At 31.2% G+C, this 121,896-nt stretch overlaps 7 protein-coding genes and 1 long non-coding RNA gene across 14 annotated transcripts; 3 read left to right on the top strand and 5 right to left on the bottom strand.

Moving 5' to 3' along the window:
• Window positions 1-687: 687 nt before the first annotated feature.
• Window positions 688-44,405, bottom strand: LOC143073494 (putative E3 ubiquitin-protein ligase HECTD2). 3 transcript variants are annotated; one of them, XM_076249077.1, is made up of 21 exons: window positions 44,089-44,405; window positions 39,803-40,137; window positions 35,398-35,500; window positions 30,944-31,033; window positions 27,419-27,480; window positions 27,068-27,097; window positions 26,207-26,252; window positions 22,035-22,144; window positions 21,264-21,412; window positions 19,029-19,152; window positions 18,410-18,506; window positions 14,512-14,619; window positions 14,139-14,271; window positions 13,363-13,451; window positions 12,392-12,553; window positions 12,107-12,181; window positions 11,359-11,446; window positions 9,759-9,865; window positions 8,477-8,592; window positions 7,762-7,902; window positions 688-6,769 (listed from the first exon to the last, which is right to left on the bottom strand). In XM_076249077.1, the coding sequence occupies exons 1-21, from the start codon at window positions 44,293-44,295 to the stop codon at window positions 6,649-6,651; spliced, it is 2,493 nt and encodes an 830-aa protein (XP_076105192.1). In that variant the 5' UTR covers window positions 44,296-44,405; the 3' UTR covers window positions 688-6,648. The 3 variants fall into 3 exon arrangements, with proteins under 3 accessions (XP_076105192.1, XP_076105193.1, XP_076105194.1); XM_076249078.1 differs by lacking the exon at window positions 27,068-27,097; XM_076249079.1 differs by lacking the exons at window positions 688-6,769; window positions 7,762-7,902 and having other exon boundaries at window positions 8,545-8,658.
• Window positions 44,406-44,419: 14 nt separating this feature from the next.
• LOC143073495 (cytosol aminopeptidase-like) lies at window positions 44,420-61,967 on the top strand. The gene is made up of 13 exons (XM_076249081.1): window positions 44,420-44,558; window positions 46,650-46,762; window positions 48,380-48,540; window positions 49,842-49,910; window positions 51,536-51,647; window positions 52,111-52,275; window positions 53,028-53,183; window positions 54,876-55,000; window positions 56,033-56,121; window positions 58,046-58,148; window positions 59,123-59,202; window positions 61,058-61,207; window positions 61,695-61,967. Exons 1-13 carry the CDS (start codon window positions 44,457-44,459, stop codon window positions 61,842-61,844), a joined length of 1,575 nt encoding a protein of 524 aa, XP_076105196.1. The 5' UTR covers window positions 44,420-44,456; the 3' UTR covers window positions 61,845-61,967.
• A 1,305-nt stretch (window positions 61,968-63,272) lies between these two features.
• On the bottom strand, window positions 63,273-69,332 carry LOC143073496 (uncharacterized). Of its 2 annotated transcripts, none has more exons than XM_076249083.1 (5): window positions 69,297-69,332; window positions 67,101-67,276; window positions 66,354-66,469; window positions 65,782-65,998; window positions 63,273-64,124 (listed from the first exon to the last, which is right to left on the bottom strand). In XM_076249083.1, exons 1-5 carry the CDS (start codon window positions 69,310-69,312, stop codon window positions 63,786-63,788), a joined length of 864 nt encoding a protein of 287 aa, XP_076105198.1. In that variant the 5' UTR covers window positions 69,313-69,332; the 3' UTR covers window positions 63,273-63,785. The 2 variants fall into 2 exon arrangements, with proteins under 2 accessions (XP_076105198.1, XP_076105197.1); XM_076249082.1 differs by lacking the exon at window positions 69,297-69,332 and adding an exon at window positions 68,740-69,283.
• A 1,838-nt stretch (window positions 69,333-71,170) lies between these two features.
• Window positions 71,171-74,956, top strand: LOC143070856 (uncharacterized). Its single transcript, XR_012976741.1, has 2 exons — window positions 71,171-71,256; window positions 73,833-74,956. It is a non-coding gene; the product is annotated as an uncharacterized LOC143070856 (long non-coding RNA).
• A 1,816-nt stretch (window positions 74,957-76,772) lies between these two features.
• On the bottom strand, window positions 76,773-79,376 carry LOC143073789 (uncharacterized; the record flags this gene model as incomplete). Its single annotated transcript, XM_076249547.1, has 2 exons — window positions 76,773-76,862; window positions 79,136-79,376. Coding segments are annotated over 2 exons (249 nt in total), but the record flags the coding sequence as incomplete, so codon positions are not given.
• Window positions 79,377-92,880: 13,504 nt separating this feature from the next.
• LOC143070855 (uncharacterized) lies at window positions 92,881-100,370 on the bottom strand. 4 transcript variants are annotated; one of them, XM_076244975.1, is made up of 4 exons: window positions 100,241-100,370; window positions 94,650-94,904; window positions 94,504-94,619; window positions 92,881-92,971 (listed from the first exon to the last, which is right to left on the bottom strand). In XM_076244975.1, exons 1-4 carry the CDS (start codon window positions 100,321-100,323, stop codon window positions 92,964-92,966), a joined length of 462 nt encoding a protein of 153 aa, XP_076101090.1. In that variant the 5' UTR covers window positions 100,324-100,370; the 3' UTR covers window positions 92,881-92,963. The 4 variants fall into 4 exon arrangements, with proteins under 4 accessions (XP_076101090.1, XP_076101089.1, XP_076101091.1 ...); XM_076244974.1 differs by having other exon boundaries at window positions 94,504-94,904; XM_076244976.1 differs by having other exon boundaries at window positions 94,504-94,901; window positions 100,241-100,281.
• Window positions 98,061-98,880, top strand: LOC143070943 (uncharacterized). Its single transcript, XM_076245044.1, has 2 exons — window positions 98,061-98,445; window positions 98,592-98,880. The coding sequence occupies exons 1-2, from the start codon at window positions 98,242-98,244 to the stop codon at window positions 98,763-98,765; spliced, it is 378 nt and encodes a 125-aa protein (XP_076101159.1). The 5' UTR covers window positions 98,061-98,241; the 3' UTR covers window positions 98,766-98,880.
• A 12,226-nt stretch (window positions 100,371-112,596) lies between the features above and the next one.
• On the bottom strand, window positions 112,597-112,992 carry LOC143073788 (uncharacterized). The gene is made up of 2 exons (XM_076249545.1): window positions 112,869-112,992; window positions 112,597-112,679 (listed from the first exon to the last, which is right to left on the bottom strand). The coding sequence occupies exons 1-2, from the start codon at window positions 112,990-112,992 to the stop codon at window positions 112,597-112,599; spliced, it is 207 nt and encodes a 68-aa protein (XP_076105660.1).
• Between the last annotated feature and the right edge of the window lie 8,904 nt (window positions 112,993-121,896).

The raw sequence follows: 121,896 nt of genomic DNA, 5'->3' as shown, positions 1-121,896 counted from the left end.
TGTTAATAACAATTCTCAAAAAAAGAAACTTTGATACTTAAATTTACCTTGATCGTAAATCTCTACTTCAAATCCTACAACCTATGTCAAACATAATGGACACCCTGCATGCTGCGTTCCACAGGTGTTACTGTTTAGGCCATTTTTTTGTAATATCTTTTTTTCAAGTGGCATGGCGTATTTATACACCCCAAAATTGTGTTATTGTGCTATAGTCATTATGTATTTTTGTCTTTCATTTGTGCTTATGCAATTAGTCTATAGAGTGTTTGCATGCCATTTTGTTTTAGACATATTATTTGTTAAGTTTATATATTGACTGCAGTACCCAAATTTGTGACATATTAACCTATTCTATCTTTTTTTTTGCTCAACAATTGTTGTCAATATAATGATATTTTATACAACTGTCATACAAGTGCGAGTTTTAGCTAGTAATAGAACCAAATTTAATCTACCATTTCCTACAAAAGTTACCAGGAATATAACAGTTGTTTTCCATTTGTTGAGGGACTTTATATTTTGAATTTTCCATAGATTTTGGTATTTTTGTTATCTTACTTTTTACGTGAGCAGAAATCTTTGTGTCCTCAAGTATTACATTGATTACATACAGAAAAGGACCATGACAATTTTTAAAAGTTCATCTTTAAAATAAGGCTCTACAATACAAAACTATAAAAATGATTGCATAAAACATTTTATTAGAAAGAAAATCACAATGCACAAAATAAACAATGATAGATAAGAAATAACAAAAGATTATATCACAGAACAAAATATTCTAAGAAAACAGAATTTTTGGTCTAGTTATTGCACAAAGCATCAAATGCTTAAAACTCCTTCCTTTAGTTTGGTCGTTTCATGTATTGTATATTTCTTCATTTTCAGAAATCATATATGATAATGAAATGTAAATATTCCAGATGAAGGGCTTTCTGTTTCAAATTAATTGAAGCAATATTGAAATTATTGGCTTTTACAATAGTTGATATCTGTGCACAATTTAAAGTCTTTGACATTTAAATATACTAAAATATTACAAATACCATAGAATTCTTATGGCTATTTTTTTGTGTTTAAAGAATAATTACATTGTGAAGTTTGACACAATAACATTAAATTTTGATTAAATCTTAATGTAAACAGAAATATTGGCACTATCAAAGTGTCCTGACTAGATCAATTAATTAGTAAATACATAAACACACATATCTACAAATACAGATATATCTTATGCGCTATCAACCATAGCACACATAGGTATAATGAAATGAGAGTTACTAATCATTAAATACAGACTCTTAAGAGCCTATTGTCCAAAAACAAGCGTACAGTAGCAAATATCAAACATTTTATCAAAAATCTAATTTACTTAAATCAAGACACTTTTTTCATTAAATTTTTTTTGTTGTAAATGGCATCTGCTGAAAATTTATTCATAAATTTTAGACTTTCATATATGTTATATATTATTGTCAATAAATTCTTTTTGCAGTTAATTAGTAAATCATTCATAGGCGGATCCAGGGGGGGGGGGGGCCTGGGGGGCCCATGCCCCCCTTTTGTGGAAAAAATTTGGTTGATTATATAGGGAATCACTGAAGCATGACTGAAGCGGCCCCCCCCTTAGGCCAGTCAGCGGGCCCCACCTTATGAAAAGTTCTGGATCCGCCACTGTCATTGTTGAAGACCTAGGCAATTTTTTAATATTTTTAATGAGAAATAAGGTTGCTGTCACATTGACATATACTTTTATCTGTTTTAATTTAACTCATTAGTTTGACTCTTGGATAGACAAATTGATGCAAGTACGTAAGTATGTTTTTTGCTGAAAGTCCCAGTAACAACATTGTCAATAATGTATTTTTTTAAATAGATGATACTGTAATCGTTGTGTACTGTTATCATTTTGTACACTCGGGAAAAACTTCCCAAGTTGGTGTATAAATAAATGAATTTGAATCAGCGATCAAATAAAATAATTATAGACCTAATCAAATCTTGGAAAAAATCAAGACAATCTAAATAGGTCTGTTTACTTGTTTTTCAGACATTATAACACTTGAAATGAATAGGAAAAATAAATGCAATTTTTTATCATGTTTATACAAAAAATATGATGAATTAATAACAATTTTAAAAGTGAATTATAGTATAAATTTTTCATTCACTATTGACTAGTGACTGCTGGACAAATTTGTAACAGTTGCCTTAAAAACGTTATGTTTTTTTGTGTCAAACTATTATTCAAAATTTTTTAATTCAATCAATGTAAACAAAGTTATTGATCAATCAATAATTTTTGTGACATGCAAACAGAAGAATTGTGTCATAGAAAAGTTACAGAAACGGAATGAATTTAAAAGTAGTCTATTACAACTGAAGAATTCCATTCTATAGTCGCCGTCACGTAAAATTGGCACCATATTTTTTGTCAACAAAAATTTAAATATCAGCCGCATTTACTCAAGATGATGTTTTTCATTTAGCTGAAGTAAAATCCTGTCCAAATATCCACTACTGTCCTACCTTTTATTATGTTTTCACTGTATAATCCTGAATGACCTTCACAATATTAAATTATTTACATTGTAAAACCGCCATCTTGGTTTCTATGAAGATCTCTTATTCCATAACATTCGTTACTCTCCGTTAATATCATTGTCATTGATGATACAGTTTACCGCGCTTTTTACGTAAAGATGATGAAAAGCTCAGAGAGACACAAGAAAATGGAGAGCACGTGGAACTCCACAGCAACACTTCCGATAATAACAATGTCAGATTCCACCATATAAAACAATCTTGGATTATGTGAAGGTCAGGATTATACAGTGCAAACACTATAAAAGGTAGGACAGTAGTGGATATTTGGACAGGATTTTTCTTCCCCCCAATTCAAAAACATGATCTTTAGTAAACGCGATCGATATTTAAGAAAATTTTGACAAAAAACATGGTGCCAATTTAAAGTGGCGACTATAGTAGATATTATCATACAGAAACTGTATTATTTATAATTCAGTAAGAATTAGTTATTAAATTGTTAAATAATATTTGAAAACTCTATGAGGTGAAAAGCTATAGGCATCAAAACAAAATGATACATCAGAAACCCAAAACAGTTAGATAATTTAGTAGAATCACTTATATATGGAGCTGCCTCATATAAATGGAGATATTTTACATATTATATAATCAATAATTCATTATCATAAAATAGAGTGGATTTTTTTGTAAGCATAACTAGGAATATGAAGGGTGTTTGTCATTTTAAAAATGGAGCCTTAGGCCCAAAAAAGATTTCACAAGAAGGGGAAAAAAGATAAATTTTTTCATCATAGGGCTTGCTGTTATATATTTTTCTTTAATAATCATGAGTTAACTCCAAAATATTTTTGATTATCAATAATAAATTAAGGATATTCTTCAAACAGGGCAAGTAATAGATTTGTGTTCATGATATTGTAGAATTACATACTGCAGTTCCATGTAAATTCTATATTTGACTGTATAATATAAATAATATAAATTTAACCTAAAATGAAGATAATTAAAAGAAAACATGTCAAAGGAGTAGGTCCAGTAAGACCCCTTTTTGGCCCCAAAATATAGCAGTTTTACAAAGTTGTTAAAATGTAAACTTTTAGTTATTTATTGGACAGTAGAATGCTTCTGCTCCATAAATATGGGCTGTTTTTGACATAACAATGCACATATATCGGGGACGAGCACCATAAAGTCATGCTAAATTACTGAAATCTTCACAATTCTAGCATTTTAGTTAAATTTTAGACGGTTTTCATGTAAAACGAAAGTGGCCGCATTCGTGTTCATCCTTAATATTGAAATGTAAGTTGTATTTTATGATAATACATAAAATATATATAATGGTTGAGGATGAACACGGATGCGGCCACTTTCAACTTTGACAAAAACCATCTGAAAAGTGACATTTTTCGGCATATTTGGTAGATTTTTCATTTTTGAGCTTGAATGGGACCGTTTTTAATGACTAAATCAGTTAAAATATTTCACATAAACTAATTGATTCAAATGAAATAGACACTTAAGTGTTTAAAAAGTGGTCAAAATATTTCGTCAGATGAACTTGAAATTTGAGGCCAAAATCGGTCCTTACCGGACCTACTCCTTTTATGATCACCTATTCACATAAGCTAGCCTTCAATAACTGGTCAGTAAAAGGACCAAGAATTGAAGATGTAAATGCACATTTGTAAACAACAGATTGTCTCTGAATACTTCAGAAATATTATATAATTAGTAAACCAAGATAGAATAACTATAATTAACATAATCTTAAATAATGAGATGTTTTGTAATAAATTTTTTTACAATCAATCACTAAAAATAATAAAATATCTGAATAATTTAGAAACAAATAAATAGGGGATATCACTTGATTATACATATTCAACATATACATAAATTGTTAAAACATATCACAGACTATTCATATGGACGGATCAACAATTCTTAGTACACTTCCACAGTAAAGTCAGGTGTGGGTCAATACTTTAATTTATCCCAAATTTTCTATCTCCTTCCTCTCCAATAATATATTTAAAAATGAAAAAAAAAAAGCTTTCTTCAAGGGGTGATGCAGTTTAAAAAAATAGACCATGGCAATATTTAACAGTATTTAAATCAATGATTTACCCTGTTTAACAATGATTCAACAAAATATCAATCAAACATCTTATATTAAACTCCTTTTTTTATCAGAGTAATATCAAAATTACCAGAACCTGAAAATCGTAATCATCTATGCAAATAAGAAAGCCAAAACAATTTCCAATAGTAATATACTATATTGCAGGTCTACAGTTTGATTATTTGAGTACTAAAAGGATACATAAAGCAATACAGGATCTGTCATTAATGCTATCACATACCAAAATAACTTGGAATGTCCATTTCAGCCATTCAAGCTTAGTTTGCAGGTTTCGGTTTGTGACCCAGATTCGTTTCAATTAAATGGATTTATGACTATTGAACAGTGGTATACTACAATTGCTTTTATTTATATTTGTTGAGGGTTAATACGGTGTCTGGTGAATATCTCATATCACATTCATTTTCATTATATATTCCTCAAAAAAGTATACACCCAGTACTAGGGATGTGCTGTTATATAAACCATCACATGCATAGATAAAGGGTCATATATTTCATCAATTTTAGAGTCTGCATCAAATCACTGATTATCAGGTGATTTATTAATAGAAATTAACCTTTACTACCTTTCCTTCTGCATGTCTTATTATACATAAAGAATAAAATCTGTGTTTCGTATCACAAATTTAACATGTAAAATAAGCAATTATCTCAATAAACCATGACTATATGGCAGGACCAAACAAACATTGCTTTTGAATTAAGATGTTCCAATGATAATACAACTGCAAACCATAGATATATCATCAAACTACCTAGTCACACATTAATCATCTATAAGTATTGCTTTTAGACTATTATCAAAGGGAGACAATAATCACCAATTCATAAGATAAGTGTTGATCATATAGAAAAACACACAAAATATTATTTTAGGTGGTGGTTCACATTCATTTCAATTTACACATACAAACACAATTTGAAAGTCAAAAACAAAATATATCTTTTCACATAAAATACTTGACTTTTCTATAACATCATAACTACATTTATTGTGATGTCATAGAACTTAAAACTATTTTATATTTTCCATTATAACACCTTCTGTAAAGATATACATGGAAAATTAAAAGTTCAAATGTCAGTGATATATCGGGCTATTTAAGACCCTCATTTCACCCTGTAAGTTATTCCATAGAAGTATGTAGGATATTCTTATGTGGACTAAAACTTTCACTTATCTGATCCCAAATATACATATGGTGTAGAAACATTTTAATTTTCAATTTTAGATTATATAGGTTTAAGTCCACAGTAAAATCAATTATTCTTCATACCGTTTATCGGGTTATTTTCACGCAAGGTTTTGTTAGTGGTTTGATTCCTAGAAGAGACAGTTAAATCTTTTCCATGTTTAAGGCTCCTATTTCACAGCTTTCATTGCACATTTCAATAGACAGTGATATGTTCACATAGGATAAATGTCATGACAAAATACCTGCCAATAACATGGCAAAAAATATACAAAATTCCCCGATAAACAGCATTAAAATTTATCGAAACAGCGTAAGAACCTCCACATTTCCCCCAAATATAAAATTAACTTTTTAATTGCTGTAACAGCTTAGTTGCTGCAAAAAAGGTTGAAATCTCTCCAAAAATGTTTTGACCTGGAATGAAATGTGACCTCATTTTGTAACTCACTACATATTCATCTTTAAATCAAAACCAGCTCAATATCTTTAGTAATAAAGAAAACAAATCTGTACTTAAGACAAATTTGTGAAGGAAGGAAGGAATGAGAGACAGAAGAAGGGTTTTATGCCAAAACAACTTTTCCAAGACTATTTCTTGGTCTACGGTAATATTACAATTAATACTGTCATAGATTCTTCTCCATTCAAAATAAATATCAAATATAAACATAACAATGTCAACTTGACCAGCAAGATGACTTCAGATTACTTCAGACAAAACAATTCACTTTACTCAAGCATGCACTATGGATTACTCCAGTCCAAATCCTTCAGCATTCTCAATAGCAGTCAACAATTTCTGTCTCAGAGACTTTTTAGATTTGTAGCCTGGTAGTACTAGTTGGTTAAAACAGGTATGTGCCATAGGTAATCTGAAATTAAAATTTGAATCTTATATAGTATTATACCACACATTGTCAAGTGATTTACTTTTGCAGAATGATTTTTGTCGAGCCTTTCGACTTAAGTAAAAAAAGCCAGACATAGTGATCCTATATTCTGTCAGCGTTGTTGTGGGTGTTGTGGGCATTGTTGGCGGCGGCATCCACAAATATTCACTCTGTGGTTAAAGTTTTTAAAATTTTAATAACTTTCTTAAACCATCCTGGATTTATACGAAACTAAGACAGAAACTTGCTTATGTTCATAATATAGTATCCAGAAATAAATTTTGTAAAAATAGAATTCCATTTTTTCCATTTTTTACTTATAAATGGACTAAGTTTTTCTGCCAGGAAACATTACATTCACTCTGTGGTTAAAGTTTTTTTTAAATTTTAATAACTTTCTTAAACTATCCTTGATTTGTACCAAACATGGACAGAAGCTTGTTTATGGTCATAAGATAGTATCCAGAAGTAAATTTTGTAAAAAAAAAAATCCACATGTTACTTATAAATGGACTCAGATTTTCTTCCAGTTAACATTACATACAGTCTGCAGTTAAAGTTTTTAAACATTTATTAGATTCATAAACTATCCTGAATATTTACCAAACTTGAACAGAAGCTTCTAACAATCAAAAGATAGTATTGAGAGGAATATTTTATTGATTTTTTTCCTCATTTTTGTTGAGTCTGCGATTAACAGCAAAAGTAGGCGAGACACTGGGTTCCTCAGAACCCTTACAATTTCTTTTGCAGTAAATGCATTCATAATTTAAATTTTCCAATCTGTTCAGTTTCAGTGGAAATTTGGTTGATTTGTAACTTTTTATTCAAGGGGCAAAACAAGATGGCCTAATAATAGTCCTTTCCCTTTGTGCCTTTATAAAGTGACTTCAAAATTATGCTTTTGTCACATTTGCTGATCAAGGTACATGTATTTAACAGAGAAAAATGTAGCTAGTTAATAGAAAACTTACAGATCACTGCCACTAACTCTGGATATTTTAAACTGCATTTCACTCATACCACCAATAGGTATCCTGTCACTGCCAGTGGTAAACAATAAAAACTTCTTCTGTAAGTCTAATGGAAAGCTGAATAATATGTCCCAGAAATTCCTGAAAAATTAAACACATCACTTTTGTAAGTCAAATGAAAACTGAATAATGTCCCAAAAATACTTGAAAATTTGCAAAAAATCAATATGTTGTATTAAGCAGGGTGTTGGAATACTCAGTTTTTTCTGCAAAGGTAGGAATATTTTAGGACCAAAAATATGTGTCGGTTAAAGCAAGATGTTGGAATACTCAGGTGTTGGATGAGACAGGCTACACTGTATATGAGTCAAACTTCTAAACATTATTATTCTGTTTTTCTATTTTTGATGTTTATTAGCATTTTGTACAATTTGTATAAAAAAGTGAAGGTTTTGTATTAATGTCCAACCCTCTCACTTTTTATCACACAATTAATTATTCTATGATAGAATAATTTATTGTTTAAGCACTTTGAGCTATACATATTATGGTTGTCAGTTTTTGTTGGCAGAGGAAGTCACCAGAGAGAACTATGTCCTCCAGCAGGAAAACTTATTTAATTTAATTTGGTTGGGTTGTTGTCTCTTTGACATATTCCCCATTTCCATTCTAAATCTTATTTTAAACATTACATTATAATTTGTGTAGAACTTACTTGATAGCGGGATCGTTACTACTGTACCCATCATATACAGTCACTTTCTTCAGTTCCTTCATATCTAGGTTAGGATTACCACAAACTAACATTTCTACTTCCTGTGGTCGCAACATCTAACAAAGAAAACACAGGTTAGGATTACCACAAACTAACATTTCTACTTCCTGTGGTCGCAACATCTTACAAAGCAAACACAAATTTAGATAGAAAACTATACATTTCAAAATCAGGCAAAATCTAAACTTTCTATAAAAAAGAACAACAAAAAAACTTCAATATTTGTTTTTATATGTCTTAATTAGTATCAATTCTTCAACTTTGCATTAACTGTATTTTGAAAGACATGCACAAATTAAATGTTCCTGACAATATGCTTTAAATTTGTGGAATTAGGGTGATCACTGTCAAAAATACATAATAATGAAAAAACTTCAGACTTGTTTGGCTTGTGGATGCCAGGTTGTATATGCTATGACTCAATAAATATGGCTGGTTTATTACTTTTGTATCTGTCATACACATTAAGTTTGTCTCTGCACTTGTATTTGTCATAAAAAAACAAGTAAAACTGTGAGCAGTAACCGTGAGCTACTGCTCACTGATGATACCTGTGCAGAAATATTTCGGTAAACAGAAAGTTTTTGAGTGAAAAATCTGAAAACACATCATACAGTATAGCTGACTTATATATAAACCCTGAAACCAATTTTCAGAAATCCTTGTATTGTAAATCCTGAGAAAAATGTGATGAAAATTTTTAACTTTGCTATCATGTGTAAAGTGATACAAGCTTTCGGTAAACAGGAAGTTGTTGAGTGATGAATCTGAAAGCACATCACATTTTATAGCTTACATATATAAACCCTGAAACCCAAATTTCAGAAATCCTTGTATTGCAGTTCCTGAGAAAAATGTGATGAAAATTTTCAACTTGACTATCATGTGTAAAATATAAGTGTTCCGTAAACAAGAAGTTGTTGAGTGTAAATCTGAAAACGCGTCACACGATATAACTGACTTATATCAAACCGGAAACCAAATTTCAGAAATCCTTATCAGAAATTGTTCCAGAGAAAAATGTGACAAAAATATTCATGGGACGAACAGACTGAAGGATGGTCAGACAGAGGTTAAACAGTATACCCCTACTTTTTTTAAAACAACAAGTGAAGTATTTCAATTGATTGATTGATTGCTTAGGCTGAGTACAGTAATCATGCTTAAAATTTTAAAGGCAAGGTAAGATATTTCCATATATATATATATATATAGTACTTACAATCAAAGCATTTGATGCACAAACACTGTGGAAACCATGATAAAATGCTTGGAATTGTGGGTAAATTGATCTATTCAAAACCCAATCAACATACAACTGTACATATTCTACAAAAAAAAAAACAAAAAAAAAACTGTATATACTCAAGATATTGATGCACAAACACTGTGGAAACCATGGTAACATGCTTGGAATTGTGGGTAAATTGATCTATTCAAAACCTAATCAACATACAACTAAATATTCTACAGAAAAATAAAAATAAAAATAAAAACCATATATACTCAAGATAAATGATATACTGTCTTTTTTTTAATTGTTAACTAATTTTACATTTTGTTGGAATAATTTTCACCTAACAATCTTGTAGGTATAAATTTTTTAATTGCAGTTTTTTATAACTGTTGTACACCAAGTGGTGACTACTTGCAATAAATTGGTTCACACATATTTGATATCCAGTATTAGTATAAGCTGTAAAATTCATGCTCACCAATTTGACTCAAATTCTCATATATTTGATTTATAACATACTAAAACGTTTAATCCAAATTTTGATGTCAACTGAAGGGGGTCTCATTGGGGGGTTCTGATCCCAGATCCCACTTACTGTATGTTAGATTCCCTTAGCCCGCTTACACTATGTACATAAGCAATTTTCATTTTTATACGCCCGTCAAAATTTTGACGGGACGTATTATGGTATACAAATGTCCGGTGTCCGTCCGTCTGTCCGTCTGTCCGGCGTAAACATGTCGCACCGTAACTTGAGAACGACTTATCCAAATTTCATGAAACTTTATGTAGTTGTTTCTTATGATGGTCAAATGATCTGTATACTTTTTGGTGAAAATAAGATTTAAACTTTTTGAGTTACGGCACTTTGTAACTAAAACAGGGGTGTGTTTTTTTTTCACATGTCGCACCGTATCTCAAAAACGTTTCTTGATTATTGCTTAAAACTTTACACACTTCTTAGTTATATTAATCTTAATATCTGTATACTTTTTGGTGATGATTCAAAATTTCATTTTTGAGTTTTTGAGTATTTTGTAAAAAAGGGAGAGGTTTTTTTTACATGTCGTGCTGTATCTCAAAAACGATTTATGATTATTGCTTAAAACTTTACACACTTCTTTGTTATATTAATCTAAAGATCTGTATACTTTTTGGTGATGATTAAAAATTTCATTTTTGAGTTTTTGAGTATTTTGTAAAAAAGGGGGAGGTTTTTTTTACATGTCGCGCTGTATCTCAAAAACGATTTATGATTATTGCTTGAAACTGTACACCGCTCATGGCGCAGCTGTTTATTTTGTAATTGCTCGTGTCCCTCTAGACATCATTTCCCATTTTCACGGCACAATAATTTGACTTTCTCTTGTCACGTTTACAAAAAATCCGCAGTCCCGAGTCACGTTTTGACCCCAAATGAGACCCAAACTAAAGGATGGAGGTTCAAACTCTCTACTAATATAACACATCACATGAAATAGCATGAATGAATGGAATATATAAAACCATCTAACAAAGACACATATGTTTATTGACATTTTCTTTCCTTCATGAATGAGTTGGTATTACAAGTAAATCACCCTACCTTCCCTATTGGCTTTAGTGACAGATATATCAGCACCACCTGGCTTTAATTCTACAGTTTTAACAGATCCAAATTCAGACTGAGATACCTGTGTAAAAATAGAAAGACATAATAAGAATAGGAGGATTATAATTCTTATACAATTAGCATGTCTACAAATACTTCAATGTTATTGGTTCATTAGAAACTTTTTTACTAGCCTATATGAACAATATGTCCTTTCACCCTGATACACATGAACAAAATAATGAGGTTCTATGAAAAATTAAATTAAATGAAAAAGAAAATATCTACAGGCTTTTAATGTGTTAATTGGGCTGCTGGACTTGCAAACAATTCCAGTTTACACATACATGCTTTAGAAAAATGTGTTCTAATCTAAAAATAACTTGTGTAATGAGAGTTTCTTTTGTTTACATTTTTTTAAAGGCAATGAAAGACAGTATTTACAGGATGACCTTGCCAGTTTTACCAATCATTTCAACATAAACTCCTGCATATAATAACCTTCAAAAACATGTGAATCAGTTGTCCTCGAATATTAAAATAAAATAAAAAGATAAAAGAAACAAAAAAAATAATATTGTTTATCGACAAAAAAATAATTTTGTTTTATTTCATATCTTCACTCTGGACATAAGTCAATTTTTTTTAATGTAGGTTTAAATCAGTTATAGTTTTGACAAGATAAAAGATTTTGGACTGGTTAATTTCTTATTAAAAAGGCACACAGTTAAACAAAAGTTACCTGAAAGGTTAAACCAAAATCATCTTCTACATCACCATCATAAATCAACAAATCTTTCAAACCACTAGCTACTTCCTGTAAAGAAATTCGATATTAGCAAAGATTTTTAAAGATGTTACAGTTTTATCTATTTATCTATAAAAAAAGTTTTATGTGTTTTAAAAATAAACTCTCACCAACATCAATTTATTAATAATATCCCACTTTGTCATTGATAAAATGATGATAACAATTCATATTTCTCTGTTTAACATGTATTTGAGGATCAACATTTATTATACATACCGGTTGGACGGTTTTGAGATCATTTACAGTTAATGGTGTGACTCCAACAACAGCTCTGGGGTTATTATATGGTACTACAGCAGGGCTCAGCAACTTCTTGTAACAACAGGCAGGAAATCTTATATCCAGTATGATACTATTGTAAACTGCTAAACCCATTAACTTATAAGTGTTAAGGATTATTTTACAAGGTGCAAGTGATTAAAATAGTCATCATACAAATGACTGTAAATTATTATTATATTGATGTTTTGGGAGGCGACTTTCCTGGTATCTCAATAATTGTGCTCTTTGCTAAAAGTATAAAAGTGTCTGTATAAAAAAATTCCAGTTTGATTTCTGTATGAGCAACACATGTTTCTAGTATAACCTTACTGAGGTTCACTGAAGATTAAACTTTAGTGAATCAAAACAATTATATTATGTCTGACAACATCACATCCTTTACCAAAATCCAGATCCCCCTCGTTTATATTATGTCTGACAGCATCACATCCTTTACCAAAATCCAGATCCCCCTCGTTTGTTTTATTTATAAAGATAAGACAATACATGGCACTATTTTCTGTTTGGAGAGACATTACATAAACCAATAAAACAATATTTTCAAAATTATTATATCACCTGATCTTTAAAGGTATGAATCTAAAAAAACAAATCCTCAGGGTCCTGAACAGAACCCGGAATAGGAAATAAAATTAAACAACTATGATTTCCAAAACACAAGTCCAAGATTTGTGTACTTTTTATCAGATTTCATTGAGAAAATTCAAGGGGCCTTATCAGAAAATTCAAAACTGTCTTCAAGTTGCAAGCGAGTCTTAATATCAAAATTTGTTAATCTTAAGATCAGAAATTGTTTAACAAACAATAAGTTTACACACTCATACCAGAGTGAAGTTATAAACAATGAAAATATACACAAAATTTAAATGAAACAAGTGACTTCTGTCACGTCTGAAGAAGGATACAACTCCTACCAGGTTAAATTCTTGGTAGGTTTCACACTGAGCAGAACTAAACCAATGTACACCAGCCTTCTTGTCATATGTAAACATACCTGAAAAATACATCATAAATTATAGCTTTAGGTAAAAATATATAAAATTTATGTTAGGGGCTTATATTTGATGACATTTGCTGCACATCATTCTGTAACGTATGGTAGAGCGAGGTTTGAAAACAAAAAAATGAAAACCATCCAGAAAAATTGACCTGATCTTATTGCTTCAAAGATGTTATTATCAAGTGGAAACACCTTGAAGGCAATATTTCCAAACCTTAAATGTATTATTATAATAAACATAACATAATATAGCTCTCTCTAGAAACATCAGTTTTTATAAGGAATCTTCTAAACAGCTGTTCCTTTAAAACATACATGGTACCCAGGGAAGGCACTTATAACCTTGCGTAGCCACCTATAGAGGCAAATCAAAACTTCACATTTCACCAATGCAAAAACAAAGATGACACCTACCCATAGCTGAGACTCAGATGTGTCTTCCCTGGGTTCGATGTATGTTTTTTTATGGAAGAGCCCTCTTATAGTTTGCTGTTTTTTATGTGTTATAACAGTTGCAAACATCAACTTGAATTTGCAGAGTTTTGATGTACAATGTAGCTTATAGCTTGATTACTTATCCATACAAATTTAAATCATTCACTTTACAAATTAGGGCTTGCAAACATAGATTTTGGCTGTTTTTCTTGCATATCTATATATAGTATATATTGATCATCTCACCATAATCCGAATGAAATATTTGGCGTAGTAGGAGAAGAAACCATTCTTTCGTCAGTCCTCCCATATCAAGACCTGGTTCACCAACAAATGTAACTTTCAGTTTCTTTTTTAAATCATGCTGTTTTTCTGCAATCTGTGAAATTTCAGATTGAACATACAAAAAGTCATAACATCTCATTATGACAACTTATTTAAAATTGTAATGAATTAAATAGTAAAACTTGAGTAACATGGAAAATTATTTAGCATAACAAATTTTTAAAAACAAATCATGAACTTCAACACAATAAGTCTAAGGACATTTGACGTGTTCACAGAATTGTTTTTACAATCCACATAACAATGTATGCAATAAATATATATCAAACATTACCTCATTTAAAGAGTCGGAGACCAGATACGCTCTCCTAATGTTTAGGTTCAGAAACAACATCCCTACATCTGGTAGTTGTCGTCTTTGCACCTTGGCCACTAAACTTCTCTGTAAAATATATGTTCTTTAGTGAACTACAACATGGCCATAAAATAAGACAAATCTCAACCTGGGACCAAATGATGTAGAAGTTCGCATGTATAGGTCACTGAATTGCCTTCAACATGTATAGGTCACTGAATGACCTTCACCATGTATAGGTCACTGAATGGCCTTCAACATGCGTCTAACCAGTCTTTAATCTTACTCAATGCATGCTTAGCAGATAAGCAATTAATATCAATTTTGAATTATTGACTTAGCTGAGGATTAAACCCACAACTTTAAAAAAAGATTTGGAGAGCAATTTTCTAAACTTACACTTTTTGTATTGAAGTAAGAAATAACATACAATTTAAAAATAAAATGAATAAATGGCCAACAAGTATAACAGTATAATCATTTCTATAAAAATTCTTCAACATCAGAGTTAACATCCCAGTCTTTAATTTGATCAGGGAACAATTGATATCTTAAAATCTCATTCAATTTTTTTGTTGCCAGAATCATAAATATTTCTATGTCTGTATGAACAAAGTTTTCTTGTCTTTCATCATCATATCAAAGCATAAGAAAGTTTTGGCCTCCAAATTTTAATGTAAAAAAGAAGATGTGTATGATTGTCAATGAGACAACTCTTCACAAGAGACCAAACGACACATAATTGCCAATGAGACAACTCTTCACAAAAGACCAAATGACACATGATTGTCAATGAGACAACTCTTCACAAGAGACCAAATGACACATGATTGTCAATGAGACAACTCTTCACAAGAGACCAAACGCCACATGATTGTCAATGAGACAACTCTTCACAAGAGACCAAACGCCACATGATTGTCAATGAGACAACTCTTCACAAGAGACCAAACGCCACATGATTGTCAATGAGACTACTCTTCACAAGAGACCAAACGCCACATGATTGTCAATGAGACAACTCTTCACAAGAGACCAAACGACACATGATTGTCAATGAGACAACTCTTCACAAGAGACCAAACGACACACGATTGTCAATGAGACAACTCTTCACAAGAGACCAAACGACACACAATTGTCAATGAGACAACTCTTCACAACAGACCAAACGACACGTGATTGTCAATGAGACAACTCTTCACAAGAGACCAAACGACACATGATTGTCAATGAGACAACTCTTCACAACAGACCAAACGACACATGATTGTCAATGAGACAACTCTTCACAAGAGACCAAATGCCACATGATTGTCAATGAGACAACTCTTCACAAGAGACCAAACGACACATGATTGTCAATGAGACAACTCTTCACAAGAGACCAAATGACACATGATTGTCAATGAGACAACTCTTCACAAGAGACCAAACGACACATGATTGTCAATGAGACAACTCTTCACAAGAGACCAAATGACACATGATTGTCAATGAGACAACTCTTCACAAGAGACAAAACGACACATGATTGTCAATGAGACAACTCTTCACAACAGACCAAACGACACATGATTGACAATGAGACAACTCTTCACAAGAGACCAAACGACACACGATTGTCAATGAGACAAAACTTCACAAGAGACCAAACGACACAAGATTGTCAATGAGACAACTCTTCACAAGAGACCAAATGACACATGATTGTCAATGAGACAACTCTTCACAAGAGACCAAACGCCACATGATTGTCAATGAGACAACTCTTCACAACAGACCAAACGACACGTGATTGTCAATGAGACAACTCTTCACAAGAGACCAAACAACACACGATTGTCAATGAGACAACTCTTCACAAGAGACCAAATGACACATGATTGTCAATGAGACAACTCTTCACAAGAGACCAAACGACACATGATTGTCAATGAGACAAAACTTCACAAGAGACCAAATGACACATGATTGTCAATGAGACAACTCTTCACAAGAGACAAAACGACACATGATTGTCAATGAGACAACTCTTCACAACAGACCAAACGACACACGATTGTCAATGAGACAAAACTTCACAAGAGACCAAACGACACATGATTGTCAATGAGACAACTCTTCACAAGAGACAAAACGACACATGATTGTCAATGAAACAACTCTTCACAAGAGACCAAATGACACAGAAAGTTACAACTACAGGTCACTGTACAGTCTTAAATCAATAACCAAAGCCTCATACCTCATTGTCCAAAGTCCACACAAGTTTTTATTTTATACAGCAAAATAAAATATTGGTCCTATAAAAGGCTATTTAAATGTCATTTGAAGTACAATAAAAAATTTGTAGAGATTTCTGCTTTTTCACAACTTAAACAATATATTTTTGAAAAGAGAATAATACAAACTGCATTTAAAAAAGTATGAAAGAATTTTGTCAGTTATTGTTTTTACCCCTATACTTCTCTACACCAGTTTTCAACAGACTGTACCATACAATAAATACCTTACTTCTAAATCAGTAACAACAGGCTGTACCATACAATAAATACCTTACTTCTTAATCAGTAACAACAGACTGTACCATACAATAAATACCTTACTTCTAAATCAGTAACAACAGACTGTACCATACAATAAATACCTTACTTCTTAATCAGTAACAACAGACTGTACCATACAATAAATACCTTACTTCTAAATCAGTAACAACAGACTGTACCATACAATAAATACCTTACTTCTAAATCAGTAACAACAGACTGTACCATACAATAAATATCTTACTTCTAAATCAGTAACAACAGACTGTACCATACAATACGTACCTTACTTCTTAATCAGTAACACCAGACTGTACCATACAATACGTACCTTACTTCTAAATCAGTAACACCAGACTGTACCATACAATACATACCTTACTTCTTAATCAGTAACACCAGACTGTACCATACAATAAATACCTTACTTCTAAATCAGTAACAACAGACTGTACCATACAATAAATACCTTACTTCTAAATCAGTAACAACAGACTGTACCATACAATAAATACCTTACTTCTAAATCAGTAACAACAGACTGTACCATACAATAAATACCTTACTTCTAAATCAGTAACAACAGACTGTACCATACAATAAATACCTTACTTCTAAATCAGTAACAACAGACTGTACCATACAATAAATACCTTACTTCTAAATCAGTAACAACAGACTGTACCATACAATAAATACCTTACTTCTAAATCAGTAACAACAGACTGTACCATACAATAAATACCTTACTTCTAAATCAGTAACAACAGACTGTACCATACAATAAATACCTTACTTCTAAATCAGTAACAACAGACTGTACCATACAATAAATACCTTACTTCTAAATCAGTAACAACAGACTGTACCATACAATAAATACCTTACTTCTAAATCAGTAACAACAGACTGTACCATACAATAAATACCTTACTTCTAAATCAGTAACAACAGACTGTACCATACAATAAATACCTTACTTCTAAATCAGTAACACCAGACTGTACCATACAATAAATACCTTACTTCTTAATCAGTAACACCAGACTGTACCATACAATAAATACCTTACTTCTAAATCAGTAACACCAGACTGTACCATACAATAAATACCTTACTTCTAAATCAGTAACAACAGACTGTACCATACAATAAATACCTTACTTCTAAATCAGTAACAACAGACTGTACCATACAATAAATACCTTACTTCTAAATCAGTAACAACAGACTGTACCATACAATAAATACCTTACTTCTAAATCAGTAACAAAACATTAAGGGGATGTAACTGAGTATGTTTTGATATTAAATGATTTAATACAAACCCTGGCCATTATAATCATTTGTTGTTCTGAATCTCGTTGTAAAATTGTTCTCTTTGCTGTAATACTTAAAATGAATGGATATTGACAGAAGGAAAATCTGAAAATAAAAAGTAGACAATGAATATGTGATGTTGTTTGTAAAAATGAATCATATGAACTTTTTTATACTGTATAGGTAAAACAGCTGAACTTTTATTCCCTACAAAATTACCGAGTGGGGAACCATGCTGACTCACAGGAAATAGTCTGGAGATCAAAATTTGTATGTCTTAGCAGCAATCAATAAAATTTAAGCTATTGTAATCCTTTTTCCAAAAATTTCTACTACAAATTTTGCAACAGAGATATTCTGTTGTTTTTTTGTGGTTACTTTAATAGTATCCTGTGCATGGTTAGTTCCATGATTTTGACTCTCACTTCTTAAATTGAAATAAGTAAAATGAAACAACTATAATCACATTAAGGCACTTTATCTTTAAAGGGATTAAACCAGGGCAAGTGAGATAAATTGAATTTTTAAATTGTTCTAAATGGTGAGTTTCACCAAATACCTGATCATAAATAAGGAGAGAAAGGGAGATAACTCCTTAACTTAAGTTAATTAGCATACTATACTTACCCAGCACAGGAGCTAGGATTTTGCCATGTATAATACTCAGCCATCAGATCTAAGTGATCTAGGGTTGGGTTGTAAAACTCATAGAATGGCACCAAAGGAGGACTAGATAAATTATTGGCAGCATCTAAAATTCAAAGCAAATCTTTTAGTAAAGCAGTAACAATGATATTAAAACATATTTTTTAGAGCATGTCTTGTCAATGTAATTCAATAATCATTTTATATCAATATTTACTGATTATTCATGAAAAAAATGCAAAGAACAATTGCTTAACCCTCTCCCTTTCACACCGGTACAGCTTACCGGTGAAACCAATTTCAAGATTTTTTTGAGACATTTAGACATGTTTAATCGCATTTGCTGACGTACAGATGTGGTTAAGGGCTCATATTAATCCTCAGATAACCAGCAATGCGATTTGATGTGCATCAAACCTCTATCATTATTAGATAATAAACAAGTCGCCCCTTACTGATGTGTAATTTTTCTGTAAAAACCATTTACTTTTCTTCAAATTTTGAGGGATATTCTCAAAAAGAGGTGCAAAGAAAACTGCTCTTTTAAGAGGATTTATGTCTTTTTTCAATAACTGTGCAGTGAGTTTTTGAAGAATAGTATTAAACTAATAGTTCTAACTTGTACACTAGTTGCAATTGTAATTTTTAGTGAAGCAGCGCAATCACAAACTTGAATTACGCTAAAAATCTGAAGTCATTTCTGAAAGATATTATGAGAAAAGAGACAAAAACCGCTAAAATATTCTGAATTTTTTTGGCAAAGTTGAAATAGATGTAACAAAACATGGTTTCGTAAGTGTTGCCGTATACTAAAGTTGAAAACACTTTTGTTTGAATAAAGAAACATGTATATTTCAATGAAAAAATGACAGTTTAAAGAGTGGATTCCTCCTAGATTTCCGTAAAAATCATGCATTTGGCAACAAAAAATTATCATCTGAACACATAATTCCAAAAAGAAAACAAACTGGGTGAGAATCTTTATAGTATTTTTTTTTCTCACTTCTTTCGTAGTAGTAGACTTCAGTACTTAAATTTCGATAAAATCACTACAATGCCAGTGGCGCAGGGGTACGCTGATCTATCCCAAGGCGCTAAGATTGAGAGTTCGAATCTCACTGCCGGAGTTGGAAAAATAATTTCCTATATTAAATGTAACTTAACTTAACTTTACTTTCAATTTCAAAAAGGAAACCTACGAATTTTTTTTTAAAAGAATGTGTGTGCAAAATTGCCCCCCCCCCCCCTTTTTTTCCCCTTTGCTCCATCGGGCTCGGTCAAGGGTGTCCCAGATCGAGCTGACATTGGTAATTCAATGAATTTTCCCTTGTAAAATCAAAGTTTAGGTTGCTGATTGATTGAAAACGAATCAGAAAAATAACTAGGGTCCTAGTTTGAAATCGGACAAAAAGAGCATCTAAAATCAATTATTTTGAAGGTTATGGACATCGATATTTCAAGGCCTATAGCACGTTATGCGTCTATTTATAGCACTATGATAACTTATATGGCTTCAACAGACTCGAGGCATTGTGTTTCCATCAAAACCTGACCCTATTAGCCCACCAATATGTCTCTGCACGACTGTTTGCCCAAGGATTTCGTATTTTTTCACTTTTTCTCCAACAGTCACGTGACTTTTGGAAATATACCACGTGACCAAAAAATGACGAATTATCTTCAAACTTAATTTTTTGAAATATTTTACCAATTATCTTTCATTTGAGCCCAACATGGCATGTGTATGACCATTGATGCGAATTCTGTATTCATTTAAACTTTGATAATGTATTTTCGATAAGTAAAGGTCTAAAATGCATAAAAGGGAAAGGATTAAAGAGAAAGAATTTAAACCTTAGTTTATGTGTTTGCTTATGCAGCAGTTTTACAAATTTAAGGAACTGATTTTTTTATTAATTCATTAATTGTTGGTGTTCAACACCAATTACAGCACTTTTGGCTATTCCATGGGTGTTATTTTTATCTATTGAGGAAATCAATTCTCGATAAGAACCATGAACTTCTGCAGGAAAATTGTTAATCCTAGTTTTTACAGATGAGAGTTTAAACACAATTTGCCACAAACATGGTTCGAACTTGCAACCTTAGTGTTAACTGTAAATAAGTGACAGTATTTCTTGTTTTAAAATATTCAAAATTACATGCATTTGCATTATCACATAGATGAAACTGTTATTATAATATTTCATAACTTACTTATTAATGCCATGACTTTGGTGGCACTAGGAACCCACCATGAACACTTTTGCATAGGAGGTAAATCTTGTGGACGAGGAGGGAATAGACGGATTGATATGAAACTATGGAGGCGTTTTATAAGCTTCCTGACAGGAACAGATTTCAGCCTGTAATCATAAAAGAAAAAGAAATTAAATATGAATATTTGACTGTTATTCCTCACTTATTAAATGCATAAAGAATGTGGTATGATTTCTCATTGAATTATTTTTCTTTCACTGGTTGTCCCAAATGTGTAGTATAGTATAGTCAAAACCATCTCAATTGTAAACCCAAAGCTGTACAATTATATCATAGACTATGAGTTATAAAACTTGCTTCATTCTATGTTAATTTTGAATATTAATGTACTTTCTTCTCTCAATCCCCTCCTGAAATAACATTTCAATTATTATGAAAGTACATAATTCACAGTTTCCAATAGGATTATAAATCTATAGACTTTATACTTCCTGATTTCAGATTTTTACAACTAACAAAATTCTTGTTAAAATACTGAAATGAATTACAATTCCTCCCCCACAAATTAAATTAAAACATTTTTACTAAAGATATAATATATTGTTTCAAGAAATCCATAAGGAATTTGACATGGTAAATATTGCATTTATATCTAATGCTTGATCCTTTTCATGTTTATTTTTTTCTGATAGTCATGTTGCTAAATGCTTTGATGCTGACATTAACGATGACATATAAATAAATATCAAATTCTCCATGGATTTCTACCTTCTGATCCAATGGACAAGGAAATGGTGATCATGATCATTCAAGGCTGCAATCTGTCGTAACATGTGAGCAAATATTACATATGTAGAGGCACTCTCAAACTGAGGATTCTGAAAAGAGAAAACACATCAAATATTACATATGTAGAGGCACTCTCAAACTGAGGATTCTGAAAAGAGAAAACACATCAAATATTACATATGTAGAGGCACTCTCAAACTGAGGATTCTGAAAAGAGTAGAAACTTCAAATATAACATATGTAGAGGCACTCTGAAATTGAGGATTCTGAAAAGAGTAGAAACTTCAAATATAACATATGTAGAGGCACTCTGAAATTGAGGATTCTGAAAAGAGTAGAAACATCAAATATTATATATTTAGAGGCACTCTCAAAATGAGAAGATGTGGTATGATTGCCAATAAATTCTTTAATAACAGTAAGGAAACTACTTCAAAGCACAGAAATATTAGCTGTAGAACACTAATACTAGAAGCTGAGATAAAACAGTGTCTGACAAATTCTATGTACATTTTTACCTTTTGGTAGCCAATTCATTTAGTAGGGACCTTCCTCATGAGTGCTCAAAGAGGCCTTAATTAAGCAGATAAATATAGTTTCTACAACTGCATTAAGTGTGATACTATATCTATTTACCCACTCGTGACATTAAAATTTGTAAACATAACTTTCAAGAGTGGATAAATTTCATATTGCACAAGATTTGGTGGCTGAATCTGTTTCTCTAGTAATTTTTTAAGACAATATACAGACAAATGCAATTCTTCTTTTCTAACAACTTGAGATGTGTTCCTTCTATGTGATGTAATCAGGCATGGTAGGCTTTGTTTTATGAAGTTAAAATAGAATTTCAGAGGAAAGCAAGAAAACTTAATGCCACAATTGAATTCTGACCATGAAGAACTGAAGATCAAAGGAACCACACATTGATTAATTAAAAATAATCAGCAGGTCAGGAAACGGAATTAAATTCAGTAAGAATTAGAGAAACAGTATTTTACTTTCTCAATAAAATTACACATGGCACAGAATCTGACACTTGTTATATAAATATATATTTATTTATCAGTTATTGCCTCATCCTTCCAAAAAAACTTCCCCTTTCTAAAAAGTTAAGAGTATCTTCATTATAGGGTAGGATCCTTGTCTCTAGTAAAATGAACCTATATTTTGGCATGGACATGAATCATAGTCCTAGATTACTTATAGATTTTCTCTAAGCAGTCATTAAAACATCAATAAAACAAGTAATCTAGTTAAAAAAAGCTTCAAATGCCATGTTAATTTCAATATAAGGTTACAATGAAAATTACGACAATTGTTTGTTGACATCCAAGATCCTAATATTTGTTTAACAAATTTAACGTGTCAATGATATAATAGACGTATTTCCCTTACTTAATGTTGTAATCATAGATCTGGAGCATTACTGGAAAGGAGTGATCAATTATTAAATACCCGTATTGAATGAGAAGTCTGTGTTTACTATAACAATCAATGTTACCTAGGATGGTACAGGAAATAGAGGTGAAATGGAAGAACTATTCAGGGCTTTTTACGTCATGCTTTTTATGCAGACAGATTTTTGTTCTTTTTTGTAAATTGAAGGAAAGTTACAATGAGTGAACTATATGTTTATTCATTTTAATTAGTACATATGTTTAAAATAATTGTAGATTTTTATTTAAACGTTTATAACATCAATTTTAAAAATATAAAAAATCAGGGTCAAAACCTCAAATAAAAAGCATAAGGTTGCAATATTTTTGACTATAATCAATGCAGAACATTTACAATATTTAATGTAGCTGCAATTACATGAAGGTCCAGAAACATGTGAAATAATCTTGAAATCATTGTAGAACAGCATGGGTGCACATTTAACTTCAATATGTGTACAACGTTTATGTGAAGTCAAATGAGAGACCTTGGTTTAAAACTGTAGAAGTTTAAAACTTGGAACCTCTTTTATAAATTTTGTTGAATAATTACTAAGTTATAAAGTAAAAAAAAGGAGAAATAATTCCTTCAGCAATTTCACAATAGCAGGTGCATAACTTCAACATATGTACATGTACTTTCTTCCTGCAAAATTTTGAGGATCTGGGTTAAATACTGTAGGAGTTGATTACACAAAATATAAATGTATGGACCAAAAAATATCAATAAAGCCAACAGGTATTGATTCCAGGTTAATAATAAAAGATCCCATATATAAAATTGATTCACCTTTCTTATTTCTCAAAGAACAAATTAATTCCACAAATCACAAGGGACAAGAGGTGTAATTATTCTTTTTAATTTGCTATTATCAAATGAAGAAGACCTTTTTAATGTACTTCCTATTGAATAAAAAATAAAACCCAGCAGACAAATTGATAACCAAATTGACAAAAAGTTATAAAATTCTATAAAAATCTTACAAGACTTCTTTCACCTGTATTTTCTTTTTAATCATAAATTCCCTGGAAGATATTGAATTAATATCCAATCTATAGGCTAATGTCGGTCATGGCTGCATGTCGGTCATATTAGTTTCATAAATTATTTTGTTATAAATTAGGCCATTAGTTTTCTCAATTGAATTGTTTCATATTTTTTATGTTTCAGGACTTTTATAGCCTACCATATGAGGTTTTCTTATTGTTGAAGACCATATAGATGCATAACATCCACTTCATTATTTGAACATTGGTGGTCATCACATCTCCTTATTTGATATGAAATGATAACCAGGATCCCTTTCTGTTAAATATCAATTACATTTATAAATTAATTTTTACCAATTTACCAATGTTAAAATCTAAATAAAACAAATAATAGCTAAATTTGTAGTCTTAATCATTGACAATTGTTTTATTTAGATTTTAACATTGGTATTAATTGGTAAAAATTAATTTATAAATGTAATTGATATTTAACAGAAATTTAGAAATTGGTTGTGAGGTAGGGATGTCAACTTGTTGAAGATCGAACACTTCTCGAGTACTTGATGGATTCACCAAGCATTACTCATGTACTCCCTTAGAAAAACATCTACAAAATGGAAACATTCACAACATTATGACCTAGGACTAGATAATAATCCAAGGAATTTTATACCATAATAAATAGCTTATTTACTACATGTACCACATCTGTAAACAGGCTATTATTATTAAAATTAGTAAACATCAATAGAAAAATTATTATAGTGTTTGGGAATCATAAAAAAACACATTTAATGATCAACAAAGGGGTGATAATTACAACTTTCTGATGCCTTTCACCATTTCTTAAGGGTAGACAAAGGGTGCAACAATTATTTTCTTATTTAGAAATATAATCTTGTCACCTTTTTCTGTGATAAGTTGATTTCTCAACTATTTCAAGCAGTGTTGCTGATGAAAATATTTGCTCTGACTGTACAGAGGTGGTGGGATGACGAAGACTTCAATGATTAGTGAAAGTCTTGAAAACGTAGTCTCGTTCATAGCCATGTATATTTTGGATATATTTTAAATGACAATTAAAACCAAGCATACAAAACATATTACGGTAATGATGATCATTTATATTTTATTTCCTGGAAGGCTCTCTTATAAAAATCCTTTTCTTTGAGAAGGCTGCAACATTCTAACAGAAAACTGATTATTCAAGTAGCATACTACCGAGCAATACTCAAGTACTCGAGTACTCATTTAAATGATGTCATCCCTAATAAGAAGTATTAATTCATCCATCTATCATGAATGACAGTCTAACCTAAAAAGGTTTTGTTTCCTCAACGATTCGTTTTATGTTTTTGTTCTATAATTAATTAGATAAACAATAAAGTGTGAAACAAATCAATAAGCAATTTAATAAGCCAACTTATATAAATTGTTACTTTTCATCTATATAAATGTTTTAAAACAAATACATATTTTATACATGTAAATTATTGATTTATATTGCTTCCTGTGAATACACTTTACAACAACCCTTTTAACAGACTATTTTTAGAGACAAACCCATGTACAAATACAATAATTCATTTCATTAAAGTTAAAAAAAAAAAAAGATTAATTAATTATAATACACAGTCTGGCTTATTGTGAAACAGAGACTTAGCTTTTCTAAAATAATGTACATATAAATGTATAGAAATACAAGCCTAATATAAAGTTTACCTGCATCAATACTAAGTAAGCTCGTAAATCATCTTTTGTGTGAGGCCTGGAAAAAAAAAGATTTTCAAATATTTGTAAAAATTGACTTAACATATAATTGTGGTTATTCTTCAGAACATAAGCTGAAATTTTTATTAAGAGTCAGAACTTCAAAGTACAAAGTACAAAGGCTGAATTTAAAGTCTGACCTGCTGTACTGATCATCATTGGATTTATGTTGAAAGTCTTTAGGATAAAAGTTTAACAACAAGTGTCACATTAACTTAACATTACCAATGCTCCATGTAAATGAAGTCAAGGTCAGATAAACCTTTCCAGAAAAATACCTATTCAATCATGCCATAAATCAGATTCAGTTGACCTATTTCTTTTATTATCTGAGAAACATTCATAACCAAGAAAATGAGGTCAATGTCAGATGAACCTTACCAGACAGACATGTTTACCATGCAATCATATTCTATTGTACAGAGTGTTAATTAAAAGTAAATTTGAAAGTTTGTTAAATACTACATAACGTACAGACAATGTAAAGTTAACAACATCTAAATTTATTGATTTTGTTGTAGAGGATCGGAGGAATGGTATTTGAATACTGGAAATCTGGACATTTTAGCAATGTTTTCATTATTGTTGACATTGTCAGTGGATAAGTTTTTTTTGAATTTTTAAAGCATTATTTCCTTGCAGCATTTCATGAAATTGCAAGTATTAGTTTCACATTTTTGCCCAGGCCATTATTTAATAGTCATCATGATAAATGCAAGCAAAATTACAGAACTCACAGAATTGACAAGAAGAAAAGGCAGCAACTTCCCCTACATAAGAAAACAAAGACAACATTCAAAGATTAATTTTTACCTGATCATTCCATTCCCAGATTCTTGATTCCTGGTAAGCATTTAGGAAATAAGGAAACACATAATTAAGATACCGGCAATAAAATCTAAGAAACTTTGGTGTTGTTTTACACTATCCAATGTATCATTAGTGAATTCATTTAAACCAGTTATTGCTTTTGTTTTCACTCAGTTTAGATGGCTTTAGTTTTTATTTATACATCCCATGAATAAAATGTTCATGAAGGAGTTTTGAGACATGTTTCTCTTTTTACTTTTAGTACTTACCATGGTGGTAATATCCATTATATTATTATCTTTGACTGGACAGTTTCAAGATCTTTAGAGAAAATAACTGTATCAGAATTCATACCTTTTATCCTTTAACAAACTGTTGATGGTAGCTTTCAGTGTTGCTTTCTGTATTTCCTGAGGCTAGAAATAAAATGTAAAGAGTGCACACACTGAAATGTCTCGCCTTCTTTACTAATCATTGATATTATGTTGAAAGTCCTAAGTATAAAGCGTTATTACAACTGTCACATAAACTTAACATTAAACAAGATAGTTAAACAAAGACCAATGAACCATGAAAATGAGGTCAAGGTCAGATGAACCATGCCAGGCAGACATGTACAGCTAACAATGCTTCCATACAACAAATATAGTTGACCTATTACTTATAGTTTAAGAAAAATAGACCAAAACACAAAAACTTAACACTGTCCAATGAACCGTGCAATTGAGGTCATGGTCAAATAAAACCTGCGGGACTGACATATAGATCATAATATATTTCCATACACCAAATATAGTTGACCTATTACTTATAGTTTAAGAAAAATAGACCAAAACACAAAAACTTAACACTGTCCAATGAACCGTGCAATTGAGGTCATGGTCAAATAAAACCTGCGGGACTGACATATAGATCATAATATATTTCCATACACCAAATATAGTTGACCTTTGGCTTATAATATTAGATAAAAAGATCAAAACTTTACTGAACCATGAAAATGAGGTCAAGGTCAGATGACATCTGCCCGCTAGACATGTACACCTTACAATCATTCCATACAACAAATATAGTAGACCTATTGCATAAATTATGAGAAAAACAGACCAAAACACAAAAACTTAACTATAACCACTGAACCATGAAAATGAGGTCAAGGTCAGATGACACCTGCCAGTTGGACATGTACACCTTCCAGTCCTTCCATACACCAAATATACTAGCCCTATTGCTTATAGTATCTGAGATATGGACTTGACCACCAAAACATAACCTTGTTCACTGATCCATGAAATGAGGTCAAGGTCAAGTGAAAACTGTATGACGGGCATGAGGACCTTGTAAGGTACGCACATACCAAATATAGTTATCCTATTACTTATAATAAGAGAAAATTCAACGTTACAAAAATTCTGAACTTTTTTTTCAAGTGGTCACTGAACCATGAAAATGAGGTCAAGGACATTGGACATGTGACTGACAGAAACTTCGTAACATGAGGCATCTATATACAAAATATGAAGCATCCAGGTCTTCCACCTTCTAAAATATATAGCTTTTAAGAAGTGAGCTAACACCGCCGCCGTAGCCACCGTAGCCGCCGCCGCTGGATCACTATCCCTATGTCGAGCTTTCTGCAACAAAAGTTGCAGGCTCGACAATAAAAAGTATCAAATAATACAGAAGATGCTGAAATTTATCTATAATTAGCAGCGAAACCAAGGCAATAATTTAAGATACATTAAATAAACAAAGCTTTTCTATAAATAAAACTCCAATAAAAGGAAACATATGTAATGTATATCAGAGGCAACTAGTATTGTTACATTTGGTTTTGTGAATCAATTAAAACAAGAAAACAAACAGCCCAATTCATAACAAGTTTTATGAAAAAATAAAAATGACACCATTGATGATGAACCAATGACAACCACTGAACTACAGGCTCCTGACTTTATTGTTTTCCAATTTTAAAAGTCTTATATTTCAATATTCACTCTCTGGGTGATTCAGGGTTTTAGCATTTTTTCCAAATGTGAACTGAAGGATGCCTCCGGGTGCTGGATTTTTTCATTGAATTGCATTGAAGACCCATTGGTTGCCTTCAGTTGTTGTCAGCTCTATGGTCAGGTTGTTGTCTCTTTGACACATTCCCCATTTCCATTTTCAATTTTATCAGTCTTAAACATGTCTCCTTCTATAATGCTGATGAGTAGCTGTCTGTTGTAAGTTTGAAATAACTTGTATTTATTTGATTTTAAAGTTCTGTGTTCTGCATTATTTTAAGTTGAAACAACAAAAGATATAATTCAAACTTTCCTTTCAAACAATTTAACAAATCTTTTAAATTTTCTTTCATTAATTTCCAGGATGTAAGTTGATTTCAAACAAAATTAATAGAGAGTTATTTCCCTTCCATTTAAATGAAGCAATGTTTTACTAAATAATGCATGATTTTTTTTTAGATTATCCAGACACATACTTCCAAAATGTTCAATGAATAAAGAACAGCTGCTAGAATAACACTTTGTTAACTGTTAATTTGAAATTTCTTGAGTGATAATTCCAAAGTATGTGACATTTATTGATATCTTGTTCAATAAGATACCATACATATATATATAAATATTAATGCATTTAGGCTTTAGAAAGGGACCCATTTACGAACCAAATTGTGATCTTTTTGGTGTTTTATGATAAAGTTGATAATTTAGGCCATTTGAGCCATGAGTGAACCTTGTTCTTTTGCCAGGAAAGGAAGCATCAGAATTAATGGCCTTCCTTCATAGAAATATGGTAGCTACAGATTTAGGAATAATACAATATCATATGATCTATTCATTATAAAAGAATAAATGTCTAATTTTTGTTCCTTTGTAAGTGTGACTTCTGAAAAGTTATTTCTATCACAAAATCCTTTTTACCTCCATTTTCCACTTAATGTGTAATATCTCTTGGGAAAAGCATATTGATTTGAATTATTCATCAAAATAGAATGAAATATCTTTTTAAACTTAAATGTTATGAAATCAAACAATGGATTAGCTTAAAATCAATAATTCCATCTAACTTTCAAAACAACTATGTTTCATGCAAATAGTCAGGTATTAAAGTTACCTCAAATAAAAGCCTATTGCAACAAAAGAAAAATACATTCTTCCTCTTAGATTAGATTATCTTATATAACAAAATCAAAATTCAGTATTCCGTACTGTCACTTTATTCTGGCAAATCAAATAACAACAAATCAAAGAACAAAGTTTAGAACCTATCAACCAATACAATGAAGAGTGTAGTGTCTACTTATGTCAAAACATCAACCCAGTGACATAAAAAAAACTGTTTTTTTTTGTCATATAGGAATGTAGATTGGATTTACAGAATAGAGAGAAATGGGTCAATTATGAAGATAAATGGGCTATCAAAAATAAAGAACCCCACATGCACTAATCAGACTAGATGTCTTAAGAATTGGATGATAAAATCTATGGGACAGTGAAACACCAATGGAGACCAAAGTTTTGTTGAATAGCAATGTACTATAAAAAAATTAATGAAACTAATTATAACCCAGAGTTACTCTCTAAATACTGTTGGTCATACATGTATGAACCCAAATATTGGCTCAACAGTTTAATATTGGACAAGAAAAATGTAGTAGTGATCGATGCGCTAATACCTAATTAACTTCTAGGAAATGGACCTGAACAGAAATATTACTTCACTTTCATTTTGCAATTTAACACTAGTTAGCTTCTGATAAGGTCAGTTGATTTTTGTTCAAAATCCTTCTCCCTTCCCTACAATATGTTGTGTTCTTATATACAAAATAAGGTTTTCTTTCAAAAATGATATTAAAAGACAAGAAGTCACACTTACTGTATCTAGCAGATTGTCAAATACAATTTGTACAAAATCCATTTTTAGTCCAGGGTCTTCAGTTGATTTGTACTCTTTTCCTGGATCTCTCTGTAAAAATACATTTAATTATTGAATCTTTTTGTGGAATTCTGGACACAAAAGTGTAAACTGCTTTTTATTCATGCTTTAATTTTTGGATTTTTTATGATTAAATTAAAGCTTTTTATAATGAACAATTACTTGTGATATGCTTCTCTTTCATTTGATGTAAATCATTTGTATCAACTACTGTAACTTCAGAAATAATTGACATGTTTTTAACTATGCAAAATTGTGACAGTACTTACCAAGTTCACAATGAAATCAAAGTGATGGAAATCACTCATGGAAAGATTAGAAGAGTAGTTTGAATTATTTCATATTAAGGTATGGTGGGGGAAAATGAACATTTATAAAGCACTATTGCTGAAAATTGCATTTACAGCAGGTCTTGAGAAGGAAACTTGCTTTTCCAGTATGAGGATAAATGAGCTCAAATTAAATAATATGGGTCTCTTAATTTGCACAATTTTATTTAAACTGCAGTTTATATCTTATCGAAATTAAGTTGCCGGTTCTGAACATGTTTCAAAAAAACAAAAAAATGCAAAAATTCTTCTAGTAAATGTAAATGGGCATTTTGTAAGTTGAAACAGAGGTTATATATGGCATTGAAGATTAAAAGTTTAAGAGTGCCTTATGATCAAATTTTCAAGTATTTTTCAACACAGGGCATTGAAAATGTACTTTTTCAACATAAACCAATTAAAAAACTTATCTTACTGAAATGTGGATTCTTTCTTGATTGCAAAAATATATATTCACTTCTAATAAAAATTCAAATGACTAAAATAGACTTAATTATAATTGATGGGAAATAAACTAATAAACAATGGTTTGTTATAATTAAAAGTTTTAAAATTTTTAAACTGTTTCAAGCCAATTCCTGATAAAAAAAAGTGTACTAATTTAATTGTTGATTAATTACAGATGATTATTGGAAATTTATCAAGTAAATTATAGGCCTAACTTGAATACCTTTTATCTATTCATATTTATATTCATATTTCATTTTTTTCAAGATCTTGGTAATCCATTAATCATTTATCTTTGAGATATAATTTACAGAATCACTTTATGTAATGTAGATCAAAAGTAATTGGCAATAAATAAATCTATCATCCTTATAAATATCAAACATCTAATATACACATTTGTGTATTCAATTATGAGGTCAAATACTTGTGTATTAAGAATTATATTGAGTGGTCTGTATAATTATGTAAGACTGAGGTTGATAGGTAATGTGGTCAATTTGATTGGCAGTTTAGGTGGGGCATTGTAATTAAAGGTCCACCAGAACCATAGGGAACTATATTTCAGTGTGAATACATTTAGTAACAGTAGCTAACCTGTCCTGTTGTTAGCAGGCCGGTGCCTAAGTAAAGATTTAGAACAAGTTCTAATCTTTCCAAAATATACTTGCATTCACAATTTCAATAGTGATTTTCCTTCATAAAAGTTTTGCAATCCTGTTACTTAGAATTCACATTTTTGTCAGTGGTCAAGGATTTTCAATAATATATTAAAATGCAATTCTTCATTTTTGAATTCACAGTATTTTTGTAATATTAAATCTATATATAATATAATGATATATTTTAATATAAAACTGTCTCTAAATCAGTTGACTCAAAATACCCTATGATTTACCTTTTTTCAATTTAATACATGTATATATAATACAATGTACAAGTAGATTCCTACACTGCAACAAGTGTACTACAATATTTCTCCACTCGAGACAGCTAAATTTTATTTTTTAAAGCAAGAGGCTTGCAGAGCTTTTTAAATAATTAAAATTTAACTGTTGAGAGTGGAGAAATATCGTAATCAGAGATGGGTCCGATTACTTTCAATGTAATTGATTAAATTACAATTACTTTGTCATTTGTACGATTAAATTAAATTAATGATTACATCATTTCTGAAAGTATCTGATTAAATTAATGATTACATTGGCAAAGTAATCATTATTACATCTGATTACAATGAATTTAAAAACAAAACATTTTGAATGATGTGAATGAATAAATGTTCAATAACACTATAGCATTTTTGAGAAAGTATTTTAATTGGTTCAATTATAAAATGATAACTTCAAATTAAACTTCATTTATTTAAATAAACACCAAATTTCACTACATTTATATACATTACATTTTATCACCAATGATCTCTGAATTATTTTGAATTTAATTTAATAAAGATAAATCATAATAAAGAGTTTTTTTGTTTGTCTTCTGACCTCTTTCATAATTTATATGTATTCCAAGTTGCAGTTTATGGAAGTTTAAGTATGGATGAAATAAAGTTACCAGTTAAAACTATGTTAAATTTTAATAGAAGTGTTTCATCAAATTGTAAACAATATGTAAGTACTAAAAATCATTGCATTTTACATGTCCAGTCCAATACAAAAAAAATTTAAACAACATATTTGTCCTTCTTTTAATTTAGTTTGTGCTAATTAGATAAATGTTCATGTCTGATTTATCTTTTATCATATATATTTCCCTACAGCTATACTCAATTGGTAATTGCAATAAAAACAAACCTTAATTAGTCTCCTACCTGTCAATTCAAAGTTGATAAAAATCACAAAAATTAACAAAAGATTATAATTCAGGGTTAAAGAAAAGTATTACTTGAATATATAACAGTTATTATCAAATATTTATATGAAGATCATTATAAAACGATGAATATACATGTATGTAAAATATCTCTTACCAAGATAAAAGATAACAGTTTATTTTTTACTGAAGTGACATGCTTAAAGTAACCAAATAATTTTAGTATGTTTAAAATTAATCAAATATGAATAACAAAGAGGTTCATTTAATGACCAAAACACAATTTTAGATTTTTTTCATTGTAATCAGAATGTAATCAAAAAGTAATCATGATTACAGGGTATTTTGAAAAGTAATTGATTAAATTAAATTACATGTAATCAGATTTTTGGCTGATTAATGATTACACTGATTACTTGAAAAATTGTAATCAATTACAGCTGATTAATGATTACAATTACAATTACCCCAAGTCTGATCGTAATACATAAGATATAGTGTCGAAATCTGTTTCTCTGATGATTTTTATCCTTCTTTTTCAAAGATTTTCAGAAACATATGTTCTTTATATGCGACGTCATCAGGCATGGTCGCCTTTTTTCATGACGTCACAATAGGAAAATTCAGAAAAAAACCAAAACATTTTGACATCAAAATCAAATTTCAACTAATCATTTGTCGAGGACAGATATTTTACTGGTGAGGAGAAATATTTTTCTCACACCGATCAAGAAATGTGAAAATAGTTCTCATGTTGAGTTGAAATAAGACATCATGATCAATTCAGACTTTCAAAGTTAACTAAACAGTATCAAATATGTCCTTGTTATCTTGAATCATTGTTATTTGTTATGACCTTGACTATGTTGAAAACTCCAGTCATTGACCTCTGCCATTGATTAAAGATATTCTTTCGAACAGATCATTAGATATTTTATCCTTAGATAGTCAATCAATTAGTGATACAATGTTCGAAAGTTATGAAATCAGTCTGCTAAATGAGTCCAGTTAACTATAATCCTGTGCTTTAATGAGCTTAAATGTGTAAATTAGGGTTGATTCGGGAGCCACAATAATACTGTGTATTAATTATATATATATACATCTGTATATAATGAGCTTAAATGTATAAACTGCTTTTAATATGAGCCTATCTACTGCTAGAACAGTACCTATCATTTTTGCATGAAACCCTCAAAGCTTTAGTTTTCAAGAAAGTAAATTTAAACTACGGTTTTGCTCATTGTTTAACTGTGCTCTTTTAATGATACCCAAACTATCATTATTTGGTTTACTTGAAGTTGATGTGTGATTGAAGAGAAAACACAATACAATACCCCAAATATCAAATCAATATCTCCAAGCATGAAGAAAAAAAGTCTGGCAAACTGATTTGCTGGATTGATGGACAGACAGACAGACAGACAGACAGAGTGCAAACCTAAATTCTCCTTCGACAAATGTGTAGGGGACTAAAAATAGTCAATACTAGGGTACAGGTTTAGGTAAGCAAACCTTATATTATTGGGACCCTTATAGTTAAAAAAAAAGACCATATGTTTATATATATATATATATATATATATATATAGCTAGAACAATTATCAAGTAAGCATTTTTTCAGATGATAATTTTTGATATTTACTAGTTTATTAAACCAAGCTCAGTAGATCTGTGATAACCATAATATTGATCAGTATTTATCAAATTTTTCTCATACATATGTTATACCCACATCTTCTGTTGTTCTGTTTTGTAGGTTGCCTATCTTATAGAAAATATATAATTTAACCATACCTTGAAAACAGCATTAATCTCCATGAATGAATCAAATGTCGTGGAATAAAAATCTTGAACAATCTTCCAGTTATCCTTTTCTTTGGCATTCTTTATATCATCCCTAAAATCAATGCATAATACTTTTGATAGAGAAGTGAATACCGTTAGGCCTAAAATAAAATATTGTTTGTTTCCCCAATCCCGACCGACCCTGCAAAAATGGTGCTACTCATAAAATTTTATTGTCAAAACTAAGTCAAATATTATTTTTATTCATTTCTGATTTTCAGGCTTGCTGGATCATCCGATAATGTTCAAGCTTTTTGAAAAATAAAATTATTTCCCTACCTACCTACCCACACCTGGCTCGGCAGGGTCGGGATTGGGGAAACAAACAATATATTAATCAAAGCCTTACATGAATTTGGTAGCAAATAACTTTGGATTGGATTGTATTAAATTTCAACAAGAGACACAACTTAATACTTCAGTCCAGATTCAAAAGACTTCTTCCATAAGATGAAAATGAGGCTGCATTGAGAAGAATTTGTACACATGGCTCTCTAACTTTGATTGTAGGGAGTCTTTCATTCTCCATGGTTACAAAGTTGTTGTTTTTTTTGTACAAAAATATAAAAAAAAATATGGAAATACAGTATGATTCCTTATGACATGTATGACATGACGGAGACAACTACATTGTAACTTTAATGCTAAATGACAAAGATGTGAAAAATTACTGGTCACAGAACCATGGTCCACCTTCAACAATGAGCACAACTCATATATATTTTATACATTATTGTGAGTCATTAATTCTTCAATGGCTTAATGTGTAATAGTTGCATTAGTAATCTCACCAAGGATTTGTGATGGGGAAACCAGGGACTCACCATTTTGGCTATTGCATAAGTCCAACAGTTGTTATGATTAAAACAGTGGGAAAAACATTTATAGTTTCCTAAATCTACTATTTAAGTCTTCATGACAAAAAAGGACCAAAAAATAAACATGATAAAACTTCATGGTAAGATGATAAGTATGGCATAAAATTGAGAAAGGAAATGGTGAATATGTCAAAGCGACAACCACCCGACCATAGAGCAAACAACAGCCGAAGGCAACCAATGGGTCTTCAATGTAGCGAGAATTCCCGCACCCGTAGGTGTCCTTCAGCTGGCCCCTAAAATATGCATAATAGTACAGTGATAATGGACGTCATACTAAACTCCGAATTATACACAAGAAACTAAAATTTAAAATCATACAAGACTAACAAAGGCCAGAGGCTCCTGACTTGGGACAGGCGCAAAATTGCGGCGGGGTTAAACATGTTTATGAGATCTCAACCCTCCCCCTATACCTCTAGCCAATGTAGAAAAGTAAAAGAATAACAATACGCACATTAAAATTCAGTTCAAGAGAAGTCCGAGTCTGATGTCAAAAGATGTAACAAAAGAAAATAAATAAAATGACAATAATACATAAATAACAACAGACTACTAGCAGTTAACTGACATGCCAGCTCCAGACCTCAATTAAACTGATTGAAAGATTATGTCTTCATCATATGAATATCAGGTACAATCCCTCCCGTTAGGGGTTTAGTATCATACTATCATAAAATATATGAGAAGAACATAACCCGTGTCATGCCAACAACTGTTTTTTTAGAAGTAAATGTGTTTAGTTCCGATGCAAAGACCCTATCAGTGAATCAATGTTAAAGCCAAAATATGCAATCTTTAATGACCTGACAACAGTATCGTAACTATATCCCCTTTTAATAAGTCTATTTAAAGGTTTTGTTAGTTTCTGAGGAGAATACTGACATTTTTGTGCTTTATAAAGAATATTTCCATAAAATTTTGGATGTGAAATACCTGAACGTATAAGATGTCTGCATGTTGAGTTATATTTACGAATTATTTCCTTATACCGGTGATAAAATTTAGTAAATGTTTTGACCAGTTTGTGATATCGAAAACCCTGGTGTAATAATTTTTCAGTAATACATAAATTTCTCTCGCTAAAATCTAATACATTGTTACATACACGAGCAAATCGTACAAGTTGAGATATATAAACACCATAAGATGGTGACAAGGGAACGTCACCATCTAAAAATGGATAATTAACAATAGGAAATGAAAAATCATCTCTTTTATCATAAATTTTTGTATTAAGCTTCCCGTTTATGATATAGATATCAAGATCGAGGAAAGGGCAGTGGTCATTGTTATCATTAGCTTTATTTAAAGTAAGTTCTACAGGATAAATTTCTTTAGTATACATACTGAAGTCGTCATTATTTAGAGCCAATATATCATCCAAATATCTAAAAGTATTGTTAAATTTTTGTATCAAATGTTGTTTTGATGGGTCTTTGCTAATTTTAGTCATAAATTGTAACTCATAACAATACAAAAACAGGTCCGCAATAAGTGGTGCACAGTTAGTCCCCATTGGAATTCCAATAACTTGACGATATACGGAATCTCCAAAGCGAACAAAAATGTTATCAAGTAAAAATTCAAGTGCATAAATAGTATCAAAGCATGTCCAATTGACATAGTTCTTTTGTTTATTGCTACTAAAAAATGATCTAAAAGAGTTTGAACATATGTACTCGCATTCCGACTTTTTAAATGCCCAGTTAATTAGGGATGTGAATTTTTTCTTAATAAGAATATGAGGCAAAGTGGTATATAGGGTAGAAAAATCAAAACTTTGAACAGATTCAAAATCACCAATATATGCATGCAATTTATCAAGTACTTCCAACGAGTTTTTGACACTCCAAAAGTAATTAATTCCACTATTTTCAAAGGCCTTATTTGAACAATTTATTATCAGGTTTTTTATTGTACCAAGTGTACTAGTAAGTAAAACAGACAATTTAGTAGTTGAACAATGGCTGGAAGATGAAATAAATCTATATTTGTAAGGTTTTTTGTGCAGCTTCGGAAGCCAGTACATAGTTGGGACTTTCATTGTGTTTGGTTCTGCTTGTAAAGAAGTAGCTAAAAGTTTATGTTTGTTACAGATGTCGTTTTCTGAAAATGAAGTCAGTTGGAATGTTGGTGAATTCGTGATTTCCTTTTGCAGAACCTCTATATAAAATTTACGTCAAACAATAATGATATTATTAGCAGCTTTATCAGCCGGGACAAAAACAAATTCCTTGGCTAGTTCTGTTAGTTTATTTTTGATACGCGAAATAGGGTTTTTATAGTTTTTGTTGAGGGTAAAATGTTCTTTAAAATGTTGTATTCGAATATCAACTATCTTCATTACTGAATTAATAAAAGAGTCCAAAGATTTTTTGTCAGCTTTTTCCCGTTTTACCCATTTCAAACAGTAGGCGCGGAGTGAGTCGTTGATGATATTACGACACTCATTCCAGTTAATAGTTGACGGGGGACGATATTTAGGTCCTTTACTGAGGAATGATTTTAACTCTCGGTCGCGAACGATGTTAAGGTCTCCTGTTATAACATGGGAAATTGGTCCATAGGTGTATTCTGAATTACTGCAATTACACGACATAGGTGTATTTTCAGTGATATTTACATCTTTACACAATTGGCTATAATTAAACACATATTTTCGGGTAGATTTCTTGTAAATATAACAAATGAGAGGGAGTTCAGTATTATCAAAATATCCAGGAATTTGGTCTTTAACAGAATGGTCGTTAAAAATACCGGCAATATTTACAAAATCAAAACCTTTATTGACATACTTTATTTTAATAAAATGTTTTTTATGATCTTCAGGTCGATCAATTTTTGGAAACAGTTTAGAATAACAATATGCCATTATAATTTGGACAATTTCATACTTAGGACTGTAATATGAAATTGTGTTGCAATCCTCTAAAATTTTATTTAATTTATTTATAGGTAAAGAACAAAGCTTGGTTAACAGATAATGTCTGCCGTTGTTTTTTGAAATGGAAATGTATATATGGGCACAGCTTATAAAGTGTACAACATTGTCCAATCTGGATAAATCTTCAGGCTCATTAGTTCAGAATACGATTGGCTTAGACAGATTTTCATGCTTCTAGGACTCATATTCATGAGAAGCCTTGCTAATTACATGATTGTAGCCTCTGTCCTTTGTTAGTCTTGTATGATTTTTAATTTTAGTTTCTTATGTATAATTCGGAGTTTAGTATGACGTCCATTATCACTGTACTAGTATACATATTTTTTAAGGGGCCAGCTGAAGGACGCCTCCGGGTGCAGGAGTTTCTCGCTACATTGAAGACCCATTGGTGGCCTTTTTTGCTGTTGTCTGCTCTATGGTCAGGTTGTTGTCGCTTTGACACATTCCCCATTTCCTTTCTCAATTTTATGTAATAATCCACTCTTTTTAAAAGCTAATAGTTAAAAGAAACACTTATATAATAACTTACAAGAACTGATCAATATTTTTTGTTCTCACTGGATAAATATGTCTGTTCTGTGGACTTAATGTTGCCTTATCTGATCTTAATGATCTTGGACTTAACGATTCTCTGCTTTTCGATGTCAAAGAAAGTTGAAAGTTTGGGGATCTTTTCTGGTTAATCATCTGTCCATTTGTTATGGGAGGTAACTCTGAACTGCTATCTTCAGACATAGATGAACTAGGTTGAGATCGAGCAGAGTTGTATGGTTTTTCCGTTTTATTTTTTCCTTTCTTATTAGATCCTAAATTTTGAAAGAAATTTGAAATTGTCTGAAGTCTTCCTCCCTGTTTGTTTCTTTCCTAAAATATAAATAGTTATATATACAACAACAAGAAAATTTGTGTGCATTAGACACAATTATTGCCTTGCTCTAGATCAAAACCCTAATTTGGCATATGTATTCAAAACTAAAGACAGAGCAACACAAACCCACTAAACTATAGGGTGGTCTCAGATGCTATGAAGGGTAAGCAGATCCTGCTATATGTCATGTGGCGCACATCCTGTTGCCCATGAAATAATATTCATATTTGCAAAAGGACAAATTATTACTGTTCATGCAATAGGTTTATTAAAAGTCATTTCTCTGAGAGTGCATAATGTCTCGTAATACAAAATTAATTTATTCAAATATATATTCAATGAACATAAACATGATCAAGAAAATAAATTAAAGGAAGTCTACCATTTAAGCTTGTTTATCAAAAATTCAAATATAGCTCACATTAATGGATGAAAGAAAAATCTTGTATGTACATATCATGATTACAAGAAAAAGCAATAAAGGGATTGGAAAATTATAAATATGAGCAAGAAAAATAAATGAGATTGAAATGGTTTACTGTCTAAGTGAACCAATTTATAAATGAAAGATATTTCGTAAGTATTTTTTCTTACACTGTGGTACATACCAACAAAAATGAATGTCCTATAAAAGTTATGATATTATTTCACTATATTACTTCTTCAATTATCACTGTGAATATTGATTTTAAATTTCTAATAAAACCAGGGAGAGGTTGACTCTTATAAAGGTGTAAATATTTCTATGGTAACTTAATCAAAGTGGTAATTCACAGCTGTATATAAAGTAATCATAAGGTTTCATCTGCCTATAGCTAACATTTACATGAAAATATAGATACTGATGAAACAATCACAAGCTAATACTTTTAAAAATATATAATTGTCTAAATGTCAACATGTATGCATCTAGATATGCTTTCATACTTTCTCATCATATATATGAGTTTTGATTGATTATTGGTTTTCACAGCACTGTCTGTGAGCTCTGTGATATATTGTGACAGCCAGTTTTTTTAGGATTAGCACCAGTGTCTAAAAAGAACAACAGACTTTCAACAAAAAAAAAACTGCCAATCCTTAGATTAAAAGAAATTCAGGACTCCCAAACACCTGCCCCATGTTTGAATCAAAATCACATTCTCAGTGTGGACAGTACTATCCACCCTAGTGAAGTGGCCTAAATAGTGGATATAAGCAAAACTAGACTACCTTTTAGACCACTTTTCCACCAAGGGCTCCTATCATCATATTCATAAATCATTAATAAGCTACTGAGGAAATGAATCAACTAAGTCAGATACATGTATCTATAGAAGTTCAGAACTGAGCAGGTTTTTAAATAAAGAAAATTAATACTAGACCTTCATTGACCTTATATTTAGTATGTTTATGTAAAACAGTAATGAATATTTGTATAGGTAAACAAGAATTAGTGTAAAACATGGTAAAAAAAAACTTACGTATATACAAGAAGGGATTCATGTACAAGTAGCTATTCATAATAATGCTTCAAGATGGTTACTTTCTAATTGATAAACATCCATTTAACAATGTTAACCTTGTTATTGAAGAATAATCATCATACAATGAAATATAGATTTCACAACTGCAACATACATGACATACATGTATATACATTTGTATATGTGTTAACAATAATATTTCTCCAACCCAGACAGTTACATGTAAATTTAATATTTAAAGTGTGAAGCTTGCTGATCAAAATCGAACTTTTGAGATTGGAGAAATATCGTAATACAAAAATCATAGTGGCAGAATCTGTTTAATGATTTTTATCCTTCCTTTTAAAGATTTGAAGAAAGTTGTGTACTTTTTCTGTGACGTCATCAGACATGAACGCCTTTTTTTATGACGTCACAATAGGAAAATTCAGACAAAACCAAGACAATTTAACGTCACAATTAAATTTCGCTTAATTGCAATCATTTGCTCATGAGAACAGATATTTCACTAGTGAGGAGATTTTTTTTTCTCATACTGATCAAGAAATATGAAAATAGCACAAAAATAAGAAAATGTTTATTCATAGTTTAAACCAACCAATTTGGGAAAATTTAGCTGAAGTGTTAGATATAATATCCACACACTAGATATCATTGACCTATATATAACTAACATGACTAATAGAATTTTTCAATAACTATCAACGCTGAATAATAACACCTGCAGTTTTATAGGTCAAATGAAGTTGTATCATAGAAAAATCAAAGAACAATTCATGTATGCACGATACAATGTACTATTATTTTTTTTTAATGATAATGGACTATTTGGTCAAAGAACAGATATCAGAATTCAAGCAATTTGGCTATTCATGTATGTGGATTACTCTAAAAAATGTTTCTTCAATCTCTATACATAATATATCATATCTCAAATAATACTTATTACATGTATTTAAATGGCATTACATGTGCAAATAAATGGGGATTGTGTCAATGGGACACAGATGATGCCCCTGCTTGCATATCATATAAAGTTTTATTATAATAAAGGGACATAACTGATGAACAGCAAAAGTGACATTACCCAAATTTGTATGTGATCTGAGTGGTGTATAAGTTTCATAACATTTGGTTGAGACAAAATCAAACTACATGTATAGTTATATAATGGGGAAAAAAAGTCAGCATTTTTTCTATTTGTAAAGGGGCAGAACACTAGAACAGTAAAAGTAACACCCCAAAATTCAAACTTGATCTGTATTTTGTGTTAATAAGCATTGTGTATAAGCATGATAAGTATCATAACATTTGGTTGAGGCAAACTAAAGTTAGAAAAAAAAACTGTGGAACATACATGTATACAGGACAGAAAAACAAGCAGGGTTCTCACTAAGGATTTTTGAAGGCGAGTCCAGGGACTTGTCATTTTTGGCCATGGTGAGTCCAACAGCAAGAAGATATTTATCGCAACATAATGTGATATTTTAGTCTCCATTGCCTAACAAAGCAATGAAATGACATTCAATTCAGATTACTTTTAAACTTTTGCTATAAAATGAGTATATTTTTGTTTAACTGTGTTCAGTTTATGCAAAATATTTCAATCTTGATGCATCTGTGGACATCTGAGTCCAGACAGATTTTGATGAGTCCAGGACTCATGGACTCGCCTTAGTGAGAACCCTGACAAGGGTAAAAATCCACAAATGTATGTCATATCAATTCATTTTTTTACAGAAGAACGAGTAGCATAAAATCAATGCTACAGGCACTCAACTGGAAGACACTACAGGAAAGAATAGCTCAATGTAAGGTCATCATGTTTTACAGAGTAGTACACAAATGGATTGCCGTACCAACTACAAATTTACAGCCAGTAATATCAACAGTAAGAGGACACAATGAACGATTCCTCATTCCTTTTGCCAGGACTCAAGTATATCGTCACTCTTTTTTCCCAGATACCATCAGAATCTGGAATGGACTGCCACAACACATATTTTAAAGCTGCACAACCCTTGAAATATTCAAAAGGGGTGTGCAAGTGGTCCAGCTTCAATAGATGTACAACCTTGTTTTTAGCGTTATTTTAAATGTTTAAAGAAGCACTGTTTTCACTGCAGATAATCCGCACTAACCCGCACATTTGTTATTCTCACATCAACATGTACATAAAACAGTACGATAATACTCCCATGGGAGGCCTGTACTACTACAAAGGAAGAAGAAGTTCAAGAAGAACAACAAGTTGACAACCCATGAAATCAAACATGTCAAAATAAAACTGAAGTTCAGGATGGATGACATTTTTCAAAAATACAAGTTAAGTTTCTTGTGAGATATTCAGGAATATAAGTAAAAAAAAACTGTGGGGTTACAAACATGTACATGTAGCTCTACAAACAATGCCTTTTTCATATTATAATAAAAAATCTAGTGTAATTTTCCACATCGACAACAAACATGACAAATCCTCACCTCATTTTCAGGAATATTTTTTCTTTCTTGTCTTTCTCTTGCTAGCCTTCTGGGCGGAGGAGGTCCTTCCCCAGAGTCCGCATAAAAGTTTCCACATTTTGGACAGATTGTTCTTGGAGGAGAGTTTACTTGCTGCTTCGCTTTATGATCACATATTGGACATTCTATTAATCTTATTTGTTCCTCATCATTTTGAGTGGTTGCCATCAAAACAAATTGTCATATAAATCGCAATATAATCCGTTCTTCATTATATTTTAAAGTTGAATGAAGAATACGTGCACCTGCATCTCCATTTTGATTTACATTAACGACTGACAATGATATTACGAATTATTCTTTACGAAACGAATCAAATAAAAACAAAAATGGCTGCGCCCATGAAGACAATCAGTTGTCATTTGAAACTTCGCAGAACAGCTTTAAACTTGATATCACGACATAGATATTTTAGTACAACAAACAGAAAGGTTTAAGAATTCAGTTTATTATCTATAGTTTGCTGACACTGATTAAATTGGGGCGGGTGGTATTCGAAATTGGGAAAGGACATGAACCCCCCCTTTTCTGTTCTTTGCTCACAAGACTAGTAATTTGAGGTGTGATTTTATTCTTTATAAATATTATCTTTTATATTTTTTTTTTATTTATTTTATATAATATGTTTTCGTTTTTATTCCTATGATATCCCTCCAAAAATGATTCTCTGATATCTCGGCACATAACAAACTCGGACCATAACAAACTCGGCCTATAACAAAGTCGGCATTACAAAATCGGACTAAAACAAATTATAAGCTAGGTTGAACTTTCAAGATCGAATTTAGGACAGGAAGTCACAAGACAAAAAGTCTCAGACAAAAAGTCAGGGACAAAAAGTCACAATTCAGTTTTGAAAATATTTTTAAAACAAGAAAGGGGGGTAGGAGGGGTCCTGATCCTGAAATCCAGAGGTCTCTAATTTAAATAAATTAAAATCCAGACATCCCGAAATTCAAAATAGAATTTGAGAATCCTGAAAGGGTCAATCCCGAGCTTAGAAACACCTGATCTCAGAGTCCCGATAAAGGTCCTATCCCCCTCAAGAAAGTTTTACCTAATTTTATATAAAAAAAAAATTTAGTAAATTTAACATGTGGTTTGTCAAAATCTATCGATTTTTGAACTGTCTAAAAGAAAGTGTACATATTATAGTCAATTAGTCATACACCGAAAAATTACTATTATAAACGTAAGCGTCATTCGGCAAGAATTTTTACCGTTATTACTCATGGGCCTACTTCGATTCGTCCAACTCGGGTTAACTCTGGTTGAAAGGTCAGTGCTAATGCATATGTGCGCAAACTCAAATCGAAGTAAAAACTCTTCCATCGAGTTGACTATTATAAGGGAGGTAAAAAAATTGTTTCTGCTGAGCATTAAAATTATAAAAAAATATTACATAGTGTTTTCCAAAGAAAAGTCCCTATCCTGTTTGCTTTTGAAAAATAGTTTGTTTAATAGTGAGTTAAAAAAAAATTGAAAAAAAATCGTTCAAAAAAAAAAAAAAATTAATTTCTATTTTATTTCTAACCACCATCGACAGCTGATATACACATTGAATATTGGCTGATTCCGAAATACAGGCAATACTAAATTCCCCTTGTCAGTTTTATTGCGTCGGCTGTATTTTGTCAAATACCAGTTTATTTATATCACTTTTATTTGTTGCAACTACTTGACGCCATCTTGAAACTCGACTAAACCTGCCCCGACCCAGGGTTTATGTTGAGTTAACTCGGGTAGGTTCAAAAGGTCAAACTCGGGGGGGGGGTTCGGTTGTCAGTCGAGTAAACTCGATAGACTCTACTAACCCGAGTTGGATGAATCGAAGTAGGCCATGAACTTTATGAAGGTACCCCCATTACGACCCTCTTGGAAGATCCCTAAATGAAATATTACTGATGAGAATGCAACAATAGTTGTATATGAATCAATCATTCTTAATAAAAAGAAGATCCTGTCTATTCTATAAGCTAGTTTAGTTTAATAAAAAATTGAATTGCAAATAAACTGACACATACATGACACTGATTGTTTTTTTTTTTTTTTTTAAAAGCTATTACAGTAAAAATTGATTTTTTTAAACCCCCTCCCCAAGTGTACGTTTTGTACTCTTTGGAAAAGGGTTGACAATTATGGATGACCCCTAAACATGCTAAATAGTATATCCAATTCATAAAAAATCTAAAATAAACAACAAACTATACATGGAATTGACTTCAATAGTTATTAAAAAAAAAAACGATTTTGAAAGACAATATCACTTTCTTATTTCATGTAACCAAAATAAATCATACGTTGAAAGGAAACAGGGAAAAAAATGCTATTTGTCTTCCTAAACTTTCCCTGTTATAGGTACAATGTGAGCTTGCTCATTGCATATTTTTATTTAGACACAAATCTGTCATTAACAAGAATTTTTTTCAACAAAAAAAAAAATAGTATATGCATTCTAAAGGCTGAACAAATCCCATGAGTTAAATTAAGATTATTTCTTTTTTAATTGATGTTAATTTCAGGAGAAAGGTCTGGTTTTGGGAGTCTATGAAGGAGAGGATGAAACTTTGTTAACAAATGCAGCAGAAAAATTTGATAAAAAAGTTGACAAAAAACTAACAAATGGCTTACAACTGTAAGTATATACGTTGTAAGTAAAAGGGAAGAGGTATGATTGTCAATTAGAAAACTATCCATAAACCAAAGGACAAAGTTGTGAACATTGATGTGATGAGTTAAAAAAAACCTAATATAAATGATCCAAAAAATATGATATTTTTATACAAAACACTCAATGAAGAATGATAAAGTTTTGGATTGGTTATCGTTTAGGTATACATGTATAAGTTATTTTACAATGGCTATATTTAAATGACTTAACAGCACCCTATACATGCAACATTGAAACTCCATTTAATGAATGGCTATTATTTATTTTGAATTTATTGATCCATAAAATTAATTTTTGACTCTTCACATTGAATAATCCGCGAAGCGGTTTATGTAAAATATGAAGAGTCAAAAATTAATTTTATGGGTCAATAAATTCAAAATAAATTATTGCCATTCATTATAAATAAATTTCTATTAAAACTAAGGCTAAAAGAACTTTTTATAGAATTTACATTAACAATAACAACGTACACACATGTTGGCGTATGAATACACGACGTCAGAGTGGGCGTGTCGCCATAAAAATTGACAACATTGAAAATAAAACTAATACTTTTAACCAATCAGAAGACAGTAAATACACCAAATTTATTTATTTTTAAATATAAATATACGTAATATCTATACCATGTATACCAAAAGATCTCTTACTACAAGATGTCTAACAAAGTAGATGTGAAAATGTCTTCTTGTCTGACAGAATGTTAGATTTTAAAGATCTGTGACTCCAAAGTGACAATACGAATGACCATAACGAAGTTCTGAAGAATTTTTTTAACCAAATGGGCAATATTTGGAGAAGTTTGAACAAAGGAGTAGGTCCGGTAAGGACTCATTTTGGCCTCAAATTTCAGTTTAATCTGACGAAAGATTTTGACCACTTTTTAAACACTTAAGTGTCTATTTCACTTGATTCAATTAGTTTATGTGAAAGATTTTAACTGATTTAGTCATTAAAAACGATCCGATTCAAGCTCAAATATGAAAAATCTACCAAATATGCTGAAAAATGTCACTTTACAGATGGTTTTTGTCAAAAATGAAAGTGGCCACATCCGTGTTCATCCACAACCTTTATATATGTTATGTATTATCATAAAATACAACTTACATTTCAATATTAAGGATGAACACGAATGCGGCCACTTTCGTTTTACACGGAAACCGACTAAAATTTAACTAAAATGCTAGAATTTTGAAGATTTCAGTAATTTAGCATGACTTAATGGCGCTACAACCCGATATATGTGCATTGTATTGTCAAAAACAGCCCATATTTATGTAGCAGAAGCATTCAACTGTCCAAAAAATAACTAAAAGTTTACATTTTAACAATTTTGTAAAACTGTTATAATTTGGGGCCAAAAAGGGGTCTTACTGGACCTACTCCTTTAATATTTTTGAAATCTTTGGAACAAAAATGGTAAATTTTATGATGGTTTGCATGATAAACTTGTATTGACCAAAAAATCCATATAAGGACTAATTAACAAGGTTAGAATTAAGTGCTTATACAAATAACTATAGTTAAATTTTAAAATGTTATGTTTTTTTTGTGTATTTATTTTACAAAATGAAGAGTGAAGAAGAAGTTGAAGAAAGGTAAAAGTCGTACATTTTATGGACTTGATGGAGAATTTTCGACAGTAACAGCTGTATGTATAGGTAAAAAAGGAATTGGATACAATGAACTGGAAGGATTGGATGAAGGCAGAGATCAAATTAGAAGTGCTGTGGCTAGTATGTTATCTCACATAATTTCTTTTTTGTATATCATGTGTAAAATATGAAATTTTAGACTAACCAGCTGCCTGGGTTGATGTAGCTGCAGAACCATAGCTCTGAGGTCCTTATGGTATTTTTTGACTTTTTGCAGACCATATGTAAAGAGTTAAAAAAAATAGCATAAGAACCCAAGAGCTGCGGTTCCGCAGCTAAGGTTTATCTTTCTGTGGGAGACAACTTTAAAAAAAAATTCTACAAGTCAAACCATCTTTTTGTTTAAATCTTATTATTTACATAATATATATAACATGATGTTTCAGGATTTGAAAAGAATGCACAAATTAAATGCTTATAAGATGGTACCAAACACTTTGACTAAAATCAATTTGTTTAATTTTCAAAAAATTTTACAAAATATTTATATATTGACCCTTTGATAAAAATATAAAAATTTCAAAAAACCTGAATGACACACTTCATCAGAAAAGATTTATTGGATATATAGCAGTTTGACAAACACTAATTTTGATTATTGAGTTGTTAATATTGGTTAACAATAGAACGTTAATAACATGTTCAGCTGATTTTAACAAAGTTATCTCCCTGTTGTGTGATGTACCACCTTAACAGTGCTTATTAAGTTTAGGTTCATTGTTTAAATGATTAAGGAAACATATTTCTTTTATGCATCACAATGTTTGTGACATCACAATGTTTGTGACATTGTGAAATATGTTAATTGATTGATTGATTGTTGGTGTTTAGCATCACAAAACAAAAAGAGTAGGATGGAAAACATTATGGTCGAGTACTGGTAGGTGAAAAGGTGAAATCCTTGTACTCTGACAAGTTAATACATAAACAAAATTTATTTGTGAAAGCTATCACCCACACAAAATAAAATGCAATCATACTACAAATAACACATAGAGAAACCCACAAATCGCTTATTTTGGACTGCTTGATAGGTAGAAATTAAGGTTGCTGCATGGATTTTTGAAGTGCCCTTTCAAAGGTTTATGAATATTAGATGATTTAATCAAAAAGAGTTATTGCCTTTTCAACTTAATAATCTATCAAAAAGAACAGCTCCTTACCAAGAACTACTATACTTGTGTTCATATTTAGTTTCAATTTTTTGCATTTTGCAGAATTTATATAAATCTAGAGAAAGGAAGAGACAATATAATTAATACTAGTACCTTTCTTCTCATAAAAAACAAAGTATTTGTTTTTTCTGTTGCTTAATGAAAATCTGCTTGGTCTTTTCTGTTATCCTCATGTTATTAAAACTTATATACAAATATTATAAACAGGTGCAGTTAGACAGTTACGAGATATTGGAGAGACAGAAGTAGAGGTGGACCCTTGTGGAGATGCTGAAGGTAACAAGTTAAACACGTGTACCAAGAACGTTATAATAGATATAAGAAGATGTGGTATGAGTGCCAATGAGACAACTCTCTCATCTAAGTCATAATTTGTTAAAGTATACCATTATAGATCAAAGTACGATCTTCAACACAGTATGAAATTTAAAAATAAGGATGATGATAAAACAATGATGTTTAGAAGACTGATTTTGATGAAGTTATTATCACCCATTACACAACTTCAATCTTTTAAAAGAAATTTCAAAAGTTTTATAATAAGACATGTTTTTTTTTAACATTATAAGAATACATATCCCCATGAATTCCATATCTCTGAAAAACTTATTTTTTTTTTTATCAAATTAAATGGTTCAGCATACATGTTAGAATATGGAGTTTAGAAATTGCATATCTCCAATTATGAAAGAAAATGTTATAGAACACCCATTTGTTTAAGATAAGATATAATTAGGTCTTTCCACTTTTCTGTGGAAAGACCTATTGTTTTTCTTCTGATTATTTTTTTTTTCTTCCGCCTAATTTTGTTCTTGCGATAAATATTTGTTTCACAATATGTCGCTTAGATATTTGGTATATGATATCGAACAGTTTATGCGCTTTTGAAATTTACCCTGCGTAACCGAATACTTTTCTTTGTAGGAGTTATCTCCCCAAACACTGTTTTCCTTGTGATCACGACTCCCTCGCAACCGTAAGAGATTATGACAAATTTATTTTATAAAATTGCTCGTTATATCCTTCGCATGATTTGTCCAATTTCGACCGAAGCAATATGAACGCTCCATATGAGAGTTATTTCCCCTTTTGTATTTGAAAATTTTGAAATGTATTTTAACTGGAACACCATAAGTGATAGAGACCTAGGATCTTTTGATTTGAGATCCTTGGTCCAAAAAATGAAAATTAGGTCAAGGTCAAAGGTCAGGGTCATATTCTAATTTTTGAATTAGGCTTATTTCAAATCATTTCCAGAAACCGTATAAGATATCGACAAATTATTTTGACTAAATTGCTAGTTGCGACATGTCGTAACTTAATAATTTTAGTTGAAAGGGTGCGTAGACAATGAATGGGAGTTTTTGCCCCTATCATATCTAAAATTATGTGTAAAGTGATATAACTTATTAACCATGCGTATTAGAGACCTAGGGTCTTTTGATTTGATATCCTCAGTTTGTGACCTTCAAATTGAGGTCAAGGTCATAGGTTAATTTGACGTTCTAGATTTTGACCTTTGCTTTAAACTCATATCTATACATCATAAAGCCATATGAACTGACATTTTAGACTGATTTTAATATTTTAATATCAAAATAGATATTAACTGGTGGAAAGACCTTCAATTGTTCTCTGAACAATTGGTTTTTAATTATGTGATTATTTCTGTTTTGGCCCTGTCATTGGTTCATGTCTTGTTGTACTGGTTTCAGGTAAAACTTTAGGCCAATGCAGCAGGCCGAAGAATGAAAATAACGCTTTGTGAATTTGTTGCATTAACCCAATCACATTTCTAGATAAGCCTTCACCAGGAATGCAAGAACAACCCATTTATTCAAAGTGTATTTATTTTTTAAAGCTGTTACCATTAAATTTGACATGCTTATTTTTCTCGACAGCTTCTGCAGAGGGAAGTGTTTTATCTTTACATTCTTATGATGAACTAAAATCAGAGGACAAAAGGAAGCCTCAAGTCAAGGTCAAATGTTACACACAATTTTCTCAGGACAGGTGAGTAAAGGGAACAGACTAGAATATTTCCCTAATATACAGATTTTAAATGTTTGTATAAATACAGTTATATTTTACATGAAGCTTAATATGAAGATGGCAGTATCAATATTTTTCTTGTATTGACCGTATGAAAATGAAATATAAATTTATACTCTCAGCATTGTGAAAGATGCAACAAAAGTAAAGACTTTTCATCGACTACTTAATGGAACACAATTTTTATTGTTTAAAACATATACATTAACATTTATCAAGGACATTTGTCCAACTTTGAAAGTTTATTGAAAATCTCAATTATGTGTTGAAGGCCATATAATTCCACAGGTTGTCTGTTAATCTTTGTAAAATTGTGTTCTTTGTTGGTTTTCAGATTGATAATTAACTTTAATGTTTGTATATATTTATTAATAGGTACAAGTCATTTAAAGATATTTGTATATTTAAACATTTATATTGATAGAGATAAGACAAGTGATCTGTGGACCAGAGGAGTATATTTGGCTGAGGGACAGTTGTTTGCCAGTAAATTAATGGAGATGCCAGCTAATAAATTAACACCTACAATATTTTCACAGATTGTTAGTGAACGATTGTCAAATACAAAGAAAGTATCTGTTACAGTGAGGTACAGTGTATTATAACATAGTTCTAGGCACACTACTTTTATCTAATCTCTATTATATCTCAAATTTGCAGATCTAACATTATTGGGCTAAATTTGAGAAGAATTGTATACATGTAAATTATGGTGCTAGCCCTGTATAATAACCACAGTTTAACTGATGAATGACATCTGTCAAAAAGTTGTCACATATTTAGACTTGTATAATAAAATTAAAATTTGATATAAGAAAATGGTAAATAAAATTATCATCCTTTACCAAAGACAAAAACCAGCTGATCTGCAAGGTCTGCATTCTACTCCCACTTAACATGATGTACTGTGTGTGTTTCAACCCTGAATTAGGCTGACGAGGAAACAACTGACTCCAGCATTGTTATAGAGAACACACAACTGAAAGATACTAATATTAATGATTGCAAATGCAAATACCTTTCACTTCTAATAATATCTAGATAATATTCATCATAAACAACAAATTATCATGATGATAGGACAGATGTTGAGCCATAATTTTGAAAAAGGGGAGGGTTAGACAATATTAGGACTTGTAAAAAGTGTATGTATTAATTATATACAAAGTATGGTCTTTTAATCTGTTTGATTATGAGAATGAGAAGATTTGCACCTGAATATTATCTCCTTCATTGGACAAAACCACATCTCACAATTTTTACGAAGAGGTACATCTTCATATATCTTAAATTGCAGACATACTCCTGTCTAAAGTCTATTCTATCTTTCAATGTTTATAGAGACACTGAGTGGATAAAGTCTCAGAAGATGGAATCTTTCCTGTGTGTAGCTAAAGGATCTGATGAACCACCAGTATTCTTAGAGATGGAATACAAGGGAACTAACTCTTCCAATAGTCCTATAGCTTTAGTAGGAAAGGGAGTAACATTTGATAGGTATGTTAGCACAGATCTTATATAACTTGATCTCATGGACAAAATTGTTTGTCATGATAGATTTATATTACAGGTATGCAAAATACATTAACTAGAAAGTAACCAGTTTTTGTAATCACTTTTTATACGACCGCAAAATTTTTTATTTTTAAAAATATTTTTTGGTTGTATATTGGTATCACGTCGTCAGTGTCGTCTAAAGACAGATTGTTTCCAAATAATAACTTTAGAATAAGTAAATAGAAATCAATAAAATTTTAACACAATGTTTATAACCACAAAAGGAAGGGTGGGATTGATTTTGGGGGTTATGGTCCCAAAGGTGTAGGAATTAGGGACAAAAAAAGCATTTTTGTAGTTTCCTTTCATTGACTTGTGTTTTAAAAGTGTACAAATCTCTCTAAACTGTACCACAAATTTCCATACTACAAAAGGATTAAAAGGGGGTTATGGCTCAAATCATTTAGCAATTAGGGGCAAAATAGGAAAAAAAAAAAACAAGGGTTTTTCTGGTTAAATAAAAATTTAGACAATTTAACAGCAGTGTAAGGGAGGGAATTCAATTCCATTTAAAGAATACTGTTATATATATGTTTGATTACCTCCCTTACACGGCTTGAAAATTACGTATTAAGAAATGATGATTGTCTTGAGATGATTTAGAAGTTACTATTAATTAATATTAATTTTAACCATGTATGACATTTTATATTTTAATATTTTATGATGTATTTAAATGAGAAGTTATTGTTGCACACTCCTTTTGAAATTTGAATTGAGATTATTTTTAGAATGAGGGAAAGGGGGAGGTGATAAAAAATTGGGGGATTGGGGTACAATTTTTCTAATTTCAGATTTCAGAAATTTAAAAGAAAAATTCTTCAAATAGTTGTTTTTGAGGGCATTAATATTTAACAGCATAGTGTATTGCTCAAAAGCAAAAAAAAATAAATTAGTTCATTAGACCACATTCATTCTGTGTTAGAAACCTATGCTGTGTCAACTATTTAAGCACAATCCAAATTCAGAGCTGTATCAAGCTTGATTGTGGTGTCCATACTTGCCTCAACTGTTCAGGATTTGACCTCTGCGGTCGTATAAAGCTGTGCCCTGCGGAGCATCTGGTTCTTAGGTTGATATTATGTTTGGAAATTTTAACTTTTTAGAACTCATTGCTATATTGAGAATAAGACTTTATAGTAAATTAAAGATATTTTAAAATGTAAAAAAGCATTTATAAAAACACTGAGCTGCAAAGAAAATTTAAAAAGTGGATAGTCTATAAACCTGATAGATTAAAACAAGTAAATCTCACATCTGTATTTTTTTGTTGCACAGTTTTAGAGTAATTCAAAACTTGTTGCAAATTCTGATCAAAATGGTGCTAAGGTAATCTTGAAATTGCAGTGAAGTGAGAGTTTTTGCTCTTTGTTGGAGGCTTTATTGTGACTGAGATAAAGAAGATCAATAAAAGCATTATATTCCTTTGCTTTTAATTTCTTTCAGGTAAATTTATTGATTTTGTGTCATGTTCAAAAGCTTTATTTATAGATATATTAAAGCTCTATTGAGCTTTTCAGCTTTAATATTATCTTATTACAAAAAAAAAAAACATTTAAAACAAGCATACAATACACAGGAAATCTGAAAACCTTTTGAAAAATTTATTTTAAAGTTATTCTGTCATTTTAGTGGAGGAATATCAATCAAACCTTCAGCTAGCATGGATATGATGAGGGCTGATATGGGTGGGGCAGCTTGTATAGCAGGATCTCTATTGGCTGTTGCTAGACTTAATTTACCTATTTATATCAAAGGTAAGTGTCTGTATTTATATGATATGATCAGGGCTGATATGGGTGGGGCAGCTTGTGTAGCAGGATCTCTATCGGCTGTTGCTAGACTTAATTTACCTATATATATCAAAGGTAAGTGTCTGTATTTATATGATGTAAACAATGGCAGATCGGAGGGGATTTACATAAAAAGATTTAAAATGGATATAAATGTCAATAAGGGGCTTAAAAGTACCAGTATTAAAGAGAAGTAAAAGTGAGAATGGAAATGAAGAATATGTCAAAGAGACAACAACCCGACCATAGAACAGACAACAGTGTTTTTATTTTGTTTTTTTCATCTTGAAAGATAGTTTATAGAGATCTTCAACCATGAAATTTTTTTATTTTAATTTTATGGTTTTGTTTGATTGATTGGAATATACCCAACATCTACCGTACATGTAGTTGTGTAAGATGTTTATGTAAGATTATGTCCCCTGGCTAAGACTAAAGAGGTTGTATTTGATATTCATTGATGAAAGGAGGGGGTCCTGATCCCGAAATCCAGAGGTCCCGAAATTAAAAAAAAAAAAATCTCAACATCCTGAAATTTAAAAAAAAGAAATCCTGGATCCCAAAAGAATCAACCCCGAAATCTCGAGCTTAAATACACCTGATCCCGAGGTACCAAAACAGTTCCTGCCACCCTCATAAATGCTGCCAAATTTTTGAAATTACGCTAGAGTTATCAGTTAAATGCAATCAAAATATTATGTAGTCAAACTACAAATACTATTAAACACTGCTTGACAAACTTCAAAGATCTTTCTAAGCAAAGTTCATGAATGACATACTTTCAGGTTTTCTGCATTCACACAGCTTAAAAATGTCTAATCCAGTCAAAAAGGGAAATGATTTAAAGCATAAATACATTAACTCTTAAAATATGAATGAAAGAAGAACCTTGTTGTGTTTAAAAAAGAAGATATTAATAAAAGACAAAATCAGATTTCAGTTAAAAGAGTTTTGGTGATCAATTTTAATCATTTTCATCATTTTGTTTTATTTTAGCATTTATTCCATTATGTGAAAACATGCCAAGTGGCAATGCAGTAAAACCCGGTGATGTTGTTACTGCAAGGAATGGTAAAACCATCCAGGTAAAAACATGTAGTAGTTATGCAACAAAATAAGATAGAAACATATGTGATTAAGGTAGTGAAATCAGCTTATAATTCTGCTTTGAGTGTAGATTTAGAGAAATAATAAGAGATGTAGTCCAGAACAATACACGTCTCACTCACACTATCACATTTCAATGTTCAGTGAACTACAAAATCAAGGGCATGACCCTTATTTGCCATATATTTAGAAAATATAGCATTTTGAATTACCTCCCTTACACTGCTTTTAAATTATTTATTAAGAAATGTTGTATTGTCTTGAGGTGATCTTATATTTTTGTCAATTTGTTTTTAGAACAAGGCTTCCAAAACGGTCATATATTCCGGACATTTGTATAACGTCCAGTAAAAGTCCCGCTGGGCAAAGCATGAAACGATCATCTACTTTTTAATATTGAAGGCTTTTTTCAGAGACGGTCATTTTAACATAATTTGCGATCTTTTTGAACCAACCATTAGCTACACATATCCGGTCATAAAAGTGACATGATGATTAATTACTATGAAAACAACCCCTACTTTAATACTTTCTAATTTTAATCAAGGCTAATTAGTTGTAAGACAACTGAAATCTACCTTTACAGGTGACGGGTAAACTATTTTCAGTACCGGACATCGTATAAAATGGTCAGTCTATTCAAAGTTATTTTCTTACATTTCAGCAGTTTGTATCTAATTGATGTAGTGAAAGAGATCAAAATTATCAGAAATACGTTTATAAACATAATTTGATGTAAAATTTATAAAGGTTTTATTTGAAAAATCGTCAGAACTACATTGTATGAACTAGAACACGTAAAATTTAGAAGTTACTATTTAAAAAAAAATTGAATTGAGATATGGACCATATCTTGAAGCTGAGACTACTATAACACTTGTGTTATAGTAGTAAGTGTTATAGTAGTCTCAGCTTCAGGAAAAGATTTTTTTTTAAAGGAGGGGAGGTTTAAACAAAATTCAGGGGTGGGGACAACAATATGTTCGCAAGATTTCAGAAAATAAAAAGAAAATTTCTACAAATATTAAAAAAAAGGGGGGGGTAAAATATTTTTTATTTGCAGAGAAGGGAGAGGGGGGTCAATTCACAACAGCATAGTGTTTTGAACAAGAGCAAAACAATGAATATAAATTCAAATCACATATTCAATTCAAGTTCTTTGACTACAGTTATTCTGAGTCAGAAACATAATTATGTGTCAAATATTTAATTAAAATCCAAATATGACCTGTATCGAGTCCAGAATATTGTGTCCATTTTTGCCCCAACTGTTCATGGTTGGACCTCTGTGGTCATATACAGCTCGATTGGGGAAGCAATTTATTATAAAAGGGGTGCTATATATGTTCTTTCTCTTGTTTCATGACATTTTGACGACAGGAAAGCTGATTATTTTTTAGCAGTATTTATATGAATTATTCAAAATAATAGTTGTCTCCCTTTTGTCTGACAACAGTTTTTCCTTTAAACATTTAGAATCCAATAGAAGTTATATTCCCCCCACCAAAAAATGTTTGTTATATAATAATATATATAGCTGACTTGAATATTTAGGTTGTAGAAACCTGTGCTCTATTTCCCCAAGTCTATATTTGGTTAAAACAATCTCTCAAAACCCAGACCATGTTGTCTAATTTTACTTAAATCTGTACTTTAAGGTTGTAAATGTTAATACTTTTATAAGAAAAGCTTGAAAAAAACCCTTTTTCACTTGCATTCTTTTTTTTTAAGACAAAAATCTTGTTTGAATCATCTAATGTCATGTTTCACAGACTCTGCTGTTTATTCTTAGTATAATCAAAATGTTATTCTTCATCAACAGGTAGATAATACTGATGCTCATGTTTCACAGACTCTGCTGTTTATTCTTAGTATAATCCAAATGTTATCCTTCATCTACAGGTAGATAATACTGATGCGGAGGGAAGATTGATTTTAGCTGATGCTTTATGTTATGCTGATACATTTAATCCTACAGCAGTTTTAGATATGGCTACACTAACAGGTATTATAAAAATGGAACATGATAATAATTGTTACTTAAACTGTTGAAAAGAGCCTACTTAAAAAGCCATCAGCATCCTTGACCTCCCAGCCTGCTTCGAATTTCCCAGTAAGAATGAATCTAGGATATCTAAGAAGGTTTTAATCATCAGTACTTGTTTAGCCTTAGTTTTGCTTCTGACATTCTGTATGATATGAACATAAATATACTATAAATAATTTGTATTTGCTATATACATGTACTAACAATTCCAAGTTAACTATCCATGGTGGCCACAAGCACATAACAAATATCTACAGTCAGTAAAAAAATAATTAAAGAAAAAAAGCACCAAGATATTACTTAAGATAACTCCTGCTAGTACAGATAGAAGTGCATCAACTTATATATATAGGTTTGCAAGTTTTTTTTTTTTTATATTATTTCTATTTTTTACATTGTGTGATTGAGCTGTTTTATATGTATATAACAGTGTCTCATAAGTCTTTTAAGGCTGGGTGTTGATCTTTTTTTTATGTGATTGTACTTGTGTAAATATTTTACTATTGTGTAAGATCAATACGTGACACTTTAATAAAATAAATTTATCTTATCTTATCTATAGCAGTTTGTCTTTTTTAAAATAATCAATCCTGCAATTATTTGGATCAATGATATAGAAATGAAGGCAACTAGAATAAAATACAAAATAAACATTTAAAATACTTTCGATAACTATTTCAAAAGATACCAGATGAAAAATATCTATTTATAAAGAGCATTTACAAAACCCAATTACATAATTTACAATATGAACAACATTTTCTTAAATACAAATAAATGGTTCTGTAGGGTGCTTATTATTTTCAACTCTCAAACTGAAAACAAAATCTTTTTTTAAAAGGATGTATAGACGATGCTCTTGGAAGATTATGCATTTTGTTCCTGTTTGAATTCTTAGTGTCAAAGTATCAAGTAAAACATTTATTTTCCAGGTGCTATTGATGTAGCTCTAGGATCAGCAGTTACAGGTGTATTTTCTAATTCTAACATTATGTGGGAACTTCTTCAGAAGGTTTGTCTGTGTTCAATATTATTTATTTTGGAAAGATTGGTAATTTTTTTCCAATTCTAGCGTCCCATACAGGAAGTAGCCAGATAAGCTCCCTAATCTATAGACACTGAAATATAGTTCCCAGTAATTCTCATGTGTCTGTACACTGAGCCTTAATAAGAATGTTCCACACTCTTAAAAAGGCAATTATGTTGAGCAAATTACTTATAGAATTCAGTCTTACATAATAAGCAGACACTTTCCAACATGGCTCAATGTACAGTTCTTTACCTCACTTTAAACATGTTAAATTAACAAATGTTTAATGTCAGATATTTGATATGTATGTTTCAGTACAAATTTGAATTCAGTAAGATCCAGAATCCTCCTTGTACAAATTAGAACTAGTACTAAATTTCTAGCTTGAGTAAGGGTGATATAAAAAAAACAATTCAAGATGATTATTAATTTATTGTCACAAAATCATTTTAGATTTTAACACTCTATGTTATGAAACTTTAACTTCAAGGCACATTCAATTAAAAATTTGGTCTTACATTTACCTTATAGGTTGCACTTTGTAAATACAGCTGTTTCTCAAACCACGCCTCTTTTGGGGAGATTTAGAGTATTCATAGAAAATTAATTTTGTTTACATACTAGTTCCCAGTTATGATCTCTGTGTTCCATCTCATAGATACATAACTTGGGAATTTAACCAGTTAATACATATGCAATTTGTAATAACCTTTTATCGAGGATGGGGAAGTTAAGAAAATTAGTGTTAGTTTAAACTGTGAGAAGTTCAGGGCATATAAATGTTGAAAATATGCCACACAGCCCTATATTTTGACCTTTGAAAAAAATTGTAGTGCATATGAACTTTCAATTCTAGGATAAGATTTTATTCAAAACTTCATATTAAAGTGGTTCAGTTTTAGCCGTAAAAGGAGTTCCTATCGGAAATTGCATTGTCAATATTTACAGAAATGCAACCTATAAAAGTTTTTCTGCATGCTAGGGTATCAGTGATCACTATATTGTCTTATTCTTGTTTTTATATTTTACCAAATAAATTAAGTGTCATTCCAAGCTTTGCCTGAAAAGAAATCTTTAATGATAAGGTAAAAGGCAAAATGGCCTAAAAATAAAGTGTTTAAAATTCAATTTTGTGACTTTTTAAAAATAATTCAAAATGACATCTCATAAATATGATAAAATTGAAAAATTGATGCCTTATCTCATTGATAATCATACCACATCTCCTTATTTTTATATAATGAGCATACTGAGGATAAATAGGGATATAGAAGCCTAAAGTTTTGTTATGACCAACCTACAAAGTAGAAGGGCATTATGTATTCTGGTCTGTTGGTCCATTCGTCCGTCCGTTCGTCCCACTTCAGGTTAAAGTTTTTGGTCAAGGTAGTTTTTGATGAAGTTGAAGTCCAATCAACTTGAAACTTAGTACACATGTGCCCTATGATATGATCTTTCTACTTTTAATGCCAAATTAGAGTTTTTACCCTAATTTCACGGTTCACTGAACATAGAAAATGATAGTACAAATTTCAGGTTAAAGTTTTTGGTCAAGGTAGATTTTGATGAAGTTGAAGTCCAAACATCTTGAAACTTAGTATACATGTTCCCTATGATATGATCTTTCTTATTTAAATGCCAAATTAAAGTTTTGACCACAATTTCACGGTCCACTAAACATAGAAAATGATAGTGCGAGTGGGGCATCCATGTACTATGGACACATTCTTGTTTTCTTTATGCCATGAAGTGTTTGAACTCATGTCCTTGATTGTAAATGCCAAACCCTGTATCAGAATTGTACATGAAAAGTTAAGATTTTTTTTTATTTCATCAGGCTGGTAGTAGAACAGGAGACCGTGTATGGAGAATGCCTTTATTACAGCATTATAGTAAACAAGTAACAGAATCACAACTGGCAGACGTCAATAATATTGGTAAATATGCACGTTCTGGTGGAGCTTGTACTGCTGCAGCATTTCTCAAGGTCAGTTATCTATCATGAATGATGATGGATTTAATTAAAAGTAGAAATTTTAATGAATTAGAAATAGGAAATTGTCAGTATAAATATCTAAGGGAACAGGTATGGAATATGTATACATAAATTTATGTTTCTACCTCCCCCGTTTTTAGGCATCTGTCCAGCTTTCTCCTTTCTTCCTTTCATCCATACCACTCTTGTTCTTTTTTTTATTCCTATATCTGCTCCAAAACCACTTGACAAAATTTTGTGAAACTTTCACAGAATTTAACTCACACATGATATACTTTGGATCTAAATCAGAAATAATAAAACAGATTTACACATTATTAGAAGTTGGCTATGTAAGGGTCAGTATAAATTTTTTAATCCATCCTTTTAAAGTGATGAGGTCATATTTATTACAATGGCTGGAAAAAAAACAATAGAAAGTATATAGGCTACACATTTACTAGTCAAATCATTTTATTTACTTCATTTCTTTTCAAAGGAATTTGTAACAGCAAAGCAGTGGATGCATTTAGATATAGCAGGTGTAATGATGAACCAAGATGAAGTTCCATACTTATCCAAGGGAATGTCAGGTCGTCCAACAAGAACAGTAGTTGAATTCTTAAAGTTACTTAGTGAACAGTCTTGATGATATAAGTACTGTAGACATTAAAGTGTGTACTATTGAACAGTTTTGATGATATTAGTACTGTAGACATTAGAGTGTGTTAATATGATGGTGAAATTATTAATACAGTTTTTTGAGAAATAATAGTTGTTTTATTTTTATGGCCAATATAGAGGCATTACATTTTTTAGTCTATGCGTCCATTCGTCTCCCTTCCGGTTAAAGATTTTGGTCAAGGTAGTTTTTGATGAATTTGAAGTCCAATCAACTTAAAACTTAGGACTCATGTTCCATATGATATGATCGTTCTAATTTTAATGCAAAATTAGCGTTTTGATCCAATTTCACAGTCCACTGAACATAGAAAATGATATTGCAAGTGGGACATCTGTGTACTATGGACACATTCTTGTTAGTTAAAATAATCAATTGACATTTGTTTTTATTTGAACATTTTACTCCACTGTTGAACATAAACTTAAAACAACTTATTCCTTTGCAACGTAAGATTATCAATAGCAATTCTATTCTAGATATAACCCTTATACATTAACATTCCAAAACTTAACTATGACCGACTTCAATATTATAATGATTTAATCTTGCAAATCAATCACTTTTGATCTGTGATATTAAATGTTTTCTGTTTCTATAATATAACCTATTCTTTTTAACACCTAAGTGTTTGGTCTCTAGTAGATTGATGACATTGGCAATCATACCATATCTTCTTATTTTTAGACAGTATATATTCCCATGAACAACATTTCTGCCATTGGACAAAACAGAAACATGACCTAGAACTTTCAATTATACAACTACAAAATAACAATGAGTTCACTCAAAGCAAGTGCTGACAACAAGAATAAGGTACCCTTATGATGAGGTGTCTTATTATACAGCAGCTCAGCTTACACGTTCACAACAATTACAAGCTCAAAATTTTAACAGTAGAACAATATTGGCAGTCATCAGAAAACCTTTGAAATCCAAGCGTCACAACTTTACAAAACCCATGTACATTTTGCTAAACTGGGTGTTACACTCAAAACTTGAATGACTAGGATTGTCAGTCAATGTATAACGTGCTAGTTCACAAGGCAATAGCTATCAGAAAGACATGTCACCCTACTCTAACACATAATTCTGACTCAAGCCAACCAAGTCGTTGCTTTTTCTCATTTATTCTGCATGCTTCAGAGAGGTAGCAAACACTAGTTTGAAATTATTTGCTATTTGAAAGTTCCATCGATTTACACAATTAAAAAGAAAGTGAACATATACATTAATCAAACTTATAAGAATGTCAATAAGAGAACAGAATTCTAATGTCCCCTGCACTGCACACATTTTATCTATTCAAGGTACAAGGGTAATGATAGATTGACAATAATGGTTAAGTATTAGCAGAATTTTACATAACTTTCTGGCATCAGGAAAAGGAATTGATTAAAATCATAAAAAAAAATGTTTATTACCCAAATATTTTATAACATTAATCATTATAACAACATGTATAATATAATATAAAATGCAGAAATAATATCACAGATTCATAATCACATTAATGTAACACTTCCTGATAGTGGCAAATATAAACTTAAAATTAAATTTTCAATACATGTTGAATTTTATTTTGTAAATTTTCTTTGCAAAGTCATATTTTTGCAGAAAGCAATCATATGTATCAATTAATTTAGGTGTCAATTAGAATTTAATTTAAATATTCCTTCCAACAATTTGGTTTCTTAAAACAATATACACAAGTGATTAATCTGACTGTGCTTACAAATGTATGTCAGATTACATAATTATTTTTTTGTTTTATGATATAAAATAAAAGCTTTATTTGTAAACTGTAGTAACAGTACATCTTTTACATCATTATAAAATGAAAATATTCACTTGGTGGCCAAATTTAGCATACATGCAATCATTTAAAAAAACCAAATCAAAACTCCTTTACCATGTTAATCCAAAATTAGGTAACATTAAGCAAGGGTTTGCAGGTGCTACTTGTTGATCATTTAATCCTTTTAATACCACAGTCAATCCTCGAGGTTTAGCAATGTCAACCATGCATCTTCTTCCTTCTGGAGATATCTTATGATCATATATATCTAAATGTTTTAGTTGTGTACATTTAATCATTAAATCTATTATCGCCTTTTCAGACATGGTCCGTATCCAACTCAGATTTAACTGTCGCAAGTTTTTACTGTATCTACACAAAGCCTTTAATGTTCTGTCTGTTAAATGTTTACATGCACACAAATTAATCGATTCCAAGCTTGGCAAATTCTGAAACGATCAAGTTTAACTAAATGAAGGAACAAATACATTTACATTATTTTTGTACATGTATATGCACAGGTGACTAAATTGAATGAGAGACAAACATCTCCACGTAGAATGTCAAACTTAGGGACTACAATCTTGAAGTGAAGTTGTACACTGTTTAGAGCTTTATATGCCAGAAGGTGAAGACCTGAATGTTTCATACCTTGTACATGTATGTAGATACCTTATGAAACATAGTTTCTGTTGGTCATTATTCATTGTCCTTGGTTTTATTTTCATGGTTCAGTGAATTCTTGAAATATTTTTTTTGTCATGTAAAATACTCACTTATTATGAGTAATAAAATATATATTTTTTTTATATTGATTCCTTGCAAGGTTTAGATGTCTATCAGACAGGGTCAATCTGACCTCGACCTCATTTCATAGATCAGTGATCCAGGTTAAGTTTTCTTGGTCACATGCGTATCTCAGATACTACAAGCAATGGGTCAACTATATTTGGTGTATGGAATGATTTTAGGGTATTCATGGCTGACTGGCAGTTTTCATACCATGACCTCATTTTCATTGCTCATTGGACAATGTTTAGGTTTGTTTAGTTTCTGTGGTTCTTTTATTTTTCAGATACTCTAAGCAGTAGCTATACATGTAGGTCCATTATATGTTGTGTGTGGAATGACTGAAAGGTGTACATTTTGTACATGTCTGTCTGACAGGTTTAATATGTCCTTGACCTCATTTTCAAGGCCCATTGATCAAAGTTCAGTTTTCATGATTTTGTTAGTTAATTAGATAATACATTGTAATTTTAGCAATACCTTAATTGTATTTAGTGTATGAGTAATTGTAAGTTGTATAATGTCTGTCTGGCAGGATTCATCTGCCTTTCCATCATTTTCATGGTTTATAGGTTGATGATATATTTTCAGAGTATTGTCAGTTTATCAGATACTATGATTAATAGGTCAACTTCATTTGTTATATGTCTTTCTGGCAGGGTTCATATATGACCCTGACCTCATTTTCATAATTCATTGGTCAATGATAAGATTTTGAAGTTTGATCTGTTTTTAAGGAACTATAAGCAATAGGACCACTATATATGTTTGATGTATAGAATGATTATAAGCTGTACAATGATTATGACTGTCTGTCATGGTTCATCTGACTGTGACCTCATTTTCATGGATCATTGATAATGTTAAGTTTATGTGATACTTGTAGCAAAACCTTCATATTACAGACTTTCAAAATAAATTCAATCATTATAAGTAAAGCAGGGGATACATTTCAGTGTGTGCACTCTTATTCATAGTTAGGTTGCTGTATCATTGACTTATACACCAAATCTTCTTTTATTTATACACAATATGATACAGTTCATATTCACCATATTGATTTTGTTTTTTTAAACTTTCTCACAGCTAATATGAACTTAAATTTAGTGATTGCTGACGGTGCATTCATAAATTTATTTTTTTTGTACCTTTCTGTATATTCTATGACATATCAGTTTCATCAATACAAATTGTCAGCAAACATCTTATTCTACTTTGATTACTGAACACCAGCAATAGTGCTGTTTTTGTTTGTTACAAGAACGTTTTAGTATTATTATTGTTTTAACAAAATCCTTTTGTGAGAATTTTACTAACCTTAAGTAATTGTTCCATTAAATTGTCTGTTGACACATATCCACAGTCTTTCAAACTAATGACCTTCAGATTAGGACATGACCTCCATATTAATTTGATAGTGCCCTCTGTTACATACACACCATCAAGGTCGAGGTGTTCCAAGATAGGAACAAGTAACTGTCGTAATGTTGAGTTGTTCAATTTCTTTTGTCTTTTGAGTCGATGAATCATCTTACTGTAAAAGTTTAAAGAAATCAAATAAAAGCCAAGAAACAATAAAGGGTATATATCCATTACACAAAAACAGTACATGCACAGCAAGTCATACAAAAAGCAAAGGAATGGCACATTTATTACTGTTTTTCGTCTCAAAGTGACAGTGAGTCTTTTTAATACAAATTTAGAGCGAAATGCATTTTTTAATGTTAAAAATTCTGACACACGTCTCCCTTCATTTGTAATTTAAATCAAACTGCTATGAAAAAGTCTTTATCTAAAAGTCACAGCAAGGCCTTCAACATGGAGCAAAACAAATCCCTTCACCTGACTACAAGTTTAAGACTGTCTCTAGCAGTAGATCATATACTCACTTTATCAAATACTCATCAGGAAAGTCTTCAAGATCATACATATTTATATTAGACGTTATACGGTCTAAACAATTAGCCAGTAGTGTGGGTACATTAGAACCTTCATGATATGTGCTCTACAAATATATAAAATAAATCAACCAATAACAAGGAAACTATTAACTTTATCAACAAATGTACATGTATATATGTTTTTCCAAATCTTTAACAATTTACTATTGTTTTGCCTGATACATGTACCTACAATGGAATGTATATTATTTTCTAGTTTTTAATAATCTTAAATAGTTCCATATAATATGTAGTATACAGTAAATCACTCTTGACAATATAATTACAATGTGATTCTGATGATTTTATTGTTTCCCTTTCAATTACATGTTCATCTCTGTATACATATTTATTAAACATTGTTAAATATAGTGTATTAGAGTTGGATTTATTGATTTCTATTGCATGATTAGAGCATAATTAGATTTATAACAAAAATAAATAAAAATATTTTTTTTTAAATGTACATCTTTACTGGAGACATTCTTCATTTCATGTCCATCTCACTAACCCTTGAATCCATCACTGTGCATATATCAGCAGTTTCAAACATTTTTTACTTTCAAAGTCCAATACGAATATGTCTCCTTTTAAACTGATTATATGTATGACCAAATAATATATACAGACCGAATTTTATAACTTAATAATGTACATTTTACCTACATACATGTACACTAACATACATGTACATACCAGTTCAAAATTACGACAGAAGCATGCTCTAATTAAAGTTTTGCTGTTTTCTGTTTTTGATTCAAATCTTTTGGCACCTCTATGAGATAGGGATGTTTCTACCTTTTGTAAAACATCTTCTAGAGAGTGATGTTTCATCATGTCTAATTCCATCATCTGAGACACATCAACAAAACCTGAAATTTAATACATAGATTTTGAATACATTATACAAATCCCTCTATACATGTAGCATGTTCAGATTTTACAGGCATGACAGGAATAAATGTAAAAACATGTACATTTTGTAATTAAATAAAGGGCTACATTTGTACATGTACATTGTACAACAATGTATGTTCATATTGCATTGAAGTTCAAGTATTATATTCATTTGTAATTTAGCATGTCATCAACGAAAGTTACATAGTCAAGGGTACTACTAGTACAAGTAATCTTTATTTACTTGAAGAAGTAATACAATATACTTATACATGTTATATAAGTTAATTATAATGTTTTAATAATCTCCCCTTAAATTTTGTTATATACATATGTACAAGCGGTCTCACTAATTAGCGACAACAAGAATTTTAGCGACAACAAGCGTCAACAAGCGACAAGAAGCGACAACAAGAATTATTTTAGCGACAACAAGCGACAAGAAACTATTTAGCGACAAGAAAACATTTTTTTTTAATCAAAACTAATTATTGCAATAAATATTAAAAGAACATGCAAAAAAAAATAATTTTAGCGACAAGAAAGTTAAAATTGATAGAAAAAAATGAAACATTATTTACATAATATTTTATCATCTATTATGAATAACAGCCAGTATTACGTTTAATTATTGTATTATGAAATTACTTTTCCTTGTGTTTTAGAACATATTATTAATCTTTTAATTTGTTTTTTAAAACTCTTTTCGTGCAATATGTATTAAGCTCGCAAAATGAATTACTTGTGCATCATTGTCCTGAAAATATTGACACAAATTGTGAAATGCAAAGAACTGAAACCAAACAGGAGGATAAGAATTAATTCCTTCTTAATGAATTTCCTAATTAATGATCATTAATACTCCAGTAATAATAATAATAATTAATGATATGAAACACAAATTGTGTTACAATATCTCCATTCGTTTATTCATACTTTGACTTAGATGAAAACAGATACATACATTATCTTATACATATTCTTCATATTTAAAAATAAAAAAAAAAGAAGCTCAATCTCTTTCTTTTTCACAAATGTTAAATTTCTTCATCTACCAATATACTAATATAAACTTTTTAATTAGACATATCTGCTCGTATATTTAAAAAAAAACATTAAATACAAATTTCTTTATATCTAATAAAAAAAAATGTTTTCTTGTCGCTAAATAGTCTTCTTGTCGCTTGTTGTCGCTAAAATAATTTTTGTTGTCGCTTCTTGTCGCTTGTTGACGCTTGTTGTCGCTTCTTGTCGCTAATTAGTGAGACCCGTACATGTATATGTACACACTATAGCTAAGTACACTTTTTTTTTTACAATCCCACAAAAAAAATTCTCAAGTTTTGAAATGTAAAATCATTTCTTCATTTTCTTCCTGTAGTCTACTCAAAATTTTGAATAATGGACAAACTAAGTTATAAAAGAATTAATTACAAACCTCCTTCAAAAATTTCCAATCCTTCTTTCATGGCTCCATATCTTAAGATATAACAAAGTCTTTTAGAAAGACGACATTCTTTTTCATCATTGGTTTTGGAATTAGTGGAGTGTTCTTGTATGTCATTTACATCAACTGAACTCAACATATTATATTATAGATCTCTGTGTACCGCTTAAAAAATCTTTTGATAAAAATATCAAGTCTACTTCTATCAGTCGATTAATTTTACATATATTACATATATATATATATATATATATGATTTTAAATTATGGATAATGCTACATGCATTTGTTCACAGTGTAGCACTTGGATATTACGTTGTGGTGAAATAACCCTGAAACATATACATGTAATAATTCACAGAACGTGCATTAAACTTTGGAATATCACGTAGTTATGAAATATCCGGCGAGACTCTATATAGATGACGCAAGTTATTGAAAAACATATGTGAATGGAATAAAGTGAGACAGTCACAGCAGTTTGAATTGTATTTCGTTCCTTTGCAATTTTTAAATGCATGTTGTTATTCCCTAATTTACTACACGTACCTGCAGAAAGCTGCATAATTTGTTATTGTTTACAATAAAAAAAAAACGGAAGTAAAAGAAAAATTCTAATCCGACACCGTTATCGGTACGCTTCATGATATATATGTATGCCTGTATCTTCCTCCTTTATCCAGAGCACCAACAAAATGTCTCCCAGGACATTTTTTCATTGTCATATAGTGGCGGATCCAGAAATTTTCATAAGTGGGGGCCCACTGACTGACCTAAGAGGGGGCCCGCTCCAGTCACGCTTCAGTGATTCCCTATATAAGCAACCAATTTTTCCCCCTCCCCCCCCCCAAATCTGCCTCTGATATACATATTATCTTTTCAAAATTTGTCCACATTTATGAAAAAATGTCTAGAAAAAGGACAAAATTTCATGATTAAACGGAAGCTATCCAAAGTTACATTTGGTATCAATTAAAATACTATTTCACAGATTGTGTACATCATAAAATATTGTACTAAAAAAGGCCTTAAGGGGGGGGGGGGGGGGGGGGTTAAAAGTAAATCGTTTGGACAATGATACGATTAAAGTGTTTCATTTTTGTTCTATTCTATTGATAAGATAACACACATGTATTGCCAGTACTTGACTCTAATAATTTTACAGATGATAGCTTTAACGAAATTAGATAAAAACAGTTGTATATATAAATCAAAAGTTTTAAATTTAAAAGGAGCTTTATTAATATGTACGACCAAACCTTAGCTTTTTATTTCACGGAATAGAAGTTCCTTCATAATATAAGTTCCAAAAGAAATAAATATTCTGGAATAATATTTCCACAGGAATAAATATTACAGTATATGTTCCTAACGGAATAAATGGTATAGAATATTTGTTCCAACAGGAATAGGTATGTATGACATTGTTTATAACAAAGTTTCCAGTGGAACTTCTGTCAGGTGGAACAAATATACGTTGACATTTAGACCAGACTGGGGGGTCTTTGATTTTCCATGCAATTTTCATTCTATTATATAACGTTTTTAAGGGCATACGATACAGTTACAGGGAAGGTAATGACGTTGCTAACGTAAAATGTTATTTTCGCGACGTCAAACTATGACATATCGGGAAAAGATGCATTTTTCGACTGATTTTTATCATTCAAACTGATTTAATTTGAAAACGAGTGCATGGACCCTTATTTTTTAAAACAGCAATTTGTTTCATTTTGCAAGAAGATTATGTGACCCAAATTTTATAAAACTGTAAATAGCGCAATTTTTTTTAATTTTGATAAACATGCAGCAAAAAATGACGTTTTTTCCTCTATTCAAGAACATTTTATAAAAATAGAGTTATTTCGGAATAAAAATTGCATAATTTTTAATGATACTTTTTAAATACAGAAATTACCGATTATTTAACAAAAAACAATTTGTGTTTATCTTTTAAAGCAAAAAAGTTACGTCGTTCTTTCGAAAAAGAAAATACGGACACAAATCTGAATTTTGAGCAAATATACAAAATTTCGACCTCATTTTACTCAAAAAGTAGCACATGAAGGTATATTTTTTATTTCATATTTGATTTAATCAGGTTAAAAATAGCCTATATGCAAATTTTCATCAACTTGTAAATACAGGTTCAAAACTGTATCGTATGCCCTTAAATAATAATCCTCTCAATACTTCAACCGGCCCCTCCTTATTCACTATTCTCTATTTTCTATTTTAAATTCAATATCTATTTGATTTACCCTCCTTATTCACTATTCTCTATTTTCTATTTTAAATTCAATATCTATTTGATTTCCATTTCATGCAATGGCATGCGTGCACCAGTATGTACATATATTGATATATACCTTTGTTGAAAGTATGGATAATATGTTTATAGTCCAAGTGACAATGACCACAGGCAATGAAACAATAAGTTGTCATGTCCTCGTACACTATTTATTCTTTTTCAGATTTATTATAAATCTGTTAGACATGCCACGTGCAAGTAAGTAAAATATCAAATGACCTTTAGCTTCAATTAAAACTGAGCAAGTGATTTAGAGAATGTTTAAGCATGTTTAGTGTACTTTTGATTACACGCACCTTGTACCTACACAATGTATTCAGTGTCATCGTTACAAATTTTATAATATGATGACCGGTTCATGTTCAGGTAAGGTAAAGAAATATATATCTAGAGAGAGTCGATGATGATTGTACCATTTAGTGTTGTATTTTCGGTTTGTTTTCATATATATTTACAAAACATCGTTACTTTATGCAAATTCACTGCATGCTATAATTTCTATGATGCTATCCCATCTGGGTCGAAAATTAAATAACCTCGGTAGGAATGGGGACGTTTAATGCTAAGCCTATCTTATCCAACATTTTCGCTTTTCACGACTTAATCCTCGTCGACCTACTGTATTTCAGTTTTGCGTGTTCGATGTATTTTTTTTCAATTCTTAGCGTTTCTTTGTGGTGAATTGGGATTTTTTGTATGTGGCAATGGTTGACTCACTGGAATGAGATAATTAAATAATACTTTTATCGGCAGTAAACTAGTAACATTTATCTTTTTTTTTTAAATATTTATTGCAGTACTGTTATGAAAACTTATGGTCCTACGCGTGGTCGATAATTATACTTGGTAATGCACAAGGACATGCATGTTTTCCATGCAAGGACTTCCAAGACTGTTAAATACATTTACTTCATTTGATTTGTTCTGATTGGTATTTTAGTGTGTGTATAATAAGCTGTACATAATTATTGAATTTTGCATCACTGTCGCATGTTATGCGGCGGAGGATTAACCGATCGCAAAATTGTGTAGATCCGCCACATTCTATATGTGTGTTTACTGAATCATTAACTTTTAATTCGGTGATTGTCGTTCGTTTGTGTCTATCATATTTGTTTTTCGGTAATTGTTTAGTTATGTAGGATAATGTTGGTCTACTCGTTTGGATTGGTTCTCATATTTGCATGTCGGATCCTTTTATAGCTGAATATAGTTACGATATGGATTTTGTTGATCGTTCAATTCCCAGCCGTACGTTGACATATATAATGGTTTACATCCAAATTATTTGATATTTGTCTCAGTGGCAATCATACCACATCTTCTTAACTTCTTTTTATCTTAACTCTGAAACATATATAAATGAACCAAAATTAAAAGTAAATCCATGACTTACAAAGACCAGATGTTCCTGACTTTGGAGCGGGTATAAACATGTTTTGTGAGGTATCAACCATCTCCCTATACATACCTCTAGCTACGGGGGCCGAATGGGACTCTTGTGGTTTTGTACTCGAAATTCAATTTTGTACGGACAAAAGAGAATTTTGTTCAACAAAAATGAGTTCAGTTTAACAAAATTTGTAGCATACTACAAATTGAAATTTTGTCATTCAAAATTATCTTTCAGTGGACAAAAGTTTGTTTTGTCATGACAAAATTCATTTTTGTAACACAGACCTTTTTTTTTTACCTAATTTGAAAATTGGGCGACAAAAGTCAATTTTGTATGCAAATAAGTTTAGTTTGGATTCTGTTAACTAATTTGCATACGAAACTGAGATTTTGTCACAAAATTCAATTTTGTGTCTATTTTTGTGTAGACAAAATTGAGTTTTGTTAAACAGAAGTGAAAATTTAACACAAAAGTCAATTTTGTGTCACAAAAGTGATTTTTGTCAGAAAAGTCAATTTTGTCTACACAAAAATAAACACAAAATTGTATTTTGTAATGACAAATTCATTTTTGTAGACAAAATTCATTTCTGTCATGACAAAATTCAATTTTGTGTTTATTTTTGTGTTGACAAAATTTACTTTTGTTAAACAGAAGTGAAAATTATCACAAAATTGAATTTTGTGTCACAAAATTAACTTTTGTTGCAAAAGTCAATTTTGTATGCAAATAACTTTATATTTGCATACCTATTTGACAAAATTAAAATGAATTTTGTCTACAAAAATGAATTTTGTAATCACAAAATTGAAGTTCTCATAAAACAAGTCTGTATCACATAGTTTTGTAAGACAAAAGTGATTTTGTTATGACAGAATTGAATTTTGTACAAAACCATAAGAGTTCCATTCGGCGCCCCGTACTAGCCAATATAGAAAAGAAAAAAAAACACATGACAATGCGCACAGTTAAAATTACAAGTTCGAACGGTTAGAATGGGTAACAGAAGAAACGAAGCAAAAGACAATGATATTATTTTTAACAGTTTTGTTTTATCTCATTATCTAATGTTGATTTACCTACATGCTCTAATTACAACGCAAAGCAACCCTTTATCCGATAAGTTCACAGAAAAATTATCATATATCATCAGTCATACCTCCCTGATTTACTTATATAAATCTTTACATTCATGGATCAAAATTGTATAATGCGCAAGAAATACATTGTAAAAAAAAAAAAAAGAAAGAGAGAGAGAGATGTTTCAAAATCTTGACAGAGTTGAGGCTTGTTTGACCATATAATTCTTGAAATGACAAATGCTGTTGAACGAAAATATATTTAAATCATTTGACCATGTGTTTTGGTTTTATTTCAGAATGGCAGCCATAAAACAGATATGTATAACAATAGGTGTATTATTTCTCTTTTGCATTATTTACATGATCATCACTAGTCCTGGATCAATACCTGATGACACAAAATTTGAAACGGTAACTTTATCTGATACAATAGGGATGATGATCAAAGATTCAAAATCTAACACTCAACAAAACTTAAACGTGAGAAAGACTGAAAGGCGTAATATTTGTGTTTGGAGTCACGACCTGTTAGGAGTTTGGCATCCAAGAATGGATATTTGTAAAAGTGTTCATGAGGATACGGTAACTACATTGGTGACACCGTTTGGTAATCTTCCAATTCACGTACACGACCCACAGAAGGATATATGGGTTTCTAGAAGAATTATAAATACTGGAAGTTTTGATAAAGACAAAATTTTAACTATCTCAAAGTTTATGGAATCAGACCCAAATTTAAACTTCATAGATATTGGCGCAAATTTGGGAACATACTCGCTATCATTTGCTAAACTGGGAAGAAAGGTTATTGCTATTGACGCTTTAAATCTAAATGTACAAAAATTATGTGCCTCTGTGAACCAATCACACTTCGAAGATGTTTATCTTATTATGAATGCAGTTTCGTCAAGACACGAAACTGTTAGTCTAGGAGCAGACGATAAAAACTTTGGTGGAACTTTCATTGACCAAAACGCAGACTATATAAAATCAGTGAAAGGTAAAACTGTTTCTGGAAGACACTATAGTAATATTTCTACAATAGTATTAGACGATCTCTTGACTCTTCCGTTTATTAATTTATTTCCAAAAGTATTCATTAAAATGGACATTGAGGGATTTGAGCATAAGGCTTTAGAAAGAGCATATCAGTTTTTTGATAAAATATTTGTGCAAGGTATACAGATAGAATGGATATTTCATCGAAACAAATCTTCGGGACAAATCATTGTAAATTTTCTAGAACAACATGCATTTATTCCTTACAATCCAAAGGACTTGCGACAACTTCGGAAGTCAAGTATGGGCAACTGGCCTACACAAGATGTAATTTGGCTACGTAAATAATGTTGAAAATCGAAGAAAATTGTTTATATTGTCTCAAGCTTGTTAAATTATAATAAAGAATGTTTAAATTGTTTTTATGATAAAGTTGTTCGACTTCTCCACACTTCATACTAAATTCTTCATTCGATAATGCCCTAAAACATGTTTAATCTGATGTTCAGTAGTTTTCGTTTGATGATGTGGTTCATAAGTGTTTTTTGTTTCTCGTTTTTTTTTTTCATATATAAATTAGACCGGTTGTTTTCCCGTTTGAATGGTTTTGGGACCCTTTATAGCTTGTTGTTCGGTGTGAGACAAGCCTCCGTGTTGAAGACCGTATTTTGACCTATAATGGTTTACATTTACACATTGTGACTTAGATTGAGAGTTGTTTATTTTCAACAATGACTGTAGGGATCGAATGTATATCCAAATACATAACAAAGAAATAAAAAGCAGGTTTAAGTGTCGAATTAAGCATTAATAAAGAAATTATAATTTCGACAGAACGGAATGTCTTTTTTATGACACGGGAAATAAAACTGGTTAGAAATAAATATATACCACAATATTATACTGCAAATCCAACGGACTACAAATTAACAAAGGTTTTAATATTTTGTCATGTAGATCTTTACAAAAAACTAAAAATATTTTAAAAAATACTTACACGATACTTATGATTTATGTTTGAATGTTATGGTCATTTATAAATCGACATTTTGCTGTATTTTGCCATGCATGCATTATTATGTTAAGTGTAAAGGTTTAAGTATAACAAATATGTTTAATGTGTAAATGATGCCCTCTTGTACACCTATGTATCTGAGGTTTAATAATAAAGTATTGTCTATTGTCTATTGCAAGTGAACAATTAATCATTGACATTTCTTTGCTTATTTGACAAAATTGAACCATAATGGCTGCTATTGTGAATTATTATCTCACCATTTCACTTTCATTAATGATTGAAAAAAAAATCATATTTTACTATTTTATATATCTCGTAGCTAGTGCCTTGTTCAAGACAAAACTTTTATCATGACATAAAAAATTGTTTTACTGGGGTTGATCTCAGGTGCTCTGTACGGGTAAGCAGCATATCCTGCTCCACCTGAAAACGACCACCAGGGAAATAGCACAAAAGTGCCGAAAGTTGCGTTCAATCAATCAATCAATCAATCAATCAATCAAACAATCGATCCGATTCAACATAAATATCAATCAATTTGAGACAAATTTTTGCAGTCTTCGCCTATCCCAGGATCCTCATATTCCGTTGTCTTATGTCTAATATAGTTATCAAAAGTACCAGGATTATAATTTTATACGCCAGGACGCGCGTTTCGTCTACTTAAGACTCATCAGTGACGCTCAGATCAAAATAGTTAAAAAGCCAAACAAATACAAAGTTGAAGAGCATTGATGACCCAAAATTCCAAAAAGTTGTGCCAAATACGGCTAAGGTAATCTACTCCTGGGGTAAGAAAATCCTTAGTTTTTCGAAAAATTCAAAGTTTTATAAACAGAAAATCTATAATGTGACCATATAATTGATATTCATGTCAACACCGAAGTGCTGACTACTGGGCTGGTGATACCCTCGGGGACGAAACGTCCACCAGCAGTGGCATCGACCCAGTGGTGTAAATAGTTATCAAAAGTACCAGGATTATAATTTTATACGCCAGGACGCGCGTTTCGTCTACTTAAGACTCATCAGTGACGCTCAGATCAAAATAGTTAAAAAGCCAAACAAATACAAAGTTGAAGAGCATTGATGACCCAAAATTCCAAAAAGTTGTGCCAAATACGGCTAAGGTAATAATTGATATTAAATATTTGCTGAATTTAGGTGTGCTACAGTCTAAGAGATAATCATCAATTTGGATATAAAATTTCAACATGAATTGAATGCTACGACAATATTTAATATAATAAATGTTACAAAAAGAACATCAGCAGTTGTCCGTTACGGGAAGGAATCTACTTCTAATATCCTACAATATAAAATAGTAAATTGAAAAAATAGTTTGTGCTGTAAATTGAAAAGTGGTGTTAAATTCGTTAAATTATGAATTCTAGCAATTCTTAAATCAGTATTTTTTCTTTGTTAACTTGTCGTCTTTATATCTTTTGCCATGGTGTTGTCAGTTTATTTTCTATCTATGAGTTTGACTGTTCCTCTGGTATCTTTCGTCCCTCTTTTATCGGTATTGTTTTCATTTCTATGTATGTTGCATTCGATTGGTCGTTTGTTTTTGTTGCACTTCTGTGTTCTGTTGTTTGGTTGTTTTCCTCTTTATAGTTTATGCGTTTCCCTCGGTTTTAGTTTGAAACCCGGATTTGTTTTTTTCTCAATCGATTTATGATTTATAAACAGCGGTATATTACTGTTGCCTTTATTTGTATTGTAGGTTATTGTCTCATTAACCTTTATCTACTGTATGTCCTTTTATTCGTATAACACATATAACATGTAACGATGTTTTACTGTTCATTATGAACTCTAGCACATTTCAGAGCGGGTGACAATTTTTTTGAATGTTACCCTCTCGTCCAGACCAATCATAAATCGGTAATTTGAAGGGTAATGAATTGACTTTACATCAAGTAATTAAAACAAGGCATAAGTTCTACGTTTTGGCTCATATTTTATCATTTGACCGTCAAAATAAAAAAACATTATAACATTGGTTGCAATGAATTACATTGATTTCCCAGTTAAATAAAAACCGATAATTTCACATGTGAAATAAACGTGGTTATTTCACTCTCTGACGTCATACAACAATAGGCGTTGTCAAGACGTCGAAAACGGCGGATCAAATCAAATTGTGAATGTGTAGAATAAAGATATAGTTCCTTACATGTTTTACATTAATTTCTTAAAAAAAAGTCATTTGCCAATGTAATAATCAGAATAACTAATTAAAGAATTCAAATATCGAAAAATATTCAACTGTGACCGAACAACACTGATAATTAACTCATGCGCGTATCGTGAATTAATGTGTTGTTCGGTCACTCATTGAATATTTTTCTCTATTTGAATTCTTTGATTAGTTATTCTATAATTATAACATCTTGCTTAACTTTTGTTGTTTTTTCTAATACCTGTAACGTTTACGTTGTTATGTACGTGACGTCATAGAAAATAAAATTAATATGTAAAAGACATGATGATTGGACAGTATAATAAATTAAATAACACATAGCTGAGAGGATGATAATGTTTTTTCGGGGTACCAATCTACTCTATCACCTTCTGAGCTATGTGTTCTTTATATAATATCTATTCAAAGACAACAGTTTGTTGATTACTATGATTTTTAGAAAGCACGTTATCCATGATGATTCACAGAAGCAATAAAGGAAAGGGAAGTTAATACTATGTCCTTATATTTGTTAATGCCAAAAAGACAAACCAAAGCGGTACAGCCGTATTGAAAAGAAGTAAGGGTATACTTAGATAATAATATTTCAACATAATTATTGTCATACCTTTACAACTTTCCCCTCCGTAACCACCATAATGGCTATTTTCTTTTACAAATTGCTATTTTCTTTTAAACGTTTTGCTTAATAAATAAAGGCAACAGTAGTATACCGCTGTTCAAAACTCATAAATCCATGGACAACAAACAAAATCGGGGTAACAAACTAAAACCGAGGGAAATGCATTAAATATGAGAGGAGAACAACGACACAACATTAAAATGTAACACACACAGAAATGGACCAAGCATCAGACAAAATCCCACGAGAATAACAAATATAACATCAAAACCAAATACTTGAATTTGGGATAGACAATTTTAAGTACCGTGACATGTCTTATCGCAATGTGAATTAACACTCAAAAATAAGAGAAAACAAACGACGCAACGTTAAAATGTAACACACACAGAAACGAACAATAATATAACAATGGCCATATTCCTGACTTGGTATAGGACATTGTTAAAGGAAAAAAATGGTGGGTTGAACCTGGTTTTGTGGCATGCCAAACCTCGCACTTTAATGGCAATGTTAAATATAACATTGAAATGACAACATAATATTACAGGACTACAATACAAATAAATAGGAGAACGTATTAGACAAAGAAACATTTGTTTTACAGGAATTTATAGGAAACATGTAATATATTGTCCTTACATCTGTTCAAATCGCACATAATCTTTTTGACTTATCCAGTATATTTTTAATTGACATACAACCAGGAAATTATCATAACGAAATATTATATACAAGTAGAACATTATCTTACCTTTCTTTGAACCACCATATCCACCGTATCCGTATCCCCCTCCGTTTCCACCATATCCACCGTATCCGTATCCACCTCCGTTTCCACCATTTCCACCGTATCCGTATCCACCTCCGTTTCCACCATATCCACCGTATCCGTATCCACCACTATAACCGCCATACCATGGTCCTCCTTTTCTAACAACATATACGTGTCCGGCTCCTACGTATGATCCACCACCTCCTAGTCCCCATCCACCCCAATTTCCCCATCCACCTCCATTTCCCCATCCACCTCAATTTCCCCATCCAACTCCATAGTTTTCTCCTCCATACCAATGGGCACTGACTGCGCTACAGAGGGCAAGCACTAGACAAATTGTAATCTTCATTCTGAAAATTAGAAAATTGTTTTTATCATCCATATTAGTTCTGACAAGACCTTTTGCACATGTATTCCCCGGATAATAAGAGGACATTTTTTGGGAATCTACTTGTATTTAGATAGCGATCGTTTCACGGTACATAATTTATTAGTAGTAATTCAGCAATAACTATCATAGACATAGATATGCATTTGGCAACTTCTTTCGGAATCTTTTTTTTAATTTCCTGTTTTATTTGGCCTTTAAACTCATTTGATACAAGTATAAGTGATGAGTCCATGCATTCAAAAAGGAACTATTTTTTTCATGTACAAACATGTAATCTTATAACTTTTGTAATAAAATTAACCGTTTGAGCAATATCATAAATACAATACAGCATTTATTTTACATGGTACAAGGCTATTTATAATGTTTTTATAATACATCCGATTTTCTTTGTTTAAAAACTCCTATTTGCCATGCTTAAATGTTATCGAGCTTCTTGCTCTCAATGTGAGTTACATGTTTAACATTTTCACGATATGGAATAACTTAGTTATAATTTATAACTAAATATTTATAAACAGATTTTAAAATGATGTTATTTTTTGTAAACTTTGTAAATTGCAGTCCTAAAGCAAACACATAAACAAATGACACAATTAAAACAATCACTGAGCTTTGACAGACTGTCTTATGAATAAATTGACTTAGAAAGATGAGAGATTTATAATACTTTTATTCGAATTTAGGCACTGTAAAATTGGCACGTTTTTCGTTTTTATGTATGTTGACGTTTGATTTTGTTGTAGTTCAGTGGTTCTGGTTCTGTTTGTACGTTGTTTTCCTTTGATAGTTTAAAAAAAGTTTTTTGGGCTATGAGTTTTTCTCACTTTTAGTTTGTTACTCGGATTTGTGTTTGTTTAATAGACTTATGACTATTGAACATCGGTATACTACTGTTGACTTTATATACCGTTTTGGAACCTGTTTTATTAAATTAATTGGATGTATTCTGCCGACAAATAATCTGTTAACATCTTTTAAACTACATTCATTGTCTAGATGGCTTGTTCTTTCTATAGATATCCAATTTTTAAATGAAATGTTCTAAGATACCTATACTCATTGACAATTTCGATATCATTTCTAGTTTAAACGTTAAATTAAGAGTGCGATATGTCATTTTACTTGAAAATAGAACGTATTTCATTTGTCCTATTTTACAGAACTCATCAAGGCCGGTCATACAAATGCGCATCACTGAGGAACACTGAAGTTTCATCTACTTGAAGAAGTTTAAAAGATATCTTAAAATCATTGTAAAAATACATTTATACCTAGCAACATCTCAGCTTGTGGTCTAATTGATAAAACAGTAGTTTACCGATGTTCATATATAAATAAATAGATTATGAAGACAAATGAAGGTAACAAGCTAAAAACGTTTGGAATCGCATGGATCTAAAAGGATCAAACCCGGGTGGTCGTTATGTTGAAATTATCCTAATAGACATGCAACACCTGCTCTGTGAATCCGCACTTAGTCAAAATGTTACGATCGGAAATATAAAAAATATTGGTCAACATTTTAGACCAGTGGACAACATATATTTATATAATATCAAAATCTAAGACTGTGGACACGTGTCCTAGTAGAAAGAAGCATAGAAATATCTAAAACGTATTTTTGAGTATTAACAAATACCGTAATGATGAATATAAACATTTCATAATATGGATGATTAGTATAGTACTAGTAAGTTTATGAATGATTAATATACACAAGGATATTTATCAATGATATTTTCTCGTTATTCTATAAAAAATAAAATTTCTGATCTATGTCTAGTGGAAACAACGAAACACAAAACTAATTCCCTGTAGTTTAAGAAACACCATTATCTTTTGTCCTTTAAGGGATAAAGAAATACCCGAGTTTAAGTAATATAAAATAACAAATTTTATGCAGTAATGCAGACATTTGCTTATGTTTCTTCTTACAACAACTACATTGCCGACAGTTAAAAAAATGTATAATTTTGTAAAGAAGAAACTTACTTGATTCTGATTTGTTCAGCTTCGATACGATCACAGTGTGGTGCTGAATAGTTGATTCTGAACGCCTTATATACATTGTTCATTTGGTAAAAAAATCAAGATATATGGGACATGTTCCAATTAACAAAGGAAAATAAATTATGGATTTTTTTAAACCACAAATTTATAAATGAGACTTTTGTTTTTGTCAATTAACAATGGATCAAAATTAAAAAGGGCACGGGTTTTTTTTTAAAAAAGAAAAACAGTAAGCTTTTGTCCATAAAGATGAATGTTTGGAAGTCAAAGACTGACGGAGAATGTAGTTTGTACATTTTATGGTAAAAAAATCGACTAAAACCAAACATTCTACTATAATAATGCATCATTATTAGCAATTATTAGTCCTATTTATAACATTAAAGAAATAAAAACGACATCAGAAAAATAAACCCAATGAATCAACTAAATATAAAACAGGAGCTGCTTAACATGATTTATTCATTTACTGTAATTGTTGGCTTTTAACTAGCTCTTATCTAATTTTTAGTATTCTTGTACTCTTTATATTTTTTCTTTACTTAGTAGTAAATAAATGCTCTGTATAAGTCAAACGAGTGAAGCCATTACAATACAACTTTTAAAATTCTCTTGTTTTATTGTTAAACCATTGTCCGAGTTTAAGGGGATAGTTGAGCACTCATATACATGTTTAACCTCCACATTCTGTGTTTACCTGCCTTTAATTAGGAACGTCGAATTCAAGGGTAGTCGATGGTACAAGTTTGTCATATTGTTTTTCGAGGTGAGGTCTCTGTATTTTAAGTGGTTTATATTAGTTAGTACAGTCTGTAATATTTTAGTATAGTTTCCAACATAGTATTGTTATGAATTAGTTTTTTCTTCGTTTCTAATGTTTCACGGTTTTAATGTCCGCACATTTTAAAGCTGACTTTACATTATGAGTTTTAATAATTTTTTTCTTTGATTTTCTTAAAACCTCGTTAGTTTGACTTAATGAATATTGTGTCTGTTCGGCAATCACCGTTTTTTAACATTGTGTTCATTCATTGGTTATGTCGTTTTTTTGTTATATAGCTCTTTAATTGGTTTGGTTCTTGTATATTCTTGGCATTCAAAATATTTGACTTTGAGCGTTCCTGTTGAAGGTGAATTCAGAGATGCGCTTTGAGCGGATGATATTATGCATATGTTGTTTAACTCTTTAAATATTATATTTTTGAAAAGATATTTGTATTGATAAAAGTAGAATTATGTCAAAAGACGCTTCAATGTCAACATACAATCGTCTAGATGAGCCATGCTTTGGGTAACCATTTATCACGCTCTCATAACCTCTATTTTGAATAAATTGTGATTAATTACAGAGAAAAAAACAATTGCACTGAACAATTTAAAAGAGACCTCACAACATAATAACTGACGGAATGCCTAGCACATTTAGATATACATTTTAGGAGAATGAAAAGAAGATTGCATTGTCATATACCTTCACGTTCCGCTATATTGATGATGTCCTGACTAAATAGTTCAAAGTTTAGGACTTTGTTTAAGGCATCTATCCCAACGAACTTGAAAAAGTTTATGATAAAACGGGTACAGTAAAGTGTGCCTCATACAAATTTAAAATGATATACGGTTTTGAACAAAACTTTAAAACAGAAGAGATGATTTCAGCTTCCCAATTATGTACTTTCCATGTTTATGTAGCCACATGCATGCAGCGCCTGCATATGGAGTATATAACGTCCATCTAATACGGTATATTATAACTTTCATTTCTTATTACGATTTCCTTGATATCGGGCTGTTGCTTACATGCAGGTTGATATTTAATTGGAATTAAACAAAATAAGTAGAATTCTTAATTAGACGATATATGAATAGTCAAGTTTGTATATTTGAATAGTTTACAGCTCTGGGCTTTGAATTTAAATGTAGGAGTATGTCTTAGTATTTTTTGATCTTTTATAAATGTGTATAGTTGATTTATAGTGTGGAGCAGGCAAACATATGTGAAAGTTGAAATGTACTTAATTTCATTAATAAAATTTCGTCACTAGCACCCCTTTAATTATTTTTTTTTTAAATCGATTCCGAATAACTTTAAGAAGTGGATTCTAAAATTGCATAAATACGTTTTAATAGGGGAAACTCGTTTTCAATTTCTGAAATTATTTAGGTATCAGTCTATGAAAATAGTAAATGCAGAAACCCGTTTCTTATTTCTTCAGACGATATCGTCTAATATGAAATTGTAGACACTGCATGATTTGAATCTTAGTAGTTAAAGCCTCAGCTTTGTTAAAAGACGACAATGACAATAGAGGGTCGACGGTTACTTAAAAATAGGAATCGGAAAATAGGTGTAGGTGACCATAGTTACTATTGATAAGTCACACGCTGACAAAATACCCTGTCTATTAAAAGTCACGGTTTGTGGAATTTTATCATGAAATTATATTTCTAGTGTGTATTAAATCAATATTTTCAAGGAAACTGCTGGTTTAAATCAGTTTTCTGCGAAATATTCCTGGTCTGTTACTTAAATAAAAGATATGTGCATCTAGAAAGAAAGTTTTCAAGGCGATAACAATAGGGAATGAGTGAGTAAAGAATAAAGCAGTCGATGTTTTTGAACCGTCGTCACTCAGTATACTTTAAACTATGACGTTCCAGATATATAATTACTTTTATCTCTATTTTTCAATTGTAAAAATAAATGAGGAGGCGGTTGTCTTATTGCGTATCAGTTATTTCTTGATATTGTTACCTGGAGCACTACTGAAAATGTACACACTTTTTGCTTTTTTGCCTTCGATCGTCAAAAATTTAGTAGATAGATAGAAACTTAAATAAGCATAAACGTTTAGAAAAACATCAACAATCATGGCAAATGGAAGAAATCGTTCATACGACTTCTTATTTGAGAAGCTGTCCTTTAATTACGGTTTACGGTTTTCACTTTTGCGTTTTGCCTCACATGATAAAAGTCACCTCACATGATAAAAATCATATTAAATAAATTGACACATTAAATCATAAAAATTATCAAAAAGGCAAATTCTACTAACAAGTAAAGTTCTGATTATAAAGTTACGGAAGTGATTGCTCTTAAATGAGGATTTATTTACCATGTTTTGTGTTTTGAGCAAAAGTTTCAAAAAAAAAAATAGAGAAAAATTAAACAGATCAATGATCAGCAATACAAGATAAAAAAAACCACAGATTTTTGTCGTGAATTTTGTTCTCTTCTACAAAGTTGGACAGGGTAATTTGTTGAATATGTGCATAGACCAAGATAAGCGACACAGGTTCTAAAGAGCCTCTTGTTGGATATGGGCACATTCATGATAAACTTTGTAATTAGGTTTGTGGATTTCCTGAATCGTTGATAATCTTGGCTGCACAAAAGCAAAGGAATACGAAGCTTAACACTACATGTTAACTAAAGAAATATTGATCAATTTCTACATACATGTCCTCCTGATAAATAGTATCCTAAAGCAATATCATGTTCTATAATTTCAATAGTGCGATAAAAGATGATCACGTATAAACAAATATAATCTAGAAACAAGCTACATGGTTTATTCTTATATGTCTCCAAATGTATATACACAATGTTATTGAGCATAACTTCTTTGTATCTTTTTTATTACCAAAATACAATGAGTCGATGCATGGTTAACTTGCAGTTCACGCAAGAATATTACTAGCCCGATAGCGCAGCACTTCAGTATTGGCATACATATATTGTAATGATTTAGATAAAGTTTGCTGTGACATAATTTGAAATCAATGAATGCCCTCGGAAATACGTCTGATTAGTTATTCGGGTTCAGCTTTGGTCCTCGTCATGTACAATTATACAATCTCTTCACCGTTTTTATAAAGTACGAATTTACAAACAGGCAAACATCACTAAAGGGACATAATTTAGAAAAATGCATCTGGTATAGTACAATTTGAACCGTTTCATGTTATTGTACCTTTAAATAAAGACAACAGTAGTATACCGCTGTTCAAAATCACAAATCGATTGAGAGAAAATAAATTCGAGTTACAAACAAAATCCGAGGGAAACATGGCAAACAGTCTTATGGATAATATTTTTTATATTTTTATAAAGTGTATGAAAAGTAAACATTGTCACTGAATGAAATGTCAAATTGATTTTACCATTTCGGATTTTTCATTTTCTCTTATAGTACGGAAAGGTCTATATTTTTGACACATATTATGTCTTGCATCTATTAAGTGCAGTATTCAACAGTCAGGAAAAGTTTGAAGAAAACCTGTGATTGAAGGACATGATGTATTTGCGTCAAAAGCAATTAACCACATGCGGGCTTGGAAGACATTGATGTCTACTGTTGTCCGCAGTAGGATGTTTAGTCAAAGTTTCAGTTCATCTTATTACAACTACTGTAACGTTGCCATCTGTACAATTTGAATTAACGTTTTACTTTTGAAAGTCGGCGCTTTAGAGCTTCACAAAATGTACAGACACCTATTTATGACATGTTGACCTATTGACGTTGTTAATTAGTTGTTCGTGTTGTAAGGTGTCCGTGTCATGATGAAACATATAAAAAGAAGATGTGATATGATTGCCAATGAGACAACTATCCAAACTTTACATTTTCTTTTATCATATCTTTTACTTTTTTTTTTAAATTAAGACATTAAGGTATTTAATGTGAAGCATTCATTAAAAATCCAGTGTTTTATCATTTGAAACAAATTAGTTTTGGGATAGTTTAATTTATTCATTATATGGTCAACTGAATTCATAACAAGGCGGAAACTCAGCATTGACCTATATATAAATAGTTCAGATAGAATAACTATTTTAACGGATTTTGCTTTTAATGTGGCTAACCTTGAACAATGTCACAATACAAATAGTTAACTTGAAACAATACCGAGAAAAACGTAATATACATTATAAATTAATAGGTGTAACTGTTATTGTAATAGATGGTTTCTTTTGTTTAAAATGAAATTTGATGAATGAGTGTTTTAAAAATGGGATATCACAGGTATTTTAGTGTGATATCAGCACATATTTATCAAAAGTCATCAGTAACAACTTTTGTTTTGTTTTGTTCATACAATACCGCTGTCAATATAATTGAATGTTATGCGACTCTCAACAAATGAGGGACGAAAGATACCAGAGGGACAGTCATAAATCGAAAATAAACAGACAACGCCATGGCTGAAATTGAAAAGGACAAACAGACAAACAATAGTACACATGACACAACATAGAAAACCAAAGAACAAACAACACGAACTCCACCAAAAACTAGGGGTGATCTCAGGTGATCAACAAGTGAGAGGTTAAGCCAGCTCTGCAACCAGGTTTAATGAAGAAAATGCTTGTACCAAGTCAAGAATATGACAGTTGTAATCCATTCTTTTGATGTGTTTGAGCTTTTTATTTTGCCATTTGATTGGGGACTTTCGTTAATTCTGTTATTCTTGTTTTAACAAATGATTTCACTATAAAATTGTATTAATTTATTCAAAGGAAATCAATCAATTTACTTGCATATATGATAAAACAAATGTTTGCAAAAGATTAAGAAAGTCTATGATATGACAGGATACATTACAAAATTGAATATTTCCAAAATATTTATAATAATATGTTCTATAATAGTTATCAAAGGTATCTGGATTATAATTTAATACGCCAGACGCACGTTTCGTCTATATAAGACTCACCAGTGACGCTCAGATATAAAAAAGTTGTAAAGCCAAACAAGTAAAAGTTAAAGAGCATTGAGAACCTAAAATTCCAAAAAGTTATGCCAAATACGACTAAGGTAATCTATTCCTGGGATAAGAAATTCCTTAGTTTTTCGAAAAAAATATGGCATCGACCCAGTGGTGTAAATAGTGAAAAAACCAAAGCAAATGATTTTTTGTTTCTTTCATCCTCACACTTGTTTTGTTAGTAAATCATAGCTAATGGAATACTCATCATTTCATCATTTGGAGCAATGTTGTTTTCGGAAGTGTTTAAATGTGCAACATGAACTGTTTCAATCAGTTAATATTCAACTACTACATACAATACATTACAAAAACACCTGTTTAAATTTAACTTTGCTCAGCTTTAAGTAAATGTTATACAACTTATCTGTTAAATAGTCCCCTTACTTGTATTACATGATAAGTTTGTGAAATAAGGCTTTCAGAACAATGGAATTAACTATGTTATGAGTTTCATTAAGTCTGTGGATGTTTTTGATAAGTTACGAGCTCTTCATGGTCCGTAACATTATGTTGACAGATTTGAGGCCACATGTCTTTTTCAAAGAAAAACAAAATTGAATATCTAATTCCAATTTAGATACCCTTTTTAAAGTAGAATGTTTGAAAACTTGAATCTATTTCCTTTCTTAATCAATTTTTCATAACAAAAGTGAAAACCCATCATTAAATGATATTTGTGAACACACGTATGCGACTTTACAAATAAGGGGTAGTTTTCAGTTTTATATAATGTATTTTTCACATAATAAGAGCAACGTCCGTCAAAACTTAACAAGATTTATATTAAATTATAAACAAACATGTATTGATCAATACAACCATCCAGTATACCTCAATGAAAGTGAAAACTTAAGTTTTTGCCATATACGTTGAATTCGGTACATGCAAAACAGGCAACAAAAAATATTTCAAAACATACTTATAATTGAGTTTTTACAATGTCAGGACGACTTTTATGAACACAAATTTAACTAATAGAATATAAATCATTTTAAGATAAACCCAACAACTTAAAAACGATATGTTTTTATGACAAAATAGCCTTTTATTCGTTTGAAAGTGGAGAAAATTTCGGTTATTCAATCCAAATTGACGAAAGATAATATTTTTTTTTCTATGCAGAGTAGTTGAACAGATCACTAAATATAACATTCATCAGTAATTCAGACCTCAACAAATGACTTCTGTAATGTGGGAACGTTATAATGATGTTCTGACCTTTGACTGGAATACATATGTTCATAAGTGGAAGGTTAGCAAATCTCGAATTTCAGTATTGGTCCAAAGTATTAAAAAAAGACGACATAATTTTAAAGTCACGAATCCTATAATAATATTGCGAATATGAATGTTGAAATTCGGACATTTAACGTGTTGTGCATTGCAATAGATTGGTGGTCAAATGATTGTATGCCACATAGAGTGAACTTTTATTCAACATCATTGGACATCAATTTCAAAATATTTCTTTATTGCAAAATACACTTTGGCCATATCAATCTATAAATGGGGACATACAACAACTGAAACATCAGTGCACCTATCGGACAAATGTTAAAAGAACCATGTATAGAAAGAAACGTCTTGTGCGGTTGCTTGCAACTCAAAATATCTCTAAACAAAAATCTCCCTATGCCCTACGTCTGTTCTGATATTTGAATTAGGATTAGCATTTATATCGCACTGCTGATAGTAAAAACTTTCTTCTGTGAAATGTCTTGTAATTCAGAATACAGTTTGACTACCAGTAAAGGTTTGTAGTGACTGTATTACAAATTAGCATTAAACAGCTTTTATTCAAATGTTCTGTTTTAGGGAATGAGATTCCTTGTTTTGGTTGTAGCTTTTTTTATATATATAATAGATGCAAGCATATGAAAGAGAGACGAAAGATACAACAGGGACATCATCAGTCCAAAATAAATCAACAACGACATAGCAAAAAAAAAAATAAAAAGGAAAACTCCAACAGACAAACAATAGTACACATATCACTTGTATTCTTTGATAGCCGTGACTTCGATTACTTGACTTGAGCCGGCTGCCATTTTATCTGTATGTCTTAAAGAAACATTAGAGGCAACAGTGGTTTACCGATGTTTATGTTTAAGCTAGGGAATTCCAAAAAATTCAAAAAAGAGTTCAGTTCATGTCAACAACATGTAACCCGTGTAATGCGGAACAAAAGTATCAACATATTACCAACACGAATGGAACAAAAAATTAATTGCAAATTTTCAGTCGCCAGTTCTTCTTCATAATTAAGTACATGTCACCAAATTTAAATTTCCACGTTCGAAACTCAGGTGTCACAATCGAAACAGGATCTGCCGTGGGCACACGAGATAACCCTTGGTTTCAGTATGTTTCGTGTTGATCTTTGGTAGTCTATGTAGAGTTTTGTAGAATTTTGTTTATAATTTACGTCGTTTTTTTACTTTTACCATGCCGTTTTGATATTATTGTCGACTAATATGTTTAAATATTCCTTTGTAATATGCGGACTGTTTTAAGTAGTGTCAGGGATACACTCCTGTTCATGAAGTCTGTTTTGACTCAACATGCACGCGCGTAAGGTATCATTTGAGATATGTGCACATTGTATGATGGCACAAAGGCCTAAAGTACATTAAGACATGGGGAAATTGACAATTGGAAAGTTAAAATCGCCCTTCAAAGTTTTTCATAGAGTTTCTTTTAGTCGTCAATCTGTCTTTATATCAAAGAAAATGTCACGTATGAAGCAAACATTCTAGTTTCTGTAGTATCCTTTATTACAGGCTAATTGGGAAACTGACTGACTGATGTGTGGGTAAAAGAGAGACAGGAAATAATCAATATATCTGAATTTGAAATCAAAGAACTAAGCAAAATGGTTTTCTTTTGGTCTTTGAAAAGGTTCTGCATTTCAAATTGCAGTTCGAACTGTAAATACCACTATGTTATATAGACTTATGCATCATTCGTATCCACTTTTAAATACTATTTTCATGCGAATAGAATGAACCATATTTGTTCATCTATGAATGAACTAAAGTCACAATTATCTGCGCAATTTTTGGGTAGATTTCATCATTACACCAATCAACTGTGTCAAAATACCTCGATTTACTGTAAGTGGTAAAAAATATAAATTATTCAACTTCCGAATTTAAGAAAATAACACTATTGAAGGGATTAAACTGAAAATTTGATTCTTTGAAATGTTAAAGCCAAGTTTCAATGGACTTTATAGTTTTGTTATCTTTTGGGGATTTTGTCGGATTCCTATTTCTTAAATAAACAAACTGTAAACTTATTATGCCTCTTATATAGATAAAATCATTTTAACACAACCTTAAAAAAGAATTACAGGCACCCAAATAATTCAACGAAACAATAAAACACCAAAAACAAATAAAAAAGGGCCGAGTTTACTTGAAACTCTTCAATCGACTTCAGAGTTAATAGATTATCACGTGAACGCACTAGAGTTGATATTCGGAACAACTCTAAGTAACTCTAGGGTAAGGCCCCGACCAAGCATAACAAAATAAAATATTCTCATTGGTTTGACGTCATTCAAGAGTTTCTCGAGTTTAACTCTGGCTCGGTGAGGGTTGGAACCAGGGTACGAGGGGTTAACTCGAGTGGTTCAACTTAAATCGTTTTGTTGAAACCCGAGTTAGTAAAGTTTAGTCCAAAATATTACAGGAAAACTATGTACTCAGCCCAATCATGGACAGGGCACAAATATCCGATTTAAAAAAAAAAATTAATGATTGAATGGCAGAAATTTTTGAAAGTTTATAAAATGTTGCTTTAAACAATCTTATTTCATAAAAACATGTGTACATGAAAAGAAAAATTGCAGTTTAATACTTTATAGTAGATACGATATAATCCATTCATCAGCGCTTTATTGTATGATGTTGGAATCAGGTAAAAACAAAATGTCCCCGTTAACAGTAGTTTTTTTCCTTCATAATTTGTCACCAAAAGGCTTTTAGGATTATCTTTTTCTCCTAATGCATAGAGCATTATGTCTGGTTTTTGAATAAAACAAAAGAGAAAGATATTCAATGGCAATTTTTGAATAAAAAAACAAACTGCATGCCACTAATGATCTACTTTTTAAGTAAAATTTGCTTACTAAAAGCTTAAAAAAAACCTGCACCATACGACTTTTTGACGACCAATCTTAAATTCAAGAAAAATCATTTGTCATGGACTGTGCTAATTTTTAGCCGTGTAACATGAAGTGAAATCAAACTCTTTTAATAATCGACTTTTTCCTATTGTGTCACCGCACTATAATAACCACCGGTCTTGTATACTAAAAGAAGAAACTGCCCAATCACGAGACACCTCTTAAGAACAAGACATACCTTTGAAAATATCTTCTGTGTTATATCACTGGGCCGATGCCACTGCTGATGGAGTTATCATTTCCCGTGGGTATCACCAGCCCAGTAGTCAGCACTTCTATGTTGAGATGAGTGATCATTGATATGGTCATCAATATAAATTAACTGTTTACAAAACGTTGAATGTTTGAAATACTAAAACTTTTCTACCTCAGGAATAGATAAGGTGTCTTTGGCAAAACATTTATGAACTTTGGTTCTCAATGCTCTTAAACTTCGTACTTTTGTTGGCCTTTTTAACAATTTTGATTCGATCGTCACTGAATTGTGTCATTGATAAATGAAACGCGCGTCTGGTGCATATGTATAAATTATCGGGTTTTCTACACATTGATATCGTAAAATATCAGCGGCGGGCAGCAATGTGATCCTTTTTGACGAGTGAGCGTAGCGAACGAGCCACAAGGTTTGACATTGTGTCGAGCTGCAGATATGTTACGATATCTATACGAAGAAAATCCGATTATCTGTTTATCGTTCTATTACTAGTCTTTTCCCTCTCCCTAAGACAGTTTTACGCTTCACGAAAGCAAGCTTGAGAACATTTCCTATCGCATTGTGACGTCGCTGATAGCTTCTCCTCTCACATTGTGACATCGCTCTGATAAATCCTGAAGTCTTGATAAGAGAATTATTGAGCGACAGAAAAGGGTAATATAGGCGTGGGGAAGGACGATTAATAAAATTTCATTGCTGGTGGAGATTTATTTCCCCAAGGGTATCACCAGCCTAGTAGTCAGCACTTCTTTGTTGACAAGAATTATCATTGATATGGTCATAATCATAAATTTAAAAAATCTTGAATATCTGAATATCTGAAGTACTAAGACTTGCACCGTCTAAGACAATTAGAATTTAACCAATGATGGTACGTATTTTTCAGTTTTGCGTACGAACAATGAAACGGCGAATTGTGAACTGAAAGAACCAAATGTGCCGTGGTAGAGTACATTGATGGTTTGAAAAAAATGACTTTTCTGGACTAACAAGATGAGCAGTATTAGATGGAAACAAATGAAGTATGAAGTTGATAAATTCTACTCAATAAAGCCAACCTATTTCAAACCCTGCCATTTCACTGCCTTTTGAATCTAGTCTGAGAGATAACCATAAACTTGGAATAAAAAAGTTCAACATGATTTGAATGCTACGACAATATTTAATATAATAATTGTTGAAAAAAAGAACATCATCCGTTGTCTATTGTACCAATAATCTGCATCTAATATCCTACAATATAAAAAGTAAATTAAAAATATATTTTGTGATGTACTAAATTTACTAGTTGCGTTAAATAATTTAATTTTACATTTTAGCCATTAATCAGTATTTTTGATAAAAAAACAAACTTCTTCCATTCTTTGTTAAGCTGTTTTGTCTAAATGCTGTCTAATTAAAGTTTATCTATATATCATTTGATTCGTACAACACATTAACACAATTTACAATGTTATAAAAGTTTTTTGTAAATAAGTCAGTAGGTTGCACTATGTAAATACAGCTGATTCTCAAAACGCCTCTTTTTGGGAGATATAGAATAATCATAGATAATTAATTTTGTTTACATACTGATTCCAAGTTATGATCTCTATGTTTCATCTAAAAAAACATAACTTGGGAATGTTACCAGTAAATATACATTTGCATATTGTTTATATAGAAATGTATGGAAAGTTAAGAAATTTAGTGTTAGTTTAAACTCTCATAATATAAAAAAAAGCAGATGTGGTATGATTGCCAATGAGACAACTATCCACAAAAGACCAAAATGATTCAGACATCAACAACTATAGGTCACCGTACGGCCTTTAACAATAAGCAAAGCCCATACCGCATAGTCAGCTATAAAAGGCCCCGATAAGACACTGTAAAACAATTTAAACGAGAAAACTAACGGCCTCATTTATGTAAAACAAAAAAAAACTGAACGAAAAACAAATATGTGACACATAAACAAACGACAACCACTGAATTACATGCTCCTGACTTGGGACAGGCCCATATATAAATAATGTGGCGGGGTAAAAGTTCGTGGCATATACACGTTGAAAATGAGTCGCACAGCCCTATATGTTGACCTTTGATAAAATTTGTAGTACATATGAACTTTCCATTCTAAGATATGATTTTTTTAAAACTTCATAGTAAAAGTGGTTCATTATAAGAAGAAAAGGAGTTCCTTTGGGAAATTTCATTGTCAATATTTACAGAAATGCAACCTGTAATGATGTTACTAACTATGATGTCGTTATAATAAGACATATATGTGAAGGATTTCATAGAGACAAAGAAAACTTTGCGCATTCCCGGAAGTTCTATTTGATACCAGAGTTAGGTAGAAATAAGCTTTAAAGACACAAATTGTTGATTCCTAATTTTAAAAAGTGTGTTATCCATGATATACTAGACTAGTAAATGAATACTATATCCTTATATTTGTTGAATTCAAAAGTCAAACCACAGCGGTCGGTCTTATTGAAAAGAAGTATGGGTAGAATTATATAATAGTTATTTCAACACAACTATCATCGTACCTTCACGACTCTCCCTCTTTAACCACCATTACGGCAACAAAGGCTATTTTCGTTTATACGTTTTGCTATATGAAACGTATGTTTAACAGTAATTCATAGGAAAAATGTAATACATTGTCTTTCCATCTGTTCAAATCACACAGAAAATTTATTTATTTTTAAATTTATTTAACTGACATACAACCACAGAATAATAATCAAAACATATTGAAAATAACATTATCTTACCTTTCTTTGAGCTAATATATCCACCGCCGTAACCGCCACCATTGTATCCACCATATCCACCACCGTTACCACCGTATCCGTATCCACCGTGTCCGTATCCACCGTATCCGTATCCACCGTGTCCGTATCCACCGTATCCGTATCCATCTCCGTATCCAACACCGTATCTGCTACCATATCCACCATACCATGGTCCTCTTCTAACGACATATACGTGTCCGGCTCCTACGTATGATCCAGCACCACCTCCATGTCCCCACCAACCTCCGTTTCCACTCCATCCACCTCCCCATCCACTTCCATAATATCCTCCTCCATAATGTCCTCCTCCAGGACCATACCAATGGGCACTGACTGCGCTACAGAGGGCAAGCACCAGACAAATCGTAATCTTCATTCTGCTTAAGAAGAAAATTGTTTTAATTATGCATATTAAATCTGACAAAACCTTCTGCACATGGCTTTTATAAGAATAAACTTTAAAGAAAGTATTATCATTTAAATAGAGAATGTGTTAAGGTACATAATTTGTTCAACTTTACATGTTTGTTGGATAATCTTCCACAAAGAGTGTGCAAATCAGTTGGTCGTATGAATTAAATTATTGTAAGTCAACCATAACTTACCTAGACATAGATAGGCATTTGGCAAATTCTTTCGGAATATTTGGTCATTTCGTGCTTTATTTTGACTTTAAAGTTGTTTGATACAAGTATAAGTGATGATTCCATGCATTCAAAAAGGAACCAATTATACTATTTTTCCATGAACAAACATTCAATCGAATATTTCTTGTAAAATAATTAACTGTTTTAACAATATAAAAAATACACAATATCATTTTTATTTTACATGGTACAAGGCTTTTAATTATGTTTATACAATACATCCGATTGTCTTAGTTTAAAATCTCTCATATTTCAGGCTCTAATATATTCGGGCTTCTTGATTCTAATGTGAGTTATATGTTTATAATTTTAACGATTTGAAATTACTTGTATCTACAACTAAATATTTATGAACATATCTCAAAATGGTGTTACGTTTTGTAAATTTTGGACATTGCAATCGTAAAGCAAACACATTTTACACATTTGAAAAACAAAAACACCGAGCCTTGACAGACTACCTTATAAATAAATTGAATTTGAAAGATAAGAGATTTATAATATTTTATATTTCAATTTGTAAAACAAATTGTACGATCTTTCGTATCTATGTATGTTGGCGTTTGTGTTTGTCGTAGTTCAGTGGCTCTGTCGATCTGTCTCTCGTTCGATAGTTTATGAAAAAGGGGTGATAGATATCAGAGGGACATTCAAACTCATAGATCGAAAATAAACTGACAACTCCATGGTTAAAATGTATTTTTGGCTATGAGTCTTTCTCGGTTTTTGTTTGTAAAACGGATTTGTGTTTGCTTAATCATATTATGACCATTGAACATCGGTATACTACTGTTTATTTATTTACTGTTTTTTACCGCTTTATCAAATGAATTTGATATATGCCGCAGACAAATCATCTCTTCGCATCTTTTATACTTCATACATTGTCTGGATGGCCTGTTTTGTCAATAGATATCGAATGTTTAAATAAAAATTTCAAACGATAATCTTAGATACCTATATTCATTGACAATTTTGATATTATTTCTATTTTAAACGTAACTTAGATTTAGAATGCGAAATACCGTTCTACTGGAAAATAGAACATATTGTATTTGCCCTACTTTAAAGAACTCATCATGGTCATACAAAGGCGCACCACCTGAGGAATAATGAAGTTTCATCTAGTTATAAAAGTTTAAAAATTATCTTCAAAACATTGTAAATTATATGTATATCCATTAACATCTAAGTTAGTGGTCTAATTGATAAATCAGAAGTTCACCGATGTTCAAATACAAATAAATCGATTACGAAGACAAATGAAGGTAACGAGCTAAAATCGTGTGGAATCCATGGATCTGAAAGGAACAAACCCGGGCGGTCGTTATGTTAAACATATTCTAATAGACATGCGACATCTGTCCTGTGAATCCGTACTTAGTCAAAGTTTAGATCGGAAATATAAAAAAATATGGTGAAATTACAGACCAGAGGTCGACAGTTAACAAAAATGTTTAATTTTGTAAGGCAGAACCTTACTTGATTCTTATTTGATACGATGACAGTGTGATGTTGAATCTGAACGCCTTATATATGTCGTGTATATTTTATTATTTTGTACAGGTTATTACTTGAACTAAAACTTTGTAAGAGTAATTACTTGTATGATGCCATCATACAGTTTATTACTTGTACAAATGTAATTGTACCAGTAATTACTTGTACAACTTTTGTTGAGAAAAAGATAATAACTTGTACATCACAATATCTTTGAGTTATATTTGTTTCTTCTTTTGACTTAAATGTTTTATTCAAACACTCATTTCTTTGGGTTTGTAAGTTTGGATTTTTTGTGTCAATTTGTGGGTATTTTTTTCTTTTACCTATTTATAATTATTTGTTTATATATTTTTTTCTTTTTTTTATTCAGCTATGGTGTGTTTTTTTTCCTTTATTTTTTTCAAATGTGTACATGTATTAGTATTATTTTTTAAATGTTAGAAGATTACAGACAAACAACGGACGCAAAGTAACATCATAAGCTAACATGACTTCTTGATCAAATTTAGCTTAACAGCGTGTTGCCACATACGGACTAGTGGTGCAAAGTGACAAAGTCGTTAAATATAAAATTTATAAAACCAACCTTCTACCATTTATTTTCAAACATAAATCATGATAAAAAGTAGCATATGCAATATCTTATATTGGACACAAAAGTAAAGCATACTAGATGAAATAGCCTATTTGTTTGCACAAGACAAATAAGCATGACATCTGGAATTACACAATAAGCCAGCTTAATCTTTTGCAATTACATTTGCCTGACTAACAGCCACCCGACAGCTGCAGTAAATATGGCCTTGGTCACAACTTCAAAGAAAGCAATTGTACTGCTTTCATGACATTGACCTCAGTGTTCGCTGGTATGTTTAACATTGTCTCTGAATATTTTCGATTTGACCTCTGACTCATTAAATCAATAATGATTACATTTTTTTCCTATTTTGCATCAATTTTTGGCAATATTCAGCACAACTCCTTTGATGTTTCTACAGTCCATCGGACCTCGGTCTACTAAAAAGACATTGATAGTATTTTTAACAGTTTTGTTTTATCTTATAGTTGTAATGTTGATTAATTTTGCAATTATTAGCTTACATGCACAAATTTCAATGAAACGCTAAGCAACCCTTTATGCAACAAGTTCACAGAAAAATATCAAATACTAGTATCATCAGGTAAAACCTCCCTGATTTACTTATATAAAGTTCTACATAAATGGATCAAAATTGTCTAATGCGCAAGAAATACAATGTAAAAAAAAGAGAGGCAGAGAGATGTTTCAAAATATGATACAACAGAGATGAAGATGAAAGATGCAAAATCTAACACTCAACAAAACTTAAACGTCAGAAAGATTGAAAGACGTAATATTTGTGTTTGGAGTTTGGCATCCAAGAATGGATATTTGTAAAAATGTTCACAAGGATACGGTGACTACATTGGTGACACCGTTTGGTAATCTTTCAATTCACGTGCACGACCCACAGAAGGATATATGGGTTTCTAGAAGGATTATACTGGAAGTTTTGATAAAGACAAAATTTTAACTATCTCAAAGTTGATGGAATCAGACCCAACTTTAAACTTCATAGATATTGGTGCAAATTTGGGAACATACTCGCTATCATTTGCTAAACTGGGAAGAAAGGTTATTGCTATTGACGCTTTAAATCTAAATGTACAAAAATTATGTGCCTCTGTGAACCAATCACATCTCAAAGATGTTCATTTTATTATGAATGCAGTTTCGTCAAGACACGAAACTGTAAGTCTAGGAGCAGACGATAAAAACTTTGGTGGAACTTTCATTGACCAAAACGCAGACTATTTAAAATCAGTGAAAGGCAAAACTGTTTCTAGAAGACATTATAGTACTATTTCTACAATAGTATTAGATGACCTCTTGATTTATTTCCAAGAGTATTCATTAAAATGGATATTGAGGGATTTGAGCACAAAGCTTTAGAAAGAGCATATCAGGTTTTTTTTTATAAAATATTTGTGCAAGGTATACAGATAGAATGGATCTTTCATCGAAACAAATTTTCGCGACAAATCATTGTAAACTTTCCAGAACAACATTAATTTATTCCTTACAATCCAAATGACTTGCGACAACTTCGGAAGTCAAGTATGGGCAACTGGCCTACACAAGATGTAATTTGGCTACATAAATAATGTTGAAAATCGAAGTCAATTGTTTATATTGTCTCAAGTTTGTTAAATTATAATAAAGAATGTTTAAATTGTTTTTAAATTCAATTGCTGAATTATTAATTTTTGCAAAATGATAAAGTTGTTTGACTTCTCCACGCTTTATACTAAATTCTTCATTCGATAATGCGCTAAAACATGTTAAATCTGATGTTCAGTAGTTGTAGTTTGTTGATGTGGTTCATAAGTGTTTATTGTTTCTCGTTTTTTTTTATCATATATAAATTAGACCGGTTGTTTTCCCGTTTCAATGATTTTGGAGCCCTTTATAGCTTGCTGTTCGGTGTGAGACAAGCCTCCGTGTTGAAGATCGTACATTGATCTATAATGGTTTACATTTACAAATTGTGACTTAGATTGAGAGTTGTCTCATTGGCACTCATAGCACATCTTCTTATTTCTATTAATACATGTGCTGTTTCTGATGTAAAATGATACAATACCTTGTTATAAAATAGATCGATTACTACTTTATTTATATATAAATATCCTCTTTCAGGACAAACATCAGCGGCCGTTTAGTTATTTTCAACAATGCCTGAAGGGATCGAATGTATTATATCCAAATACATAACAAAGCAATAAAAAGCAGGTTTAAGTGTCGAATTATGCATTAGTAATGAAATTATAATTTCGACAGAACGGAATGTCTTTTTATGACACAACATGCAAGAGTCCTAACTAAAACATTATTAAACAATATTATTAGCCACCTAAGACGAGAATTTATCGGGTCAATAAAAAATTCATATCGGGTGAGACTGATGTGGTCAAATGATTTACCATTGTTTCACTTTAAGTGTTGACCTTCTTTTCCTTTTAATAACTGGACACGCATAATTAATGCATGATTCATCTTTAGCTATTTGGTAAAACTGAAGGTCACATGAGTGCGGATTCAATGAGGTCAAATCAGTTACTTCATATTTGACGAATTAGTTTTATTTTGCAAGTTCAATTACCATTGGATAAACTGGGTTTAAAGAACATAATTTCACGACAACTGAATGATCAGTTTATCCAACATTGGGTTTTCCAAATAAATTACTCTTCAAAAGGTGTATTTTATTTAGAATCAAACAGGAATTTCGTTTAGAAACTTATTTGTTAAAGTTGAAGCCATGTGACAGTATTTTTTTTTTTTTAGCAAAACTCAGATGCTAAATTTTTTCCTGTAGAAACGGCAAGTTTAAGAAACACCATTATCTTTTGTCCTGTAAGGGATAAAGAAATACCCGAGTTTAAGTAATATAAAATAACAAATTTTATGCAGTAATGCAGACATTTGCTTATATTTCTTCTACATTGCCGACAGTTAAAAAATGTATAATAAAGTAGAAACTTACTTGATTCTTATTTGTTCAGCTTCGATACGATGACCGTGTGGTGTTGAATAGTTGATTCTGAACGCCTTATATACATTGTTCATTTCATAAAAAAATCAAGATGTATGGGACATGTTCACATAAACAAAGAAAGATAAATTATGGATTTTTTAAACCACAAATTTACAAATGAGACTTTTGGTTTTTACAATTAACACTGGATCAAAATTGAAAAGGGCATGTTGTTTCTTTAAAAAGAAAAACAGTAAGCTTTTGTCCATAAAGATAAATGTTTGGAAGTCAAAGACTGACGGAGAATGTAGTTTGTAAATTTTATGGTAAAAAAAATCGACTAAAATCAAACATTCTACTATAATAATAATGCATCATTTTTAGCAATTATTAGTCCTTTTTGTAACATTAAAGAAGTAAAAACGACATCAGAAAAATAAACCCAATGAATCAACTAAATATAAAACAGAAGTGGCTTAACATGATTTATTCATTTACTGTAATTGTAGGCTTTTAACTAGCTCTTATTTAATTTGTAGTATTCTTGTATATTTTTTTGAGTAAATAAATGCTTTTTGTGGGGCTGGACAGGGGGTAAGTTTCTCCCTGCTCCCGATCCTCTTCTCCTTTTTCCGGCCCCTTCTCTCCCTTCTCCCTTCTCCCTCCTTTTTCTCTCTCCATTACCTTTTCTGACATATTTCATCAAAATCCATGCATTAAACATTCAGGAAGAGTTTCGCTTAGAAGATTAGTGATGCCATACATCATTTTTACATTAAAGTAACAAGTATCTCCCCTGTAGGCTGTAAAATTTAGAACTTTCTCGTGTAAATATTTCTTCAATATCCATCCAGATGTTCAGGAGGAGATGTGCTTAACAGAGATACATTGATAGAAAGATAGGGTGCAATATGGCTGCAACGTGATCAGATGCATCTATATAGGAGGGACTTTCCAAAGCAACTGTCCATATTTTCGATTTTTGAAAAATTTTAATCGGGAATAAAAATTGTGAATGTGTGACCCCAGCTTAACTCTGATGCACGCCGTTTCGGAAACGATGATTTTTTTAAAGTATAAATCCAAATTATAGAAACGCAGGAGAATGTGTGAAAATACGTGGAATTATTGTGACACTATCAGTGCAATTTCGCCAATTCGTTTTAAAATGGTTGCCGAAAAACGCTGCTTGCAAAAAATAAAAATAAAATCTTTAGAAAATAATACAGGATATATTTCCCGTACGAAATAAGTAGTAAGATTCCACTTAGACACTAGTAGGAATAAAGTAGGAATCTACCTAGAATCAAAGATTCCATATAGAAAGTAGTCGGACATGGAAAATGAACAAAATTCTGACTGGATTTTTTTTATATTCCTACTACCAAAATCCTACTACCTAGGTGGAATCTTAAAAGTCTGTATGGATTTTTTCTGGTTTGAAAATCTGATTTTATTATTTATTTTCCTACTACTTGTACAAGATTCCAAACAGGATCAATTTATAAATTCCTACCAAAAAATCCTTCTACTTGGAATGTTTTTACTTATCTTGAACTGGATTCCTGTTTGTTAAGAACACACACTTTGCAGTCTTAAATGCAAGCAAGTTCCAGTTCACAGATTCAAAAGTTAGAGGGGAAAAGATTGAAAAGTTGTGTTGGAACACAATGCTATAAGCTAGGGTCACACAACTACAATATAGAAATGTAAGAACATATGGCTTATGAAGACTGAAGGTAATTCTTATACATTCAAAATGATTTGTTTTAATCTGCTTGCCAAAAATATCTAGTTATCAATTAATTCAACAAAAGTGCATAATTATACTCATTATTTGTTCATAACTTAATTTCATCTAGGCATATTTTTGGCTTATTTTCATGTTTATGCATAACACAATTTCTAGCCTGCATATATTACAGTTTCCTTGTACATTTCAAAAGTCCATTTTTTTAAATGAATTTATTCCATGAATTTTCTTTGTTCTTTGTTGTTGAGATTCAAACTTATCATTGACCCAGTTGTGTATTTGTGAATATACACTTACATTTTGTATATTTTTAGATTCCTACCAGAAAATATTATTCTGGATGGAATTTTAAAAATTTCCTACCAGGTTTTCTAGTAGGAATTTTATTTTCCTACCAAATTATTCCTGCTAATTTGCATATTCCTACTATGAAATTCCTGCTAATTTAAATTTTTCGGCTATTTTCCGTGTGGATTCCTACTACTGTCTGACTGAAATATGACTCTTTTCTGGTAGAAATTCAGAGCAATATTCCGACTATATTCCGTGTTCATTCCACCTGGAATATTTCGTACAGGAATTAATCATGTTAATCGAATCAGGCAGAAAATGATTTTTGGAATGGAATTAACAAAGAAGAAGAAAAAAATTATCCTTGAACTTGGTTATTTTGGCGCACAGCTTTTCTTTTATGTTCCAAGTGTAACAAGTTTTGGAATATTATTGGACTCTACAGAAAATATGGTTCCGGAAGCTTTTAAAAATTGATTGCCAATACTGTAATCGTATAAGCGCAGTTTATACAGGACAGTAACATCGGAATGAGTAAAAGTAAACAAAGGCCTGTCATTTTGGGATGTCAACACTTAATGCGCATCCGTTGGGACAAAATAAAATTAGATCATTCAGACCCCGTTACATATATTTTTTTCCCTTCAATCCGTATTTCAAAAATTATTTCTTGAAATTTACAATCACACGATTCATTAAATAAAACCCAATGGCCAACAATAAATGAAAAATCGGAATTTTGATGAACGTAAACCCAGAAAAGCGCTCAGAACGCTAAAAAAAAAGAAAGATATGTTTGTTTGCCTATATTTCTTCAAACGCAGAAACAAACTAAAAACACTTTTTGGTACGCGTTAATTTACACGTGGGTATACAAGAACGGATATGTGTTTGTTGTTGGACATGATGTACAGTTGAGATTTTCCCAACTATATTCCACTATGAGCTGCTTATTCAAAAATAAATGTTGTCACTAAATGCTTTGTAAAATAGAACACAATCATAAACGCTTCTTATATATTTTGGTCCTACTACAAAATGCTGCGAGCGTACCGTTTTACCCGAGTCTATTTGGCCACCCGTCGCTCACGTAATCGGTATATAGGATGTAGCTTAGGGTTTATACAACTTATTTCGAAGTGCTAGATTTTCTTTATGTCAACTTTAAATATATATGTATATTTTGAACACAGAGAGAATTTCCCCGGCATCCTTTGCAAAAAAAACCCAAACATTCTTTTTCTTATTTGTGCCTTCGGACTTTATGTTTTGAATTGTAGTTTCACTTTCCATATTCGGTATGTCCTGCGTGTGTATAACGGCAATGTAGATTTTAGTATTAAATAAAGAAAGTTGCCGGTCCGGTACATGGACAGATTGGTTAAAAAGCAAGGTTTAAATTTTAATTAGAATGGAAAGCTTAATTCGATGGTTGAAAATAGAGACCCCCAAAAAAGGGGGAGGTGTTCCACAGTGAATATTTTTATTTTATGAACTCTACATTGGAAAGGTTTATTATTATTTTTATTTAATTAAAAGAGAAAAACGAATGTTAAACAAATTGTCAATGGTCTTTCTACCTTTCATCCGATTAGCCTTCTCTTTTTCGAAATCAGTCTACAAGGGTGTCTTTTATGTGCAAGAGATATGGCTCTCTCTTAGTCAGCCATTTATCGTCCCCTTCCGACGGACTATCATCGTTTCCTCAAGACCATACTCGCAAATGGTCTCAAGGGAGAGCCGAAAATTTAATCCCTGAAATTTTCATCCCGGACCGGGAATCGAACCATGAACCTTTGTGTTCGCCATATATAAGAGATCGTAATGAATTAGTGACGAGGTTTGGAATATTGTTTTCGTTTCTATGCCATTTTGGGGAATTTTCTGCGACTGTCATACAAGTGAAAGGTTTGGTTAGTCACAAAACCAGGTCCAATCCCCCATTTTCTGCATAAGAAAATGCCTGTGCCAATTCGGGATATAACAGTTGTTATTCATTTGTTTGATTTGGCAGTTAGATTAAGGACTTTCCGTTTCTATATTTCCTTGGAGTCGTTTTTTTGTCTGTTATTTTACTTTTTATTAGCGCAATCTTGAATCTTTTAATTAACTCATTTATTGAATAATTTTAATATACATGGATCAAATTCTATTGAAGATGAGACCCATTTTACAGTAAATTGTCCATTATATAATGAACAGAGGAAATTATTATTTGATAAAGTTATCACTTTTTTACTAACTTTAAAGAACTACCCAATGATAAGAAATATTTCTGGCTGTTCACAAATGAGCATTTACCAACTCTCATGTACCTAGGAAATTACATTATTAAGGTAGCACAATACAAAGATTTTATAACTCCAACTCCCAAGTTTTAAAATGCTGTAACTTTCTTAATAAAGCTTGAAAATTTATAAAAGTGGTAGTTTTGGATAGCTAACAGATTACTCTTTCAAATAAATGCAATGTTAGTATTATGCTTTAATTATGTAACCAATTATAATGTTAACTGTGTCTAAAATATTTTTCACCAAATTTCCACTTTCAAATGAAATTAGCTTCTGCATAGGTATCCCTAGAGGGTTGATTTTATTATATGTTGTTCCTATGGCTATTATCTACAAAAGGGTGTCTCAGATTTTAGATAGAATGTATAGAACAAATTTTACACCTAATTAATCATTATCTTCTTTTATGTGGTTAGGATGTTTACACTAATTAGAGATTTGTGAGAGAATGGAATACCATAGAGACAATCTGAGACACTCTTTTGAAGCCCATGATGTGTTGATTAAGATTTCGTTAAAATTTTTAGTATAGTTAAAGAGATGATAGAGCTAAATTCATTCAAGTGGACGTACCCAGATTTTGCCACTAATTACATAATAATTGATTACATAATGATTGCATAATAAAAATATTGCATTCATTTAAAAGATAAATCTTTTATCTATCTATATATACCTCTTTTATTATTTTCTATGCATTCATAAGAAAGTTACAGCATTTCAAAGGTTAGTGATTGGAAGTAAAAAAATCTTTGTATTGTGCTACCTTAAAGGTTTAGAAATAAGATCCAGATGTAAACAAAATATATAAAATAATATAATATTTTATTGTTATAAGATTTAATATAATAGTTATATAAAACACATGTTGTGCTAGGCGCTGATCCTGTCCATAACGTTATAGTATGGTATTAATTTTCTGTTTTGCTTTTTCCAATCATATTGTATTGTAAAATGATGCCCTTTATGGGTTCTTGATTAGATTAATAAAATTCTTATCTTAGCTTATCTTATACATTTTTGTCTCCGTTTTACCTCCTTTTCTCCTTTCTCCTACCCCTTCTCTCCTTTTTCCCACCCCTTCTCTTCTTTCTCCCACCCCTTTCTCCCATGCTCCAAATACCCTGTCCAGGCCCTCCTTTGTATTAGTCAAACGAGTGAAGCCATTACAATACAACTTTTAGAATTCTCTTGTTTTATTGTTAAACCATTGTCCGAGGTTAAGGGGATAGTTGTTGAGCACTCACATGTTAACCTTCAGATTCTGTGTTTGCCTGCGTTTAATTAGGAGCCTTGAATGAAAGGGTCGTCGAAGGTACATGTTTGTCATATTGTTTTTTCGAGGTGAGGTCTCTGTATTTTAGTGGTTTATATTAGTTATAGTCTGTAATATTTAAGTATAGTTAAATAATAGTATTGTTATAAGTTAGTTTTTTCTTCGTTTTTAATGTTTCACGGTTTCATGTCCGCACATTTTAAAGCTGACTTTACATCATGAGTTTTAATAATTTTTGTTATGTCGTTTTTTGTTATATAGCTCTTTAATTGGTTTGACTCTTGTATATTCTTGGCATTCAAAATATTTGACTTGAGCGTTCCTGGTGAAGGTGAATTCAGAGAAGCGCTTTGAGCGGATGATATTATGCATATGTTGTTTAACGTTTTAAATATTATATTGTTGAAAAGATATTTGTATTGATAAAAGTAGAATTATTTCGAAAGACGCTTCAATGTCAACATACAATCGTCTAGATGAGCCATGCTTTGGGTAACCATTTATCACGCTCTCATAACCTCTATTTTGAATTAATTGTGATTAATTACAGAGAAACAGAATAATTACACTGAACAATTTAAAAAAGACCTAACAACATAAAAAATAACTGACGGAATTCCTGGCCGAGAACTAGCACATTTAGATATACATTTTAGGAGAATGAAAAGAAGATTGCATTGTCCTCTACCTTCACGTTCGCTATATTGATGATGTCCTGAGTAAATAATTCAAAGTTTAGGACTATGTTTAAGGCATCTATCCCAATGAACTTGAAAGTGTTTATGATAAAACAGGTACAATAAAGTGTGCCTCATCCAAATTGACAATGATATACGGTTTTGAACAAAACTTTAAAACAGACGAGATGATTTCAGCTTCCCAATTATGTACTTTCCATGTTTATGTAGCCACATGCCGGCAGCGCCTGCATATGGAGTATATAACGTCAGTTTAATATGGTATCTCATAACTTTCATTTCTTATTACGATTTTCTTGATATGGGGCTGTTGCTTATAGTTATCAAAAGTACCAGGATTATAATTGTATACGCCAGACGGGCGTTTCGTCAACATAAGACTCATCAGTGACGCTCACATCAAAATAGTTAAAAAGCCAAACAAATATGGGGCTGTTGCTTACATGCAGGTTGATATTTAATTGGAATTAAACAAAATAAGAAGAATTCTTAATTAGACGACATATGAATAGTCAAGTTTGTATATTTGAATTGTTTACAGCTCTAGGCTTTGAATTTAAATGTAGGAGCATGTCTTAGTATTTTTTGATCTTTTATAAATGTGTATAGTTGATTTATAGTGAGGAGCATGCAAACATATGTGACAGTTGAAATGTACTTAATTTCATTAATAAAATTTCGTCACTAACACCCCTTTAATTATTTTTTTTTTAAATCGATTCCGAATGACTTTAAGAAGTGGATTCTAAAATTTCATAAATACGTTTTAATCGGGGAAACTCGTCTACAATTTCTGAAATTATTTAGATATCAGTCTATGAAAATAGTAAATGCAGAAACCCGTTTTTTATATCTTCAGACGATATTGTCTAATATGAAATTGTACACACTGCATGGTTTGAATCTTAGTAGTCAAAGCCTCAGCTTTGTTAAAAGACGACAATATCAATAGGGAGTCGACGGTTACTTAAAAATAGGAATCGGAAAATAGGTGTAGGTGATCATATTATTGATAGGTCACACGCTGACAAAATACCCTGTCTATCTATAAAGTCATGGTTTGTGGAATTTTATCATGAAATTATATTTCTAGTGTGTATTAATCAATATTTTCAAGGAAACTGCTGGTTAAAATCAGTTTTCTGAGAGATATTCCTGGTCTTTTCCTTAAATAAAAGATATTTACATCTAGAAAGAAAGTTTTCAAGGCGGTAACAATAGGGAACGAGTGAGTAAAGAATAAAGCAGTCGATGTTTTTGAACCGTCGTCACTCAGCATAATTTATACTATGACGTTCCAGATAACTATTTTTGTTCATGTTTGCCTTTTATCTTGAAAACTATTATAGATAGAGAGATCCTTTAAAGTGTCAAAATCTAGTCAATGTCTTCAAACAATTCAAACATGATTGTAATCGTTCGTCAAATACTTATAAGAGTAATTGACCTTAAAGCCGATTTTCACACCTTTTTTGCTTTTTTGCCTTTGATCGTCAAAAATTTAATAGATAGATAGCAACTTAAAATAAACATAAACGATTAGAAAAACATCAACAAGTATGGCAAATGGGAGAAATCGTTCATGCGACTTCTTATTTACGACGTTGTCCTTTAATTACGGTTGACGGTTTTCACTTTTGTTGTGTTTTGCCTCACATGATAAAAGTCACCTCACATGATAAAAATCATATTAAATAAATAGACATATTTAATCAAAAAAATTATCAAAAAGGCAAATTCTACTAACAAGTAAAGTTTTGATTATAAAGTTACGGAAGTGATTGCTCTTAAATGAGGATTTATTTACCCTGTTTTGTGTTTTGAGCAAAAGTTAAAAAAATATAAAGAAAAATTAAACAGACCAATGGTCAGCAATACAAGATAAAAAAAAAAAACACACACACAGATTTTTGTCGTGAATTTTATTCTCGTCTACAAAGTTGGACATGGTTATTTGTTGAATATGTGCATAGACCAAGGTAAGCGACACAGGTTTTAAAGAGCCTCTTGTTGGATATGGGCTCATTCATGATTAACTTTGTAATTAGGTTTGTGGATTTCCTGAATCGTTGATAATATTGGCTGCACAAAAGCAACGGAATACGAAGCTTAACATTACATGTTAACTAAAGAAATATTGATCAATTACTAAAGACATGTCCTCCTGATAAAAAGGTATCCTAAAGCAATATCATGTTCTATAATTTCAATCGTGTAATACAAGATGGTCACGTATAAACAAATGTAATCAAGAAACAAGCAACATTGCTTATACTAATATGTCTCCAAATGTATATACACAATGTCATTAAGCATAATTTCATTGTATTTCTTTTAATTCCAATGAGTCGATGCATGGTTAACTTGCAGTTCACGCAAGAATATTGCTAGCCCGATAGCGCAGCACTTCAGTATTGACATACATATATTGTAATGATTTAGATAAAGTTTGCTGTGAAATCATTTCAAATTAATGAATGCCCTCGGAAATATGTCTGATTAGTTATATGGATTTAGCTTTGGTCCTCGTCCTGTCATTTTCGCATTTTACTGCAGAAATGTAATAAAAAAACATACTTTGAAAAAATCTAATATAAAAAACAATCGTTTTCCTTTCCTTTATTTATTCATTTCAGTTTGACATATGCAATTCTATACAAAATTTACAACAAAAGAGGTGTTTTCCCCCTTTTTAAAACTTTTTTTGGCTCCATTCATATGATGTGTATAATTCACGCCTATATCAACATGACCACCTCTGAAGTCGCATTATAGATTTCAATGAATTTAATCTATGTTTGTCTGATAAATCATAAGGGCAGCGATTTCGATACCACAACTTCATAAAACTTTTACCAATTCTTTCATAGAAACAAGGATTTTTTTTAAAGTTTGGCTGTTCCTGTAGAGTTCATATACAAAACCGTTATGTCACATCCTTATATTAACGATTATGTTGTTTATAAAGCCTGTCAATTTAGATACGATCAGGATAAATTATTCGATTATTTAAATTAACCAATCTTGAAGGTTTCCAATTAACATAGCAGTAAAATCTTTAAAAAAATTTCATTAGTACTTACATAGATTACTGCTCCGGGAACTTCATTACATTCAAGCCATCAGACTAAAGCGAATTTGCTTTCTGGAATCTAAACTCAACTACTTGATGGGACAACTAAGGAAACAAACTAAAATCAACAAAATGCATTAAAATCATAGCAGCTTTCGATAAAGCAAAAGAAAAAGTTCGAAAGATCTTCATGGAATACAGATATGAACGATCCGCACGAATGGAAGTCTGTTTGTTGTCACCTTCCATCCCGATCTTACATATATTTCATCTATCCGCAAGCTGTGGCGTCGTCTTGAAAATTATTCTTCCATAAAAGAAATATTTCTATCACCTCCTGTTATTGCCTAACGCAGGCCTAAAAATTTTAAAGACAAATTTGCTACATTCAAAGTAAAAACAAAGTCCTTTAAAGTTGTGTTTGCAAACAGAAGACATTGTAAAGTCGCCAATACTGACAACACTTTAAGCACCTCGGTAACAAATCAGCGATACAACATCTATGTTACATTTAATTGTATAACGGAAAATAGTAATTGCTTATTATATTATGGAACTTACAAGCTGCGTTATGTAGGCGAAACAGAAACCAAATTCAACATCAGTCTTAATATCCACCGGTCTTGTATACCAAAAGAAGAAACTGCCCAATGACGAGACATCTCTTATGATCAGGACATACCTTTGAAGATATCTTCTGTGTAATACTACTGGGTCGATTCCACTGTTGGGGGAGTTTTTATTACCCGTGGGTAACACCAGCCTTGTAATCAGCAATTCTATGTTGACATGAGTGATCATTGATATGGTCATAATTATAAATTAGCTGTTTACAAAACGTTGAATATTTGAAATACTAAGACTTTTCTACCTCAGGAATAGATAAGCTGTCTTTGTCAAGCATTTATGAACTTTGGTTCTCAATACTCTTCAACTTCGTACTTTTGTTGGCCTCTTTAACATTTTTGATTCGAGCGTCACTGAATTGGGTCATTGGTAAACGAAACGCGTTTCTGGCGCATATATAAAATTTCATTGCTGGTGGAGTTTTAATTCCACCAGGGTATCACCAGCTTTGTAGTCAGTACTTCTGAGTTGACATGAATTATCATTGATATGGTCATAATTATAAATTTTAAAATCTTGAATATCTGAATATCAGAAATACTAAGACTTGCAGCGTCCAAGACAATTATAATTAAACCAATGATGTTACGTATTTTTCATTTTTGGATAAGAACAATGAAATGAATGTCCGAAACGCCGAATTGTGCACTGAAAGAACGAAATATGCGTAGAGTACATTGACGGTTTGATAAAAATGACTTTTCTGGACTAACAAGATGAGCCGTATTCGATGGAATGAATTATGAAATTGATAAATTCTACCCAATAGAGCCAATATTTTTCAAACTCATTTCACTGTCTTTTGAATCTAGTCTGAGAGATAACCATAAAATTTCGAATAAAAAAATTAAACATGATTTGAATGCTACGACAGTATTTAATATAATAAATGTTGAAAAAAGAACATCATCCGTTGTCCGTTGTGTCAATAATCTGCATCTTATATCCTACAATATAAAAAAGTATATCAAAAATATATTTAAGTGCTGTAAATGCTAGCGTTCAACAAATTTAATTTTACATTTTAGCCATTAATCAGTATTTTTGATAAAGACAAACTTCTTCCTTTCTTTGTAAACCTGTTGTCTGAATATTTATATATAATTTAATTCGTACAACACATTAACACAACTTACAATGTTATAAATAAAGGCAACAGTAGTATATCGCTGTTCGAAACTCATAAATCGATAGAAGAAAAAAAAAATCCGGGTTACAACTAAAACTGAGGGAAACGCATTAAATACAAGATATAAATATTAAAACAGTTTTACGTAGCGGAGTTAGTTAATCACTTAAATATGAGGTCAACTCCTTAACGGAAGAAGAAGAAGAAGTTAAGTAAATAAGTCAAAAAGTTGCATTTTGTAAATACAGCTGTTTCTCAAACCACGCCTCTTTCCGGGACATAGACTTTTCATAGATAAAATAATTTTGTGTACATACTGGTTTCAAGTTATGATCTCTATCTTGGTTTCATCTCAAAAAGACACAACTTGGGAGTGTTACCAGTAAATATACATATGCATATTGTGTGTATTGAAATCTGTGGTAATCCTACAGTCAAGGTAGGGAAAGTTAAGAAGTTTAGTGTTTGTTTAAACTTTTATAAGTTCGGGGCATATAAACGTTGAAAATATGCCGCACAGCCCTATATTTTGACCTTTGATAAAATTTGTAGGGCATATGAACTTTCCATTCTAGGATATGATTTTTTTTCAAAACTTCATAGTAAAAGTAGCACAGTTTTAGACGTAAAAGGAGTTCCTATGGGAAATTGCATTGTCAATATTTACAGAAATGCAACCTGTTATGATGTTACTAACTATGATGCCGTTCTACTAAGACATATTTGTGTAGGATTTCAGAATAACAAAGAAAACTTTGCTCATTCCTCGAACTTCTGTTTGATACCAGAGTTATGTAAAAATAAGTTTTAAAGACAACAAATTGTTGATTCCTATTTTAAAAAAGTATTTCATGATATACTATAAATGATATAATATATCCTTATATTTGTTGAAGTCAAAAAGACAAACCACAGCGGTGGTCTTATTGAAAAAAAGTATGGGTAGAATTATATAATAACTATTTCAACACAACTATCATCGTACCTATACGACTCTCACTCTTTAACCACCATTACGGCAACAAAGGCTATTTTAGTTTAAACGTTTTGCTAAATAAAACATATGTTAAACAGGAATGCATAGGGAAAATGTAAAACATTGCCTTTCCATCTGTTCAAATCACACAGAAAATTTATTTATTTTTTATTATTTAACTGACATACATCCACGAAATAATCACTCAAACATATTGAATAGAACATGATCTTACCTTTGTTTGAACTAATTTATCGACCGCCGTAACCGCCACCACCATATCCACCATATCCACCACCGTATCCACCGTATCCACCTCCGTATCCGTATTCACCTCCATATCCTAATCATCTCCGTGTCCACCGTATCCGTATCCAACTCCATATCCACCACTAAACTGCTATACTGGTCCTCCTCTAACAACATTAAGGTGTCCGGCTCCTACGTATGATCCACCACCACCTTCTAGTCCCCACAAATCTCAGTTTCCCCCCACCCACCGCCCACATTCCACCCAATCCACCTTCCCATACTCCTGATCCATAATTTCCACCTCCATAATTTCCTCCTCCATAATATCCTCCTCCATACCAATGGGCACTGACTGCGCTACAGAGGGCAAGCACTAGACAAATTGTAATTTTCATTCTGCTGAAAGAGGAAATTATCTTAGTTATGCATATCAGGTCTGAGAAAACCTTCTGCACATGGATCTAATAAAAAAAAACATTTTAGAAGGTCTTATCATATGAATAGAGAACGTGTTAAGGTACATAATTTACCAACGGTACCTGTTTGTTGGCTAACTTCTACAAAGAGTGTGCGAATCAGTTGGTCGTATGAATGAATTAAATTAATATAAGTCAACGATAACTTACATAGACCAAGATATGCACTTGGCAAATTCTTTCGGAATTTTTGGTCATTTCGTGCTTTATTTGGCCTTTAAACTTGATTGATACAAGTATAAGTGATGATTCCATGCATTCAAAAAGGAACAAATTATACTATTTTATCCATGTACAAACATGCAATCTAATATTTCTTGTAAAATAATAACTGTTTGAACAATGTAATAAATACACCCCAACATTTTTATTTTACATGGTACATAAACAATGTACAAGGCTTTTTATAATGTTTGTACAATACATCCGATTGTCTTTGCTTGAAATCTCCCATTTTTCAGGCTCTAATATATTTGGGCTTCTTGATACTAATGTGAGTTATATGTTTAACAATTTGAAATAACTTGGATCTACAACTAGATAATTATGAACATATCTCAAAATGATGTTACTGTTTATAAATTTTGCAAATTGCAGTCTTATATCAAACACATTTGACACATTTCAAAAACCAAAACTCCATGCTTTGAAATACTGCCTGTGCTCTTGAATTGACTTTGAAAGATAAAAGATTTATAATATTTTCAATTCCAATTTGAGGAAAAATATTTGCACTGAACAATCTAAAAACATAACAACAATAATTATAAATTAATACATAATATAACTGATGGTATTTCTGACCTAGATCTGGCGGACATTTAGATATTCCCCTAGGAAGAATGAAGCTTAAACCGTCCTTTATCGTCACGTTCCGATTTATTGCTGATATCGTCTGACTGACGAATTCAAAGTTTAATGCCTCTATTGAAAAAATCTATCATTTCGAACTTGAAATAAATGATAAAGCAGAAACAGTAAAGTTTGCATAATATCTTGATTTACACATAGCAATTGACACTGAGGGTTGGTTGTGAACAAACCTTTAAGATTAAAGAGATACTTTCAGGCTCCCAATTGTTCATGTTTGTGTAGCAGCATACCAGCAGTGACTGCATATGGAGTATACAACATCCAGCTTATACTGTATCCTGTAGCTCGAGTTCTCTTCACGATTTTCTTGATAAACGGTTGTTGCTTACAAGCAGGCTTATATTCAAGTATTGTAATTGAACAAAAGGAATCAAATTATTTATTACAGAATATATTAATGGTAAAGTTGGCATATTTCAAAAATCTGTTTCTATGTGCTTCAAATTTAAATGTGAATACATGACATAGACTTTTTGCATTTTATTTACGTTTGTATAGAGTTAAATTATATGGTGGAGCATTGAGCTATTTGTAAATTTTTGAATAGTATCACAAAACAGGCGATTATGGTAGTTGCAACTACATATGGATTTTTTTTTGCATAATCATAAATTCCGAGGAATTCGTTTTCAATTCCTGAAAACATTTAGTCTACCTTCCTGAAGTCATTAATTGGAATTTGCTTTTGTTTTTTTTTAACTTTTAAACTGTAAGGCGAGAAAGGTAATAATGTTATGGTCTTTATTTATTGGGTTTCAAATCCTTTCAATGGCTTCTATTTTCGCGAATGAAAAAAAAGGTATCGTAATAAGAGATGATTTCGACAAAGTAGAAACCTGACTGAAGGAAGTTATTCAAATAAAAATTCAAATCTGTAAAGTTTGAATCATCCCTTAGGAAATTTTAACGACGCCATCGCAGGTAGACTGACCGTTATGGAATATCTGTTTAAATGAAGGCAACAGATATGTTCCAATTGTTGTGACCACAACCCCGTCCTTTTTTTCTCCTACCAGTTTAGACTCATCACTGGATTTGATATTACATTATTAACAAGATGGGTACCACATGAGGAGCCGGATCAGTATGTATTCGATATATGAGTGTGTATATCCTTTTTGTATCGTACTTCTATTTTTTATATGTTTAGAGGCAAAATGTAAACACACAACACTTGCCGAAATGCATACTGATTCTATAGCAGTAAGACCCTTTGGGCAAGGTGAGCAAAGTGGAATTTGCATTTCGGCAAGTGAGTATACACACTCATATATCGAATAAATACTGATCCGAATCCTCATGTGGCATCCATCGTGTTGATTATGTAAGGGTTATGTCAGTGACGAGTCTAATACAATAGGTTACGAAATTAAAACATATCTGTCGTCATCATTGAAATAGATAGTCCATAACGATTAGCCTACCCACGATGACGTCCGTAATATTTCCTAGGAATAATTCAAACTTTACAACTTTTAACTGTGACTGTAATACCTTCTTTCAGTCAGGTTTCTTCTTTGTTGAAATTATCTCTTACTACGCCTCCTTTTTTCATTGGCGAAAATAGAAGCCATTGTAAGGATGGCGCGATTTAAATTAAGCGTTTAAACCCGATAGATGAAGATTATAGCATTATTACCTTTCTGACCTAACTGTTTCAAAGTTAAAAAAGACAAGTTCCAATTATTTACTTTATGGGAGGTTAGACTAAATATTTTTAGAAATTGATAACGAATTTCCCCTAAATGAAACACTTTTTAGGATCCGCCATTAGAGTAATTCGTAATTCAGTAAACCAAAAATAAAAAGGTGCTAGTAAACGGTTTGTCCGGGATTTGTGTAGTACATTTAATTAATAAAGTAAATAGAATGATCCTTTTTTTTACAAGAAAAATGAGTAAACAAAATAAATTAGAGTTCAAGTAAGAAATGCTTATCAAATACTATCATTTGTAGAAGCACAGATTGTTATACTGTTGTTATGGCTCATTAGAAAGGTATTTAACTTGATCCATATACTTTATTATACTGTTGTTATGGCTCATTAGAAAGGTATTTAACTTGACCCATATACTTTATTATACTGCTGTTATGGCTCATTAGAAAGGTATTTCACTTGACACATATACTTTATTATACTGTTGTTATGGCTCATTAGAAAGGTATTTCACTTGACCCATATACTTTATTATACTGTTGTTATGGCTCATTAGAAAGGTATTTCACTTGACCCATATACTTTATTATACTGTTGTTATGGCTCATTAGAAAGGTATTTCACTTGACCCATATACTTTATTATACTGTTGTTATGGCTCATTAGAAAGCTATTTCACTTGACCCATATACTTTATTATACTGTTGTTATGGCTCATTAGAAAGGTATTTCACTTGACCCATATACTTTATTATACTGTTGTTATGGCTCATTAGAAAGGTATTTCACTTGACCCATATAATTTATTATACTGTTGTTATGGCTCTTTAGAAAGGTTTTTCACTTGACCCATATACTTCATTATACTATTGTTATGGCTCATTAGAAAGGTATTTTACTTGACCCATATACTTTATTTCTATGATTTCATAGTTTTATTATATCAATACACATAGCTTCAATGTATAAAATAATGGAAAAAGAATCGAGATGATGTATCAAAAAGTTTTTCCTATATACGTTTTCAACTCAAACACAATTTGATATGTGTAAATCAAGATATTAGGCGAACTTTACTGTTCTCATTTATTTGAAGTTCGAAGGGGCAGATGTTTTCAACAGAGTTATCAAACTTTGAACGGTTATTGCCGAAGAGACACATATCCATAATGCATTAGAGTCAAAATAACAAAGATGAAAGAAAATAAAAGCCAAAATTCATTAAGACTCATGTTGTATAGTCAGCTGTTAAATGTACGGGCATGAAAAACGTGAAACATTAAAAGCGAGAAAAATAAGCCTTATTCATAACATTACAATTTATGAAATACAAACACTACAGACAATAACCAATAAAAACCACTAAATTACAAAGACGTCACTTTGATAAAAGAAAATATGACAAACATGAACCATTTAAACCCCTTGCATTCAAGGCTCCTTATTCAAAACAGGCACACACAGACTGTGGAGAGGTTAACATGTATGCGAGTGCTCAACCATCCCTTTAACCTCGGACAAAGGGTTTACGCGCGTCTGGCGTATATATGTTCCGGACCATATGAGTATTTGGACCATACGCGTATGGTCATGACCATATGGTATATACTCATATGGTCCGACCATACGCGTATGGTCGGACCGTACGGGTATGGTCGGGGTAATTAACAGGTACATTTATGCTTACCTCTTTATATTACCCGTCTAGTTGTCACGTCATTAAAAAGACACTACCAAAGGTAATTTTTTTCATTACAAATTAGTAATAACAAGATTAACAAAATAAAATAAGCAATTTCACACAGTAAATTTCATCACTAGTCAAAACTATAGTAAATACATTTTTTTTTCATTACCGATATGTTATTACGAGTGAATGGCAAAATGTCGACCTGGGAAGATAACTTCCAAAAATATCTTAATGAATTGTTACACAAGAAGTCAACTGTTTTACTATAACCTGATGTAAAAGTCGACAGGATAAAGAGTCTAATAAATTGCTTACTTTTGAAACTTAATATGATTATCATTAGCAGTCCAATATTCATAATTTTTAATACTTATACGTGTTTTCTTTAAAAAAAAATGAATTACGTCACCGGCAGGAAACTAGTTTATTTTTTAAAGTTGTCTGATGATATGATGTACTTCAGTCATGTTACGATATTGGAGATCTAGAGCTTTTTCAGCGTAGACACATCGGATTGACCCAGGACCCTAGAAAAACTATGATACCGTGTGGACGTAATAAAATCAACGGTACCAATTTTGTTGCACCAGATGCGCATTTCGACAATACATGTCTCTTCAGTGATGCTCGTGGCCAAAATATTTGAAATCCAAAGCTTATATAAAACATGAAGAGCTATAATCCAAAAGGTCCAAAAAGTATAGCCAAATTCGTGAAAGGAATCAGAGCTTTGCATGAGGGAGATACATTGTAAATGTCCCCATACGCATCCATGCAAGAATACAATTAGCGATGAAAACTAACTTTGGCATCAATATTTAATGTTATTTGAATTGTAAATAATACAATTATATGTAGCAATCATTGTTATTTTATAAAGTTTTCTCATGCATATTATCAAAAAATATACCTATATGGTCCAAATACTCATATGGTCCGGCCCGTTTATAACCAAACGAGTATATACTCATATGGTCCGACCATAAGCGTACGGTCGGACCATACGCGTATGGTCGGACCATATGAGTATACGCATATGGTCATGACCATACGCGTATGGTCCAAATACTCATATGGTCCGGAACATATACAAAGTTTGGTCCTGGTGTCTATGTTAGTTTATTTACAACAAAACAAGGGAATTGGTTGGTGATGGCTTAACTCGATTAACTAATACAAAGCGTTAATAATACTACTAAGTAAAGAAAAAGATACAGAGTACAAGAATACTAAAACTGAGATCTAGTTAAAAACCTACAATTACAGTAAATGAATAAATCATGTTAAGCCACTTCTGTTTTATATTAGTTGATTTATTGTTTATTGTTTATGATTATGTTTTTATTTCTTTAATGTTAAAAAAGGACTAATAATTCCTTCCGAGGATCTTAAAATGATGCATTATTATAATAGATTGTTTGTTTTTAGTCGAATTGTTCACCATAGAATTTACAAACTACATTATCAGTCAGTCTTTGACTTCCAATTACATCTTTATGGACAAAAATCCTACTGTTTTTTTTTAAAAAAAAAACAACCATGCCCTGTTCAATTTTAATCCATTATCAATTGTCAAAAAATATCTCTTTAATACATTTGTGGTTTAAAAATCCCTAACTGGTCTTCCTTTGTTTATTGAAACATGTCACATGCATCTTGATTTTTTTACCAAATGAACATCATATATAAAGCGTTCAGAATCAACTTTCAGCACCCAACTGTGTTTAGATTAATCATTCATCAACTTACTAGTACTATTCTAATCCTCCATATTATGAAATGTTTAGATTCATGATTACAGTATTTTTATTAGTTATTTTAAACGTTTCAGATATTTCTATGCTTCTTTCTACGAGGACACGTTTCTGCAGTCTTAGCTATAGATTTTAAGATACCAGAATATATGTTGTCCTCTTGTTATAAATGTCACCGATACTTTTTTTATTTTCCAGATCGTAACATTTTGACTAAGTACTGATTCACACAGCAGGTGTTACATGCTTTTTATGATACGCTTAACATAGCGACACGCCCCGTCTTGTTCCTTTTAGATCCATGAGTTTCCAAACGTTTTTAGTGTGTCACCTTCATTTGTCTTCATAATCTATTTATTAATATTTGAACATCGGTAAACTTCTGTTTTATCAATTAGACCACAAGCTGAGATGTTGCTGGATATACATCTATTTTTACAATGTTTTTAAGATAATCTTTAAACTTCTATTAGATGAAACTAACTTAAATGTTCCTCAGTTAAGATATGGCAAATGAAATATGTTCTATTTTCTAGTAATACAGTATTTTGCACTCTAAATATAACGTTCATACTAGAAATGATATCAAAATTGTCAATGAGTAAATGTAACATTTCTGTAAATATTGACTGCATTTTCCCATAGGAACTCCTTTTACGGCTCAAACTGTATCACTTTTACTATGAAGTTTTGAAAAAAATCATATCCTAGAATGGAAAGTTCATTGCACTATGTTTATGATTATGTTTTTATTTCTTTAATGTTAAAAAAGGACTAATAATTCCTTCCGAGGATCTTAAAATGATGCATTATTATAATAGATTAATAGTTATCAAACAAAGAAAAAACCGATGTATTGTGCAAACATTATAAAAAGCCTTCTACCAAGTAAAATAAAATGCTGTGGTGAATTTATGATATTGCTCAAAAGGCTAATTAAATTACAAGACATATAAGATTGCATGCTTGTACATGGAATAAAAAGTATAATTTGTTCCTTTTTGAATGAATGGAATCATCACTTATACTTGTATCAAATGAGTTTTAAAGCTAACTAAAACAGGAAATGACAAAAAATTGCGGAAGAATTTGCCAAGTGGCTATCTATGTCCGGTAAGTTATTGTTGACTTACATAAATTTAATTCATACGACCAACTGATTTGCACACGCGTTGTAGGGAAAACGGTAGTATTTAATTTTCTCAATATTAGGTTGGCCTTTTTGTGTATCCAAGACAGGTGAAGGAAGTCAACTTAGGGTGCCGTGATTGGATGTAAGGGTACAATATATTTTTTTATTTATCTATGAATAACTGCAGTGTTTATATTTACAATATAAATTTTAAAACCTATTGAAATATTTTCTAGGGAATTATTCGAAAAGGCTTTCAAAATTTTATAAATTTGCTGCAAAATGACGGTGGGCATGGATAACATAAACAAGCTCCGTTGGAAATTGGTCATGATACTATTTGGCTTCAATTTTTAAAATAGAGTAATAAAGTACTAACACCACAAATAACTGTTTTATCCAGGTTTTTATTATAAAAAGTGGTAAACTTAGAAAATGTTAGTAGTGTCGCCTATGGCAGAATAAATAGTGCCGTTTTCCCTATACTCAAGATAGCAAGGGAAATCAAAATTAATGAGACTTCAGTCATATTATACTATTTTGAAGCATTTGATGAGTACATTTGATTTTCATCACAAAGAATAGAAATTTTTAACTGAGAACAGTACTGTGTTGAGAAAAGTACTGAGTCATCATTATAAGTCAAATTGATGGGTACTGATATAAAACTTTATTCTAGAATTTCAATATTAACTATATTGTATAAACTGCACCAAACTATTCTTCTTTTGTATTTGTTTTCACCATTCGCAATGATTAATTCAACTGGAAATCCCAGAATTCAAGTCGCGACAAATATTTTTAACCATATATTTGCCTTTTTTGCTGTGTTAAATTCCCTAAATGTATCACTTGGGTGTTTCTCTAGGCATGATATTTTAAAATAGGAAATTGTCTGGTTAAGTTTGTAGTGTTTATGGAGTAAGACAATATTTGGTCATACTAAAAGCATTTTCAGTGTTAAAATTGTCTATTTAAGAAAAAAGAGGCCCACCTGAGGCTAAATTTAGATAGAATTTGTACACTCCTGTGTAAAGAATTGCTCACATTGTTGGCAATTCAGGCAGCAAATATTTCAATAGTGCTTCATTTTGTAGTTTCTATCTTTTATTATATCAGGCATATATAATTTGTCATTTTGTACTGTCTGAAAGGACTTTTGTTGGAAATTAATACTCCCAAGGGACATAATTCAGCTTTTTCATAGATTAATACAGGTAACAAAGGCATCTTTAAAGCTTAGTATTTTGCATATTAAATATTTTAAGTGTCTTATATCTTTGTTTTCATCATCTCATGACAGAAAAATAGATTTTATAACAACCTCTATAATTTAGCACCACAATATGGCATATACTAAAGCATGGAATGAAGATTAGTATGGAAAATCTTGAACTTGTACTTTTGTTGTAAATTTTGGATAAAATGAATGCAAATTTAATGCAATTGTCATTTTTATCTGTTTTAATGGAACTGTTTATCATTCTTTTTAAATGAGATAAGATATGACTGGATACAGGTTGTTTATTATGCCTTATCTGAAAGAAGTAGAGAAAGAGGTAAACCAGCATGTAGGTGTGGGGACAAAAACATTATCCATGTTTCTTTAAGTAATGGGGACATACAAGTATTTATTATAGCCAAGGTTTTCACAATAACCCAGTATTGCATTAATAGTGTCATAAGAATTCTTTATAGCTTTATGTCACAGTATAGG

Source organism: Mytilus galloprovincialis, chromosome 4, assembly GCF_965363235.1.
Source record: "Mytilus galloprovincialis chromosome 4, xbMytGall1.hap1.1, whole genome shotgun sequence".
NCBI classification, from domain to species: Eukaryota; Metazoa; Mollusca; class Bivalvia; order Mytilida; family Mytilidae; genus Mytilus; species Mytilus galloprovincialis.
Note: the sequence above shows the minus strand (reverse complement) of the source record. Positions and strands in the feature narration are given on the sequence as shown.

What these genes read in the sequence shown, in the direction of transcription:
- LOC143073494 (XM_076249077.1), bottom strand. Translation starts at nt 44,295, where the DNA reads ATGGCAACCACTCAAAATGATGAGGAACAAATAAGATTAATAGAATGT. An exon ending in CTTGTCCATTGGATCAGAAG is followed by an intron (nt 21,413 to 22,034) that starts GTAGAAATCCAT and finishes TTATGATTACAG; the next exon opens with GCTGAAATCTGTTCCTGTCA. An exon ending in AATATTTCATTCGGATTATG is followed by an intron (nt 13,452 to 14,138) that starts GTGAGATGATCA and finishes TGTATTTTTCAG; the next exon opens with GTATGTTTACATATGACAAG.
- LOC143073495 (XM_076249081.1), top strand. Translation starts at nt 44,457, where the DNA reads ATGGCTGCGCCCATGAAGACAATCAGTTGTCATTTGAAACTTCGCAGA. An exon ending in TTTACCTATTTATATCAAAG is followed by an intron (nt 55,001 to 56,032) that starts GTAAGTGTCTGT and finishes GTTTTATTTTAG; the next exon opens with CATTTATTCCATTATGTGAA. An exon ending in AGATATGGCTACACTAACAG is followed by an intron (nt 58,149 to 59,122) that starts GTATTATAAAAA and finishes TTTATTTTCCAG; the next exon opens with GTGCTATTGATGTAGCTCTA.
- LOC143073496 (XM_076249082.1), bottom strand. Translation starts at nt 68,887, where the DNA reads ATGTTGAGTTCAGTTGATGTAAATGACATACAAGAACACTCCACTAAT. An exon ending in CCTGATGAGTATTTGATAAA is followed by an intron (nt 65,999 to 66,353) that starts GTGAGTATATGA and finishes AAACTTTTACAG; the next exon opens with TAAGATGATTCATCGACTCA. An exon ending in TAATGGAACAATTACTTAAG is followed by an intron (nt 64,125 to 65,781) that starts GTTAGTAAAATT and finishes TGATCGTTTCAG; the next exon opens with AATTTGCCAAGCTTGGAATC.
- LOC143070943 (XM_076245044.1), top strand. Translation starts at nt 98,242, where the DNA reads ATGGAATCAGACCCAACTTTAAACTTCATAGATATTGGTGCAAATTTG. An exon ending in TTTCGTCAAGACACGAAACT is followed by an intron (nt 98,446 to 98,591) that starts GTAAGTCTAGGA and finishes CCTCTTGATTTA; the next exon opens with TTTCCAAGAGTATTCATTAA.
- LOC143070855 (XM_076244974.1), bottom strand. Translation starts at nt 100,323, where the DNA reads ATGAACAATGTATATAAGGCGTTCAGAATCAACTATTCAACACCACAC. An exon ending in GCTGAACAAATAAGAATCAA is followed by an intron (nt 94,905 to 100,240) that starts GTAAGTTTCTAC and finishes TTTCTTCTTAAG; the next exon opens with CAGAATGAAGATTACGATTT.
- LOC143073788 (XM_076249545.1), bottom strand. Translation starts at nt 112,992, where the DNA reads ATGAAAATTACAATTTGTCTAGTGCTTGCCCTCTGTAGCGCAGTCAGT. An exon ending in TGGATCAGGAGTATGGGAAG is followed by an intron (nt 112,680 to 112,868) that starts GTGGATTGGGTG and finishes TAGGATATGGAG; the next exon opens with GTGAATACGGATACGGAGGT.